We start from the raw sequence: 142,648 nt of genomic DNA, 5'->3' as shown, positions 1-142,648 counted from the left end.
AAATAACCGCAGATGATTAATTATAGTCCTATGAAAAATGAATGACAATGATCTATGTGTGAGTATGAAAAAAAAAATTGTTTCTCGTACAATGTAGCAGAATATACTCGTTCAAATCTGGGCCCAGTTCCATAAAGCTTCAAATACTGCTGACGAATCTCTTTGCTAAGCAAATTTCTTTGCTAGACAAAAGTCATAACAGTGTAGACATTAAGTAATTTTAGCTGGTTATCCGTAGCTATTTTTTGGTGCGCACATGCTTTATGAAATTGGACCCATGACTGCTCAGATCGCCTCGTGAAATAGAACAGCCCATAATTTTAGCTGGCGATTATATTATTCTTCTTTAGTACTCGATGCCCTTTACGAAACAACGGCTTTTGTTGCCACTCATGCAGGTCGAGGCTTTATTACCAGTGCCGGAGATGCCCGTAGTTTCGAAAATACTTTTTGTGTGTTCACATCCGCTTATGTTGGATTATGTACTTTATACTCCGTTTTAAATTCTGTTTTTATGGAAAAATAAAATCTTAAAACAAGTTCATGTTTATCTGGATGGATATGCTGTTAATTTACAAACTGTTTTTGATGGATCCTAGCTTGATACGACCCCAACCCCACAAAACTACCATAAAACCGCATCAAACATATTCTCCTGCAAAACAATGCAACCCACCCACTAACCCCCGAAACAGTACAACCCACACCCATTTTTAACCCACAGGAAGCAATGCAGCTCCACCCAACTTTCAACCACACACAAACAATAACACCACCCAAATGGTCCCCCAAGCAACCCCAACCTTACCCAACGTATAAATCTCCCAAAACAACGTCTCCTAAGCACCACCCATCTACCCCACAACGCGACCCTCAACCCAGCGGCATTGCCGGCGCTAAGTGAGCCCCGGGGGAAGCGGTTTATATCTAACTCATTAAATGATCTCTTGAACCTCAACATTTTCAAACCTCACAAAACAACCGTCTAAAGCTCCATCTATCTTTATAAACACATGAAACGACCATCATAACTTAACCCTTAGCCAAAATGTGCCACACCTTTGAAAACTATTATGACAGGCCTATGCCTTATGGTGCTACATACACAATAATTATCATTACTCAACGTACGTCGAACCACTTTTTTTGACCAAATTTCAGAAATTTCCTCTTGACGATTTGTTTTGGCAAAGTTTGAGTGGGGCACCAGTCACTACAATGAAAACTAAATGTAATCAATACTCTTTTGAGCTTAGCAAAATGTGTGTTCTTGCAGGCTTTATGAAATATTATAAAAAAGATAATAAAATATGCAGCGCCACCAATTGCTCGGGAGACAACATTTTAGTATATTCCTCCGCTTTCAAGAATTACAATTTAGAAAAAATTTCCGCTAATTGGGATTAAATTAACTCCATGTTGAATTCATAAAAAAAGCAATTGGTTTTTATGGAAAACGATTTTTTTTAAAGCGTTTTAAACAGCAAATAATTTGGGAACTTTTTGGTTGGCGTATTAATTTTTATTTGTAAGGTCTTTTGAGGTGAAATGTGGCTGATTCATCATGGCCGCGCGTTTTTTCTTTCACACGTTGTGAAGATTCCATTGACAAAAAAACGTTCCGAAAACTCATCATTTGATCATCTTCAACAGCTTGACTTCATTCAGAGAGAATTGGAGAACAAATTGGTAAGTTTTAAAGACTTCTTGAGTCCATGAATACTAAAATTAAGTGTCTTTTCCGTTGGTGGGTCCTTGTTCGATGAATGATGATGCATACTTGACACACACAGGACGAGTTGTCCAAGCAGCCAGGCCAACCACAAGGCACTCGTGCGGCGGCGTATCCAGAGTCCACAGAGTCCACAGAGTCCACAGAGTCCACAGAGTCCACAGAGTCCACAGAGTCCACAGAGTCAAGTTCAATTGAAAAATTGCCATACAACCTCATTTGTGAGCATGAGGACAATTTTCCGTAGGGCGCCACCACCTTTTCACTAATTTTAACTAAAGGGATATCTCATTGAGGTAAATTATATACTATATTATTTCATTAGGGGCGGGTATAGACATGGTAGAGTTAGGAAAAAGGGTTTACTAATTTACCCACCTTTTGACGAATTAGCAGTCCCTTTTACACTTTTCAAATTTTATCAAACTGATTTAAAAAACATCCTCAAGTGTATATACTTCAACAACAACTATTTATTTTTTTAATTTGTGACAATTTTTCCAAACTTTGTTTATTTTTTTCCCCCTCACACCCCCCCCCCCCTCGACAAAAGAGTTAATACTGCAGGTAGACGTCCTGTAAAAGGTGTAACACAAGCATGATTAAAACTGTTGTTGTTGTTTTATCTTATTTTCAATTTAAACCGAAAAGAAAACCCATGTGGCCTAAAAAAAGTACTTGTAAGATATTTTGCATGCTAGACATACCGGGTGTCGTTGACGACCGGATAGAGTACCGAACTCAAGTTATGGTGTTACGTTTGATTAGCTGAGTGTGGGTTCGAATTCTGGTCGTGACACTTGTGTCCTTGAGCAAGACACTTAGCTTAAAATGTTTCTCTCCACCTAGGGGGAAATGGGTACTTGTGGGACTTTGAGGGCAGAGATGGTTTAGGCCAAGTAAAAAACTAGACCAGTTGATCTTCCGGGTTTTTCCAAAAAGAAGAGGATGAGGGCCTTTTTGGGTTTCTATTTTTCAATTCTTTCAAAGGTGGCCACCAAACATTTTAATTCAAACTGGCCACCAAATCTTTACTTTAAAGTCACCACTAACTTTATGTAGTTACATGTTCTTAAAAGATTACAAAGTTTTATTATCTGAGAAAAAACAAAATAAAATAATTGAAAAATAGGATGCGGCCTCAAAAAAAGGATGAGGGAGGGGATGATCAACTGGTATTTTTGGGGAGCCTTAAAATCAATCAAGTCTCTGTAAACATTGTCCAAATTGTTAATAATTTGCTTTTATTTAACAGCAGATGGACCCATCAGTACCAGTACAAGAATCGAAGATGTTCAGTCTTCATTTGCACTCTTCTTTCATGAAGCTGGGACCTGGTTGACGTTCATCTTCTTCACCACTATGTGACCACTTTGTTTTCACCTTCATCTGTAAATTCATAGAATCATCTCACTAGTGGTACTGAGCAAACCATCGATGTTCAAAGACCACCACAAGAAATGACAATGAGCAACTTGTCATGCAACCAAGGTATGTACTATTTATTATTCTGTTTCTCAAAAACAGAACAGTTTTAGTCTCCTTAGAAATATTTGTTCATGTTATTACACACGACATGTTCTTGTCCCTGACTCCGTCCAGTATTTGCCTCAGGGTAAGGATCTGCCCAGCTTTGGTTCTCTTTGGACGGAAACCAGTCTGCAGGTTTCTCAAAAGCAGAGATCAAGCACAGAATCAGACATTTTTATGTCTTCATGACAAGAGAGAGACTAGCCAGCAGGACCATGTTAGCTTGTTAATGTATTTCACTAGTCCCTCCAGTGACTGGCCAGCAAGACGTGTTAGCTTGTCATTTCACCGGTCCATCTAGTGCACTAGCAAGCAGGTCCAATTAGCTTGTCATTTCAGTGGTTGGGTAGATTTTTCCTTATTCAATTTCAATTAGTATACATGTAGGCCATGCTCCAGGGCAACAAGCTCTAGGTCATGCTCTAGAGCAACAAGGCCATGCTCCAGGGCAGCAAGGCCATGCTCCAGGGCAACAAGACCATGCTCCAGGGCAACAAGGCAATGTCCCAGAGCAACAAGGCCATGCTATAGGGCAACAAGACCATGCTTCAGGGCAACAAGGCCACTCCTAGACAAAAAGGCCATGCTCCTTATGGGCAACAAGGCCATGCTCCAAAGAAACAATGCCATGCTCCAGGGCAACAAGGCCATGCTCCAGGGCAACAATATCATGCCCCAGAGCAACAAGGCTAACAGAGCAACAGGGAAACATGGCCATGCTCCAGGGCAGTTAGGCCATGCTCCAGGGCAACAAGGCCATGTTCTAGGGCAAGTATGCTCCAGGTTAACAAGGCCATGCCCTATAGGGCAACAAGGCCATGCTCCAGGGCACTAAGACCATGCCCCAGAGCAACAAGGCCATGGTCATCAGGTAATTCCAGGCCTGACAGTTTTCTGGCATTATTTTAACAGTCTTCGCAGCACATAGTTTAATATTTGTTTTATTTCTTTGTTTCATTTGCTACATATGAGCTACAGACAATTCAGTCATGCAGAGAGTTGGAACTTCATTAAGAGTGACAGCCCAATCCAGACAGAGAGTGTCGACGGCTCTTCATTACGAGTGACAACCCCTACACAGAGAGAGAGAGTGTCAGTACTTCAGGAGAATGACTGCAGGAAACACTTTCATCAAGATTTCCTTTTCTATAATTAATTGTAAAGTTCAAGGGGATGGATCATTATTCGTTAGGTCAGAAAACTACCTCAAACTAAAGTGAATACACATTGTGTGGAAAAATACCCATACTTCCCTTGTGGTGATCTACTTCCCTTGTGGTGATCTACTTCCCTTGTGGTGATCTACTTCCCTTGTGGTGATCTACTTCCCTTGTGGTGATCTACTTCCCTTGTGGTGATCTACTTCCCTTGTGGTGATCTACTTCCCTTGTGGTGATCTACTTCCCTTGTGGTGATCTACTTCCCTTGTGGTGATCTACTTCCCTTGTGGTGATCTACTTCCCTTGTGGTGATCTACTTCCCTTGTGGTGATCTACTTCCCTTGTGGTGATCTACCCATACTTCCCTTGTGGTGATCTACCCATACATTTTTTCGCGCTAAGCTAATTTTTGTGCTTATAAGCAGCTCTGTGAAATTGGGCCAAGCAGATCACAAAACCCACGCACAACGGATAAGCCAAAGTCCAGCTTGTGATGTCAGAAGCCCAGCCCATCCGGATTCCAATCCCTCGCCGACCGCTGGCAAAGACTTGCCTGTTCCATTCATTAACGGGGGGGTATTCGTTTTGGGGATTTTAACTTCACAGCTTCCGTTTCTTTATCAATCCGATTAAATTCTTTGTAAACAAAATCCAAATGGTTATTAAAAATACCTAATTTAACCGATTCTGCCTTTTTCGTATTTTGGCCCTACCGTAGCAAAACAAATTATTCGAGTTTTTATTTTCTTATTATATTCATAAGGCTATAATAAGCCTTGTGGAATTAGTCAACATTTTCCTAAAATCTACAAGGTAATAATAGCCTTGTGAATTAAACTAGTCCAAATTTGGCCTAAAATCTACAAGGCTATATAATTATATACTTTGAAAACATCTTTTGAAAATGCCTTCAGATGCTTGATTTTGAGACCTCAAGTTCTAAATCTGAGGTCTCGAAATCAATTCGTCAAAAATTACTTCTAATTATTTTGAGTAATTACCAACAGTGTCCACTACCTTTAACACTCATTAAAGCCATCACAGAGGTCTTCCATTCATGATGCCATCGACGTACTTTTAACATCGTACATATTTATTATCTAACTTTAAAAATTGGTGAAATTCAAGAGGCGCAGAGCAACTGAAATAATAACCTTTTACGCCCCTCCTGTTTTTTTTATAATATGTAAACTTACCCTTGTGGTTAAAAATAACAAAATGCATTTGAGGACACATAAAAATAGCGGAGGGCAAAAACTATTTTTCCAGCATTATCATGGTTAAACAAAATCATATATTAATATTATTTCTTTGTTTTTTTGCATATTTGTGAGTGACAACTTTTGTACAGTTCTAGGGATTATTTAAAACAAATTTAAAGCGATTTTTATTTAGTAGTGGGAAGGGATTTTTCTCTTAGATAGTGATGTGGTGTGGTTCGTATTGGGGATAATGTTTGTCGAATTTCATTGTTTATTCCTGTTGCGCTTGGTATATTTTGTAACCGCAGACAAAAATTTTATTAATAATTGTCAAAGACCAGTCTTCTCACTTGGTGTATCTCAACATGTACATAAAATAACAAACCTGTGAAAGTTTGAGCTCAATTGGTCGTCGAAGTTGCGAGATAATAATGAAAGAAAAAACTTCCTTGTCACATGAAGTTGTGTGCTTTTAGATGGTTGATTTCGAGACCTCAAATTAATTCTAAACTTGAGGTCTCGAAATCAAAACCGTGGAAAAACACTTCTTTCTCGAAAACTATGTCACTTCAGAGGGAGCCGTTTCCCACAATGTTTTATACCATCAACCTCTCCCCATTACTCATTACCAAGTAAAGTTTTATGCTAATAATTATTTTTAGTAATTACCAATAGTGTCCACTACCTTATGCAGCAGGTGCATCGATTAATTAATACAACTCATTAACTTTGCGCGGGAGACTCTACAATCCGCCGACAGAGGGCGCGATTCCTATTTAATTACCTAGTCAGATACCCTAAACCAAATTCAACGCTCGAACGTACGGATGAAGTCACGTTTGATAATTCACGTGCTTCCCTTTCAGAAACGCACGCTGCTTTGAAACAGAATTTCTCAAAAACATGGACGGAGAGGATCATTTGCTTCTTCGAGAGAATTTTGCCCGCAATGTGGCTCCATTTTACCTTTTTCTGAAAGTGGAACGGTAGTTATGAAAAGCAAGACATGTCCTTACAAAGTAAATGCAAAAAGTAAGTTTGGAATATATATATTTTGTGTGGAAACCGTGGCTTGTAAAGTTGTGTGTGATGGCTCCCTTACTTGTGCGTTATTTATAAAAAGGGGGTAGGCGGGGTCAGGACGTGACCAAGAGGCGGTGGGGGAGGTGGCTGATGATTGCAATATACATGGACTTTGAATATTATACATTCATGCAAATTCAGCTCAATGACTTCGACTCTGATGATGTAAATGACCTGTGACTGATAATTCGTAGTTGACAAAAAAAGTTGAATATTTCTTTAATAAAAAAAAAAAAAATTATAGAAAATAGTAGACTAAGTTTCCAATATTAATTTTTTGTAATTTACATTATTATATCGGTGTACTACTACTAGTACTACTCTAGGCCTGTCTGTAGGATTAATGATTGCCTTTTATTAGGGAGGCCAGTGAAACGACTGTTTTCAGATTTATATCTGTAAGCGTGTAAAAAACCAAATTTATAATCAGCGATTGTTGACCTTTTCATTCATCAAAAGTAGGAATTTAAACAATATTTCAGTAGATGAAAGATTTATCTTTTCATTTGTGTTATTTTTTGTCCCAATGGGTATGATTTATGAGATGGATTATTTCAAGAAAATCCCGCTTAATCAGCGCTGACTTACGACGCGTCAACTCTTGGGCGCGGCCATCTTGATTTCTGGTCCTAATGCCAACTCGCGTTTTAGGCTCGATCTCGCGAGATTTAGGGGGGTTTGCATAGATGATGTCATCATTTTGTAGAAGAAAGCAAGCTCTTTCGTTTGATGTGTGACATGCCAACTTTCGCGAATGTGGTGACTCCTTAACAAGACTGTTTGCAAGAGGCCATAAAAGGTAGTTTTCTACCATTTTTTTACTTCAAAAACTCCAAAATACACACATCAGGAGTCGATGAAACTTATATGAAACCATGTTTTTCTGAACACTTATACATTCACCAATAAAGGATACATTTTTTTATTTTTTTTAACGAAGGCGCAAAATGGTCGCATGGGCGATTTTAATGGGGAGGTCTAAAGGCCGGTTTATAGTCGGTCGCACGATGGTCGCGCGACGGAAATCTTGCGCGCAATCCTAAGACTTTTTATGATCGCGCGTCCAGATTTCCGACGCCCGACCATCGCGCGACCGACTATAACTCGGCCTTAATGGCAAACGCAAAAAACATCGTTGCAGTTGTGAGTGGAATTTTATTCAGGCTTTGTTGACAACAGTCAACACAGTGCATGTGTTGTAAGGCCTATACTTTTTGTTTACATTGTTTATACCACAATTTCTTTACCATTTAATGACATTGTTGATGATAAACATTTAAATTTAATTCAATAATAAATAAAACAAACTTAAATTTTTCTTATAATTTGTTTTATTTATTTTCTCTAGACTAGAAGAGGATGAATTTGCTTCCCATCTATGGTTTATGATGAACTTTTTCAAGGGCCCTGACAAATCAAGTACAATTAATAATTACCTTTTTTGTACAATTAATATGCAGATATACAGATATGTCGGAGTCAGATATATCAGATGAGGAGCAAGACTCCATGTGGCTAGCATATATTGACGAAAATAAAGGCTGGTACAATGTAAGCACACATTCTTGTTTAACAAAATTGTTAAAATAACAATTTTGTTAATAGGTCCCTGGATATCCATCTTGGTTCAACATCAAATATGACGAAGATGAGCAGCTGTACACATACCAATTAATGGAAGATTACAGAAAAGGAGACCTCCAAATTATTTTTTAAGGTAATTTAGTTCATGTATGATGAATTTGAAGTTATTTTTGTTATGGCCACCCAACATACAATTTTGTGATTTTGGATTTGCGTCAGTAAAATCTTACAGACAGAAAACGCCTATTTTTGAACTTTAAATTACCATAAATTCTCTATACTTTCAGCTATGAAGCTGATTTTTACATTCTCCTTACAATGGTACCAAACTTGTGGGGTTCGTAAAAACAAACATGAAAAGTGCCGGCCTCCCTACTTTTATATCATCCTTTGTAATGATTACATTTTTGGTGGCTCATCCGCTGTTGTTTGGCATGTTTGGTCATGTTATCTGGTTATTATATAATCATGGAGGTAGAAACCTCCATGATATAATTTATAAAAACAAATATATATAGTAAATAAAATCAAAATCTTTTTTAGTTGTGGTAAAAAGAATTAAAAGAAATACCCATCGCGCAACCACTTTTTCATTCGATATGAAATATTGGGTGCGTTTGATTAGCTTCCCTGGTGTGCTCATCCAAGTGGCGTATTTTATTTTTTCCAAGGATGAACGTGGGCAGATAATTACCCCACGTTCATCCTGGAAAAGTTGCCTATTTCGTTTTCCAGGACGAACGTGTGCAGATGTTTACCCACGCTCCACCTGAAAAAAAAACCAGACGCATCATCAAGTGAGCCTTCCCGTGGTGAACTCAGTGCACCTTGGGCCAGCCCCAAGAGCTCCGCTTGTGGATAGGGTCACTTGACGTCACGACGAGAAGGCTCACGTGATGATGCGTCTGGGGTTTTTCCAGGCGTGGGTAAACATCTGCACATGTTCGGACTGAAAAAATAAAAATACGCCACTTGGATGAGCACATCGGGGTCGACCCAGGGAAGCTAATCGAATGCACCCATTATAGTATCTAATTTACCTCGATGGATATCCCTTTGTAAAAATGAGTGAAAAAGTGGTGGCGCCATACAGAAATTTATCCCCATTGACTGTCCGACTTGTCTTTTTTGGAAATGAATGTTTCAGATTTTCAAATCTTGATGAGGCATGGTCTGTGCTTTGCAACCTGCTGTGCTGGTGCCGGGCACTCATGATTTCAAAAACAACCGACACACATTTTTTCATTTTTTTAAAAGTTAAAATTACATTCCTTTCTGCCTTTCACAGATTTTCAACAAAATGTAACACTTGTGTAAAGTTTATTAATATTAGTAAAATAAATGTTTAGCGTCCCGCCCGCTTCCTTTGTACAGGCCACCTCCTTTTTTATTTATTTTTTTATTTTTTTTTATTTTTTAAAGGGTTATTTTAAACGATCTCAGCTCAAACAATCTGAATGTCTTGTCTGAATGTCTTGACCAAAATGTTTCATTTATGTATTGCGTGTTTGAGCAGTAGAAAAAACAATTGATATTTGACATTTTAAAAAGAATGGCGGCCATCTTGAGAAACCCGGACGCTAAACATGTTTCTTTTTTTACTCGGCCTTATCAGTGAATTTAATTTCTTTGTATCCGCGGTGACCGCATAATTTATATCACTATCATTAGCACAGACAGCATATTTTTGAATGAATGAAAAGTAACTTTTTGTCTTCCTTCTCATTACAGCTGCATTACATGGTGTGGTCTATCAATAATCATTCATACCTGCGACTCAACTCTTGCAAAAATGTTTAAGGTCGTCACAAGGTCATCAGCCAGAAAGGCCTAGGATCACTGGTGAGTGAAACACTGGAGTTTTATCTTAGGAAATGTCCAAATTGTTTAGGTTTATATCTTGATGATTACAGGGATGAGATTCTTCCGACCTTTGTCGGAATTCCAACTTATGAAAAACGGCACCTTAACAACAGCAGCTGGCCCTATTTACGGCTTGTGGTCTTCCTGGCATCGCGCATACGTGCAGCAGCAGCTACAGATGTATAAACTTGTCTAATTCCTCGCTTCGTTTATAGTGGTACGGTTCAATAATGTTTGCGTGTAATGCACTTGCTGCTGCAGCAAAACCCAGAGCTCCCTGGGCCCTTAAGCGGGCCCTTGACCACAGCCATAAACGAACTTCGCGCTGGGTGCTCAAGCACACGAATGATGGAATATTGACATTTCCAATCAACTGAATTTTCAGACCTTTTCATTTTCAAAGAATCATTTTCAAAGTGTTTACATACAGAATTGTTCATACTTTATTGATTGTTTTATTGTCTATACTAGTATAACCACCAAAACATTGTGATTTTTCATTTTTAGTTTTAGAGGTTTCACCATTTATAATTAACTCTGAATGAATAAAAAAAGATGTACAATTAAAATCTGTGAAAAGGGTTCACCACCCACAGGGAAACCTCTTGCCATTTTTAAAATTGGTTTATGAAAAAAAAGATGCACAAAAGATGAAATGTATTAGGTGATTTATTTCATATGGTTTCTTTTGAAGAATATAACCCCCAAAATATTTAGGTTCACCGTTTTATTTTATTTCAGGAAAGAAACAAAAACAAATCAGTGTAAAGGGTTTGCCACCTGTAGGGGAACCTCTGGTCAATTATGAAAATGTTTGAAAGAAAAATGCACAACTTTGTTTTGAATAAAATGTGGTTTTTATCATTTGGTAAATTTTGAAGAAAAAAAACCCAAAGTTCTTTGTACTTTTTAATTTTTTTTCAGAGGTTTTATTCCTATGAAATCAGTGATAAAGGTTTGCCAACCGTAGGGAAACCTCTGGCCAATGTTTTAACTGTTTAATTGAAAAATGTACCACTATATTTTAAAAGGTGATTTTTTATAATTTCGTAATTTTTGAAAATTTGGTTAGAAATAGCTTTGTTTTATTTCAGAGGTTTTATATTTAACTCTTAAGACGAGCAAAATTCAGTGATATGGGTTCGCAACCTGTAAGGAAACCCTTGGTCAATTTTTTAACTGTGTTTGATTGAAAATTGCGCCACTTCAAATTAAAAGTCGACATTTGGCAAATTTTGAAAGATATTGTAAACCCCCCCCCCCAATATTTTGATATACAAATAGGTTTGTTTTATTTCAGAGGTTTTATATTTTACCTGTGAAACAGAACAGCAAAAGTCAGTGACAAAGGGTTCGCCACCCGTAAGGAAACCCCTGGCCAATTTTTTAACTGTGTTTGATTGAAAATTGCGCCACTTCAAATTAAAAGTCAATATTTGGTAACTTTTGAAAAATATTGTAAACCCCCAAATATTTTGATATACAAATAGGTTTGTTTTATCTTGGATGTTTTATATTTTACCTTTGAAAACAGAGGAGCAAAAATCAATGACAAAGGGTTCGCCACCCGTAAGGAAACCTCTGGCCGCGTTTTATTTAATGTTTGGGAAAAATGCAAACGTAATTTGTTGATCAATCGATACCTTTACCTCGGATGGATTCACTGTACTGTGACAGTGTTTTGCTTCTTTCTGTTTTCTCAGCAAGTAGAACCAGTAGACCTATTTTGCTGAAACTTTCACGGTTTTATTTCATCTTTCTATATTTTGTTCATTAATCAGTGACAAAAAACAACAACTTATGGCCCTACCTTTTAGCCGCATAATCACAAATTTATTTTTTCAATGCTTGGTTATTTTTTATCACTTCTTAATTTCATTTTTGTATCTGGTCTGGTTTCAGATTGACAGGGCATGTGCCAAGTGCGGTCACGATGGACTTCATTTCCACACCAGGCAAACACTATCAGCTGATAAAGGACAAACCGTCTTCTATTTCTGCCCATCATGCAAGTAAGTTAATTACTACTTAAGCCTGGTTCATACTTGCTGCAAATGCAAAGTGAATTTTGGCGCCACAGCCCTGTTTTCTTTGCGATCTACGGTGGACTTTACAAAGAGTTAAGACTAGTCTTATCTCAAAATAGGACAAGTTACTCGTCTTCACTTAGGACTAGCCTTAAGTTTTTAATTTCTCCTGGGACTAGTCCTAAGTTAGGACCAGTCCTAACTCTTTGTGAAATAGACCCCAGGATGGTTAGGGTCAAAGGTTCATTTTTTATGTAAAAGTAATTTTTATTTATTTTTTTGATTTACAAGCATCAAGAGATTGAGTACTCCTGAAGAGAATCAACATCTTCGGATCGGTCTACTCTGAGAGGAACTCAAGGCAAGAGCTCACTGGAACAAGGAGATGAAATCACCACCGACGACGACGACGACCACCACCTGATGCCAGCGAGATGTCTTACGGATGAGGAGGCCAATTTTTAACTGTGTTTCTTAATTGAAAAATGCGCCACTTCATATTAGGTGATTTATCATTTGGTAAGTTTTGACAAAACAAGCCCCCAAATATTTGGTTTTATATTTTTAACTCTGAAATGAAAGAGCAAAAATTCAGCGACAAAGGGTTCGCCACCCGTAAGTTAACCTATTAAGTTAACCTATTAACTGGTAAGTTAACCAGTTAACCTATTTTGCTGAAACTTTGACAGTTTTGTTTCATCTTTCTATATTTTCTCCATTAATCATTGACCACAAAAAAACAACTTATGGCCCTACCTTTTAGGAGTATTATCACAATTTGTTTTTATTTCAATGCTTGGTTATTTTTCATCACTTCTTAATTTCATTTTTGTATCTGGTTTGGTTTCAGATTGACATGGCATGTGCCAAGTGCGGTCACGATGGACTTCATTTCCACACCAGGCAAGCACGATCAGCCGATGAAGGACAAACCGTCTTCTATTTCTGCCCATCATGCAAGTAAGTTAATCACTACTTAAGCCTGGTTCATATTTCCTGCAAATGCAAAGTAAATTTTGGCGACACAGCCCTGTTTTCTTAGCGAATGTTTCAAAGGGGTTGAACACAGTTCAACTGTTGCAAGTTATTCATTGTGAGTTTGTGACAACCAAATTTGCTTCGCATTCGCAGGAAGTATGAACCGGGCTTTAGGACTGTAGACCCTTTTAGGTTTATCATACAGTTTCCATAGATTGCACAGTGTTTAGTAGGTACCTGTGAGGGCAGATATGGTTCTTGTGATTTATTTAGCTTGGTCACTACATATTTGGCTGCACAGGCAGTTTATTCCCAAGGGAGCTGAGTTGGTTTGATGAATGAAATAAATGGCCTAGTGATCAGGGGTAACATTGTTGAAGAGCCACGAGCGTCACTGAATTACGGATTTCAGTGCTATAAGAGGATTAGTACAAGCAAAAATTCACTGTTTACATGACATGTGTATACAGCACAATATGGTTACAAGTGCAGCAATCAGCAAAACAGAAAGAAACAAAACATACAATTGGATCTTGAAGGATCTGCGGTGGACTTTACAAAGAGTTAAGACTAGTCTTATCTCAAGTTAGGACACGTTACTCGTCTAACTTAGGACTAGCCTTAAGTTTTTAATATCTCCTAGGACTAGTCCTAAGTTAGGACCAGTCCTAACTCTTTGTGAAATCAACCCCAGGATGGTTAGGGTCAAAGGTGCATTTTTTTATGTAAAAGTAATTTTTATTTTTTTATTTTTTTATTTACAGGCATCAAGAGATTGAGTACTCCTGAAGAGAATCAACATCTTCGGATCGGTCTACACTGAGAGGAACTCAAGGCAAGAGCTCACTGGAACAAGAAGATGAAATCACCACCGACGACGACGACCACCACCTGATGCCAGAGAGATGTCTTACTGATGAGGAGGCCGATTTTTTAATTGCCTTTATTAATTGAAAAATGCGCCACTTCATATTAGGTGATTGATCATTTGGTAAGTTTCGAACAAGCCCCCAAATATTCGAATTTATATTTTTAACTCTGAAAACAGAAGAGCAAAAATTCAGTGACAAAGGGTTCGCCACCCGTAAGGAAACCCCTGGCCAATTTTGTAACTGTGTTTGATTGAAAAATGCGCCACTTCAAATTGAAAGTTGACATTTGGTAAATTTTGAAAAATAACTAAACCCCCCCCCCCCAAATATTTTTATATACAAATAGGTTTGTTTTATTTCAGAGTTTTTTCTATTTTACCTGTGAAAACAGAGGAGCAAAAATCAATGACAAAGGGTTCGCCACCCGTAAGGAAACCCCTGGCAATTTTTTTTTTAATCCCAGGAAAAAGCAAACGTTATTTGTTGATGTATCGCAATCTTTACCTCGGATGGATTAATCGCTACTGTGACAGGGTTTTGCTTCTTTCTGTTTTCTCAGCAAGTAGAACCAGTAGACCTATTTTGCTGACATTTTTACAGTTGTATTTCATCTTTCTATATTTTCTCCATTAATCATTGACAAAAAAACAAACTAATTGCCCTAATTTTTAGGCGTATTATCACAAATTTGTTTTTTCAATGCTTGGTTATTTTTCATCACTTCTTAATTTCATTTTTGTATCTGGTCTGGTTTCAGATAGACAGGGCATGTGCCAAGTGCGGTCACGATGGACTTCATTTCCACACCAGGCAAGCACGATCAGCTGATAAAGAACAAATCGTCTTCTATTTCTGCCATCATGCAAGTAAGTTAATCACTACTTAAGCCTGGTTCATATTTCCTGCAAATGCAAAGTAAATTTTGGCGACACAGCCCTGTTTTCTTAGCGAATGTTTCAAAGGGGTTGAACACAGTTCAACTGTTGTGAGTTATTCATTGTGAGTTCGTGACAACCAAATTTGCTTCACATTCGCAGGAAGTATGAACCTGGCTTTAGGCTTGTAGACCCTTTTAGGTTTATCATACAGTTTCCATAGATTGCACAGGGGTTAGTAGGTACCTGTGAGGGCAGATATGGTTCTTGTGATTTATTTAGCTTGGTCACTACATATTTGGCTGCACAGGCAGTTTATTCCCAAGGGAGCTGAGTTGGTTTGATGAATGAAATAAATGGCCTAGTGATCAGGGGTAACATTGTGGAAGAGCCACGAGCGTCACTGAATTACGGATTTCAGTGCTATAAGAAAATTAGTACAAGAACTTTTGCTCTTCTGTTTTCAGAGTTAAAAATATAAATCCAAATATTTGGGGGCTTGTTACCAGTGCAGCAATCAGCAAAACAGAAACAAACAAAACATGCAATTGGATCTTGAAGGATCTACGGTGGACTTTACAAAGAGTTCAAGACTAGTTTTAGCTCAAGTTCATGAAGTTAAGACAAGTTACTCGTCTAACTTAAGACTAGCCTCAAGTTTTTAATATCTCCTGGGATTTAGGACCATTCCTAACTCTTTGTGAAATCGACCCTAGGATGGTTAGGGTCAAAAGGTTCATTTTTTTATTTAAAAGTAATTTTTTTTAATCATTTATTTTCTTGATTTCCAGGCATCAAGAGATTGAGTACTCCTGAAGAGAATCAACATCTTCGGATCGGTCTACACTGAGAGGAACTCAAGGCAAAAGCTCACTGAAACAAGGAAATGAAATCTCCACCTACGACGACGACCACCTGATTCCAGAGAGATGTCTTACTGATGAGGAGGCCGAGCATCCATCCCTCTGTAGTAATCACAGTATGGGTACTTAAATAAGATCAGGATCCTTTATCACTGACGGTGCCATTAGGATTGTCTCAAGAAACAAAATGAGGCTTGACATCCAAATTTAATCTGTTTCCTTTTGTCAAACTTTGAGAGTTTCGATCGGTACACGAGAACCAGACAAAATGGCCGAACTGTGGTAAAGGTGTTTTTAAACTGTTAGTGTTGCTTACATAAGTTTAAAAAAATTAATTAAAATTTAATTGTTTACCTTCATGAGTTGTTATTGATTGATCCTCCCCTTACCCCTGGGGTGGGTTGATCGATCGACAGAACGAACAAGAAACTTGAGTGCACACCTTCTAATATGAAAGCCTTCCAGCTCTGGTTAGGATCATGGCATCGTTTGTAACTTATGGGTCATGACAAGACTTAAATTCTCTTTTTCCTGAGAGTTGGTCATTGCACAAATTGTCATCCTCGATACTGTTACTACGACACGCCTGATACATTACGGAGGCAACGTTGCCCCTGGTCATTGCCTTGGTGCCCCTTGAAATGTTCTTGCAATTATTCCATAGAGGTGCCCTTTACCAAGAAAAAACCTCCTTGGTGCACTTGCCCTGTTTAAATGACCGAGCTGTCCTTTTCTGCTAGGGGTTTGTGTCATAGCAAACTAGGAACCTATCAACGTTTTCTCTAGCAGTGGCTTACTGTTGTACCACTACCATGGTGCATGACTTCCATCCCTTTTTGCTAGGGATTGGGTCACAGCAAATTTAGTAAAGTTTTACATTTGTGGCTTACTGTTGTACCACTACCATCATACATGACTTTCATCCCTTTTTGCTAGGGGTTGGGTCACAGCAAACTTAGTAAAGTTTTCCATTAGTGGCTTACTGTTGTACCACTACCATCATACATGACTTTCATCCCTTTATGCTAGGGGTTGGGTCACAGCAAACTTAGTAAAGTTTTACATTAGTGGCTTACTGTTGTACCACTACCATCATACATGACTTTCATCCCTTTATGCTAGGGGTTGGGTCACAGCAAACTTAGTAAAGTTTTACATTAGTTGCTTACTGTTGTACCACTACCATCATACACGACTTTCATCCCTTTATGCTAGTGATTGTGTCACAGCAAACTAAATGTTGAGGTTCATACAACACATGACCTTTGCCCCTTCTTACCTGGGGGACTGGTACTTTATATTAGCCCACCCGCCATGTGACCTCTGACCCTTCCTCTGTGGGGTAAGGTTACTGTAAACCTTTGCGGCTGTATGTCAGAAATGGCCATTGAAATTTTACCACTGCCCCCTTCCCACCTGGGGTATTTGTTGCAAAAACATAATAATAAATCTTGAACCATGTGTTGTGATGGACCCTTCCCATGAAATATGCTAAGCAGACGCGCAATCGCATCTGCGTCACGCACCCATTAGCCGTACATAAAACAGCGCGATATTCCCTCATTTTGCCAACCAAAATTTAAGTGCGCACATGCTATGTGCAATTTATACATTTCATGTGAAGGGTCTAGGAAATAAGACATTGTGAAAAGATTTGTCGTTTTTGGTAGTTTGGGTCACAACTGCATAATGTTTGTGTATTTTACTTAAAAGTCTTAATACATTTTATCAAGACATTCCCATGAAACGAGTTCACATTACTTCGTACAAAATGCATACATTTTTCACATTGAATGTTCGACTTTACTTTCCAAAATACGGAATTTTAAATTCTTTTTTTTTCTTCAAAACTCTCTTGGCAAATATTTTTTTCCCTACTACTTTTAAAACTTTGCTCGCTTTAAAAACCTCTTTTCTAGATTTTCCCAGAGTTGGAATATCTTGAATCGGTTTAGGAAAGCAAAAATTTCTGTAAAATTTGCTTGTGACTCAAATTGTGGGAGTGCCTCTGGTTCTATATTGATACTTTGATGATTGTGAAGCCAAGTACAACTTGCACTCTTCTTGGGACCAATCTTCATGACATACGAGTACGTCGTCAATTTAACCAAATTTATTCATTTTAGGCATGACATGTTTGGATAAGTGTGACGCACACCTGTCCAAACTCAAAATGAAATTTATTAAAAAGTACAATATCCTTTACGAAACAGCCACAAACTTCATTTGATTTTTTTAAATTTTCTTCCTTGCATTGCTGTGACAGTAATAATTAACAGTTCTAAATTTCAGAGATAACTTTTATTTTAACTCAAGGATAGTAAATGTTGTACTTGGCTGTTTTTATAATTTGAAAAATTGTTGTCTTAAATTAATTGGTAACCATTCATTAAATGCTATAGAAAGCACCACTGAACTGTAGAAGCAGCAGAGTTGTGCAAACGTGTGTGCCGGTCGTTGTGGCCTACTACTATCTGGAATGTGTAGCGACCTAATGATCCAAGAGTTAATGGTTGGGTAAGCATTTTATTAAGTGAAATCTTGTTGATGTGGCGCTGGTAGTCTGTCTTACCGGTGTCCTACCTTACATGATTGAAAAACTATTTCAACTTTTCGATCTCCAACAAAAAAATTGAAACCTAAGAAAGAAAGGATTTGGTTGCCTGTTGAAGTCTTTGGGGGCCTGTATCAAAAGTGTCAAGGACTGAGGACCATTGCACTTTTTTCACTTTTTTACCTGATCATTTTGTTATCCTAAGTTGGTACCCGTCTCTCTATACTGTTCCTGTGTAAACGGGTCTACTTTTTGATCAACCTTTTCTACACCGGACATCCTCTTCTGATCTGAGGGAGCCTCTGGACCTGACGGATGGCGGAGACTTCTACCCAGATGTTGGTGCGAGGGTCGGAGAAACGAGATTCTGAACATGGCTATTCACATTTCACTCAGGTACTCAGGCTTTTACATTGGTTTCACTTGTGTTAAGAAGTTTTGACTGTATCAAAAGGAGATATCAAAGATGACATTGGGATTGTGTAGGAAGTTAACAGGGTCCTTTATAGAAGAAACATTGTCGCTTAGATAGATGCCGTTGTGCATTAGGTAATTGTAACTGGTTCAATTCTCAGCCACAGTAGGTTGTATGTACACTCCTTCGTCAGTTAGAATAGTTTTTAGATTTTAGATTTAGTTAAAACCCCTGTTGAACTGATTGACAACATTCAGTCTATGACGTTAACTATTGGTCTATTTCAGTGACCAATTAACTAGGTTGTTCATTGTAGGTTTTGAGTGGTCAGCTTTATGACAGATTCTACAGTAGGTATGTTAACGACAATCAGTTGAGGAAATGATTTACAAATGATGTTGACCAATAGACATTGCTTTTTTAACAAATACTGCCACTGTGGTGTGCATGATTTGTATACATTTTTCATAAACTTAGTAATTTAGCTGCAGTAGGTGTTTTCAATCCTTCAGGGTATTAGTTATTGATAATTGTGAAAAGTTTTTACAACTGGTTAACCCTTTTCCAGCTGAACATGGGGACGACACTCAGGCGATTTACAAACACTCACAAAATGTGTTCAGCCGCAATGTTTGAACCTTGTTTCTCTAGTTATTTAGGCTGTTAAAGTGACAAAGACACTAATATTTTGACAGGTTCTAAAAAGAGTTGGCAAGTTTAAGATATGTAACCCGTAGAACTGTTGGGAACAAATGCAACCTACTAGTTTTTTGTCAGTACAACAATTGTATTTTTTTTTTTTTTAAGATCTCTTTGAAACGAGACAAATTGTGTGCGATGTCCATCAATTATTTTAATTCTTTTATGGTTAACATGAGAACGTCTCAACATGTACAACAGCGAAGTGTACAATGGATCAAACTAGGTGTTTATTAGCGTATTAGCAGTATTAGTGTAGGCTTATTCAGTTAAATAACCTGGCTAGGTAGTTATAGGAAGCATAAACACTAGTCCAGTATTAGTGTAGAATTATTAAACAAATAACTCAATTAGTTATTTCTCAATTTGCTTGTTAGCTTGATTTTGTTATGCCAAAAAGACACAGCAGGAATAGGTAATCTAAATAAGACGTCACTTTGTTACTTTAGTCATGCACTGTTTACAGAATCACAGGTGTCTTTCTAGATGGAAAATACACCCAAGTTATCAGCGATCTTATCGTCACTGATAAAACCTTAGTTTTCCGACATCGACGTCAGATTCATTTTTATGCAAAAACATTGCAGTTTATAATTGGTACGGAATCATTAGTTTGCAGATTTACATGAAGTTAATCAGTAGGAGTAGTTGTTGATCCTAGATGTTCAATACTTTATTGGGACTTTATCAGCAATTTGTAGTTCCGTAGGAATTGAAACTTTGTTGTACTTAGGAGTTTAGAATTTGTTTAGAGACAGGTTAGGGTTTTTTTTAAGAGTTTTTTTTTCTCAGTCTAGTTATCCTTCATAAACCCAATGTCATCTATAATATCTCCTGTAATGATACTCAATGCAATGAAGATGCAAATCTGATGTTTGTGTATAACCTCACTTTTGACTTTGACTTTGAAATTTGACTTCATTTGAACGTGTAATCACACACACTGTTAAAATGTTGCGATGTTTTAACAAATCCAAAACTTATGATTGATTTGAAACAAAATTTATGAAGAAGTGTAGTACTTCTAATGCAAGTGAAACCAATACATTCCTGAGTATGCTGTTAATTTTGAAAAGAACATGCGTATTTTAGTTCTGTTTTTTGTGCTTGTCACAAAAATTCACAAAATTGTTCAAGTTCAGCCGCCATGTTGGAATCTTGTTTCTCTGATCAGCGCATCATCATCTGGGTTGAAGTCTTCGTTATTCTGATGGTACAGGACTCAATCGGTGACGGAGTGGAAGCGTCCTTTTACACTTCAACCAAAATTCAAACTTGAAACTTTACTCCAAGAACTTAGCGACGTGTTTGCCCGAACAGGGGGAGACGTCCGATGGTACACTTGATACAGATTCATCAAACATTTTAACGGGCAACAGAATCCTTTCCGACTTTTGTTTTGGACTTTGAAAAAAAAAATCTTAAGTTTGTTTTTGGCTTTGGACTTTTAAAAAACAATCTTTTTAGTTGTCAATCATGTAAGGCAGGACATTGGTAAAACAGACTATCAATGAAACATTAACTTGATTTAACTTAATAAAATGCTTTCCTTCCATTAATACTTAGATCATTAAGTCGCTTCACTTTCTAGATAGTAGTTGGCCACACCGATCGGCACACACGTTTGCGCAACTCTGCTGCTTCTACAGTTCAGTGGTGCTTAAAAAATCAAAAAAATCCCTTAAAAATTGCCTTTTTTATATAGACTAAGTCAGCCAAAAATATTTCTCGTGCCGTTGTACGGTTCGAAATTAACTGCGTAAAAAGTTTGGCCCTACCCCCCCTATTATTAAAATCTTGATCAACCAAGTGCACCCCCTATAGGGGTGCGGAAGAGACTGTATCCCAAAGTAATGTACACCAACAATGTAATCAACTAGAAATTTGCATATGACACTTATACAAGGCGTCAAATTCAAATTACCATTAGATTATATAGCTAGGTACATCAAAATGGAATTCAGCCCCTTATTAAAGGTATCGTCTTATAGCTTGTTGTGACTTTAAATAACAATAAACTGGAGTCCCATTGTGGACTTGGTCATTTTTTGACCAAATCACTTGCCATTGTTTGTACTTAGTATTTTTTTGAGCAGAAACTCATAGTCAATGTTTGTACTTTGGACTTAGTCATTTTTTTGACAAAAACACTTGGTAATTATTGGCTTTCTGTGTCCTTTTGTGGACTTAGTCATTTTTTGACCAAAACACTTGCCATTGTTTGTACTTAGTAATTTTTTGAGCAGAAACCCATAGTCAATGTTTGTACTTAGTCTTTTTTTGGACTTAGTAATTTTTTGACAAAAACACTTAGCTAATTATTGACTTTCTGTGTCCCTTTGTGGACTTAGCCATTTTTTACTTTCCAAGATTGAGATTATAAAGTCACAGAACAAGCTATAAGATGCGGCCTTTATAGAAGATACAACATTGGTAGTTACGCTATTGTGAATTAAGTTAAATGCGGAAATTTAGTGAACATGCATTACCTTAAATTTTGGTAAGCATGCAAGGAAACATTCATCTAAATGTCCACTTGATGTAAAAACTGTATTGAGTTAAACAATAAATAAAGAAATTTGTTTTGAAACGCTGCAATTTGAGATAATGTTTTTTTCCAAATTTGTGCACTCTATATGCAGTATATGAATACCAATGTTGTACCTTCTTTATAAGTAAGAAATGCAACCTGTAAACCATAAAGGAGTCCAATTTAGTTGGATTTGTTTGAAAAGAAAAAGAATAAAAAACCGCTTTGATTCTGTAAATATTCTGAGTTCTTGTAAGATGAAGCAAAAGCACAAAAAATTAATTCATGTTTTCATGAGACTAGTTTTTTGTTAGCCATGTGGACTCCTTTTTGAAAAAACAGGTTACATTTCTTCCTTGGTTGATCATTTATATTTCTTAGCTATGATTGTCATTTGCCAGCTGATGTTTCTTCTCGGATAAATGCTTAACTGGTTTTGGGGGTTCAAGTTGAATTTTGAAACTTAAACACACATTTTTAATACTTTTAATAAAAACAAGTATGAATTGAAAGCTGTATTTGATTTTACAAATACAATTTTTGAATTGTGGCACTTGGCATTACAAAAAAGGACATTTAAGAATAATTTCAATGAGGTTTTCAAAAAGTAATTACATGTATACATCAACTGGCATATTTCGAACCATCAATTTAAGCAACTATCAAATGAATAGTAAGGAAGCAATAAGAGTGCCAAAGCACCCCAAAAACAAAAATTGTTTTAATTAAAACATTCAGGAAACATAACATACAACATAGTCATAATCAAGTTTTGAGGTTGGGGTGGGGGTAATGTCTAACAGTGTGGATGCACTAATTGATGGCATTGTTTTCTTTCTTTTCTTTGGAAACCTTTTAAAGTTTGCTCAAATAAAGTCTTGAAAATTCAAATAAACAATCTTGTCTGGTTTGCTTATTATTTTCTGATGAATCCTGATATTTGGACAATTTTTGGTTCTATGAAAAGCTTTGATGATCCACTATTCCCATTCTTAGTGTTGATGAACTAATTAAAAAGTAACTTAAGAAAATAATGAACGTTAGGGATACTTTTGATAATTATCAAACACCAGTCTCCTCACTTGATGTGGTCAATAAATGCATAAATTGTGTGCTTTCAGATGCATGAGAAAGACTTCATGCCTGAAGCATTTCTCAGATTCAAATTTTTTGGGGTGAAAAAATTACCACTTTCCCTAAAACCACATTCCATGCGTAAAATTGTGTGCTTTCAGATGCATGAGAAAGGCGTCATGCCTGAAGCCTTTCTCAGATTCAAATTTGTTGGGGTGAAAAAAAAAAATTAGCACCTTCCCTAAAACTACATTTTACATGGGGTGTTTTTCCAACAATTTTGTTGTTTAACATCAACATGATCAGTGCTCTAAAGTTTTCATGGTAATTAATTTTAACTACCAAGTATACCCTGCCTTGGACTACTCAAAATTGATAATCAGAACGATCAGATAAACTGTACTGCTATTTAGTAGGATGCACTCAAAATTATAAAGCTATTTTTTTTCTTCAGAATTACATATTATTCATGAACAGTAACTCCATGTTTGCAAGTTCGCAAGTACAGAAATACAGTGTAATCGTTCCTTTTGGTGAACTAGAATCAGATGCAAAACTAAAAAAAAAACTCATTCACAATATTAGGTAATGACCTCAAGGGTAGTCTAGTATAGAACTGACAATGCTTAGACTGTAATACAGGCATGATGTCTGGCTCTTGAGGAAAAGTATGAACATTTCATTGGGAAGAAGGGCTGACCTAAATGAAAGTTTTTAATAGAAATTTAACTGATTCTTGGGAGGCCCCACAAAAAAAAAAAAAGTCATAAATAATGTGGGTCTTATTTTTTTGAGAAAAAAAACAGAATGAGAGAAATATTGGCAAATGTGTTTGTATAAATTATTATGGCCCTACAGCTAGTAATAGAAACATACATTTTGGCTGCCTTACAGAATGGTTGAGGCTTTGTTCATCAGTGACTGCTGTTGTGGCTGGAAAGACTGCTAAGATGCAGGGAGAGGCAACATAATGATCAACATACACTTCTGATGAAAGGGAAACATTCAGATTCCACGAATTCTGAAAAAGAACAAATTTATATTTTTAAGTATGGATGTAAATTAGTGTTCATATAACATGTACATAATGAGGGGATATAGAAAGTATAAGGCATTAGAAATTTTTTTACTTCAGGACAGCATGCTCATGGGGCCTTTAAATTGTCTCCACACAGTACTTAGTGTCGTCAAATCTAATTCCCAACACACAAGAAAACAATTTAAAGAAAAATATGTGCGCCCTGTAATGTTTACTCTGAACACTTGCATTGAAGGAATTGGAGAAACAAAAACGTGTAGTGCAAAGCGCTAGAATTTGGCAATGGATTGGAGTTAATTTTTATTTTTTTTCCCGGTCTGGCCCCAATGCGTGAGAAAATGGTTGCTGTGCGTGTGAGCGTGAGACAGAGCCCAAATGCGTGAGTCTCAAGCCTAATGCGTGAGACTTGGTAGGTCTGGTGGGGAACATTGTGTTTATTATGCATGGCATGGAACAGTTAAAAATCACTGATAAAAGGCTGTTAAACCAAAAGTTAATAGGGGGCCGGCTAAATCTATTTATACAAACTAACTTTTACCTGATCTTTACAATGTCCCTACACTAAAATGAAAAAACACACACAACTTTTTTCACTTATTTTTTTACAAACATAGTAATATCTCCTTATTTTGAGTAAATTTAACAAGTGGTGTAGTACAGACGTTTTTCCAAGCTTCTAACCTTTTTGCAATCCCTTTCCTATATAGGCCTACCATAGAGGAATAACTTATTCCTCCATATGGGCCTACATGTCCTATTAAAGGCAGTGGACACCATTGGTAATTGTCAAAGACCAGCCTTCACAGTTGGTGTATCTCAACATATGCATAATATAACAATTTGAGCTCAATCGGTCATCGAAGTTGCGAGATAATAATGAAAGAAAAAAACCACCCTTGTCACACGAAGTTGTGTCCGTTTAGATGCTTGATTTCGAGACCTCAACTTCTAAATCCGAGGTCTCGAAATCAAATTCGTGGAAAATTACTTCTTTTTAAATACTCCACTTCAGAGGGAGCCTTTCCCCATTACTCGTTACCAAGTAAGGTTTTATGCTAACAATTATTCTGAGTAAATTACCAATAGTGTCACGTAGCATGTCGGCCTCATGTGTAGACTCGAAACTGCCGCCATGTCGAACGGCAAGGTCTATTTTATGTTTGCCTCATTTTTACCGTTTCAGAAACTCATAATGAAACAATGTAGTATTCTACGAATGCTATAAAGCAAACTCTACTCACCTCTCTCGTTGTTGTAGTTATTGTGTCAACTTAATTACATGCAAAATGTGGAAAAACATCGGATACAAAATTCTTGAGCCTTCAGCCATTTTGTCTTGCAAAAGGGTGAAAGGTAGCCCGCGAGCACACCACGTGAGTAATTTGCATACCACGAACGTCCCTGGGACAAGCCATAGGGTGCGTTCGTTTAGCTTCCCTGGGTCGACCCCGGTGTGTGGCGGTTTTTTTTCCAGGACGAACGTGGGTAATTATCTGCACACGTTCGTCCTGGAAAAAGAAAACGGCACACACCGGGGTCGACCCGGGGAAGCTAAACGAACGCACCCTATGGTAACGGTGATACCAAAGCCAAGACGTTTTGATTGAACTTTATTTTTTTGATTATGAAGGGACAATATAGAGTTAAAGATGCTATGTCAGATTTGTTGCCCCAAACATTAAAAAATAGATTTTTTTAAGTGAATGGTATTTCAGAGAGCATCACCCGCTCTAACGAAAAAAAGTTTAACTTTTACTTTTAATGGTCAGGAACCATGACAAAAATTTAAAACGTTTCTTATAAAACACATAAGAATTAGTCATGTGATATATTGTCGGGATCCCGACAAAAACTAATTTTGAGCACTTAATTTTACTGCTACTAATAATTGGCGAACGTTTTCGAGCAATGGCTCAAATGAAAGCTTGTAACTTTCTCGACTCCCATCAAAATACCTATTTAATTTTAAATCAAATTTTCTGGGTCAAATCGGCCAAAAATCTGACATAGCATCTTTAATAATAAAATTTATATATAAATTATGATTGAAAGTCAAATATATAAAATATTCAAATGCAAACAAACAGACAAGTAACATTTTTAACCTTTTTAGGTTTTCAGGTGAATTCACCCTTCAAATTTAATGAGTGAAAAACACAATAAATGCAATTGTTATAAACTTAGATTAGAACTAGGATCTTGACTTTTTTATGTCAACACTCAAAGGCAGTAAACACTATTGGTAAGTAGTCAAATTAATTATTAGCATAAAACCCTTCGAGTAATAGTGAGAGGTTGGTAGTATAAAATATTGTGAGAAACGGCTTCCTCTGAAGTGACGTAGTTTTCGAGATATGAGTAAGTTTCCACGAATTTAATTTCGAGACCTCAGGTCCAGCATTTTTTTCTGATTTTGTTTTTTTAAAAATCACAAGGGTTAAGTCGAGCATATTTTTTATCAAATTTTGGGTCAGAATTGAAAAAAAAATACCACAAGGGGTAAGTCCAGCATTTTGGTAAAAAATATTGACAAAATCACAAGGCATTTTAGTTTGAATTTGTTAAAAAAATACTTGCAGTAAACACAACATTTTTGTAACAAATACTGAAAAAAATCACACACACGAGGGGTAAGTCCAGCATTTTGGTCTGATTTTGGTAAAAAATTGAGGAAGACAAATCACAAGGGTTAAGTCTAGCATTGTGGTAAAGAATACTAATGACATCACAATGGGTAAGTCCAGGATTTTGTTAAATCTTTGGTAAAACATAATATATTATTGAAAAAATCACACAAGGGGTAGGTCCAGCATTTTGGTCTGATTTTGGTAAAAATTTGAAGGAACAAAATCACAAGGGTTGGGTCTAGCATTGTGGTAAAGAATACTGAAAACATCACACCGTGTTAGTCCAGCATTTTGTTCAATCTTTGTTTAAAAAATAAATTAAAACAAAATCACAATCGGTAAGGGGTATAGAAGTCCGGCATTTTAACCAAATTTTGGTGCAAACCAAGTATAGCATTTTCATAAAGTTGTTGTCAAAGTTTTAAATATATTACCAAGGTTAGACCACATTATTGATTAAAAATCTTTAAAACGACAATGGGTAATTTTAGTATTTACATCAAATTTTATAAAAAAATAAAAAACAAAAGCAAAGGGGGCGAGTCCAGCATTTTTATCAAATGTTGTGTCAAATTGAAAAAGTCACAAAGGGGCAAGCAAGTTCAGCATTTGGACCGAAACCAAATGAAATACAAATCACAGTCTTTTCAGGTACATGTATTTGAACTGCTTTTCTACGTAGTCAAACAACTTTGCGGGCTTGATGCATAACACAATTATGTAGGCCTATAACTACTCATGACACATTTTTTTTTCAAAATGGCCGCCCCTCAGGAAAGTATTTAAGCCCAACGTTTCCTTCATTTTTCACTGTTTCGAAAACCCATGTTCATCATAACAGTCTTCTACATATGCTATAAGTAATATTAAACTCACCTCGCTCTCCTAATAGTGGTTTCGTCAACCAAATAGGGCATAACATGTGGACAAACTGAAGAGATGTATATGAGGTTTCGTCGGCAGCCATTTTGCAAATTAAGTGTAAACATATTTGTACCCTTTCGGTTAAAATAAGTATTTTAATGAGTTCTATTGCATGTTTTGAAAACTTTTTGAAAGATTGGTAGACAAGACAGATCTTTGAGATTTTCCACCCCTAAGAACATCCCCTGGGGAAAATGGAACATACCCCAAAACTCATAATTCCTCCAAACCTCCAGATAGTCGAGCCCCTTTGTTATATCAATAAGCATTTCCCCCAGACAAGCAGGAACTTCTCACCTTTCAGTCAAGTTATAAACCACTTAAGGAAACTGGCTGTGGGTAAATGATGATTCGAGGTCGAAAAAAGTAAATTTGACGAGAGCGGGATTTGAACCCACTTCGCAGTAAATGTTGTCTTGCTTAAAGGCAGTGAACACTACTGGTAATTACTCAAAATAATTATTAGCATAAACCATAGGCAACTCTATGAAATTAGGCCCTGGAGGGGATTTGTCTTGCTTATTATTATTATTATTTTTCATTAGTAATTTGACTAATTTGCCTTTCAATCCCTTTATTTTTTAGTCATTGACAGACAACATTGGCCGACCGAGTTTGTACAAAGTGGCTGAGTTTTGTCTTTCCCCTCTAAACCAAATCACTGTCCCATGTTGACTGACACCCCTCTAGTAAGTGTGGAATGGTCCACCTTAGGATGTCATGGCATAATCATGAGCTGCCCTGTGTGTGATATGGTTAAGACAATCATGGGAAATGTTAAAATAGTTTGGCACATGCTGACAAAAGGGGCTGTCTCACCAAAATATCTTCAGCATTGCTAGTCGAAATCAACAGGACAAATAAATGTATGTAATAAACAAAGCATCTGTCACTACAAAATCTTTATTGTATTAATGAATGACATGTATATACATTTTTATTTCCGGACAGCATTACAAAAACCAAACAATTAATTATAAAATTAAGCTAACCTGCCTACTTTTTTCAAGGAAGATGACCAACCACCATTTACACAGTAAGAGTGTTGACTATGCACTGCGTAAATGTATTCACCAAGCTGAAGTAGTACATGCCATTCAAAACTACAGTAGTATTGACTGGTCATATAGTAGGAGGGTTGACCGTGCACTATTGGAATGCATTCAACAAAGTAAGTAGTACATGTACCTGTCATTCAATACTGCAGTGGATAAAATTGACTGGTCAGACAGTAGGAGGGTTGACCGTGTACTGTCTAAATGCACATGAAGTAAGCTGGCATAGATCAAGTCATATATCTTTCAAACTATGTACAGTGGATGATATTGACTGGTAAAATAGTAGGAGGGTTCACGTGTACTGTTTAAGTGCATTAAACCAAATAAGCTGACGTACTTCATATATCAATCAAACTACAGTGAATGATATTGACTGGTAAAACAGTAGGAGGGTTGACTGTGTACTGTTTAAATGCATTCAACCAAGTAAGCTAGCATAGTTAAATTATCTTTCAAAACTGGTCAGACAGTAGGAGGATTAGCAAGTATAATTTAAAAGTCCTAATTAAAAAAAAATCATAACTGAAACTTTGGGTTTGCCAAAAGATTGCATTGACATCTTGATATCTATAATTAGGTCATTGAAATCGAAATAAACATTTGGCACATGCTTAAAATTAAGAACATTATGTTGTTGTTACTGAGTAGTTGAAAAACGGTAGTCGCGACTCGACCAAGCAAGTTGCAACTATGACATTAATTCAGCTCTGAATTGGAGAAAGTCTCTCTACAAACAAATCTCTTTATGAAAAAATTAAAAATCTCTAGCGCCCTCTACAATCGCATGCTTAGCTATATACAAAGAATACGTGTGCTAAATTGCTGATGTAAATGACAGTTCAAACAGCGTGAGTGGTCGCGAGCCCGCGTATCAGGTCGTACATCTTGAAATCTCCCGTGGTGGTAGTTGCAACTGTTTTTGTTTTTGATCATCAAAACCAGCAATGTTAACCTATCCCAAAATAAAGGCACTGGACACCTTTGGTAAAGACCAGTATTTTCACTTGGTGTATCTCAACATATGCATAAAATAATGAATCTGTGACAATTTAGACTCAATTGGTCATCAAAAGTGCAAGAGAATAATGCAAGAAAAAATACCCCTTGTTGCACAAATTTGTGTGCTTTCAGATTACAATAATAAAAATAATGAAGCCTTTGAGTGTGAAGTTTTTTTTTGTGAGTGTGACCTCTTTCTCAAAAACTACGTTACTTCAGAGGGAGCCGTTTTTCACAATGATTGATACTATCAACAGCTTGCCATTACTCGTTACCAAGTAAGTTGTGATGCTGAAAACTATTTTAAGTAATTACCAATAGTGTCCAGTGCCTTTAAAAGAACACAATCTAATCTAATGCACTATTTTTAATAAAATAGAATTAAATCTCTGTTTTCTACGATCACAAAGCAAGAAAAATTTAAATTGCGCAAAAGTAACTCAAGCAACAACTCTACTTTGTAACCAAACTGCATTAAAACACTGCTCTAGAGTTGCAAAGGTTTTTTCACAGAACTCAGGAAAGCACTGAGTATACAGTGCGAACACACATCGGTGCATACAAATTTCCATAAAAATTACAATTTTACAGTTATTACATAATTCTTTACCCACAAAAAGCTGTTTCCTAACTATAGCATCCATGAAGAAACAGTTGCAAGGCACTTTATTTTATAAATCACAAAGGGTTCTTTATTGACCCATTGCAAATGACGTCACACTCTCAAAAAGGAGGCAGATCATCGGACAATAGCAGCTCTCTCTGCACAAAAACGAGCGCAAGACCTCAGCGTACCTGTAGCGTTTCGCGTTATACATGTACAAGGGGGAACTAGTTGATTTCTTACACAACACAGAACGTTCCTCTAAACAATGCGTATAATTTTGGGTGTCAACTCTCTTTTGTGCTTGTTTGTACACGATTTTGAAACCCGAAATGACACCAAAGACAGACACATGTGAGTACGCTGCGCGTATCGCAAGGGGTCTATTCCTTTGGAAAGATAAAAATTCTACTTATGGGTAGGGATTGTTTTAGTCAAGGTAATGCTGATTTGTAGACCAAGTTCGAAATAAAGATACAACAAAAGTCACAAGTGAAAGTTTTAGCTGAAATAAGTGTCTAAAAAAAGTCATAAAGAATAATAGATTCATCTGGTTTAGGGAGATGACAGCGGGTACCAACCAACTCTTGCTGCGACATTATCAAACGGACACCATGGAAATTTGAATCTACAAAAGTTGCCTTTTGGTGATCTCAGCAGGTGATTCATGTAATATGGGCTTAAAAAAGATACAAAGTGGGTTATAGTGTTAATCTAAAATGGGATAAAAATACAATTAAAGCAATAGAAACCTACATGCCAATAGGTGAATTGCAAACAATGGCTCATTATTTATAAAGAGCCAAACCACCTCTAGAAACCTACATGCCAAAAAAAAAGTGAAAATTTACGAAAAAAATGTACATGCCTGTTGATACAAAAAACAACAGGGAAGTGATTAGATATTTCTGCATCTGGTGCGATGTCACTTGGACCTCTACTGTCCCTTTAAGCTAGGCATCAACTGCTGCTTTAAACTGGTGCCGCCCACTGCTCCTTTAAGCCCAGCTCTCCAAGCTCTTGCCGTGTTTCAACTCCAACTCGATATCATCCCCTCTGCACAAATAAAGAGATACAATAGAAAAATCAGTATTGTGCCATGTCGTGGCGTGGGGTAACGTTATTGTGGTGTGTTGTGGCATGCTGTGTGTCGAGGCGTATTGTGGCATGTAGTGTTGTAGCAGTCTAGTTCACCAGACAAAAGCTCTTGTGTTTTCTGCAGCAGAGTGTGGGTTCCAATTCCGGTCATGACACTTGTGCCCTTGAGGAAGCCAATTAAAGGCAGTGGACACTATTGGCATTTACCAATAGTGTCCAAAGTCTTTAATCAGATTGCTTGGTAAAAAGTTGGGAAGGTATTGCAATCTGCTCCAAAAGCTATACTCCAGGTGGATGATACCCATGCCTACATCCTTAAGGGTAACCCGGTTTCAACTACTACTTTGTTTTAAAGGATCAAGGGGACTTCTTGTTACTAACTTCACTACCGCAGAGTGAGTTCTTAATTGGTCTCAACGTTTGGACTACCTTGCTCTAATCATCATTAAAATGAAATTAACAAGAAAAAGTAGCGGTACCCGCTGCTCAAACATAGGTTTTGAACCGCCTCTAGCTACAGGGCAACCTCAGTGGTCTAGTTGGTAGGACACGCTCAAGAATTGCAAAGGTCCTGGGTTCAAATCCCACCTGAGTGATATGCCACCCATCTGACACTGTCTTCCACTTAATCATGTTGTCTTTGTACCACAAAGGTTAAATCTCTTCTCAAAACTTATCTTATGATTTTTCACAGAATTCAGGAAATGACTGGGTATACATGTACAGTGCTAAACACACATCGGTGTACATGTATATGGGTAAAACCAAAACTAATCAAAAAGAAGAAGTTCTACTTTACTGATGCAGTACTCACTACTAAAACATAGGATTCGAACTGCATCTAGCCACCGGGCAATCTCGGTAGTCTAGTTAGTATGACACTGCTCTAGAATTGCAAGGGTCATGGGTTTAAATCCCACCCAAGTGATATGCCTGTGAACTCGGGTAAGTACTGAGTATACAGTGCTAACACACACAAGTGTTTATGGGTAAAATCCAAAATGAATATTCAACTTACTGATCGGCGTAAGCGTAGCGAGGCTCAGTAGGGGAGATCATCTCAGGGGGTGGTCTGCGAGCCATATTGGATCTCTCTCTTGGTATTGTAGAGTCTGAGAGGAGTGAGGACTCGGCTGGATGTGACCTCGAGAACCATGAGGATCACCGTGAGGATCACCACGAGGATCACCACCCTAGATCATAAAATAGTATATAGTCAACCCTCCTACTGTATGACCAATCAACATTATACACTGTGTTTTGAGTAATACCCTGGTAGGGTAAAGTCTGATAGGAGTGAGGAATCGGAGTGACACCTCGAGAACCGTGAGGATCACCACGAGGATCACCACCCTAGAACATAAAATAGTATATAGTCAACCCTCCTACTGTATGACCAATCAACATTATACACTGTGTTTTGAGTGATACCCTGGTAGGGTAAAGTCTGATAGGAGTGAGGACTCGGAGTGACACCTCGAGAACCGTGAGGATCACCGCGAGGATCACCGCCCTATAGAACATAAAATAGTATATAGTCAACCCTCCTACTGTATGACCAATCAACATTATACACTGTGTTTTGAGTGATACCCTGGTGGGGTAAAGTCTGATAGGAGTGAGGACTCAAAGTGACACCTCGAGAACCGTGAGGATCACCACGAGGATCACCACCCTAGAACATAAAATAGTATATAGTCAACCCTCCTACTGTATGACCAATCAACATTATACACTGTGTTTTTAGTGATACCCTGGTAGGGTAAAGTCTGATAGGAGTGAGGACTCGGAGTGACACCTCGAGAACCGTGAGGATCACCGCGAGGATCACCGCCCTAGAACATAAAATAGTATATAGTCAACCCTCCTACTGTATGACCAATCAACATTATACACTGTGTTTTGAGTGATACCCTGGTAGGGTAAAGTCTGATAGGAGTGAGGACTCGGAGTGACACCTCGAGAACCGTGAGGATCACCGCGAGGATCACCGCCCTAAGAAAAAAAAAAAAGGTATGTAGTCAACCCTCCTACTGTATGACCATTCAGTGTTATACACTGTGTTTTGAGTGACATTATAAGTTATCACACAAGCGCGAGTGGAATACGGAAAAATATAGCGCTTTTGCGTCCCATATCCAAAGAGGCCGAAGGCCGAGTTGGATATGGGACGCAGACGCGCTATATTTTGTAATAAAAACAGAGGAAGTAGGATATAAAACAGAGGTCGTAGCATATATGTTTTTATCCCCCTAGTAGTTCGAGCTTCTGATTGGTGGATTAGCGAGTACTGGAAGATAAATAAGTATATAAGACCCAGTGGTCTCATTGGATACAAAGGTTTCATTGGATAAACATGCAGTGATGTAAGCGTTCCATATCTATATTTTCTTTTGGTTGTCACGTTTGCATGCACCGTGCATAAGTTTGTGTGTACATGTACATGTATGAATGTTTTATATGTAATCATGTACATAAGATTTGACTATGAATCTCCATGTGCAATGAATGCGAGGTCAAAGGTGCTTTTGGAAGGGGATTGACCTAGGCTGGTATCTGTTGTAATTATTGAGCCTCAAAGTGTGAATGCAAGAAGTTCAGGCTACTTACCCTGTAGCTCTGCTGACCACCATATTGAGGGCGCTGTTGATACTCCATGCCAGAGGGTTCGGCAGCAGTACGAGGGTAGGAACGCTGGACCTCCACGGGGGTGTCTCTGACCTGATACGCGGGTTCGCGACCTCCGAGGTCAGCAATATCCTTCGTCTGCTTCTTCTGTTTCTTAGGCTGCTTAACCTGATGGGGTGAAAAGATAAAAGGTAAAATTTTAGAGGGCACGAGGGTGAGCATCATTTTTTTAGGGGCCACTTCTTGAGGGGGGCACAAGAGCTTGAGTCCAGAGTTCATATCTGCTCGGCCACAACACAGCTATAATTGTAATAGGTCAAAATGAATTCCACTAATAGTGAGTCTCCTACAAAGCCTCTTTCACACTACTTTATTCCCTGGGGTTACCCCAGGAAATAGTGGCTCTATTCCCTGGGGTTACCCCAGGAAATAGTGGCTGGCCTTTTCACACTTGGATCACTTTTTACCCCTGATCTACCCCAGCAAATGGGCATACTCCTGGGAAAAGCCACCCCTGCTCTGCAGTAGAGGTACGTAGTAAAACCCGGGGGTATTCTTAAAACTTGCAATCCAAACCCTATTGAATAGGGACCTAGGTGGGGACAGTGTGAAAGTACTGCGAGGTAACCTAGGGCATCCCTGGGATATCTTCACAGGGATAAAAGGGATACAGTCAGAAAAGGTCTTAGTTACCTCATGCTTTCTTCTGGCACGTGACTTGAGCTGCAGGATGACACAGATTGCGATGACCAGAACTAGAACAATGAAACCACAGATGCCACCTACAACAGCACCTGCAACCTCAGCAGGATTCAGCTTATCTGTAAAGTAGAAAGATGATAACCAACAGAGGTGTGAGGTCCACAAAAATTAAAAACCCTGACAAAATCATCTCATTGTTAAAGTTAGGGTCATAGATTGGTCTTTGGTTTTTGTCAACGTGATGCTTATTTATAGGCAAAGTTATAACAAACGGTACAATAAAAGTTACACGTGTAATTTTTCAGCTGATACAGTGTCTACTTGTAGAGAAAACAGCAAAAATAATTTGTGGTATTTTCACAACATTGAATCCGTTTCTGTTTTATTTTAGCGAGGTAAAATTTGGAACCAGGACCTATCCCCTTATAAGGTGATCCCTGTCCTGCCGCTTCCCAGGTTGTATCCTAAACTTGGGTATGAGTCTGGCTTCACAACAGATAACAGTTGCATGGCATAACCCCAAACTAAGATATTGACAAAATAGGGAGGCCGCAAACATATAGGGCTAATTAGCTCAGTTGAAAGAGCGCCAGCACGTTAAACTGAAGGTCGCAGGTTTAAATCCCACTCTTGTAAATTTCTCTTAGCTCATTCCCAAATCGTTCAACAGTTTGGTAGACAAGCGATCGGCAACCACAAGGATCGCAATATTTGGTCATGGTCCAAAGAGACTTTTGTTTCAATAGATGACAGCACTCCTTGTTGTCTGCTGCCAGTGGTTCAAACTGTCCAGTTGAAGAGGGCGGCTATTTTGGCAAGCTTCAAATAAATAATGTTTTTACCTGGACACCCAAAACTGCCTATATAAATCACAAGATCACAAAAGAATGAGAAGGACCCATGACTAAATGCCTTTGTGCATTACCATACTTGAGCGCATGCGTAGAGTTGATCAGCCACAGGCCTAATTTAAATGTGCTAGAACAAGCACATTTAAATCAACCACTTCCAAGGGTGTGTTTTGGCAGCTGTAGCCAAAACAGTTTCGGTCATTGGTCTGTGATAAACCAATGGCCAATTCAACCAAAACACTCATTAGTTACAACCGCCACAACGCACCCCAGGGGTTGTGAGACAGCAAGGCATGTTGGGAAAAAATGGCGTGCCCTGATCGATCACCCTTGAAATGAGGTTAAGGTCTTCCGGAGCCACCTGAACCCACTCACCCTTCGATAGTCTACCACACAGCAACTTTTGGCTTCAGTTTGCAACACATTTCATTGATATTTGTTCCTGTGAACAAGCACGTTTGAACCCCAGCCGTGACACTTGTGTCGTTAAGGAAGACACTTAGCCATTGCTTCGTCCTTCGGATGCGACGTTCAGCCGTTGGTCCCATGTTTTGTGTAACGCATGTAAAAGAACCCAGTGCATTTATCGAAAAGAGAAGGGGTTCGCCCAGGTGTTCCTGGCTGTGGCTGAATGCGCCGTAGCACCTTGTAAACCCTTATAAGGTGCTACATAATTGGGTCTCAGAATCCATCACTGCAATAACCTATCTTTCGGAAAGTTTGAATATTGCTCGACCCCTTGCACGCGTGTCACACAAAGCGACTGATGCCACGCTCACCATGTTGGTGGTCAATAGGTTTACGTGTAAACGTCGCGTCACCTTAAATGTGCACTTCTCTGAATAACACACGTTGACATTGACCACCAAAATGGCGCATCCAAGATTATTCTGATGATGACGTCAGGTGAATTGGGTCAATAATCAGCACCTTGAGTACCTTGTTTGGTAGATGCGTGCGCTACATGTATATAAGACTTCAAAATTTTTAGTCTGGAGGGATGTAGTTATTGGAAGATAGATAGATAGATTGATCGGTAGTTAACTTACGATAGTAGTATGGTTCCAGGTAGATCCAATTCTCTTTCTCTGCATCACAGAACCGCTCCGACCTTCCGTAAAGGTCGTAACGGTTTTCATTGCAGGTGTAGACCACCTTCATGTTCTCTGGCGGACCAATCACCTCGATGCTAGCATGCTTCGGGGTCGGCAGTCCACCACAGATCTGGCTTTCTGATTGGATAATATGATTCAAACAGACAGCATGAGGCATTTTGATTGGCTGAAGTGTATTTGTCAAAGTTGGTGTCATAATTGTCATTGTTTTTTTTCGTCACTGTTGCTGTTGCAACTACTTTGTTTGTCATAGTTGAGATTGTATTGTTAATGTCACTGTTTTGTATGTCATCGTTGCCGATGTTTTGGTTGTCATTGTTGCAATTGTTTTCTTTGTCAATTCTGCTGTAATTAATGTCATTGTTATCATTGTTTTTTTATGTAAACCTTACTGAAGTTAATGTCATCATTTTGTTTGTCATTATTTCTACTGTTTTACAAAATAGCTGTTATTAAAGTCAATGTTGAGCTTGTTTCTCTGTCAATGTTGGTGTAACTATATTGTCACTGTTTTGTTTGTCAATGCATGGTGAGGTATCAATATATATTTGGGTGAGGCAACACCATACGTGCATCTACTTGCTAGGTGGATTATGTTCGTCGAAATCTACAATCTACTCCATGGTAGACAAGTTCTCTAAAGAACGTAATCTACCTAGCAAGTAGGTACACACATGGTGTTACCGCAAACCAAATATGTATTATCTGTCATTATACTGTCATCATTTTATTTGTTTCTTTGATTCTTTACCTATGCACTCGTTGTCGTCAGAGTTGCCACTCCACTGTCCCTGTGGGTTTTCTACATCAGCTCCTCTATGGGGTTCACACACACGATACGGGGAACCAACTAAGATGAAGCTATCCTCACAAGTAAACTCCACCTGAAACAAATTATTCTTTTCATTTTACAAACTGCTTCCAAGGATTTCGTTCACATTACATACTACACACAAGAGGGCTCACCCTGAAAGGGGCACATTGACTTGGATTGGGCAAGCGAGTCAGTCAAAGGAACTTCACCAGCACGCTATTTTGTGGAGTAAAATTTTGGACTCAAGAAAATGGCCGACTGTGTTAGTTTGCAAAGTAAAAGGAAAACCGTGCAATTTCGAGACAAACTCGTGTGGATCTATACGTTCAACTTTTAAAACATCTTTCTAACCATATGCATTTCATAACCAACGGTTTCAATTGCTTTTCGAAGACCAACTTGCCCGATCCAAAGGGAGGTACATGTTTGGTAATGAGTCTTTAAATTAAATGGCAATAAAACTTACTTGGTTCGAAGTACCGCAGCTTTCAATAGCAAATAGCATTTTGAGAATCATTTCATTTTGAAGTAACGTGGTTTTGAAAAAAAAATGTCAGTTTTTATTCCCCATATTTTGAATCTGTGAAGCGTTATTGTCAGTAACGTTAGAAATGCAAACAAAAATGATTCTCAGAATCTCAGATTGTGTATTCAAATGAGAAATTACTGTTCGTGGACATAAACGCTCTGGATTTTGGGTAATATCTCAAAACATGACCATCTTTAGAAATGAATTTTTCAAACCAGCACTTTCTCTCCACCCCCTTTTGTCTACATTGTATACCCCTTGCTATTTTCTATGTGCCTTCTGACTATCGCTCTCTTTTCATGTATTTCCAATTCACTGATTATGTTTCACTTAGTTACCTGTTCATGTTTGTTGTGTTGTAAATTAGCCTTCGAGAAATCTCTTTGAGACTCTGCTTCGAAAAAGACTCGTGCCATTACCTATTTTTTGCTTGGGTAGGTAAGCAGTATGCAACAGCTAATTCCATTTTCTCATTTATTGTATACATCTACATATAAATAGGTTCAATACAATCGTACAGTACTATACAAAACTAAAGATGTAAGTTAATGATTTGTACAAACCTCAGCTCCAATCTGGTGATTCCTCTTCCTCAAGAAAGTCTTGGTTCCATTCTTGGGAGTCTTCAGGTATTTACAAGTCACAACTATCAAAACAAACAAGAGTAGGATTTAGTCTTCCTGAGCATTCAAAAAATGGGGGGTATTCTGAACCCAAACGTTTGTAACTTTGGCCTTAGCATGCTGAACTGAAGCAAGGCTTGCAGTTTTAGGGCGGCTGAGGGCGATGCTTGCTAAAAGGTTAAAATGAAAATACATCCTTGTCTGACCCTGATACACATTCATTAAAAGAATGTTATGAATAATAATGATAATTTATTGATCTTATATTGCGCTCTCTCCAGGACCAGCCTGTCCGAGGGCGCATGACAGTAAAAATCTCAAAAGATTATGAAAATGACATACAATAAGTGAAAAGTTTAAAAAGTACACCTGAATAAATGGGGTCTGTTAGGAGGCAGAGAAGTCTGAAGTGCAAACCAGTAGATATTAAAACAAACAAAATGACCACACCCTATTCATATATTGACAACCAATAACTTTCTTTCTTCTTTTGTTTTTATGAAGTACATGCTTGCCCTTGTGTAATAATTTCAAAACTTCATTGGGTGTTAAATTTTGTAATTATTCTGCATCTCATGTAATTCTGTTAATATTTAAATATGTTTTTATGCTTATGGACAGTTTACAATTTAGTTGGCATGACACTGCCCTAAATTGCAAAAAAATAGGTCATGGTCGTGAATCCCACCTGAGTAATATGCCTGTGATTTTTGTTCACAGAACGCAGGATAGTACTGAGTATCCGTGTGTATGGTTAAACCACAATTAATATTCTTTATCCCGATGCAAATTTAACATCTATTCAACAGTTTTACAGATATGAAAATTGATTTGAATTAAATTGAAGAACCACTCACGATCAGCGGAAGCACCGTGGGCCAGCCAATGCTGGTTGTAGGCCATCATTGTTGCTTTAGCTAGCTCAACATTCCCAGTGGACTGTAAATCGTACTCGCATAGCTTGTTACCAGCGCAGATTCGGTTCAGGTTGTCTGGATCGATGATTCCGATGTCAGTCGGCGGGTTGAAGTCTGGGATGAAGTTGGGATCTTGGAAGAAGTCGTGGCCACGGACGTCGTACTGGAACAACGTATTGATGCTCTCTATTTCCCCTGTTAGAAATTGGAACAATTAATTATCGTCTACTGATGATGACTAGAGCAAGCTAGTCGAAACGTTGAGACACAAGAATAAGGAAGTCCCCCTCAATCCACTAAAGCTAAAGTAGTAGTCCCGGTCCATTTTCTACCTTCCACCAAGGTAGTGAATGGGGAGGTTTAGCTGCACGTTAAGCAAGCAAAAACCTGAACTTGAACGTTGGGTTCGTTAATTCCCTGCGATTTTATTTCACCAAGATGGGTGAGTAGGTATACACATTTAAACCGGGAACCTATAACATAAGAGGACAATAGGGTCCACGGTTCAGGAAAGGTCCACAGTTGGAAAACGTGTACAAAACCAATGGGAGCTGTTGCCAAAAAGTATAAACAAAAGCGGGAAACCAGGAGGTTGCAGGTGTATACAAGCTTGAGTGGAGAAGAGGTGTTATTTGAACCCTGCCCATCTCTGGAAAACGTGTACAAAACCAAAGGGAGCTGTTGCCAAAAAGTATAAACAAACGCGGGAAACCAGGAGGTTGCAGGTGTATACAAGCTTGAGTGGAGAAGAGGTGTTATTTGAACCCTGCCCATCTCTGGAAAACGTGTACAAAACCAAAGGGAGCTGTTGCCAAAAAGTATAAACAAAAGCGGGAAACCAGGAGGTTGCAGGTGTATACAAGCTTGAGTGGAGAGTAGTTGGTACTTGAACCCCGCCTCATTTCTGGATACTTACTCTGAATTTATAAGGGACAAGAACTTGGGCAGTCATCATCTCTTGTGTTCCGTTGACAATGAAGGCCATTTCTGAGTCGGTCCACGTCACGATAACCTGTGTCAAGTTTCCATTTTCGTAATTGTGCGGGAAGGTTAGGTAGAAGCCTGTTGGAGATAATGATAATAAGAATTACAATACAAAGCATTCATACAGCACTAAACAAAGAACAGAGCGCAATAACAAAGGGGGAAAACAAATGAAAAAAAAACTAACCAAGAAAACAAAACCAAAAGAGGAGTGTCTGACACAGCCAATGACACTGCTTTAGACTTGTTGGATAAGGCAACTGGGAAAGCTATATCCCCAGATATCCCCTTTTAGATCAAGGAATGAAACGCCAAAGAGTAGTCGATGTCTGCAGGCATCTGGGAAATTAGCGTTTTGTAAATGTATCAATTTTCTCCTGAAATCATAGCTCTAAACTTATGATGAAGCTGAAACTTCTACAGGCCAGTTATAATGTACACCTTTATTCATTTAGTAGGGATTCATGTCATGGTCAAAAACTGGATCTACAAAAGGTATCAAAAACCTTTAAGAAGCAGCTTTGGTTTCAGTACCAGAAATATATAATTGTGAGGTCAAAGTACTAGGCTGGTATCTGGCATTATTCACAAGCCTCAAATTGAGACGTTAGAAGTTCAGGCTAGCTCAGTGAGTGGAGTGCCGGCAGGATAATCCAGAGGTCATCTGGTTCAAATCTTGCTCTAGTCATTTTTCAGTACCAGAATATTCAATAATAATAATAACAATCATCCATTGAGACTCACCCTCTCCAACAATAGTAGTCTGCATTTTTGGTTCTAGGAGCTGAGTGTCAATGTACACTTCAAGAACGGTACGGTCCGACTTACGCACCATCACCTTGGGCAAATCTTCCTGGCGCATACCGACAGCTGTCAACACTGAAGCCTTTCTAGGTATACCTAGAAACAACAGTTTTAAAAAGGTATATGGGTAAAAACAAATTATATTCTTTATCCCCGCTGCAAAACTAACATTTTTTTTTCAAATACAGACAGGGACAATGCCAAAAACCTACATCGGAGAAACCGAGAGATCGCTCAAGACTAGGTTTTTGGAGCAGCGCCGCCCCAGTTTGTCCTCTTCAGAGGTTTCCCAACACATCCGTATAGAATCACCTGGCCACCATGTAGACATTTCTAAAGTAACTATTCTAGACAGAGACGCAAGATACTTCCAAATGGGAGTTAAGGAGGCAGCTTACATCAGAGCTTACAAACCCTCCCTGAACCGAGACGGGGGCCGGTACAAGCTTCCAGGAGTCTATGACACGGTCTTGGGATCACATGTCCGCAAGGTCTTGGTTTCAATATCCGCGTCATCCTGCTGATGAAGACCGAAGTGTCGGTCGAAAATTTCAGGTATGAAATTATTTTCAGTGTTGTGATCAAGAGTTACACCAAATTGTATTTTTTAAATATATTAAATGGTGGTACCCGCTGCTAACACATAGGATTCAAACTGCCTTTAGCCAGCAGGCTTGCTCGGTGGTCTAGTGGTAAGACATCTGCTCTATCAATGCAAAGGTCTTGGGTTTGAATCCCATTCGAGTGATTCTTTTCACAAAACTTGGGAAGGTACTGAGAATACAGGGCTTTGTACACATTGGTGTAAAAAAACAAGGGGAAAAACAAACTATAAAGTTAATATGGGGTGCCGTGGCCGAGTGGATAAGAGGACCAAACTCAAGCTCTGATGATTCTGTTCACCAGAGTGTGGGTTCGAATCCTGGTCGTGACACTTGTGTCCCTGAGCAAGACACTTAACTATAATTGCTTCACTCCACCCAGGGGTAAATGGGTACCTTTGAGGGCAGAGATGGTTCTTGTGATTGGTTCAGCCAAGCAGCGCATATATTGCGCACAGGCTGTATACTCCCCAGGGAGCTGAGATGGTTTAAGGAATGATTTGAGGCCCAGTGACTAGGGGTAATAATGTCGGAAGTGCATAGGGACGCCCTCCAGGTGTGAAAAGTGCTATATACAAACAGGTTATTATTATTATAAAGCCTGCACACAACAAACAAGTTCACTGTGTTCATGGAACAGCTCAAATTTACATCATTGAGCTACTCTGCTGACATCAACATTCTAGATCTCTCTTGCTCCTCTCTCATTCAATCAAAAAAGTGGAATTCAATCACAACATGTTCTTGCTTGCTTGCTTAAGTTGAGTGATGTCCTCGAATCACGGTCATGGTTCCCAATTTCTTTCTGTCCCCCATTGCCGACTTGAAATCTGCTGATTCCAGACTTGTGGTTCATTTTATGAATGTCAGTGTACATGTTCACTGTATACTTATCCATTTCAATACACCTTCCTGTTCATGTCTGGGCCAAACCTTTAGTATTTTAGTATAGAACTGCTTAATAATTTGATGCTAAGCTGAAATGAGCAGAATACCAGTCACAAATTGAGAATGTGACATGTGTATTTGGGCTGCTAGCCTTGTTTTGGAAGCATACTTTTCTTTTGAAATGCTACTTTTTGTCCTAAAGCAGCTCCATGAAATAGGGCCCTGAAAACAAAAGGTGATTTTAGGATTAGCGCCATTTTGAAAGTACTTACCGTCATTATCGACGATCTGCTCAAAACGACCCTGAAGTTCAAACTTGGTCTGCGACTGTGACGTGGTCTCAATCAGTGTATACTCTCCCTTGGCGTTGAACGTAAACGTCACACCGTCAAACGTGATGAAGTGGGGGTCGCCAAATACCGACCCTGAAACAAATCATCAAGAACAGTAGGTGAAACTGCAAGGCTGTATTTGTGGGAAGACTGAAGATCACTGTTAAAAATTTTAAACATTATTGTTAGCAATCAACACTTGGTGCTTGATATATGACATGGGTCCCCTCCCCCACATTGGGCGCTCATTGGTGCTGATCAGAAGAAGAAAAAATGATTGAGTTCAGAGTGCTTGGCCGCACAGCCATAACACTGTGACAAGATGGGGACACCGCACTTTGCTGATCAAAAAATGCCAGTGTGTTTGGCTGTTCGGCAACAACACTGACAAGACTGGGACTCAAGCCCACACAATCTGATGATCAAAAACACCAGAGCTAAAGTGCATCGTGCTTGACCGCCCATCCGTGACACACCATGTCAAGACCAGGACTTGAGCCCACACCCTGCTGAGGAGAAAACACCAAAGCACGAGTCCCGTGCACTTGACCCCTCGACCACAACCAGAGGTGACAGTCATTGCTAACAATAGAGACTAAAACTGGGATACAAATTCTTAAGTTTGAATGATGACATTTCCACCTTTTGGTAACCCCTGGAAATATAGATTCCAAGGAGTTTCTTGGAACAGTATTCGCACTACTAGAAAAATAGACCAAAGCGACCAAAAGAGCCGCAGACTTCAGGACTGCTGAATGCGCCATAGCACCTTGTAAACCCTTACAACCTTACAAGCTTCATTATAATTGGGTCTCAGAATTCATAACTTCAATAACCTATCTTTCTGTATATATATACTAAGCGTCTTGAGTACGTTGTTGGTACATGTAGATACATGTATGTGTGCTATGCAAGGCTTAAGACTTTGATACTATTTGTAGGTGGAAATCTATAAATATGTGGACAAAATAACATCTGATTTTCTTCACCAGGGTCGACATAAAAAGTCTGAGTTCAGATTAAAGTCAACCTAAATCTCATCCCTGAACAGCAAGCCTTCATAACTACCTGCTCTGACTGGACGATACCATCTGCAGTCTCGCGTTGGACGTACTTCCTGGTAGTAATCGCAGTGGTCTCCCCATATACAACACATGTAGTAAGGAGCATAGTCCGCTATCGCTGAAGACAACTGTGGCACCTGTAGAGTCATAACGTTTTAAAAATATCTCGTCACAATTCAATTTAATTCAACTCAACTCAATTCAAACTCACATTTATTTCCATACTTCTTGAACAGTTCTGAAGAATAAATAAGAGTAAATAACCAAAACCTAATTTTTGAAAGAGGAAAAGGCTGATATTGTAACTCAGTATGGAGGCATCATCTAGAAGCCAAGGCTTGTGGTGAGATGTCTGATGGACAGACAAACACAACATGAACAGGAACAAGAACAAACAGACTCTTTGTGGAAGTGTCGTGGCCAAGAGGTTAAGAGCACTGAATTCAATTAACTCTGGTGTTTCTGATCAGCAGAGTGTGGGTTTAAATCTCCAGCCGTGACACTTGTGTCCTTAAGCTAGACACTTAACCATTGCTTAGCCTTCGGATGGGACGTAAAGCCGTTGGTCCCATGTGTTGTGTAATGCATGTAAAAGAACTTATCAAAAAGAGAAGGGGTTTGCCCTGGTGTTCCTGGCTGTGGCTGCTGTATGCGCCGTAGCACCTTGTAAAGCCTTATAAGGTGCTACATAATTGGGTCTCAGAATTCATCACCGCAATAACCTATCTTTCTGAAAGTTTGTTTATACTCAGCGCCTTGAGTACAGCTTGTTTGGTAGATAAGTGCGCTATATAACACTTCGATATTATTAAATGATAAAAATAACAATGATACATTATAAGCACATTTAATCGACCCAAAGATTCAGATCAGAATAAACTCCTTGGAAAATCCTGGGATGATTGTCATAACCCTTTTCATCCCATGTGTAATTTACTTTAGTTTCCCTTGATAAAATTAACATTGTCTTTTTTTATTTTTTAACCCAATGTTCATACAATTAAAAATGTCTCATACGATAAAACTGTCTCCCTGAGGCCATACCTTAGTAGCTTCTCGATAAGGCTTCCTTCCTTCAACGGTGACGTATCTTGAGAAAATTCCAGAGGAACTGTCGCCGGCGTAGACCAGATTCTCAAACTCATCGTAGCAACAAGAAGAGTCATGTCCGGTGGCACTGCAACAAAGGTAAAAAGTAACAATGTATAAAATTGTTAATTACTTGTCTCCTGTATATATCTCCAAGACCTCATAGCCCTTTGTTCTTCTTCACTTTCATCAGCTACCCGACGCCTTCGCTCTTCTTCAATCGCTCATTTCCAACTTTCCCCGGAACCCCGCACCATGACACGCTATAGCGATCGAGCCTTTTCAGTCATAGCTCCAACACTTTGGAACAAGCCACCCACCCACATTCAAGCAGCTCCTTCATAGGACATTTTTAAATCTCTACTTAAAACCCATCTGTTTTGTCAATCTGGTTGTAGTGCTTAGAAACTTTAGTACCTAGCGCTCTATACATGTTGTAATTATTTATTTATTTATTTAAACGTATCAGCTGGGGCCAATTTCATAGAGCTGCTTAAGCAAAAAAAAATTGCTTAAGCGGAAACATCCTTGCTTATAAAAAATTCGGGGTACTGGCCAAGACTCCACTCAATAGTTATGCTAAGCAAACACCAGCTAAATACCAGTCACAAGCAATAAATATGGCATGACATTTGGCCAGTAACATGTGTAAAATAAGCAAGCTATTTTCGTGCTGAAGCAGCTCTATGAAAATGGCCCCTGGTCGACAGGGATTGCAGTTTTATGACCCCCCCCCATCTAAAATAAAACAGGTTTATTTAACAACCTCATAAGTCCTCAATCCCAATCTGAGAACACTGTGTTGTGCAATCTTTTTTTATCTTTTTATATAAATATTTTGGTGAACGAATTTAAACAAGCAGCCGGTTTAGGCATGGAAGAATTGAGATAACTTACGATGGTACAATGCTAGTCACACAGTGAACAACATCATCCCGGAATCTGCAGTACTCCTGCGTGCGATCCTGTACGGCATCGTCCATGTTACACAGAGGATCTGGCTTAAGATTGCAGGGGGCAGGGACGAAGGTTGTTCTGTAGGTCAATGTCGTGCTCAGCTTCCTTCTCCCTGTCGAAGAATTCCTCGCAGCGTTGGTTAGAGTACACGGCGGGGTCATTCTGGAATTTGTCGTTCATGATGTAGCCGAGAAAGTGGAGATCACTCCACAGTGCAAAATCATCGCTGCAAGAAGAAGAAATATAACACTGGTCAGACATACTGGAGGCAGCAAATATTAGTCATACTAAAAATGATAATAATAAATAGTTCTCATATAGCGCACTATACAATAATGTATCAACCCTATTTACATTAGCTCCCAGAGGTGTGTTCCACTCGCGCAAACGTGTCGCAACTGTTCACGCAAACGTTGTTTATATTTGGAACAATTGGTGCGCACTACACGATGTCAGCATGGCGGCGCCCTGAAATGAAGGTGGCGACACCGTACATAGTTTCTTTTGTAACATTGTTTTTGCTGTATGTAGTCCTCCTTTTTACATCATGACATAAACTAATAAACTTTGTTATTTCAATCTTCATTATCAACCACCGAAAACACACTGTATTTATGTTCGTGACAAGAAAATCATACCGTCTGCTTGTCAGCCATTTTGAAAACCATCCGCCAACACCACAGAAGTATGTTTGCCTAAGGTTGTCAATCGTTCGCCAACGTTTGCGCAAGTAGAACGCACCCCTGGTCACTGGGCTAATAACAATCCTTTATTAATCTTCCTCAGCTCTCTGGGAGTATAAAGCCATGGGCTGCCACTGTGCTAAGAAGGCTTTTTCAAATACAATCTAGTAATCTCTAGCCTTGCAGGTACCAATTTATACCTCTAGGGTAAAGAGAAGCATTTCTAGTAAAGCATCTGGCTCAAGGACACAAGTGCTTTGACGGTACCAAGATTCGAAGCCACGACCGGATGACCACCAGAACCAACATCATGAACTGTTTTTTGTTACCAATCTGTTTCGCATAGCTCTTGAAAACTGTTTCAGTCAGTGAATTTGACATCAGAAACTTGCTTCCGGTCATAGTCAGGGTAAACAATATTCAATGGGATCGCTCATCCCCGGGTTGGATGAATGCTTACCGTTTGTAGCGCCTGGTAACCCGTATCACACCCATGCAGTTACGATCATTCACTTGGAACACTGCTCTAGAGTGCCATGTGTAGCGGCCAGTGTTTTCAACAGTATACGACACCTGCAAATAAAAGAACAAAGGAAAAAAAAGAGATATATATTTAAAAAAATATTAAAGGCACTGGACATGTTTGGTAATTGTCAAAACAAGTTTACTCACTTGGTGTATCCCAACGTATGCATAGAATAACGAACCTTTGAAAATTTGGGCTCAATAGGTCATCGATTTTGCAAGAGAATAGTGAAAGAAAGAAATGTACATATATGTGCTTTCAGATGCCCAATAAAAGGCTTAAAGTCTGAAGTCTTTTATTATTTGAGTGAAAAATTGCCTGTTTCTAAAAACTCTGTTACTGCAGAGAGAGCCATTTCTGACAATGTTTTATTCTATCAACAGTTCTCCATTGCTTGTTACCAAGTAAATGTTTATGCTAACAATTGTTTTGAGTAATTAACAATAGCAACCAGTGCCTTTAAACAATCTTTTGGCTATTTTGTTTTGTGTAATTGTCACATTGTTTGATTTTACTCTTTGCTGATGTACTCTATTGCACCGATTATTGTAATTGTAGATTTCTGTCATGCGCTTTTGAACTTCTTATGTGTGAATTCTTAAGTTTTTTTGCCACAGAGGTCTGAGAGTGGGTACCAACTTAGGAAATCCGGACCCCTGGGTCAATTTAACTCCCGAACAGAGCGCTATAGAAAAAGCCCTCTCCCTCACCTCACACGCCTTTTTAACAACTAAATTGTATCAGCATGCAGCTTTTCATGCACTTGTTTAGTTTGTTTTCTTAATTTTTCAAGATTGTCTCCGGGTTTCACCGGGCTGCGCCTACAATTATGTTACCCCAGGCTACTATTTCACTGTTTTGTTTTATCTACTAGAATCTTTTCTCTCCTAAATCAATTTTGATGTCTCAATTTTTTAATAGTGTAATTTATTCTTTTTTTTAAACTGTGTATTCTCTGTACATTTTCCTGTAATTCGACCCTTAGTCAACCTGGGAAATTTGTTTTTAAAGAATAAACTAACAATGAATGAAAAACAACGAATCCCAGTAAAAATCACCTCATCAATTTCTTCCCATGTAGGTGGTCCATCAGGCTCCAATGTGTCTGGATCGATAGGCTCTGTGTACGCAAGAATGTCAATCCGGACCTGCGTGAAGTTAATCAGCTTGGGATCCCACTCGATGGTGACAGGTCGGTCGCCACGGAGCCACGATTCACTGTCTGGATTCACCCGGGTAACCCTCTGGGGCGTGTCGCCAATTTTAACTACATGGAATAGCAGTAGATAGAATGAGTACATGGAGACAGGCCTCATGCATCATGGAGGCAACAAAGGCAATTGCATCTGTGCCCCCTGGTCATTGCCTCGGTGCCTTTAAAATGCTCAAGTAGAAATATACAATTTCCTCATAGGGTGCCCTTTACTAAGGAGAAAATGCCTTGGTGCCCTTGCCCTTTCAAACAACAAAGCATGAAGGCCTGGGAACAACAGAAGAATAATACAGAATGACTAAATGGAACAGCAGTAGAATAGTATAGAATGAGTACATGGAACAGCAGTAGAATAATACAGAATGACTACCATAATTTTCGGATTATAAACCGCGGTTTATATGTTGATTTTGACATTTTTTTGAACTCCTGCGGTTTATTCTCCGGGCGGCTTGTAAGCCGACGTATAAATATTTAAGAGAAAAACGGCATTTTTAAAAAGAAAGATCGTTTGTAAAATATTCTTAATAATGCAAGGTGTAGCGCAACCCGTCGGCGAACATCGCTCAATACGGTGCCACCAATATCTGTTGTGCAATCTCGAGATTGAGCAGCGCAATTAACAGATTGCTAGCTTTACGAACTCGCATGTGTGTACATGTGCTTAATGTGCACGCTGCATAATACGTTACTACATACACACACGCTACGTCCGTCCGCCGTTGCAATAATCTGTTGTGTGGATCCTCGTTGTGGGACTACAATAAAAGGGAGGGAGAAACACCGGCCAACCACCCTACTTTAATTCCCTTATTGAAAGACCCATTTCAACCTTATTTCCCGTCTACTCCGATGTTTAATAAAAGTGAATCACCTGTCCTTGTGATTACACAAACAATAAGGTAGCGCATTTTGTTTCATTACTACCGCTATACAATAAAAGTGAGGGAAAAACTTTAGCCGTCCCTATTGTTATTTCTTTTATATTTTATAAAGGAATTGTGCATGTTTAAAAAATGTTCCTATATACATTGTAAACAGAAACAACAGTCATATACAATACTCTCGTTTGTGTTGTGGTAGCCATGAAAAGGACCGTTTGGTTTTGGTTTTGTCTATTTTCTATTTAAACAAAACGGAAGGCAAAGGATTCCTTAGATATAAATCTTCGCACTGTTTCTTTATCACTCACTGCTTCTGCAGACGAATCCTATGTTAAAACGATGGTACGGCCACGCACTGTCTGAAGTTAATTTTTATTGCAAGCAACACGAACTCATAAATAAAATAGGATTAAACTTTGTCAATTTTTAAAATTGTTATTGGATTTTTTCAGTATCACAATAGTAAACGTATTTTCAGTTGTAACTTTCATCAATAATTATCCAACAAAAACAATTATGTGGTCCCGCAAAGGGGGTGCTGCCAGCTTACAAAAAGAATGCTATCCTATAATAGATCATTTCAATTACGATCAATAGTGTAAACTTCAATACATTTCCACTTTAATTACGACGCAACTCCAACATTGCGGCAACTATACAAGACTGACTGATGTGCCGCCCGCCTGTCACTGCACATCGCCACAAAGAGGACCGCAAACAAGCACGGCCCGTAAGTGTTCACGCATGCGGTGATTGGCCGTTTGATGATTGGCCGTTGTTGATTGGCCGGTGATAGTTCCATTCATAAAATCTTGGCTAGACTTCGGACGGATCGAGTAGAGCGGCTGCCCATTGTACAACGGGGAGCTTGAACGTCTGACCCACGCTTTGAGGCTCGGGGCCCAGTCTGATCAAACGTGAACAACTTTTGTCAACAGAGGGCGATGCGATCAGATGCAGGGCAAAGTTCAACTATTTCTCGGTGTGTGTTGTCGACCGATCTTAGATTCACGGAGAGTTTGTTGCCAAAGAAGTTCACAAAACATGGCCAACACAACCGATCATCAAATCTCAAATTCTTGTAAAGGGTTGTTGATGGAAAAAAAATATAACTCAGGACTGATAGTGTGAGATAAAAAAATCATTTTTTTCATGTTTTTATTTTATTTTGAGCGCGGTTTATACGCCGCGCGGCATATACGCCGACATCTAAATATTTTTTTGTATATTTTGAGGAAGTGCGGTTTATACGCCACGCGGTTTATAATCCGAAAATTACGATACATAGAACAAGCCTTCCATAGCTGGTTTGGCATTTCCAATCTAGCTGTCCATATCATCTTGAAAGTCTCTAACCTTGCGTTAAAATGGTGAAAAATACCTTTGCATACGATATTCTCCCGCGGCAACATTTGTCAACACACTTCCTAAACATCTGATGAAATCTGTCTAAAAAAAAAGGGTGAATTTTGAGCAGGGATATTTTGGCGAGGGAAAACCAATATTAGTATCGAATGTCACACTTACCGACGTCAAAATCACCAGTAAAATCCCAATTCAGACCATCGTCTGTCGAGAGATGAACTTTCATGCTCCCGACCTCGAAGAATGTCGGTGAGAAACAGTAGACCATTCGCCGACTGTGATACGTGTAATTAGTGATGGCCTTCGGATCGTCCACATCACCAAACAGCAACCAATGGTCTCTGGTCTTATCGAAACATGGACCACCGGCATACATCCAAGAATGACCCAGACATGGAGTCGAACCGAGGGAAGGTTCTCACGATAGCTGTGGTTTTTATGAAAACAAATTTATTATGTGAATTTCTGATTTAAAGTCTACTCAAGAGAACAATTATGATTGTTACTATTAATTATTATTTATTCGGCCGAAATTCAAACATCTTTTTTGTAGCAAGTTGCCAGACACACAAGGCCTGAAGGATACTTCAAGGTGTGAGCTACGAATCAACAATTTTCCAGGGGCCGTTGCCACCTACTCCTGGGGCTGAAACAGGGTTTACCCCCTTTACAGTCCATATGGATGTAGGCTTGGGTATCATCAATCAGAAGCTTGGCAGGTAGAGCAAAAAGTACTACCTCCCCAATTTTACGAAGCAATCATGGTTATAAGTGTCTTGCCTAAGGACACAAGTGTCAGGATTGGGACTCGAACCCACACTCTGCTGAGCTTGAATCTGGTGCTGTTAACCACTCATAAAACACTGTGACGCAAAAGCCAGTTCATCCCCAAAATAGGGTAACATTTGATTAAAAAAATTAAATGTTTACTTTTCCTTGGGCACACATCAGTTCAATGGCAAATAGTTTATCTTGAATTAATATAAAATTAAATGTAATTAGTTGACCTGATTCGCATTTGGGATCCCTGATGTTGGCACGACTTATATGGTAGATGAACATCCCTCTCTCATCTGAGTTTGTACTGACCGGTAGCTGTTTGAGGTTGGCATGGTTACCGCTATGATCAGACTCCTCGTAGGCCCTGTCGCCATCACCAGCGTTGAAACCCATCTGAGCAAATAATAATAATAATAATAATCTAAGTATAATGATAATAATAATAATAATGAATGGTATGCTTCAACCACGTGCGAATAAGAGCAGACTTTATCTTCTGAGGTCAAAGGGCGGTAGGGAGTATGGCAGACTGTGTCAACATCGAGCGCAGGAGTTTGCATTGTCATATTAGGACTGAGGAGAACTTGTTGAAAGTAGCGCAAATATACTTGAAAGCGGGCGAAGTTGGGCCGAAGGAGTACAAGATGAAAGGAAAAAGGAAAGACACCATGGTCGGTTCTTAAGATGTACTAAAAAAGTGGCCTGCAACAAGTCCTGGAATTGGTTACAGAGCGGAGAGTTGAAGAAGGAAACCGAGGGCTTGATTACTGCAGCGCAAGACCCGTCTCTGAGGACAAATGTAATGAAGGCGAGGATAGAGAAAGCAAACGTCTCTCCTATGTGCAGGATGTGTAACAAGGCAGAGGAGACTGTCTTTCATATTGTGCGTTACACAACACACGGGACCAACAGCTTTACGTCCCGCCTGAAGGACAAAATTGACTTACCAAGGCAGCCACACCGGTGTCACCAGTGTTTTCAGACGCCCCACTCTCTGTCCCTGCAGTCCACTGTACCCTTTCATAACGGAAAAACGCAAACGTTTCAAATTCGTCCATTGCCAAGACAACCTGCAATGTGTTGACCTGAAACATAATGTTTAAATTTATAAGCATTCATTATTATATTGCGAAAATATGATACTAATAACAATGTGCCGCTGCTTCCCAGCCATATTTTGCTTAGCAGACAAAAAATACTTAGCACAATTTTCTGCCTCACATATTATTGAACTTGTGTCCCCTTACTTCAAGGATGCAGTGGAGGCGATTGTCTTCAATTTATTAATTTCTTGTTGTGACGCCAGAAGGATAAGAAAAAGGTAGCAGCGCCATAATTGTATCAAGCATTATACGTTAAAGTACAGATATAACACAAAATCATCCCCTAAGTCGACCCTCATACTGTTTTTAAGTTAGGAAGGGTTTGGGGGAATTAAACCTTTCTTATCTTTGTGAAATCGTTCGGAGAAAACGTCTTTAGTTAGTAAAAAGAGTCAAGACACGTCTTAGAACTCTTATTGAAATCGGCCCCCGGTGCCCTTAACTAAGAGATCAGGGATATGATAAGCGGTTGAAAAAAAACCTGAACTATGAGTGCAAAGTGTGAAAGCTTGCGAGTGCTAAGCATAAAAGCTTGAGAGTGCGAAGCCTGCTTACATATTTATCTTTGGTTCTGAAAGCCCTACTCTATCTGCAATCTGGGGTGTTCCATATATGGTTTTATATTATTTTCTTATGAATTTGATAATTTGGTCAAATAAAATTAGTTTTGTTCCCCCCTTTTTTTTTCATTTATTAATTTATTTTATGGGGGTGGGTTTGTTCTGGATCCATCTATCCGTTAAGTTATTTGCACCCTCTATTGACAAGTTCTCAAAATCACGCTTTTACACAATTTACTGACAAAAGTTTTCGGTACATTTTTCACTTTAGTGACTCACTGATCCTTCCCAATCTACTGCCTTCTCAGTTAACGCCTGCGAGAAGCATTGTCTTTTTACTCCTTGTTCACTTACATCATTCCTCTGTGGCTTGAATAAAACACTGGAGCATGGAGGCCCTTACCTGACTCTCGTGTCATCATTTTAATGGAGTTTGGCTAGCTGTTTAATTTGGGTTAGATACACCTCAAGGAGGACAGTACAGGTTGGTTTTTTAAACGGACTACTGGTTAAAAAATGGAGAAATCATATGAAATCAACCGAAAAATAACAAAATATATCAGACCTGGGGTCAAAACACTTTGATCTTACCGGAGCAGCACCTCCAGAATACCCGAAGAAACTAACACCAACCCAGGTGGCGATGATGATAAACTTGGTCTTGAAATTAGCAAACTTGACAAAGTACTGCCTAATACTATCGTCACAGCGATCCAGAAGGTCTTGCTCCGTGCTCTGACGGTAGAAAATCTGTCCACTCTCTGTGATGTCCACATTGGCTAAAAATGGCGCAATCAAAATCCGTTTCTGCCCAGTCTGTTGAAAAAAAAAACTATTATTATTAATCTATGCACACACTTACACCATCAAACTGTTTCCAAAATTATGTTTTAGAAAGGTGTCAAATATTTTTATGGGTTGAACAAAGACATATCTTTGTAGCCAGGGATCAGTAAGTCTCTGCATTTTATTTGGGAAAAGGAAAGACCATCTATAAGGCTGTATACAAATGCTGCGGCTCTTGCCAAGTGTGTTGCTGGGCAATTCCAGCGTTACAGACATTTTTCAGAAGTTCAAGAGCTCAGCAAACACATCTGCCAAATGTTTATGATAGGGGCGGTAACAATCCACAAAAGGGGGGGGGCATGACTTATTCGCTCATTTCGCAAGTCAGTTATGTCGGGAATAAACAAAACACATTTTATTGATGTTCAATACATATATCAGAAATAAATGACAGCAAAATTAACTGTTTTATTTTAATTCACTGCAGCATCCCTTTTAAGAGAAGGGGTTCACGCCACAGCACCTTGTAAAGCATTACATGGTGCTATCAGAATTAGGTCTCATAATTCAAACGTAGTCCCACATCTTGCAGGAAATACTGTATGTTACAGCGCCAGGAGTGTCACTGAGTGACGGACATGTGCGCTATATAAGACGCCACAATTATTATTGTTATTAATTGTGACACAGCAATTGGCCAATTTTGACACAGCTTAAGTGAGCTTCAGAGTGAACCGTATAATTTTTCAATACTATTTATGACTTTTGATGAATATCGAGTCCCAGTCTGTGAGAAAAAAACACAGCATCACTTTCAAAAAGGATAAAAATAACAAAAGACATACCGGCAAATCTCCAAGGGGGAACTTTTCTTGTTCCTTTGAGTGATCGGAGTAGGAGTTCACAAAAGACAATACCCCATTGTCATTTACCTGCAGATAAAAGAATATGATATTAATAATTTATCTTCCTGGCCAATTTCAATAAAAATCCATTAGTTGTAATGATTGGCTCAGAATTCATTTTTTTTATTTTATTTATTTTTTTTTTTTGGGGGGGGGGAAGAATTCCAGTTAAAACGTAGAAATCACATCCCTTGATTATTAAATGCCTAGATGTTTAAAATAGGTCTAATAATTCCAATTACAGCTCACCGAGCCTGTAAAACGAAATACCAAAAAAATTTCATGAAAAGTGATTACTTTGGGATGTCTCTCTGGTAGCCAATACTTACATAAATGGTCCAGTATTTCCTGTTGTAAAATGGTAAACCCCATCGCAGAGTCAACGGTGATGAACTTATGTCATTTCCCTTTGTTAGTTTAGCGTCCCTGTTCTCCTCTCCATAACGGAAGAATCCTAAAAACAATTGAGTCAATTTAATTAAAGTTATTTCCACATTAACATTCATAGTAGCCTACTATGGAGCGACTTAAATTTTTGTGAAGGCACGTTCTTAAAAAGCAGGGCCCAATTTCATAGTGCTGCATGCTTGGCACTGGACACTATTTGTAATTACTCAAAATAATTGTTAGCATAGAAACTTAATTGGTAACAAGCAAAGGAGGGCTGTTGTGAGAAACGGCTCCCTCTGAAGTAACAAGTCTTTGAGAAAGGAGTTATTTTCCACTAAAATATTTGAATTTGAATTTGAGACCTCAGAATTACATTTTGAGGTCCCTAAATCAAGCATCTGATGAAAGCACACAACTTCATGTGACAATGGTGTTTTTTCTTCCATTTTTATCTTGCAACTTTGACGACCAATTGATGAGTTCAAATTTTCACAGGTCTGTTATTTTGTGCTAAATTGAGATACACAAAGTGAGAAGACTGGTCTTTGACAGTTTACTAAAGGTGTCCATTGTCTTTTAAAGCAGAAAATATTGCTTTTAAAAAAACTTTCTGCTAAGAGAAATCAGCAGGATTATACCAGTCACTAGTTTGGCTCGTAACATTTTTCTGATAAGAAACATCTTGTTGTGCTTAGCAACTTTTTCTCTTGTAGAAAATGGGGCACAGGGCTTGACAAGGAATAGCCTGTAATCTGTATGCAGGGCCCAATTGCATAAAGCTGCTTAGCACACAAATTCGCTTAGCATGAAATTTCTTCCTTGACAAAAATAGGTTTACCAACCAAATTTCTCACGTCAGGTCTGTACGTGCAGTCGCCATACATGAGCATGCAATGCCAATAAAGTGGTGACGTCACCTAGAAACGACACAGTTTTCTATGGCTCCGTGAGTGACAATGCCTTGCTGTCAAATTGCTATACTGTGCATGCCATCAACCATGGAGGTACATTATCAACTGCGCTAAAAACGACGGGCAAACTAAACGTACAACTGGACTTATAATGACCTCATAGTAAGCAATTATTTGCCGGCACAAGCATTTTGAATATTATTATTATATGAAACAGGTACATGTATATACAACAAAGGGCGGATGATAAAGTGTTAATATCCACTACACTCCATGATTATGGAGACCGAGGAAATAATAAAGGGTTAAAGACATGTCTCCAGGGAGAAATGAAAGAACAATTTGTCACCATAGGGATGTAATCAAATGAGTGAATTAAAGGCACTGTCCACTTGGTGTATCCTAACAAATGCATAAAATAACAAACCTGTGACGATGTGGGCTCAATTGGTCATCGGAGTTGCAAGAGAATAACAAGCGAAGAAACGCCCCTGTTGCACAATAGCTGTGTTCTTTCAGATGCCCTAAAAGGCTTCAGGCAAGAATCATTTTTTTGAGTGAGAAATCACCTCTTTCTTATAAACTATACGTTACTTCTGATGGAGCCTTTCTCATAATGTGTTATTGTGAAGGACTTGGGGAGCCGGGGCGCCCTCTACTCCAAACAGTTAACCAATGTGTAGTGTACCACAAAACGGTAAAACTGAAAGTTTAATGCAGAAAGTACAACAACTATAAGTACATAGAGCAATAGTACAAAATCTGAATTAAGATTAGCACAATAACATCATCGGGAATAATGTAATGACTAACAAAAGATCACAAAACCAACTTTTTAAAGAAAAAACAATTTCCATAGCATGAAATTTCTCTTACAGAACTGTTCTCTTGTGGGCTCAAGATGTCCTCAACTTTATAAACCTCTGCTCAAAATACTACTCTTCTCGTCATCTTCAACCTAAAAATAAACAACAATGCATAAATTATTTAATGCACTCAATACACACAGCGAGTGAAAGCCCTCCAGTCATAAGCAGGCAAGGCCCAAATAAGGAAACAAGCTCATGAATATTCATAGCGTCCAAATTAAAAATGGCGAGTGGAAGTGTTTAGGCAAGTGGTGCTATAAACAAAAACTTAGTCTTAAACTCACACAACTAGCGTAGTTATACAACCATAAAAAGGCCCTAGAACTTCCTGAACAGTAAACATCCCTAAGCAAGGGAGCCTGGACAGCTAGTTCACTAAACTACCCAACAACTTAACAATGGCCTTGACACAAAAATGATAAGGAATGAAAACTACGAAAACTACGTAAAATGAGAGAAAAACTTAAGAGGCTGTAATTGTAAAGGAGATACGGCGGGAAAACAAGTCTAAAAAGTACACCCTAAATAGACAACATTTACTGAAAATTAATCTACAATACCATTACAATAAAATCCAAGCTTACCACTACACTTCATAGTAACTACAACAAGTCATATAACGGCCTTCAAGGTGAAAAAGAGGCACTTTCTACGGAGCGGTTCGATGAAAACTAATCACTTCAGAAAACTTATTGGCGAAAAGCACTAGGGCAACACGAGAGGGCGCTAGACCAAAAAGGCGTAACTTTGGGGGCAGAGATGAACATAACAGTTATACTATAAACAGCTCTACATTGCTCGTTACCAAGTACGTTTTTATGCTAACAATTAATATTTTGAGTATTACCAAGTGCACAACAAAGCAGCAGAACATACTCGGCAAAAAAAGTGTTCGGCACAATATTATTTTCTGTTGTAGCAGAGGTTTTGAATTTAAAGGAACACGTTGCCTTTGGATCGGTCGAGTTGGTCTATAACCGATATACATTGAAATCTTGAGCGCCAAAATATCGTACGCCCTCCTCTGAGTTGTCGTAGGTGTGCCATGGCCCTCTACAGACCTTATCACGCTGTTACCATCTTGGTCATGCTCCCTGTTTCCAATAACAGTAATGAATGCTAACATTCATTGCGCATACATGGCACCTGACTGTTATTTTCGTCCAGCCTCAGTTTGGTTATAATCAGTTGGAATGGAGTAAAATCAAGATGGTCAGACAGTGATAAAGGTCTATACGAAGCAAGCAGTCACAACCTTTAAAGACTCAAACAACATACCGCCGTAAACCAGCCGTCGATTTAATCAAACTTTTCTTTGAAAAGGACGAGTTAAGTTCCGTAACCATAGACGAATTGAACTAACTCGTCCTAACTCAAGATGGGATTAATCCTAGCGTTTCGCCAGACTGCAGGCCTACTTGAAAATCAAGTTTATTTTGTTTGAAAGAATGGGCATATAAACTTTAAACCCCCATGTCCAGATGTCTTCCGATGATGAACACTGAATCAGAGCAAGATAAGCAGTTAAACAAAGCGGTGCAAACTGACTGACAAAATTAATAATATTGATTATTTTTTACTTTTTTAATTAAAGGGATGCTGCAGTGAATTCAAATAAAACAGTTAATTTTGCTGTCATTTATTTCTGATACATGTATTGAACATCAATAAAATGTGTTTTGTATATTCCCGACATATCTGACTTGCGTAATTAGCGAATAAGTCATGCCCCCCGCCCCTTTGCGGATTGTTACCGCCCCCTACGATCGACGTCACGTCGGGAATTCAAACATATTATCGTCGGCAAAAAGAGTCTGGTCCCTAACTACACGCGCCTAGGTACCAGGCCACACAGTACACATGTCTCTATATGCACACAGCCAGGGGGGCCCGACGGCTCGGGTTACCGACATGACGTCACGTTTATGCAAATAAAGGCTCCCTTTTAGGGGCAGGGTGGGTTCACCTAATCTCTTGAAAACCATTTTTAAAATACTTGCGCTTTCAATAAAAAATAATAATAAATATTTCATGTTTAAAAAGTCATGTTTAATCGTTTAAATAAATAATAACAAACACACTGCAGCCACCCTTTAACGGAATTTATTGATATGCAGATGTCCCCTTGAAGTTATTTTAGTTACAACTTACTAATAATTAATATTCATAAAGCATAATAATGCAGATGTTATTTATAACTATTTAGCATTTACAGTAATTAACAGAAAAATGCTCCAGCAACGAACTCTAACACTATCAGGGCCGAGTTTCACAGACCTACTTTAACAGAAATTTGCCTAACACCTTTTCTGTCCACCGTCTGAGGTCGTCTGAGTTAAGCTTCTCCTGACAGCGCCCTCTTTTGAAACATCTTTCTTGGCTGGTATCTTATTCTGTCAACCATAGTAACAGCTCGATGAAAATGGCCCACTGTGCGCAAAACCGTTTTGATAAACATGCATCTACAAAAAACGTCCACATTGATGAAAGATTTAACTGTCATTGGCTGAAATGGTGCCCAACGCGTACACACGTGCACGTTTCCAAGACGGCGACCAATGCAAAATATAGCTCGACACTTAAACGGCTTTCCTCCCAAAGTTGAACGAGAATGACGAGACTTCTACGTTTTAAAAGTATGTTTTTTAATTAATGTTTGATACTCTTACTTTGAAGATAAATAAAGAAAAATAGTATTGCTCATCTTAAGTGCATGGAGTTAAGGGTGACCATGTAAAGCATGATCGCGTTGTAAGTGCACTACGTATACCAGCATTGTATTTTTTAGCACTTCTCTTCCCGAGGTAAGTGACGTCACAAAAAAGCAGCGGCCTTTTTGAATCTCACAAGTATCACACAGAGCAGATACAACATTGACCAACAACTTTTCTCTTTGTTCCTCAAGCTTGTTTATGCCCACAATGTTTAATTAGTCGTCGCATCAAAACAATTGCTTAACAAAATTACACGGCACCCCAATGTGCTATCCTGTGAGATTCAAAATGGCGTCCACTGAATTCAAAATGAACACACGCAACCTACTATAAAGTGTTTATTATAAAAATACAGACCAGGTTTGCGTTTTCGCGGTCGTAACCATAACTGTTTTGGTTTGCCACTGGTTAATAGGGTTTTAAAATTTGTATTATGGAAAAACGATAAAGAAAGGTCTGCGGTAAACATCAATGATAACATGGTTCCACCGTAAACCTTACTATATTTGCCATTATTTGATATATGGCCATTGACAGAAACAGTTATTGGTTACAACTACGAAAGCGCACCCGAGAGCAAATTCGATCATGCGCCCATTTGTTCAACCACTAGTCAATGTTCCATGGTAACCTAAGGAACATTGTCCCATGTTAACCTACGCATGAAATACATCCTGGGTACCAGTCAAAATCGCCCAATGGAAATAATAATCTGGTGCCATGTTTGTCCAATGAATGTTAGCATTCAATATTGTTATGGAAACAGGGAACATGTCCAAGATTGTGACAGCGTGATAAAGGTCTATAGTCAACTTTTGTCCCTTAATCAAACTTGCTCCGAGCGGTTAAACGTAAAGGGCGCCACCAACCGATCAGTTCATCAGAGTGGCTAGTACTGTCGCCAGTATGACTGTGAAAACCACACTATGCCCAAGCTTGGCGGCTGCGTTGCAATTGTTGTCACTGCAGTAACAAACCTAAGTAAAAAGAACAAGGAAACAAGTTTATAAATTATCTTTACGTAAAAGCTTGAAACTCCTGAATTTTTTTTTTAAATGATATCAATGAATCGTTACACTTTGGAGGAATGACTTAATTGGCCATTATGTGGTACCATTTATAGCTAATTACCCAAATTCAAATGATAATTTATAAGATTTTGTTTTTGTTTAGGGAGTGCTGTTTGGTATGGAAGAGTTCAAGGGACACTGAGAAAAGATGTTATTTAAGACCAGAGCTATTTTATATTGACCCCATGCCCATGACGCGCATGATCGGTACGCAAATCAAAGTCCAAAAGCAACCCTATTAGGTCCTGGCGACATTTAGGTACAGGTTTGGGGCTACATTTAGGTCAGGCTACATTTAGGTGCCGCACAGACGTCACATTTTGAAGTCGTTAAACAACACCAGAGATTGGCCTGGTACGGACGGATCTCGCATTCATTTCGTAGTCAAATTATATGTACATTTTTACATAAGACACCATGTGTATCAAATGATATCGCTGGTTCTGTAAAAAAACCCAATACATGCCGGAAAGGCATTGAGGAATTTGTTTATTTTTAAACACAATGCATCACATCTCTACGTTATGTCTAACATGTCAGTTCGTTATTAACAACCGTAAACACTCCAACCACCACGTACTACACACACAACAAACACCTTTATTACAAAAACCTTGGGTATTAGCTCAATATTTTTCCTTCAAGTTATTTGTGTTTTGATTATTAACAATGCACCGTAATTGCTTCGCTTCCAGCATACGATTTACCGGAAGTTCACTGCGCGCCAATTTTACGGACGCGCTACTCCATTGTTGGTTTATTATTGTTCAGGTCTGACGCTTAACGGCACTGGACACTTTTGGTATTAACTACTGAAAACAAACATAAGCATAAAAACTTAATTTTAAATGACTCCCTATGAGTTTTTGAGAAAAAGGTGATTTCTCACAAAATATTTGAATTAGTACCAAAAGTGTGCAATACTTTAAAGGTATGGACACCATTGGTAATTACTCAATTTAACATAAAAATTTGCTTGGTAATGAGCAATGGAGAGCTGTTGATAGTATACAACATTGAGTAGCGGCTCCCTCTGAAATAACGTAGTTTTTGAGAAAGCAGTAGTTTCTCATTAAACAAAATTGAATTGAATAAGAGACCTCAGCTGAATATTCAAATTCAAGGCATCTGAAAGCACACAACTTGTGCGATGAGCAGTTAAAGTCAACATTTTCAGAGATTTGTTATTTTATGCATACGTCGAGATATACCAAGTGAGAATACTGGTCTTTGACAATTACCAATAGTTTCCAGTGTCTTTAAACAGGCATTGAATAGGACCTTTCGACTGGCGCAAAAAGTCATTTAGGGAGTGTACGACCCCGTTTTGTTTATATGTCCGACGATATCAGGTTTCAAATTTTGCTTCAAAAAAATATTCAATAAAATTAATTTACAAAATGTTAACATCAGCGACCTTTCTCAAGGTTCATAAGTCTGAAAATAAATAAATAGGAACTTGACCTCGGAGCCGCGCTTTTTAAATATGATTATGCCTATGACTGTAATGAACCAAGGATACCGCATAAGTGAGTTTATTACTGTAGTTCGCAAGCCTGAGGAAACTTTTAAACAAGGTTGCTTGCTATAATGCATGTGAACCAGAAACACCTGGACAACCCCCACCCCCACCCTGGTAATTACTTGTTATATATTTCTGGTATAATAAAACCAAGGAGGCCGCATGCGCGATTTTTCATTGTAGCTCGCAAGCCTGAGGAAACTTTCAAACAAGATTGCAAACAATTTAAATTTGTCTTGTAAGTCTGCTGCCACTTAGCATTCCAAAGTTTCCAATTATATGAACATCAAATTAAACCAACCTCGCCGCTGAACCTGGTCATAGTTCCGAATCCCTCAGATTCCCCGCCGATCAGACTGATGTCATGGGACGCCTTGTCCTGTGCGTCATCTCTGAAGCAAACCTTCTTAGTTATGGATTCATCATAACCCGCAGGCTTGACGAGACAGCGACGGAGAATCGCCTGAACGTTGGTTGTTCCACCTTCGGAGGAAAATGGGAACGAGACAAAACTTTACGAAGAGGAGGTTTAAAACATTCTTCTTTAATTTATGAATTGGCGCGTAAGGAAATGTATCCATCTTTAAAACACTAGGGAGGTCAGTACTGGCATCTCAACACACGTCTCTCGGTTTCTAGATGATGTCTCCATACTTCATTAATTTGTTATTCTCTGCCTTGTAAAATAACCTTGTTTCTTGGTTACTTCTTTATAAATTATTGTTATGGCTTTGTACTGTTTTCTAGAAGTATGAACAAATGTGAGAATTGAATTGAACTGAATAGACCTTTACCATGCTGCCTCCATCTTGGTCATGTTCCTCGTATCAAAAAAACAATAATGTATGCTAATAATCATTTTGCAAACAGGAACCAGACTATTTTTGTTCTTCCAGCCTCGGTATGGTTACATAGATATCAATGGGAGAAATTGAAGATGGCTGCACCATGATAAGGGTATATAGGCTACTTACTGCCTGGAACATCAAATGTGTATGTCCCGTTGACTTTCCCACAAACGTATTCTTTGTCATCGTTAGGGCAATGATCTCCAGCGTACACTTGGGTCTTTTTGCTGAAATCTCTGCAATATTGGTTCTTGTAGAAGTTTGGTACATCAGGGGGTGGGGCCGGGGAAAACGCCAGATGAATGCAACTGTAACAATGAATGGCAGAAGCTGGGAAGAAACGGAATAAAAACATTTGAAAACATAGACAACATGCGAAACTGAATGATAACATTCAGCAAGCAAAACTATAAACCTTTCCGGTATTGACTAACAAACCGCGCTGATTGGCATAAACGGCCGAGTGTTAGTAAAAACCTTCGATCGTGTTGTTTTAACCAAATTCGTTTTCTGCAAACTTTCAATCAAATAAAATACCTCCCGTGGTTGGCGGCTTTGTTTCCCTTAAAGTCAATACTAATTTGTGATCGTGTGTAACATTTTAACAAACTATGAATATCTGTTTTAGTTTTGCTTTTATGGCTTTGTATAGTTTTCCAACCTCTGGAAAAACTCGAGCTGTGACATTGCAATAGTAAGGTCTATATAGATCCGTTATTGGCCTCCATATTTTATGTCGAACCATGGAAAAGTGCACGCGTGAACGCACTGCGCATGACCTATAGCTATTTTTCATTCATGAAGTCATTGTGCTGCGAAACCGCCATTTTGTGCTTACTGTACACTTTTTAAATCGTAGTGCTGCTAACCGTAAGCACACGAAAATACAAGCTAAATAACCTTCCGGCGCTTACTGCGCCAAAACTAAAGACGTAAGAGTACAAATCCACCGTGAAACGCGCAAGACTGCCTTATATCCCATGCTTAACATCATGTGAACAAAGTTTACAACATTTTTGGTATTACGGTGAGCACGAAAATTTCCTTACCGCTAAGCAGCCCTATGAAAAAAGGGTCCAGTACTAGGGGGGAATGTTTTGAGCGTGTGACGTCACTTACATGAGGTTTATTGGGTTTTGTATCTCTCCAGCTACCGGAGCTCTGAAAAAGCTACTCCAAACTTTTGGGATATTTATCTCGGGATAGGATTGAGACAAAACATTTTGGATTTAGAGTAATTACTTTACTTACCATCGTGCAGGAAAGCCGCACATAAGCACGTCAGCAAAACAGCCCAAACGCCACCTACGAAGACATATTTTTAGAAACAAAAATGTCTTAAATGGAGTATACCTTTTGGTTCGATTGTTTCAATCCTTTAAAAATGAAGTTGTATGTATTTTAACATCATTTCAAAAAGTGGTTGCGTTTTGAGATATCGCCAAAACTCCCGGAGCGAATAATAATGCCAAAGCAGGAATGATTAACCCTGAAGAAATATCACAATCGTAGAAGCGTTACAGCAGTAACCTTTCTTTTACTCACATGTTTGGTCATGCTAAGAAATATTTCCTGGTCAATTTAAGAAAAAAACCATTTTGCACCCATACTCAACTCTGGGCCAAAGAGCTGCTTAAATACACTGATGGACACTAATGTTAATAATTGTGTAACTGTCAGTGATCAGTATTCTCAATTGGTCTATCCCAACTCATGCAGGAAACAACAAACTTGTGAAAATGTGGACTTAATTGGTCGTCGAATAGAGGATTTCGAGACCACAGCTGAGGGTGAGAAATTACATCTTTCTCAAAAACTACATTACTTCAGAGGAAGCCATTTCTCACAATGTTTTATACTATCAACAGCTCTCTATTGGTCGTTACTAAATAAGTTTTTTGTGCTAAACATTGTTTTGAGTAATTATCATAAGTGTTCAGTACCTTTAAGGTATTGCTCAAGCAAAACTTGTATGCCCCTTTCAAAAGGTACACCACGGCATGGTACTTTGGCTGGTAACCTAATTCTAGTAAGCGCATGTTGAGCAGTTCTATGAAATTGGGACCAACTATCTTAAACCGAAACGTCGACATCCCACGAATCATTGATTTCAAAATGGATTCATCTCGCTATAGACACAAAAATTTTGAGGGAAAATTCCTTGCTTGTTTTTCTATCAGCAAATTATTTGAAATGCAAGGGACACACGTTTAAGTTAATAATAGTTTATACAGAATCTTGATAAAATGCTTACCCATTTTCCTCACGTTCAACGTCTAAATTTTGTGTAGTTTCCGATGGTTAATATAGCCTAAAACTAACAGCTATTAACTATACGCAATTTGAAAATTATTTTTGTTGTTGTCTAAAGCGAACAATGCCTCTCACGAAAAAAACATATCATCACAAATTTATCGAATTGGTTCATATCGATTACATGACTGGTTCCCTTGAGTGAGATATACGTTACTAATGTACCTGAGTGTGGTGACAGCGAAATATACCACGAGTGACACGTGCTAGTTTGATAAGTATGATTCCACTGGTACTTCGTAGCATGGTTGTAGTTGGAATGAATTGTGATCAATAATGGGCGCCAGTGATAATCTTTTGTGATCGGTGTTATTTTGTTTATTGATTATGTTTAGCCTTCGATTAAAGGCTGTTGTTGTTTTATCAAAGAATGTCGTTGCATTGATTTGCTTGCTTGTTTTGGATATTAAGGGCGAATGGTGATGGGAGTAAATAGAGACTATTTAAATTAAAGAGAGTGGATACATTAGTAATTACTCAAACTAATTGTTAGCATAAAACCTTACTTGGTAACCATCAATTGAGAGCTGTTGATAGATAAAACATTGTGAGAAATGGCTTTCTTTTGAAGTAACGTAGTTTTCGAGAAAGAGGTAATTTCTTCTTCAAGTATTCAAAAGACTTCAGGCCTGAAGCCTTTTATTATATGCATCTGTGAAAGTACAACAGTTTGTGCAACAAAAGGTGTTTCTTGCAACTGCGAAGACCAATAGAGCCCATAATTTCACAGATTTGTCGTTATGTGCATATGTGGGGATACACCAAGTAAAGTGAGAATACTGGTCTTAGACAAATTGCCAAAAGTGTCAAGTGCCTTTAAAGGGGTAGAAGGTTTGACCTGCCTGATTTTTGACACATCAAAATCACAATTATAAATTGCAGCAAAAAACACATACAATTTCACCTTTACAAGTTTCCTCGGGCTTGCGAGCTACAGTTATACTAAGTTCACTTATGAGGCATCATTGGTTTCATAACCATAAATCATGATTTTAATAATAAGAGTATGGGTTAATTTGGTGTTTCTGGTTCATATAGCAATATATAACAGCCCGGTCCATCAAGCATGCACCCTTGTTTACAGGTTCCATCGGGCCCGCGAGCTACCAGTGATTAATTCACTTACGAGGCATCCTTGGCGCCATCGCCCAAAATAATTGTGTTAATAATTAGAATCGTATTACTGTCCTGTATGCCGCTAATTTAGTGTGGTATAAATTTGTTGCAGAGGATTTATCTGTATAATAAGACTGACAATTTCTCTCACTCCCTCGTACAATACGGCACACGGCCCGATTTCATAACTGGCTAAGCACACTAAAACAGCTAAGCACAACAAATTATATTAACCAGAATACAAACCAAAAATACCATCTCTCACGTACTAAGTGTGGCTGGTACCCTGCGTAATTTTGCTAGACAGATTTATTAAAGCAGTATCTTCTACTTTAGGCAGCTCTAGCACAAAAGTAGCCTAAGCATGCCTATACTAGAACAAATCTCACATGTACTGTAGCTGGCTGGTAAACTGCTTATTTTACTCAGTAGATTTTTTAAAGACACTGGACACTATTGGTAATTGTCAAAGACAAGTTTTCTCACCTGGTGTATCCCAACATATGCATAAAATAACAAACCTGTAAAAATTTGAGCTCAATTTGGTCTTCGAAGTTGCAAGTTGGTCACACGAAGTTGTGTGCTTTCAGATACTTGATTTCGAGACCTCTAAACTTGAGGTCTCGAAATCAAATTCGTGGAAAATTACTTCTTTCTCGAAAACTACGCCACTTCATAGGGAGCCGTTTCTCACAATGTTTTGTACTACCAACCTCTCCCCATTACTTGTTACCAAGTGAGGTTTTATGCTAATAATTATTTAGAGTAATAACCAATAGTGTCCACTGCCTTTAAAGGGGTATTTTCTGCTATGAAAGATCACTTCATTAAAGCCCTGCCCTTTACAGAAATGTCATGATATAATTCCTGTGGTACCTGACGTTACCGCACAAAATACCACAGGAATATTCGGTAGCAATACCACTCTCGTTAACATCACCAGACTCGTATGGTAATGTCAACGACTGGCTGTGGTAAGTTAATATTTCCTGTGGTATCTGATGTTACAACATAACATACCACATGAATATTCAGTACCCCAGGAACTCTTACCACTTATCACTTCATATTTGAAGTAACCATCATACAAATACTTAAACAAAACATACTAAGAATTTGTAATTTTCTTTTGCGCATGAGTCATCATTAATACATTATCAAACTGACAAACAAAATAATTGTTAACGGATTTCAGTTTCTTTTTTTTGTGCGATGTTTATTTCTTCAACAGCATTGTGCAAACTAATAATATATGGGTTTTCCCGGCATATTCAGCAAAAATAACTTTAATTTAGTTAAAAGTCAATCAAATTCACAAAATGCTTCCCTAAATCATTCAAACTGGTGTTTCTGTTTAGACACTTAGGCATATTAAATACCAGGTAATCTTAACACCGGGCCTTGAAACGGACATCTTAGAGGCCCTGACCTCCATTGCTCTAGTCTTGACCTTGTTGCTTCTTCAAAAGTTCCCCATCTTCAAAGTTTTCCAATGGAAGCCTTTGCAGCATGAAAATGGTCTTGCCCTCTCTAAGATTAAATTACAGGCTCGGCATACAGTTTCGTTTTCGTGCACATATGATTTCATTTTTCTTATTCAGATCTGTATCAAACTTAATTTATTAGGCGTCCAAGACTAGTTTCTCACATTTTTCAGTTGAATTTCTACTAGCTGCCTGTTTACAACACCGATGACATTGCAATTTCATAATCTATACCTCGCAAATAATTACACAATGGTGTTACCGCAAACCAACATTGACATTGATACATCACCAGCATGCAAAGCCGCAAATCCCATGTGGAAATTTTGTTTCTAATTTTGAGCTTTGAATGCTGATCGAGCGGATAATTCATTTTCAAACGAAATGGTAAGAGCACGGCCAAATTTAATAGAGCTGCTTAAGCGAAAAAATTGCTTAAGCACGAAAATAGCTTGCTTATTTTACAAATGTTACTGGCCAAAATGTCATGCCCTATACATTGCTTGTGACTGGTTTTTATCTGCTGTGTACGACTGAGTGGAGTCTTGGCCAATAGTTTAATTTTACTATAAGCAAGGATTTTGTTGCTTAAAATCTTTGTGCTAAAGCAGCTCCATGAAATTGCAACCGAAATCAGCTCAAGATTTCCAATATATTTCACAGAATGAAATATTTCACAGACAAAAGTAGCTCTAAAATGAATTATTGATTAGCTTTCAGACTTAATTAAACATTTGGTTTTTTTTGTCACTAGGCCTACCACTCCTGTATAACACCTTTGCGAATCCTTACTGACAACATTTGATTGTTTTAATAACTATACACATTCGTGGATATGTAGTTTCAGGTTCAAGATAAACTAAAACAAATCTGTTTTCATACCTAGAACTGTACAATAAAACCTGCGAAAGAAATAAAAAATGGTGGTGGGTGCTTGATTCCAAAATCAGTTTGTAAAAAACACTGGGAAACTTGGTAACGGGCAACGGAGAGCTGCTGATTAGTTAAAAATATTGTAAGAAATGACCCCCTCTTAAGCTAGTTTTTTGAGAACCAGGTAATTTCCATTTAAAATATTTGAATCTGAATAAAAACTTCAGGTCTGAACCTTTTTGTAGGTGCCTGAAAGCAATTTTATGCAACAAGGGTTATTTTTTCTTTCACTATTTTATTGCATTTTCTACTACCGAAAATTGTGCCAAAAATGCATATGTCGGATTACACCAAGTGATAATATTTGTCTTTGACAATTACCAAACGTGTCCATTGCCTTTAAGCATAATATAAATCTAGGTTATACACTGTACAGACCCGTAAACAGAAAAAGTAACGGAGAAAAAGTCCGCAAAAATAAAAAAAAAATAAAAAATATTATTTTATCAAGTAGAAAAAGTCCGTAAAAAATGGTTTACAAATAAAAAGCGCAAAAGGTTTACCTAATGGCATTTTCTTTCATATTTTTCGTCTCACCATAAAAGTAATAAATAAACATATATGTATATATAAAATAAGTAAATAAATAAACAAATAAACAAATTCTGGCTACGGGCTTGACTATTAACATGACATTTACTGATAAAACAAGTGACGAGTGACAAGTGTCTACCATCAATTCCTTTACGTGCTTGTTTCAATAATTCAACCATCGATTACAGAAGTAGATACGAAATGAAAAAAATTGCCGACTGAGCTAACCGACCAGTTGATAAGAGAGCTTTGATGTTGAAATGTCAATCCAAACAAAAAGTTTGCTAAATTAGAATGGTCAAAAGTAAGGTATTAACCAAAAAGTATGGTCGGTGTGGGGCTCGAACCCACGACCCTCGCGTTATTAGCACGATGCTCTGCCGACTGAGCTAACCGACCAATTGATAAGAAAGCTTTGATGTTGACAAATCAGTCCAAACAAATAGTTTGCTAAATTAGAATGGACAAAAGTAAGGTATTAACCAAAAGGTATGGTCAGTGTGGGGCTCGAACCCACGACCCTCGCGTTATTAGCACGATGCTCTGCCGACTGAGCTAACCGCCCAATTGTTAAGAAAGCTTTGATGTTGACAAATCAGTCCAAACAAAAAGTTTGCTAAATTAGAATCGACAAATGTAAGGTATTAACCAAAAGGTATGGTCAGTGTGGGGCTCGAACCCACGACCCTCGCGTTATTAGCACGATGCTCTGCCGACTGAGCTAACCGACCAATTTATAAGATAGCTTTGATGTTGACAAATCAGTCCAAACAAAAAGTTTGCTAAATTAGAATGGACAAAAGTAAGGTATTAACCAAAAGGTATGGCCAGTGTGGGCTCGAACCCACGACCCTCGCGTTATTAGCACGATGCTCTGCCGACTGAGCTAACCGACCAATTGATTAAAAAACTGTGATGTTGACAAATCAGTCCAAACAAAAAGTTTGCTAAATTAGAATGGTCAAAAGTAAGGTATTAACCAAAAGGTATGGTCAGTGTGGGGCTCGAACCCACAACCCTCGCGTTATTAGCACGATGCTCTGCCGACTGAGCTAACCGACCAATTGATAAGAAAGCTTTGATGTTGACAAATCAATCCAAACAAAAAATTGCTAAATTAGCATCGACAAATGTAAGGTATTAACCAAAAGGTATGGTCAGTGTGGGGCTCGAACCCACGACCCTCGCGTTATTAGCACGATGCTCTGCCGACTGAGCTAACCGGCCAATTGATAAGATAGCTTTGATGTTGACAAATCAGTCCAAACAAAAAGTTTGCTAAATTAGAATGGACAAAAGTAAGGTATTAACCAAAAGGTATGGTCAGTGTGGGGCTCGAACCCACGACCCTCGCGTTATTAGCACGATGCTCTGCCGACTGAGCTAACCGACCAATTGATAAGAAAGCTTTGATGTTGCCAAATCAGTCCAAACAAAAAGTTTGCTAAATTAGAATGGTCAAAAGTTAGGTATTAACCAAAAAGTATGATCAGTGTGGGGCTCGAACCCACGACCCTCGCGTTATTAGCACGATGCTCTGCCGACTGAGCTAACCGACCAATTGATTAAAAACTGAGATGTTGAAAAATCAGTCCAAAAAAAAAAGTTGCTAAATTAGAATGGACAAAAGTAAGGTATGAATCAAAAGGTATGGTCAGTGTGGGGCTCGAACCCACGACCCTCGCGTTATTAGCACGATGCTCTGCCGACTGAGCTAACCGACCAATTGATAAGCCTCGGTTAGCAATCAGAAATATGCCTATAGTTTTAATATCAATGTGTATGTGTACAAAACATAACTAACTCATTTCAAAAGTTGGGCACACTTTTGAGATATCAGCAAAAATCCGGACCCCAAAAAGTAAATTACCTAAACTGGAATACACAAATTGAGAAACATTACTGACACCAACGCTTCTCGGATTCAAATTGTGGGGAATGCTTTATAATATCAAAAGCTGAAATTGGCTTCCATCTAAAAAAAAAAAAAAAACCGTTAATTTTCAGACCGATTACCAAAGGTATACCTTCCCTTTAAACTGATTTACGTTTTTAGTGTAATATTTTAGGATTATTCAACAGACTTTGGCTTCTGCTAACGATGAGCCAAAATCAGGTCAAAGGTCACCAAGAACCCGGATTATTAACTGTGAATAGATAGCAGAACTATCGGAGATGATATAAATAGCAAATTCTATAACTACATAAATATTAAAGGCACTTCGGCAGAGTAGTTTAAAAAAAGAAAGAACAAAAAGATGAAGAAAACACTTTTTAAGAAACTGTATGAGTAAAGTAGAGCTCCTGATTATTCTACAGGAAATAAATACATATGGTAAATAAAAATAATAAAAAAATATTGAATGCAATAGTATTTGTCTGCAAAACATACGATCGAAGGGGAGAAAGGATTGAAATGAAAGGTAGAGCAGTCCTTAAAAATAAATTACTTTCAAAGAAACTGTGCAAGAAATATAATTGTTTTGTTCCTAATGTTTTGTTTTGTTTTTGTTTTACATAAACACGATAAATCAATAAATAAATGAAAGAGGAAAATATTTGTTAAAACATAAATAAAAACATATAAGGTCAAAAAGGAAAATTAATATAAGGCAATACAAGTTTTAAAGACGAAAAATTGATAAAATTTAGAGAAGAAAAAAACATAAGTAAAAAAAAAAATTACAGAAAAAATAGAGGAAAAACAGGGAGTTTTAAAATAAAGTAACAATATAATAAAAACTAAAAACAATCCCTTGCAATATGACCAAAAGAATAAAGATTAACCACCCCATGAAAGAAATCCTGAATTTAAAATATATATACTTACAAATTTCAATAAACAAACAAAAAAAGTAATTATAAACAATACCCCCCCCCCCTTTCAAAAAAACGGGGGAAAAACCCCCGGATAATAATAATACAAAAAATATATATAAATGAATAAAGAATTAACAAAATATATAAATGACCCGTGCGGACTTTTTCGAGCAATGGCTCAAATGAAAGCTTGTAACTTTGTCAACCCCTACCAAAATACCTAAATACCAAAATTTTGGGGTCAAATCGGCCAAAAATCGGACAGAGCATATTTTAAACGTATTTATCAGTATGGCCCTTTGTATTTATCTGCTAAAGCTGTGACGATTTTTTTTCTTCGTGACATTGTTTTACTTCCTAAAACTACAGTACCCCAGCAAATAATATTTTGGGGAAGCTTTCTATCATCATCATCTTCAAACTGTGTATTTTTAATGCAAATCTGTGGATATTGTGTTTTGTTTTACAAATGGTACCCACACCCTTGTTAGGCAGTGGACACTATTGGTAATTACTCAAAATAGTTATTAGCATAAAACCTTACTTGGTAACGAGTAATGGGGAGAGGTTGGTGGTATAAAACATTGTGAGAAACGGCTCCCTCTGAAGTGGCGTAGTTTTCGAGAATGAAGTAATTTACCACGAATTTGATTTCGAGACCTCAAGTTTAGAATTTGAGGTCTCGAAATCAAGCATCTAAAAGCACACAGCTTCGTGTGACAAGGGTGTTTTTTGTTTCATGGTTATCTCGCAACTCCGACGACCAATTGAGCTCAAATTTTCACAGGTTTGTTATTTTATGCATATGTTGATATACACTAAGTGTGAAGACTGATCTTTGACAATTACCAATGTGTCCACTGTCTTTAAGGTAGGGTAATAGATTGGTTGTTGTCGGTGCGGTCTAAGTAAGGAGAGCATTCACAGCCAGTGAAAGAGGCAGAGCGATCAGAGATGTAAACTTGAACGATGAGGGAGCCCCATTACAGAGATTCTGCATACAGAAACAACCTTCACTTTCAACGGTGGCATCTTCAGCGGTACCCAAGAGCTGTACAGACGAAAACAAATATTTATTGATTAAAGATACTTCACACTATTGGTAATTACTCAAATTAATTGTTCGCATACAAAACTACTTGGAAATGGAGAGCTGTTGATAGTATAAAAAACGGCTCCCTCAGAAGTAGTTTTTGAGAAAGAGGTAATTTTCACTCAAATATTAAAAGCCTTTTTTTGCAGTTGAAATTGTGCAACATTTTAGTGTTTTCTTCTTCTTCATTATTATCTCGCAACTTCGACGACCGACTTAACTGAATTTGTTACAGGTTTGTTATTTTATGCATTGTTGAGATACACGAAGTGAGAAGACTGATCTTTAACATCTAACAAACGAAACGTGTGGGGGCCGATTTCACAAAGCAATACAATTCATCGCAAGACAAATGTTCAGTATCACCATAGTGATTTGTATTGTGATATCATACTTTACTAAGCAACTACGATTGGTTTGCATTAACGATCACTAGATCTTTGTGAAATCGGCCCCAGTGCATTTAAGACATTCGGCACAAATGGAACAGCAACAAGTTTTTTGAGAGAGTGCTGAAATAACGTTTACATAAAAAAAACAATAAAAAAAACACGAATAAGAACTGACCCAGTTCCACGTCATGGGGGTTCTGACCCATATTTGGGTCAGTATAACCCAGGTTAATTGTTTACCTGTTTGTTTGTGTGTTTGATTGTTTGTTTGTTTTGTTTACATGACTGATTGTTTACCTATTTGTTCGTTTGTTTGTTTGTTTGTTTGTTTGTTTTTTTGTTTGTTTGTTTGTTTGTTTGTTTGTTTGTTTGTTTACGTGATTGATTGTTTACCCGTTTGTTTGTTTGTTTACATGATTGATTGTTAACCTGATTGTTTGTTTGTTTGTTTGTTTGTTTGTTTGTTTGTTTGTTTGTTTACGTGATTGACTGTATACCCGTTTGTTTGTTTGTTTGTTTGTTTGTTTGTTTGTTTACCTGTTTGACAGTTGTGCCCATCAGCTCGCTGATTTTGGTGTCCAGGTCTGTGTTTACGAAGCATTTGTCACCGTACTCCCTATGGTTAGGTATTGGTACACAGCCACGGTAGTACCATTCGATCACAGACATCTCTTCTGCATTCAATGGAGAAAGAAAAGAAGGATTTGATACCTTTTTGTAGATCACGTTTTTTTGCCATGGCATGAATCCCGACTCTATATGAATGAAGATGTATGTGATAAAACGACCCCCCCCCCTCAAAAAAAGAAAGAAATTAAGAAAATCAGTGTAATTTACATGGGAAGGGGGGGCACACCCTTAGTCATTCATCGGGTGCGTTCGATTAGCTTCCCTGGGTCAACCCCGCGGTGCTCATTCGGGTGAGCCCCTGCCATGCGCTAATCGAACGATCACACTCTCCCTGTGACGTCATGCACCTCGGGTCACCCCTAAGTGACCCACTCCACAAGCAGAGCACAGGGGGCCGACCCGGGTGAGCCCCTGGAATCAAAGCTATTCGAATGTACCGGGGGCAGGCCGGGGTCGAACCAGGGAAGCTAAACGAACGCCCCAATGTGCATGATGTGTCGTACGTACCTTGGTTACCGGCAATTGCATTTGAGACCGTGGCCTTTAGAGCGCCACAGTGAGGGGTGTGTCCAGCCAGCTCCCCACTGCATGTTACCACAGACACGGTGTCCGGAGTTGGGGCTAAACAGTTCGAATGATGCTCTTCAGTGTCCTGGGTTGCACATGTAAAGCAGGTCAGCTCGGACGCTAAAAAGAAAAGCATAAGTCTCTATTTGCCTGCACTATACAATACAATCAAATACAAAAGTAGCGCGATGATCTGCCGACTGAGCTGACCGATCAGTTGATAAGAAAGCTTTGATGTATCAGTCTAAAGACAAAGTTTGCTAAGAAGCAATGGTAAACAGTAAGGTATTAACAAAATGTATGATCACGGTGGGGGTCGAACCCATGACCCTCGCTTTAAAAAAGAATTACTTTGTGTTTGGACTGATTTAATATTTCAATATGAAAGCTTTCTTATCAATTGGTCGGTTAGCTCAGTCGGCAGAGCATCGTGCTAATAACGCGAGGGTCGTGGGTTCGAGCCCCACACTGACCGTACTTTTGATTTCAAAACTTAAATTTTAGCAGTGTTACAAAAAAACCTGATTGAAATGGGAAAACAAACAAAAACATACTTAACTTTGTGTTAGGGTTGATATTTCAACATGAAAGCTTTCTAATCAATTGGTCGGTTAGCTCAATCGGCAGAGCATCGTGCTAATAACGCGAGGGTCGTGGGTTCGAGCCCCACACTGACCATACTTTTTGATTTCAAACCTTAAATTTTAACAGTGTTTCAAACAAACCTGCTTGAAATGGAAATCTAAAAAAGAATACACACGTAACTTTGTGTTAGGGTTGATATTTCAACATGAAAGCTTTCTAATCAATTGGTCGGTTAGCTCAGTCGGCAGAGCATCGTGCTAATAACGCGAGGGTCGTGGGTTCGAGCCCTACACTGACCATAATTTTTATTTCAAAACTTAAGTTTTAACAGGGCTACTAAGAAACATGCTTGAAATTGAAATCTTAAAAAAAATACACACGTAACTTTGTGTTAGGGTTGATATTTCAACATGAAAGCTTTCTTATGAATTGGTCGGTTAGCTCAGTCGGCAGAGCATCGTGCTAATAACGCGAGGGTCGTGGGTTCGAGCCCCACACTGACCATACTTTTTTATTCCAAACCTTAAATTTTAACAGTGTTTCAAAAAAACCTGCTTGAAATGGACATCAAAAAAAAAAAAATACATACTTAACTTTGTGTTAGGGTTGATATTTTAACACGAAAGCTTTCTAATCAATTGGTCGGTTAGCTCAGTCGGCAGAGCATCGTGCTAATAACGCGAGGGTCGTGGGTTCGAGCCCCACACTGACCATACTTTTGATTTCAAAACTTAAGTTTTAACAGGGCTACTAAGAAACATGCTTGAAATGGAAATCTTAAAAAAAATACACACGTAACTTTGTGTTAGGGTTGATATTTCAACATGAAAGCTTTCTTATCAATTGGTCGGTTAGCTCAGTCAGCAGAGCATCATCCTAATAACGCGAGGGTCGTGGGTTCGAGCCCCACACTGACCATACTTTTGATTTAAAAACTAAAATTTCTAACAGTGTTACAAAAAAACCTGCTTGAAATGGAAAAAAAAAGAAAAACATACTTAACTTTGTGTTAGGGTTGATATTTCAATATGAAAGCTTTCTAATCAATTGGTCGGTTAGCTCAGTCGGCAGAGCATCGTGCTAATAACGCGAGGGTCGTGGGTTCGAGCCCCACACTGACCATAATTTTTATTTCAAAACTTAAGTTTTAACAGGGCTACTAAGAAACATGCTTGAAATGGAAATCTTAAAAAAAATACACACGTAACTTTGTGTTAGGGTTGATATTTCAACATGAAAGCTTTCTAATCAATTGGTCGGTTAGCTCAGTCGGCAGAGCATCGTGCTAATAACGCGAGGGTCGTGGGTTCGAGCCCCACACTGACCATACTTTTGATTTCAAAACTAAAATTTCTAACAGTGTTACAAAAAAACCTGCTTGAAATGGAAAAAAAAAAGAAAAACATACTTAACTTTGTGTTAGGGTTGATATTTCAATATGAAAGCTTTCTAATCAATTGGTCGGTTAGCTCAGTCGGCAGAGCATCGTGCTAATAACGCGAGGGTCGTGGGTTCGAGCCCCACACTGACCATAATTTTTATTTCAAAACTTAAGTTTCTAACAGTGTTACAAAAAAACCTACTTGAAATGGAAAAAAAACAAAAACATACTTAACTTTGTGTTAGGGTTGATATTTCAACACGAAAGCTTTCTAATCAATTGGTCGGTTAGCTCAGTCGGCAGAGCATCGTGCTAATAACGCGAGGGTCGTGGGTTCGAGCCCCACACTGACCATAATTTTTATTTCAAAACTTAAGTTTTAACAGGGCTACTAAGAAACATGCTTGAAATGGAAATCTTAAAAAAAATACACACGTAACTTTGTGTTAGGGTTGATATTTCAACATGAAAGCTTTCTAATCAATTGGTCGGTTAGCTCAGTCGGCAGAGCATCGTGCTAATAACGCGAGGGTCGTGGGTTCGAGCCCCTCTCTGACCATACTTTTGATTTCAAAACTAAAATTTTTAACAGTGTTAAAAAAAAACCTGCTTGAAATGAAAAAATAAAATAAAAATACATACTTAACTTTGTGTTAAGGTTGATATTTCAACACGAAAGCTTTCTTATCAATTGGTCGGTTAGCTCAGTCGGCAGAGCATCGTGCTAATAACGCGAGGGTCGTGGGTTCGAGCCCCTCTCTGACCATACTTTTGATTTCAAAACTTAAATTTTTAACAGTGTTACAACAAAACCTGCTTGAAATGAAAAAATAAAATAAAAATACATACTTTACTTTGTGTTAAGGTTGATATTTCAACACGAAAGCTTTCTTATCAATTGGTCGGTTAGCTCAGTCGGCAGAGCATCGTGCTAATAACGCGAGGGTCGTGGGTTCGAGCCCCACACTGACCATACTTTTTGATTCCAAACCTTAAATTTTAACAGTGTTTCAAAAAAACCTGCTTGAAATGGACATCAAAAAAAAGAAAATACACACGTAACTTTGTGTTAGGGTTGATATTTTAACACGAAAGCTTTCTAATCAATATTGGTCGGTTAGCTCAGTCGGCAGAGCATCGTGCTAATAACGCGAGGGTCGTGGGTTCGAGCCCCACACTGACCATACTTTTGATTTCAAAACTAAAATTTTTAACAGTGTTACAAAAAAACCTGCTTGAAATGAAAAAATAAAATAAAAATACATACTTAACTTTGTGTTAGGGTTGATATTTCAACATGAAAGCTTTCTAATCAATAATAAAATTGGTCGGTTAGCTCAGTCGGCAGAGCATCGTGCTAATAACGCGAGGGTCGTGGGTTCGAGCCCCACACTGACCATAATTTTTATTTCAAAACTTAAGTTTTAACAGGGCTACTAAGAAACATGCTTGAAATGGAAATCTTAAAAAAAATACACACGTAACTTTGTGTTAGGGTTGATATTTCAACATGAAAGCTTTCTTATCAATTGGTCGGTTAGCTCAGTCGGCAGAGCATCGTCCTAATAACGCGAGGGTCGTGGGTTCGAGCCCCACACTGACCATACTTTTGATTTCAAAACTAAAATTTCTAACAGTGTTACAAAAAACCTGCTTGAAATGGAAAAAAAAAGAAAAACATACTTAACTTTGTGTTAGGGTTGATATTTCAATATGAAAGCTTTCTAATCAATTGGTCGGTTAGCTCAGTCGGCAGAGCATCGTGCTAATAACGCGAGGGTCGTGGGTTCGAGCCCCACACTGACCATAATTTTTATTTCAAAACTTAAGTTTCTAACAGTGTTACAAAAAAACCTACTTGAAATGGAAAAAAAAAAAAAAACATACTTAACTTTGTGTTAGGGTTGATATTTCAACACGAAAGCTTTCTAATCAATTGGTCGGTTAGCTCAGTCGGCAGAGCATCGTGCTAATAACGCGAGGGTCGTGGGTTCGAGCCCCACACTGACCATAATTTTTATTTCAAAACTTAAGTTTTAACAGGGCTACTAAGAAACATGCTTGAAATGGAAATCTTAAAAAAATACACACGTAACTTTGTGTTAGGGTTGATATTTCAACATGAAAGCTTTCTAATCAATTGGTCGGTTAGCTCAGTCGGCAGAGCATCGTGCTAATAACGCGAGGGTCGTGGGTTCGAGCCCCTCTCTGACCATACTTTTGATTTCAAAACTAAAATTTTTAACAGTGTTAAAAAAAAACCTGCTTGAAATGAAAAAATAAAATAAAAATACATACTTAACTTTGTGTTAAGGTTGATATTTCAACACGAAAGCTTTCTTATCAATTGGTCGGTTAGCTCAGTCGGCAGAGCATCGTGCTAATAACGCGAGGGTCGTGGGTTCGAGCCCCTCTCTGACCATACTTTTGATTTCAAAACTTAAATTTTTAACAGTGTTACTACAAAACCTGCTTGAAATGAAAAAATAAAATAAAAATACATACTTTACTTTGTGTTAAGGTTGATATTTCAACACGAAAGCTTTCTTATCAATTGGTCGGTTAGCTCAGTCGGCAGAGCATCGTGCTAATAACGCGAGGGTCGTGGGTTCGAGCCCCACACTGACCATACTTTTTGATTCCAAACCTTAAATTTTAACAGTGTTTCAAAAAAACCTGCTTGAAATGGACATGAAAAAAAAAAAAATACACACGTAACTTTGTGTTAGGGTTGATATTTTAACACGAAAGCTTTCTAATCAATTGGTCGGTTAGCTCAGTCGGCAGAGCATCGTGCTAATAACGCGAGGGTCGTGGGTTCGAGCCCCACACTGACCATACTTTTGATTTCAAAACTAAAATTTTTAACAGTGTTACAAAAAAACCTGCTTGAAATGAAAAAATAAAATAAAAATACATACTTAACTTTGTGTTAGGGTTGATATTTCAACATGAAAGCTTTCTAATCAATAATAAAATTGGTCGGTTAGCTCAGTCGGCAGAGCATCGTGCTAATAACGCGAGGGTCGTGGGTTCGAGCCCCACACTGACCATAATTTTTATTTCAAAACTTAAGTTTTAACAGGGCTACTAAGAAACATGCTTGAAATGGAAATCTTAAAAAAAATACACACGTAACTTTGTGTTAGGGTTGATATTTCAACATGAAAGCTTTCTTATCAATTGGTCGGTTAGCTCAGTCGGCAGAGCATCGTCCTAATAACGCGAGGGTCGTGGGTTCGAGCCCCACACTGACCATACTTTTGATTTCAAAACTAAAATTTCTAACAGTGTTACAAAAAAACCTGCTTGAAATGGAAAAAAAAAGAAAAACATACTTAACTTTGTGTTAGGGTTGATATTTCAATATGAAAGCTTTCTAATCAATTGGTCGGTTAGCTCAGTCGGCAGAGCATCGTGCTAATAACGCGAGGGTCGTGGGTTCGAGCCCCACACTGACCATAATTTTTATTTCAAAACTTAAGTTTTAACAGGGCTACTAAGAAACATGCTTGAAATGGAAATCTTAAAAAAAATACACACGTAACTTTGTGTTAGGGTTGATATTTCAACATGAAAGCTTTCTTATCAATTGGTCGGTTAGCTCAGTCGGCAGAGCATCGTCCTAATAACGCGAGGGTCGTGGGTTCGAGCCCCACACTGACCATACTTTTGATTTCAAAACTAAAATTTCTAACAGTGTTACAAAAAACCTGCTTGAAATGGAAAAAAAAAGAAAAACATACTTAACTTTGTGTTAGGGTTGATATTTCAATATGAAAGCTTTCTAATCAATTGGTCGGTTAGCTCAGTCGGCAGAGCATCGTGCTAATAACGCGAGGGTCGTGGGTTCGAGCCCCACACTGACCATAATTTTTATTTCAAAACTTAAGTTTCTAACAGTGTTACAAAAAAACCTACTTGAAATGGAAAAAAAAAAAAAACATACTTAACTTTGTGTTAGGGTTGATATTTCAACACGAAAGCTTTCTAATCAATTGGTCGGTTAGCTCAGTCGGCAGAGCATCGTGCTAATAACGCGAGGGTCGTGGGTTCGAGCCCCTCTCTGACCATACTTTTGATTTCAAAACTTAAATTTTTAACAGTGTTACAAAAAAACCTACTTGAAATGGAAAAAAAAAAAAACCATACTTAACTTTGTGTTAGGGTTGATATTTCAACACGAAAGCTTTCTAATCAATTGGTCGGTTAGCTCAGTCGGCAGAGCATCGTGCTAATAACGCGAGGGTCGTGGGTTCGAGCCCCACACTGACCATAATTTTTATTTCAAAACTTAAGTTTTAACAGGGCTACTAAGAAACATGCTTGAAATGGAAATCTTAAAAATTTTAACAGTGTTAAAAAAAAAACTGCTTGAAATGGACATCAAAAAAAAAAAAATACACACGTAACTTTGTGTTAGGGTTGATATTTCAACATGAAAGCTTTCTAATCAATTGGTCGGTTAGCTCAGTCGGCAGAGCATCGTGCTAATAACGCGAGGGTCGTGGGTTCGAGCCCCTCTCTGACCATACTTTTGATTTCAAAACTTAAATTTTTAACAGTGTTTCAAAAAAACCTGCTTGAAATGGACATCAAAAAAAAAAAAATACACACGTAACTTTGTGTTAGGGTTGATATTTTAACACGAAAGCTTTCTAATCAATTGGTCGGTTAGCTCAGTCGGCAGAGCATCGTGCTAATAACGCGAGGGTCGTGGGTTCGAGCCCCACACTGACCATACTTTTGATTTCAAAACTAAAATTTTTAACAGTGTTACAAAAAAACCTGCTTGAAATGAAAAAATAAAATAAAAATACATACTTAACTTTGTGTTAGGGTTGATATTTCAACATGAAAGCTTTCTAATCAATAATAAAATTGGTCGGTTAGCTCAGTCGGCAGAGCATCGTGCTAATAACGCGAGGGTCGTGGGTTCGAGCCCCACACTGACCATACTTTTGATTTCAAAACTAAAATTTTTAACAGTGTTACAAAAAAACCTGCTTGAAATGAAAAAAAAAAAAAAAAATACACACGTTACTTTGTGTTAGGGTTGATATTTCAACATGAAAGCTTTCTAATCAATTGGTCGGTTAGCTCAGTCGGCAGAGCATCGTGCTATATAACGCGAGGGTCGTGGGTTCGAGCCCCACACTGACCATACTTTTGATTTCAAAACTTAAGTTTTAACAGGGCTACTAAGAAACATGCTTGAAATGGAAATCTTAAAAAAAATACACACGTAACTTTGTGTTAGGGTTGATATTTCAACATGAAAGCTTTCTAATCAATTGGTCGGTTAGCTCAGTCGGCAGAGCATCGTGCTATATAACGCGAGGGTCGTGGGTTCGAGCCCCACACTGACCATACTTTTGATTTCAAAACTTAAATTTTTACACTGTATACAAACAACATGCTTGAACCGGAAATCTTAAAACAAAATACATACTTAACTTTGTTTAGGGTTGATATTTCAACACGAAAGCTTTCTAATCAATTGGTCGGTTAGCTCAGTCGGCAGAGCATCGTGCTAATAACGCGAGGGTCGTGGGTTCGAGCCCCACACTGACCATACTTTTGATTTCAAAACTTAAGTTTTAACAGGGCTACTAAGAAACATGCTTGAAATGGAAATCTTAAAAAAAATACACACGTAACTTTGTGTTAGGGTTGATATTTCAACATGAAAGCTTTCTAATCAATTGGTCGGTTAGCTCAGTCGGCAGAGCATCGTGCTAATAACGCGAGGGTCGTGGGTTCGAGCCCCACACTGACCATACTTTTGATTTCAAAACTTAAGTTTTAACAGGGCTACTAAGAAACATGCTTAAAAAGGAAATCTTAAAAAAAATACACACGTAACTTTGTGTTAGGGTTGATATTTCAACATGAAAGCTTTCTAATCAATTGGCCGGTTTAGCTCAGTCGGCAGAGCATCGTGCTAATAACGCGAGGGTCGTGGGTTCGAGCCCCATCACACTGACCATACTTTTGATAACTTAAATTTTAACACATTACAAAAACATGCTTGAAATGACCTTCGTAGCGTAAACAGTGGGTGGCTGAAATAAGCATTTTTGAGGTATGGCGGACGTGATAGGAGGGTACTGTTTGGTTTGGGTGTTATACACACAAATTCACCCAAACCGAATAAACTTGTAGCATTGTGTCTGCCATATCTCAACAAGGCTTCATAGCCTTTTTGAGATATGGCGGGCACAATGCTACAGCACTATATACGGTTTGGGTAAATTTGTGTGAATACACCCAAACTAAACAGTACCCTCCTATCACGTCCGCAATACCTCACCATCGCGCGAGTCAAGCTGGCGTGCTTGGTCTCTCTCCCCCCAGTCGCTTGGGATCACGGCTCTCCCAACCACGAGGGCCTTGACCAAAGACTAGGTCTGTTGTTGCTGCTGAGATCTCTTGCTCTGCAAAGAAAATGCTGACATTTTTTTCTAGCAAGGTTAAATTAAGGCTACTTACACATGCTTCCCCCGTCCCCAGGGGCAGATGTAAGAATCTGGTCAACCGCTCCCACGTCGAAAATCCCGTCAGTCTCGCCAAGGATATCGCCAATCTCACCCCCAATGTCACCCAGATCAATATTACCCAGATCAAAATTACCCAGATCAAACTGGGATGCCACTTCAGCTGCAAGATGAGCAAACAACGAGTAAATTTGATTTTGCAACAAAAGAGTTCATATTTGAGGCCTTGCATCTAGGTTGCGTTATACTATTTCTGTGACGTCACTCTATTAATGAAAATGTAATAATAAAATCATACGCTTCTACACTTCCGAGTAAAAAAAGAAAAAAAGGGAAGCAGAAGGGGCTTTTTATTTTTTCATTTGTAATTTTTAAAGGCAGTGGACACTATTGGTTATTACTCAAAATAATTATTATCATAAAACCTTTCTTGATTACGAGTATTGGGGAGAGGTTGATAGTATAAAACATAGTGAGAAACAGCTCCCTCTGAAGTGACGTAGTTTTCGAGAAAGAAGTAATTTCCCACGAATTTGGATTTCGAGACCTCAGATTTAGAATTTGAGGTCTCGAAATCAAGCATCAGAAAGCACACAACTTCGTGTGACAAGGGTTTTTTCTTTCATTATTATCTCGCAACTTCGACAACCGATTGAGCTCAAATTTTCACGGGTTAGTTATTGTATGCATATGTTGAGATACAACAACTGTGAAGACTAGTCTTTGACAATTACCAATAGTGTCCAGTGTCTTTAAGATGGCCGCCACTCATTTTAAACATTCAAATATCCATTGTGTTTATACTGTTCAAACACAAAATAAATAAATGACAAATGTTAGACAAGACATTTGTTTTTGCTGAGATCGTTCAAAGAATCCCTTTTCCCGTTTACACCCCCCCCCCCCGAATTGAAAATGACTGTTTTTCCAAATTGGAAGATAGCATGATGTGTTAAACACAGCTTGAAACATTTTACCTGTATTTCAATATCCAAAAACATTTTCCAATTAAGAAAAATTACCTGAGTAAAAACTCAATTGTAAACTGATCAAAACATTGTATTTAAAAGCACTGTAGGCCAAATAAGTACAAAGTATGGGGGGAAAAGGTTAAGTCAGAGAATAAACTCTAAATTGTGTATTCGTTCCTACAATGTACTCGCCTTCTGCTCGTACGTTCTATCCAAGAATTGTCTATCTGGACTAGTTCGTTATTACCCATGTTAATTGTGATAGCGGGTACCAACTGCATCTCTGCCCGCAACATACACAAACGCACACCACGGACATTTGAAACTCCAATAAGTCGCCTCTAAAAATTAAGGCGATCTTTTGAGATTTTAAATTGTCGAAACACTTTTAAGGCACTGGACACCTTTGGTAATTGTCAATTACCAGTCTTCTCACTTGGTGTATCCCAACATGCATAAAATAACAAACCTGTGAACATTAATTTTTAACTCAATTGGTCGTCGAAGATGCGAGAAGAAAGAAAAATCACCATTGTCGCACAAGTTGTGTGTTTTCAGATGATTGAATTCGAAACCTCAGCGGAGGTCTCGAATTCAATTCAAATATTTGCGTGAGAAATTATTCTTTCTCAAAAACTACATTACTTCAGAGGGAGCCGTTTCTCACAACGTGTTATACTATCAACAGCTCTCCATTGCTCGTTACTAAGTAAGTTGTTATGCTTACAATTATTTTGAGTACATTCACTAGTGTCCGGTGCCTTTTTAAGTTTAAGGTTTTAGGAGAGATTGGTTAGGATTATAAAACAGTATAATTTATTTTTGTCCGAAAGCTTACTTCTTAAGAAGTCCCTACTGTAGGCCTAAAAAAACTGTTTTCCTTTGTTTCCTCACGAAAACTGTATCAAATTAAGGACGTTTGTTAACATGTTGAACATTGTGTATAGTTTAATAATCCTGATTCACACAACGGATTGAGCGCAACATTTCACGGGTAAAAATTACAAAGGAGTTACGAAAACTTACATCAATAAATGTTGGCACATATTGAGCTAACGGACATTGTACAGTCGAGTCGATTTTGCAGATCGATCGACATACGCAGCACTACCCCGTTTCTCATGCCAACGTGAAACACCCAAATTACTCCCTCAAATGGTTTCTATAGTAACCGCCCGGCAGTGTAAGGATTATACAGTCAAAATTACAAAAAAAAATCTGGGGCAACAACGCGTTAGGTTCGGCACGTCATCAAAGACCTTTACTTTTGATGATGCCGAACAATAGGCCATAGTCTTTGAGGAACAAAATCGATATTTTTCAATGCGGAGATTGGGAAGTGACGTGTGAAGACTGTTTTGATGTTACCTGTCCTCCTCTCACATGACATAGTTTCAGTTTAATCATCAATCCAATCAGATAATAGTATAAGTTTTCTCGGTCAATTTCGGCAAATGAGCAGCCAATTTAACCACCAAGCTATTCTATTTTGCGAGAAATCAAATGCTACTGAAAAGGGTCATTCGATTTTGTTTTATGATTAGTCAAATGTAATGTTGCGTCACTCGATTTGACAAAATATTTATTCAATTTAGCAATTCATCAAAGCAGCATTCAAATTTGCAGACGCTTCTTGAGGCGTGTGTGTCACGAAAAAGAATGACGATACACTAAATTGAACAGAGTGCTAAAGGAATTCGACTCGACTCAAAAGGAAATTGAAAGACCGAGTTCTAAAATTGACTGCTTATTTGCCGAATTTTCTCGTTCACATTCGAACATTCAATTTCGCTTTGAGTCGAGTCAAATTCATTTAGCACTCTGTTAAATTTAGCGTATCGTCAATCTTTTTCGTGACACATACGCCTATAAAGAAGCGTCTGTGAATTTGAATGCTGCTTTGATGATTTGTTAAACTGAATGATTATTTTGTTAAATCGAATGGCGCAACGTAAATACATTTGACTAATCATAAAACGAAATTGAATGACCCTTTACAGTAGCATTCGATTTCGTGCGAAATGCAATAGCTTAAAAGGGTTAAATTGGCTGCCCTTTTTCTAAAATTGGCCGATAAAACCTATCCTACTGATAACTAGTTCTTGTATATCAAATTGCACCATACCCGTATTAATGCGCTTTACACTAATGCACTGGGCCCAATATGCTTAACATTTCTCTGCTAAGCAGATATGAGCAGGATACCAGTCACGAAATTTACTTGTCATATGGTAGTTTGGATGGTAACCTTATTCTGGTAAGCGTACCTTTGTTATGGTTAGCAACATTTTGTGCTTAAGCAGCTCTATGAAATTTGTCCCTGGTCATTGACCCAATAACATCCCTTTAATCTTTCTCAACTCCCTGGGAAGTGTATACAGCCTGAGCTGCCCTGGCACGCAATAGCGGTTTTTTTCATACACAATATCAACCTTTACCCTCACAGGTACCCATTATACACCACTTGCAAGGTATATTTTGTTTTGTTTCGAGGACTGTCTTGCTTTATATTCTACTACCGCGGAGTAGATTTTAGGAATTCGGGAGACTTCTCAGTTCTGAAAAGGGCTGTCCTGCTTTTTAATATACTACCTGGGCGGAAGGTAGAACATCAGCCGAGAATACTACTTTTTAAGTGGGTTGAGGGGAATTCTCGTTTTTAACTTCACTACCGCAGAGTGAGTAAATGGACCCAACATTTCGACTTATATAGCATGCTTTAATCATCGTCAGGAGACCGTAGAACCACACTCGCCAAAAATCAAAGTGACTTACCTATATTGGCGAAGCAGACCAGAACCAGTAACAAGAACACATTTTCTCCAAAGTCTAAGAACAAAATGATAAAATAAATGAATTAACATTAAAACAATCAATTAGAGGTACGGTGGACACTATATTGGTAAATCATACATGTTGGGATACACCAAGTGAGAAGACTGGTCTTTGACAATTGCCAAATAATTATGTCCAGGTCTTACCCATAGGTCTTACCCATATCTGGGTCAGGTTGACCCCGAAACCGGCTATAAATGGGCCTCTCGGATTCCGCGCTAGTGTTTTTACGTATTTTGTTACACAATATTTGGGTCAGACTTACCCAAAAATGGGTCATCACCCAGCTCGTTTTCAATTTCATTAGAAAATGATTGCTCCGTTGGATCAGCATTCAACAGTCAAAAAGAGTAATTTAATTTCACTATAGTATAGCATTCACTGGTACAAAAAATCAATCAATTTAATAAGGCCGCAAGTCTCATTCGATTTCGTCAGAGCCAGCAGCAAGAGCTGGTCAATAATTCAAGCTCATCAAAATGTTAAACATGGCCGAAGAAATAACAGTGATAATAATAAGTACAAAGACAGTAGAAATTCAACTTAGGAATGGTGAAAGTGTAGGCTTGAATTTCTATTAATAGAATAGAATGACTGACACTAATCTGAATGAAAATAAGTTTTTTAAACACAAGACAACGCGCTCCAGTTCAAATTATTAGCGTGTGGTAATTACTCAAAGTTAGCGTAAAAAGTGACTTGGTACGAGTAACGGAGAGCTGTTGATGGAGATGTTTCTCACAAAGTGCTTTACTATCAACAGCTCTCCATTACTCGTTACCAAGTAAGCTTTTATGTGGCAAACAATTATTTAGAGAAATTACCAATACTGTCCAGTGTCTTACAGGGGCAAACAGAACACCACCATAGAGAGCAATGCAAGTTTTAACTTATAAGAAATTATTTCTTTGCTGTTAATATTACGTATTTTCAGCGTGTTTGTAATAAAAGGAGTGGTGTTAATTGTGAATAAAAAAATTCCTCCGTGGAAAAAAGAAAGAAGAAAAAAGAAAGAAAATAAATTACAACCCTATGATATGAGGCTATAAATGACCACGCATCATCTTGTCGCATGGCACCCGAATACAGACACTGGACATGTTTGGTAACTTTCAAAGACCAGTGTTCTCAATTGGTGTATCCGTTCCTCACAGAATTTTAAACTAGCAACAGCTCCTCGTTGCTCATTATACCAAGTTTTGATTAATTACCAATAGTGTCCAGTGCCTTTACTGCACAAGTACTAAACTTCTTGAGAAAAAACTAAGGGTGCAGAGAGGGATGGGGAAAGAATGATGATGTGGGTCAAAAATGACAGGGTGCCGAAGAATGAGGACCAGGGAAACAAATCAAGGGTGCAAGATATCATTTCGACTATTTTATCAAAGAAGTTGAAACGGACAGAGTGTCACAGCAAGGAGGTATGACAACAAGTGGGCATGCAAAACAACCAACTGAACTCCAAGAAACCGGACAAGAAAAAGAGGGCGACAAAACAGAAGATGAAGAGATGAACAAAGTGCCTTCAGGGGAATTACTTGGCTACAGGCAGTGCAGGACAGAGTGAGATGGAAAATTGGTGAAGAGGCTTTCCTCACGCAGTGGAGTGAAATGGGCTAGACAGAATAAGGGACCACGCCCTACGATTATGAAACCTAAAAGATACATAGCGGCCACTCACCCATTTTGCTGGCAGCGGTCACGAAGATTTCCGGACACTCTTATAAAGCTTGTTAACGAGACCGGGTGCCGTAATGAGGAGCGTGTTCACCTGTTAGCTCTTCTTCAATTCTCGCCCCTTCTGAAACCAACCCACTTGTATAAAACCAAAACAACCTTGGAGTAACAGGTCGATAATGCCTGACAAAGAAACTTCATCAGCGACCAGTGGAGCTACCTCGTTTCTAAATCGAGAAGCACGTTGCCATGGCGATGTGCGTTGTTGACCTTAGTTACGGATTGGTAACCAAGGAAAACAAGTGGGGACTAATCGGTGGTTAGCAAAAAGCACCAAGGACGCCCTGACGTTCAGTTAAAGTGCAGATTTAGTTTTACAAAAAGCTTATGTTCTCGAATAATGATCCGACCACAAATCACTGAGCTTATTTAAGTTTTGAAAAATCCCCCTCTTTTAACCCCCTCTTTTAACCTACAAGGGGCGTGTGAACTATTGGTGTTTTTTTAGGACCTACGCACCAGTTTCGTAATTACACCGATTACAATAACTGACGAAACATGTCTCAAAATGTCCACTTTTTTACGACGTGACAAACCACAATTTTGAAAAGCGAGGGGGATGGTGCCAAAAGTAGGCATGGAATGATTTTGCTTAACTTTTTATACGAACTAAATAAACAGTAAAGCAAAGTCTGTCTCGGCCAATTTTGCTCATCAGGGGAGTGTTTTTATATCCGGTTTCCTTGGCATTAAAGGCACTGGCTCCGTTTTGGTAATTGTCAAGGACCTGTATTCTCACTTGGTGTATCCCAACATAGGCATAAAATAACAAACCTGTACAAATTTGAACTCAATTGGTCGTCGAAGTTGCTAGAGATTCTCTCTAAGGAAAGAAAAATCACGCCTGTTGCACAACTCTGCCATGTGCTTTCAGATGCATAATAAAGGGCTTCAGCTGGCAGGACTTTTTTATTATTTGAGTGAGAAATTACCTACTTCTTAAAAACTACGTTACTTCATATGGTGCCGTTTCTCACAATGTTTTATACTTGCAACAGCTCTCCGTCCATTGCTCTTTACTGACGTAAGTTTTTATGTTATTAATTATTTTGAGTAACTACCAATACACTGGACACTAATGGTATTTGTCACTTGGTGTATCTCAACAACCGCATAAAATAACAAACCTGTACAAAATTGAGCTCATTGGTCGTCGAAGTTGCGAGATAACAATGAAAGAAAAAACACCCTTGCCACACGAATGAAATTACTTCTTTCTTGAAAACTATACGTTACTTCAGAGGGAGCATCTCATAATTGTTTGTACTATCAACAGCTCCCCATTACTCGTTACCAAGTAAGCTACTAATTATTTTTAGTATTACCAATAGTGTCCACTGCCTTTAAACGACTGGGAGTATTATTACTATTCCCCAATGACAGGACGCCAGTTCATCGCAGGTTACTCCCCAGCTATCGCTGGTAACTATTTGTACTCCTGGGTGAAGAGAAGCAATTATGATAAAGAGCCGTCCTCAGAGACACAATTCCCTGATTGACAAGGCCAGGATTCGAACCACATTCTTTAAGCTCCACAACTTAAGTCCACCGAACAAATGATTAAGGCACTGAAAACGTTTGGTAATTACTCAAAATAGGAGCATCAAACCTACTTGGTACAAGCAAAGGAGAGCTGTTGATAGTATACAACAGTGTGAGAAACAGCTCCATCTGAAGTAATGTAGTTTTTGAGGTAGTTTCGCACTAAAATATTTGAATTTGAAGAAGACTTTATCCTGCAGCTTCTTTCCATGCATGTAGCATATACACTGTGCAACAAGTGTGCTTTTTTGTCTTTATTTTCTTTCAACGTTGTGACCATTTGAGTCCAAATTTTCACAGGTTTCTTATTTTATGCATTATGTTGGGGATACAGCAAGTGATGATACTGGTCTGAGACAAATACCAAAGGTGTCCTAATGGCTTACCGAAAATTTAAATAAATCTTTAAAGGGAGGGTTTAAATTTGGTAAACTCAACAAATTGATACCAGCACTTAAACAGCACTGGGGAGCTGTTGATATTATAAACCATTGTTAGAATTGACACCTTTTGAAGTTATGTATTTTTAGAGAAAGAGTAGTTTTCACCACACAATTTAAATATGAGGAAGGCATAAGACATGAAACATTTATCAGGCATCTGGAAACACACATTCTATAGGGTGGTCTTTCTTTTATTATTTTCTTGCAACTTTGATGACCATTTCAGCCCAAATTTACACAGGAGGTTTGTTATTTCAAGCACTTTATCCTGCCCTTTTGCTTATGACTGTGGTCTTATTTTTTTCAGTTGAGTTTTCAAACCAGAGCCTTAATTCCACCACGAGCGGGGAAAATATTGATTTTTGGAAGGGACGCAATTATTTCGCAATTTGTTCCGAATAAAATGCATATTCCGTTGCCGTAAAATTTAGCTACCGCACAGGTTTTTTTATCAGCAGTTGTTTACCTCGAATGCTGAAGCGTGATGAAGGACAATGAAGGGGGGGGGGGGGGGGACACGGACGTACATAAGATGCGTCATTTGGATTCTAAGATGGCTCGTATGTGCCAATTCCTAATTTTTTGAAACGGTGTTATATCGCCGTAGTATTTTGTTATGTCACCGTACTAAGAATTGTGTCGGCACAATTTTGCGTTTTATTGATGACCTTTATAGTTGCGTAATGAGGTATACTTCGTATAAATGCGTTTGTTCACGCCGAGTATCACTCGAAATTGTGTGGTTTTCCTTTTACCTCGTCGACAAACACGGTCGGCCATTTTATGGGAGTCAAGATTTTGACTGCCATAAATGGCCAACCGTGTAGTTCGCAAAGTAAAAGGAAAACCACACAATTTCGAGGCAAACGTGTGCGGATCATTGTATTCTACATTTTAAACATCTTTCTAACCATATGCATTTTATAGCAAACGGTTACAAATGCTTTTCAAAGACCAACTCGACCGATCCAAGGCAACGTGTTCCTTTAAAGTTCAATTCAGAAAAGGACGCAAGGATGACTGGCGAGTACAACTAAACCGCACAACCTGTTACAATCAATATTCCTATTAAAGGCACTGGACACCCTTCGGTAAATACTCAAATAATTGCTTGCATAAAACCTTACTTGGTAATGAGTAATGGGAGCTGTTGATATTAGAGAGGTTTCGCAAGCGTGCGGATACAGATACAGATATGATAACTTAATCCGTTCACGTCAGCCGGGTCACAGTTGGAATTTGATTAGCAAACTATAGGTATGTTTCACTTTGTGTGCGCTCGCATTCATCACGAGTGTTTTTCTGACAAACATGACCGATATAGACCCCGTGTTTTATACACTGCATTTTCTCATCGTTTTGCTTGTACATTACTGCAGTTTTCTATCTATATCAAGCACGATATAAGTGAGAGCAATTCCATGGGAATTCTTTTTGATCTGGGACAAAAAAACAACTAAAATTCTGCAAAACAGTATCGCTTTTTTCTACGACATGTATGAGCTACCGTGCAAAAATACGATATTCCGCGGATATGCGTCACGTACGTGAACACACAAAGTGTTAAATCGGTATCTGTATCCGTTCACTTGCGAAACCTGTAATAAAAACAATTGTGAGAAACGGCTGCTTCTGAAGTTACGTAGTTTTTGAGAAAGAGGTGATTTTTCACTCCAGCTCCAGTCTTTCATTATGCATCTGAAAGTACACACAGTATTGCAACAAAGGTATTTTTCTTTCATTATTCTCTTGCAAAATCGATGACCATTATTGAGCCCAAATTTTCACAGGTTTGTTATTTTGTGCATATGTTGGCATATACCAAGTGAGAATACACACATGTACTGGTCTTTGGCAATTACCAAACATGTCCAGTGCCTTTATTGCGTTGGCCCCAATAAACTCGGTCAAACTACGTGATGCAGAGAGGATTTTCTGAATAAGTAAGGAACGGGTGGTCATTTAAATCTAATTGCTGCTCGCTTCATTGAAGCCTTAATTAAAATCATATTGAATTTTCACCTTGGACTATCTAATTTATTCCTCCATGGTTGAAGGGAGTGGGGGGGGGGTGCACGCATGCAACTGCACGCATGATCCTAAAAAAACCATAAAAAAAAACCCGATGAAATAAGTTTGCGTAAACAATAATTCCCACGGCTTGTTTACTTCTCACTGTTAGTGTTAGAGCCCCCTGGTTCGACTCCCCTCGTTTGAATGAAGCGGTGATGTCTGTGGCCACCTTTATTAACATCAATGTAGCATTTTAACCGTAAATTTAGACCTGGCCTCAAAAACTTAAAGGAATTATGCAGGACTAGAATGGTAGAGCTTAAAGACAGTGGACATTATTGGTGATTTGTCAAAGACCAGTTTCTCACTTGGTATATCTCAACAAATGCATAATAACAAACCTGTGAAAATTTGAGCTCAATCGGTCGTAGAGTTTGCGAGATAATAATGAAAGAAAAAACACCCTTGTCACACGACGTTGTGTGCTTTCTGATGCTTGATTTCGAGAAATGAAATTCTAAACTTGAGGTCTCGAAATCAACGTCGTGAAAAATTACATCTTTCTCGAAAACTACGTTACTTCAGAGTGAGCCGTTTCTCACAATGTTTTATATAATCAACCTCTCCCCATTACTCGTTACCAAGTAAGGTTTTATGCCAATAATTATTTTGAGTAATTTCCAAAAGTGTCCACTGCCTTTAAGAAAAAAGAGTTGCAGACAGTGTTCATGTTTGTGTGATCAATCATATACATCAAACAACAAGTAATTATTGTCCGAAGACCAGGGCCCAATTTCATAGAGCTGCTAAGCACGGAAAATTTGCTTAGCATGAAATTTCTTCCTTGATAAAAAAAAGATTACCAACCAAATTTCCATGTGATTTCCAGGATAAGCAAACAACAGCTGAACACCAGTTACAAGCAACTTGTAACAAATGGAAATTTGGTTGGTAATCCTGTTATCCTGTTTTTATCAATGAAAACATTTCATGCTAAGCAAATTTGTGGGCTTAGCAGCTCTATGAAAGTGGGCCCGGTATTCTCACTTGGTGTATCCCGACATACGCATAAAATAACAAATATGAAAAATGGGCTCAATTGGTCATGATTTGCAGGAGAATAGTTTGAAGAAATAACACCATTGAGTGCTTTCAGATGCATAATAAAAGGCTTCAGCTGAAGTTTTTTATTATTTATTAAGTAAGAAATTACCCCTTGCTAAAAAATTACGCTACATGTACTTCAGGGAGCCGTTTCTCACAATGTCTTACACTATCAACAGCTCTACATTGATCGTCACCAAGTAAGTTTTTTATGTTAACAGTTATGTTTAGTAATTACCACTATTGTCCAGTGCAAAAATCACAACTAAGTGTAAAGACAATCATTATAATAGTAATGATTTAAAAACAAACAAAATTCAGAACAAAACATAAAGAAAGACCGATCATGTATTTCAAAGTTGAAGATAATTTACATTTAATTCAAGAATGCCTCAAGTGTTAACAATCATTTTGTATGAACGAGATCACTTCCATGATGTGAAAGGAGTGTACCGTTTGGACATATGGAAAGCTCATGTCATGTGACTGCATTTATCCAATGATATCATCGTATCCAATGGAATCAATGGGTCTGAATGGCAGGTCCCTGTCTTTGGAATAAAGACAGGGACCCAGTCTACCTGTTAATCTGTCACAATTTCCCCCAAGAGAGGGCGCTATCATCCATGAACCTCACGACATGAAGACATGAAGACACGAACTACCCCTTCTCGTGCGTTCTTTGTCAGTGAACTACAGCATCCAAACATACACATAAGTGGTCCATGGACCACGAAAATAATGAAAGAAAAAAAAAGCACCCTTGTTGCATAGAATGTGTGCTTTCAGATGCCCGAGAAAGATCCAAATGTCTTTGATGAAAAAAAAGCACTTTCTCTAAAATGCATTACTTCAAAGGGGGTCATTTCTACTGTTTTACAATGTAAACATACATGTACTATCAACAGCTTTCCAGTGCTCTTCATCAAGTAGGTTTTATGGTCATAATTACCAATTGTGTACCCTTCCTTTAACACATGATACTTCAAAACAAAATTGAAGCAGGTCATATTTCATGAAAGTTATTCTATAACACTGTTCAAACATTGTCAAGAGGGTTAAAGACAATGGACACTATTGGTAATTGTCAAAGACCAGTCTTTACACTTGGTGTATCTCAACCATTATGCATAAATTAACAAACCTGTGAAAATTTGAGCTCAATCGGTCGTCAAAGTTGCGAAATAATAATGAAAGAAAAAACACCCTTGTCACACAAAGTTGTGTGGTTTTGATGCTTGATTTCAAGACCTCAAATTCTAACCAAAAATTCTTGAAAACTACGTCACTTCAGAGGGAGCCGTTTCACACAAAGTTTTAAAATATCAATCTCTCCCCATTACTTATAATCAAGAAAGGTTTTATGATGATAAATATTTTGGGTAATTACCAATAGTGTCCACTGCCTTTAAAGGAACACATTGTCCTGGATCGGTCAAGTTGGTTTTTGAAAAGCAGTTGAAACCATTTGTTATGAAGTGCATGTGTTAGATAGATAATTTAAAAGTAGACTAGGCCTATAATGATCCACACAAACATGCCTGGAAATTGCACGGTGTTCCTGTAATGTCGCTAAGATACACGGTCGGCCATTTTGTGTACACAAATTTAATCCATAAAATGGCCGACCATGTTGGTATATTGAACGGATCGATGCTCCCTAGGCCGATAGCTTTAAACTGTCTTGGGTCAGCCTTATGTTAGGTTTCAATGATGTCATTACCTGTCTTTTCTTATTTCTAGTAACTTAACTGGTACATTGAACGGATCGATGCTCCCTAGGCCGATAGCTTTAAACTGTCTTGGGTCAGCCTTATGTTAGGTTTCAATGATGTCATTACCTGTCTTTTCTTATTTCTAGTAACTTAACTGGTACATTGAATGGATTGATGCTCCCTAGGCCGATAGCTTTAAACTGTCTTGGGTCAGCCTTATGTTAGGTTTCAATGATGTCATTACCTGTCTTTTCTTATTTCTAGTAACTTAACTGGTACATTGAATGGATTGATGCTCCCTAGGCCGATAGTTTTAAACTTCTTGGGGTCCGCTTTTAGATGTGCAGTCTCACTTGGCACAGTCTGCTGCATTGATGAATGAGACGAACTCTGTGATTGGCCCGGCTGCCCTGAATCAGTAGCCGATTGGCCATCAAAGGTACCCTCTGATTGGTTCATTGCTGCTGCAGTGTTTGAGTCCACTGATTGGACAGGCTTATTTGATCTTGCCTGCGATTGGCTACTCCCTGAACCAATCAGATCTTCTGTTGTGATAGTTGGAGGAACTCCAACTGCATTATCACCATCATTGTTCACAGTCAGATACAAGTTTTGAAGAATGTCAACGAAGCGTTTCTGTACAAAGTTTTTTTGTTCTGCGTTGTTTCTTCCTTTGAGTTGCACTTCTATGGACTTCAGGCAATCCAAAACAATGAGGGATTCTGTAAAAAACCAGAGAGTCAGTTATTAGACATAGATAATAATAGTTTGGTTTGAACAAAGATACATTGACTAGAATGGGATCTGAACCAACGACCTCTGCCTGCTTCATATTTGGTCCTTGGGAAAAAAGTAGGATTATTTAATCAAGTACAAGGACTGACCTACACGTACACATGGTTAGCTCTAAGAGACAGTCTATTTAGCCGCATTTGTCAAATTTTACCAAGGGAAGTTTTTTTGAACATCTTTCTAACCATATGCATTTCATAACAAACGGTTTTATAGACATACTCGTCCGATCCAAGGCAACGTGTTCCTTTAAGATATAGGGCCACTGATTTTCCGTTTCAGAAAAGTGCAAATTCCGTTTGGCAAAAACATGAATTCTGTTTCAGGCACAAAAAATTCCGTTTCATGTTTTTTTAATTAGATAAAAGGTTGTTTCATACCCAGGGACACACTTATAAAAATCAATTTGAGATAAGTTGCACTGTTGACTTCGTAAAATGTTCATTTGAACTGACAAATTTCAAAAAAATACTTTTTTTTATAATTGTGGATTCTTTTGTATACTGCTGTTCTAAAAAGGTTGCACTGTGACTGCAGTATCAATGCACATGATGTGATAGACTTGATTCCAAGTCTAAAACTGCAGTTGATTCTCTGCATCAGCCACATTGTAGGCTAATGACAGGAGTGTATCCACAAGAGGGCGCTGTTTCAGCACGATCAAAGACTTGGGAACAAGTCTATGGACGTGACCATTCTCCATCCACAAACAAAATGTCAGCCATTTTGTTTTCGCTTTGGCGACAGAATGTTGACAGTTTACGGTTTTATTTTAGACCTTTCCGAGATGAAAAAACATTGTATGTGTTCTTATAGATCATAGGTAAGCTAGTTTGTGTATTATTGTTGGTAAAAGAGAGGGAGAAAATGCAATTTGGGTGAACAAAAAATGTTTAAAACGTGCCGCGAATAATGCCCTTCGCTTAACCATGTTAACAACGTGTGTACATCATGTGTGTAAACATTGAGGATGGTGTGAAGTAGAACAGAATGATCCACGGTTACGATCTCGTACTTTTTAATGGTCTGATTTCTGATGCCTTTTTAGTTTAACAAAAAGTATCTTAATAAAGAATGCAATTTCAATAGTTTTGGCGTCAAGAAAAAAAAAAAAAAAAAAAAAAAAATCAAATTTTCTGAAATCCCGTTTTCCGTTTCAAAGGGCGGATTCCGCGAATTCCGTCCGTTTTCCGCGATCGCGGAAAATCAGTGGCCCTAAAGATACAACTTGGAAAGTAACTGCAGCCAGGGGATCACCTTAGGGGATAAGTAGTAGTTAATGGCCCAACGTTTTCAACCCTAGTAGAGTCTTTCCCAACAGGCTCAAGTGACACATTCAGGCCTGTATGCTTCATTTTTGAAAGTGCAAGGGCACCAAGGCATTTTCTCCTTGGTAAAGGGCACAATGCCTCCTGGTCATTGCCTTGGTGCCACATGAAATTAAACAGCTCTGTTAATTTTCATGTGGCACTAAGGCAATGACCACGAGGCATGGTGGCAATCGCCTTCCTTGCCTAGTGTGAAGTTTCAGGCCTGCATAAACCTATATTATTACTATAGTTATAAAATCAATACTATTAAATCATCTCACCTAGTCCTCCGATTTCTTTTTGCTCGCCTTGCATCAAACCCCCTATGTACTTATAGATGGATTCATAATCCGGGTCGCCTAAAATCTTGTCCTTTTCTTGCTTTTTGGCGACTTTCTTGTTGGGTGGCCTCCCAATTTTCTTTTTAGGTTTCCCTGTTGTATCCTCACAGGGCGTCTCGATGGCGTCTTGGCCGGTCCCGAGCTCTTCAGGTTGACTTGACGATGCTGTCAAGGTCCTTTCGGATGTGGATATAGAATTCTGAGTGGTTGAGGTGTCCGCAGAGGTAGATGCAGAAGCTGAATTGGGTGAAGCATCTGAAGCGTCCGAAGCTGCAAATTTCTTCTTTGTGATTTTTACCTTTTTATCAGAGCTGTCGTCGTCGATGCTTTCAAGTGCCATGACTCTGCATACCTGAGGAAGATAAAACACTGGTAAATCACTGTCATAACACTGGTACAACGATGGTACAACACCTGTGTAACACTGGTATAACACTGGTAAATCACAGGTATAAACACTAGTATAACAATGGTACTTACACCTGTGTAACACTGGTATAACACTGGTAAAGCACTAGTAGAACATTAGTAAGCACTAGTAAAACACTGGTAAAGCACTGGTACACCACCAGTATAACACTTGTAACACGCGAAAACACTGGTGTAACACTTGTAACACACTTGTTAAACACTGGTATAACACTAGTAAAGCACTAGTAAAAAATTAGTAAAGCACTAGTAAAACACTGGTAAAGCACTGGTACACCACCTTTAAAACTTTGGTGTGCACTGTTAAAATACCTGTACAATGCTTATATAACACTTGTACAGCACTAGTGGATAACACTGGTATAAATTTGGTATGCACTGAAGGAGGACGATTCAAAAGTGCTATCAAAAGACGTTTGTACACAATTCGGTGTTTGGGGGAAAAGAATCTCCTACCAGAATCTCAAATCCCACTAACCAGCTAACAGTCACATTTGTTCGTTCAACCCCAAATTATTTAAAAATTGCAGTTCCCTGGTGCTTTATTACTTCAAAGGAATTCTTACCCGAATCAAATGACGAGAGCTGTCGTCACCTGTGAGAACTGTCAGATTATCTGCCATTTTGCACCAACTCTGAAAAAAAAAAAAAAAAAATGAAATCACAATTCATTCTTAACCACTGACCACTTTCTGTTCTAGAATGCCGAAGGGCCACATCAAGGTGATAACTGAACTTAACCGATTTGAGCTTTTGGCTACCTTCCCTCTGGCACCAAACTTGAGCCCAGTATTTCTGATCAGAGTTTGTGTTTTAGTCCCGTGTGTGAAACTTGTGTCCTTCCGCGGTCCAGCGAAATAAATTCTAACTCTAGAGATTTTGATTAGCAGAGCATGGGTTCGAGTCCAAGTCTTGACAAGCTGCGTCCTTTGGATGGGACCTAAAGCCATAGGTCCTGTGTGTTTGTAATGCACGTAAAAGAACCCAGTGTACTAACGTAAAGAGAAAGGGTTTGTCCCGGTCTGATCGGCAGCCTATTGCGCCACAGCATTATGTTAACCATTAGATGGTGCCATAAAGGAATTGGTCTTATAAATACTTTTAAAATGAGCTCTTAAAGGGAAGGTACATGTTTGGTAATTGCTCAAATCAAATGTTAACTTAAAAACTGACTTGGTAACGAGCATTGGAGAGCTGTTGATAGTATAAAACATTGTGGGAAACCTTCCCTTTAATGTTAATGTACATCATCCACTAGGGACCTTCCCACCTTTTTTACGAAGCAATTATGGTTAAGGGCCTTGCTCAAGGGCACAAGTGTTATGACCGGGTATCGAACCCGCACACTGCTGCTGACAACACCAGAGCTTGGGTCCAGTGAACTGGACTGCTCACCAATGACACGCCATGAATGTTGATTCAGATTAAAGGCAGTGGACACTATTGGTAATTGTCAAAGACTAGCCTTCACAGTTGGTGTATCTCAACATATGCATAAAATAACAAACCTGTGAAAATTTGAGCTCAATCAGTCTTTGAAATTGCGAGATAATAATGAAAGAAGAAAACACCCTTGTCACACGAAGTTGTGTGCGTGTTTAGATGGTTGATTTCGAGACCTCAAGTTCTAAACTTGAGGTCTCGAAATCAAATTCGTTGAAAATTACTTCTTTCTCCAAAACTATGGCACTTCAGAGGGGGCTGTTTCTCACAATGTTTTATACCATCAACCTCTCCCCATTACTCGTCACCATGAAAGGTTTTATGTTAATAATTATTTTGAGTAATTACCAATAGTGTCCACTGACTTTAAGCGTCATCATCACTTACCTCAATTGGACTCTGCTGTTTCATCCGCAATAGTGCTGCAGCTGCAATGACAAATGAAACAACCCATGTCAAGGTGTTATATTATGGCTGCTTCATTTCATTCTAAACAATCTCCAACAGGATTGACAATTCAGCGCCAGGAGTGCCATTTATAACAGACACTGTATCAGTAATTACCAATAGTGTCCACTGCCTTTAAACACCTCCTCATGACGCGCTCTCCACCAATAGGAGTAGCGAAACTGTCTGGGTTATTTTATGAATGCACATTTATATCACTGTATCCGATGGTATCACTGTATCTAGCGGCAGGGACCTGTCTTTATCCTTGAGGGTGAAGACAGGGGCCCAGTCTACGTCTACCATACCTGCTCCTCTACGCTCCAGCCTGGATAGAATCATCCTAATATCATCCAGCGATTTCGTCTTGATGTGTTTCTTGATAAGTCCGTAGGGATAGCGGTTAAACACGGTAGCACGAGGAATCTCACGATTGTTTAACCTGAACGAAAGAAACGAGATTGGCTAGGGTTACTACTGTAGCGTTGAACCGTTTCAGAAATAGCAAGACAAGTTCTTTTAAGAACAAAATCTACCAGGCAAGTAGACACACACATGGTCATGGTTTTACCGCGAACACAATATCTATTGATACCTCACCAACACCATGCAGTGCCTCAAATCCTATGTTTAAAGAAGGTAACAACTTCGTTTGTCAGAGGCTACAGTCAAGCTTTATTCAAGATTACGAGAATTGACTGTTACATGCGGTTACATATAAGGTGATGCATTAGACTTGAGTCAATCTACTAATGGCCAGCCTCGCTACCATGGGCAGCGCGCCATATCAATACCTCTCGTCACTTACCCCTGGTTCAGAATGGATGTCTTGAGAAACAACGCTGATTGGCTCATAAAATTAATTATGCATTAGATGCTAAGTGCTGCACACATAGTTTTAAGATATTTGCATATGATCACACCCACGTTTCTTAGCGTACGAACATATTTAAAAAAAACAAAAACATCCTTTATAAGGCAGAAGACAATTGGTGCCCGTAGAAAGGATGAATCACAGGCGCTACTTAAAATGTGCTAGATTCTAGCACGTTTCTATGAAGCAATTCAAGGGGTTATGAGCGAGCAAGGCAGGCTGGGCAAAAAAATGGCGCGGCGAGATCGATCACACCTGGGAACGAGGTTGGCTAATGACATACTGCTGCATCTAATATTCTAAGTTTTGTTTAAAGCCATTGGACCCTTTCGGTAAACACTACTGTCCAAGGCCCACACTTCGTGTATCACAACTTCTTTATCAAATAACAAACCTGTGAAAATTTAGGCTCAATCAGTCATCGGAGTCTGGAGAAAAGAACGGGAAAACCCACCCGTGTATCCGCGCGTTACGCCGTGTCATGACATGTGTTTAAAATAAATCCCTAATTCTCGCTAACGAGAATTTATATTGTTTTACTGTTTTCTCAAAAAGTAAAGCATTTCATAGAATAATATTTCAAGGGAAGTCTTTCACCACTACCTTCTGTAAACCCCGTTAGTTATTTATAAATCTGTGAACTTTTTTTTTTGGTTTCTGTACCGAAAGGGTCCAATGGCTTTAAGTACTTGAATAAAGAGTTTGTAGGCTGCCTGGTCTCTGCTGATTTCTGCTGAGTCCACCTCCTTAACTTACACCATGTAAAGAAGGTGTTATAAACAGGCTCTAGTCGAGAGATTCAAGATTACGAGAATCGACTTTTATGCGAGCAGCCATGTTATAAGGCGATGGCATACTCCTACACTATGTATCATACCTGTTCAAATATCTTAGTAGCGCAAACTTCTCTGCGGGGCTCCAGTGTCTGTAGACCTTCCTTTTCTGTTGGGGCACGAAGACGGGTGGGGCAACACGTCTCCGGGAAGAGCGCCGGAATCCTTGAGCATTAGAGCTGGTCCCTGCTACATCTTTGTTTGTGTTGTCATGACAACTTTTTTCTTTGGAAAGGCCATCCGTTGTGTCTTCCATCTTGACTTGGGATGTCATTGTTGTTCTTTTCGGTGACAGAAAATCCTGAAATGAAGCAAAGGACAAGGTGTGATATTCAGAGAGTAGATTTGATAAAAGTGAAAATTCAGGAAACATGGCCTGGTACCCTAGGTTCCCTGTTATTCTAGACCCAGAACCTTCAAGATGGTACCGGTAACTCAAGAGGTTTACAGACTCTGTGCATCACCGCAAATACAACACTACAGGGCACAATTTCATGGTTCTGCTTACCGTAAGCACAGAATTGGCACTTATGGAAGCAGGGAATTCTGTGCTTACGCCAAGTGTATTTCATGTGCTAGCTGCAAATTTTGGCTTCTGTGCGTGCATTCTCCACTCACAAGGCTAGCGTAGAAATTCGGCGCTTGCACGCAAGCGTGGGAACCCTTAAAAAAAAAAACCACAAGAATCGTGTAGGAATCTTATAGGAATCAAAGAAGTGACGAAAAATCTATAGAAATTCTATAGGAATCCTATATAAATCCTATAGTTACTGAATGGTGTTTCAGTCATGTCAGCTATGTTTATTGGTTGACTCCCAATTTGTTTAATGGTGGGTGTGGCTGCTTGTGATGCGCATGCAAGGGCGTCAAATGGAAGCCACTCTTGATCCCCAAGTACGTGTATGTCTAAAGTTTACAAAGAGTGGATAAGAGGGAGCTTGGTGTACTGCCTTCTTGACACTGTCTTTGTATACATTTTTACTAGACAGAGCTATCCCTGACCTATCTCGTTGGGCCCCCGGCCCCCTTTCAATGTTGGTTCTGATTGCACGGTCTTCTGTGTTACAGTCAACACAGAGCGGGGGGACGGGGGGGAGAGAATGATCACAGTGGGAAGTGTAGAGGGAATGGTTTTATGTAACGTTAGGAATGGGTGGCTCAAGCATTTTGGCCGGGACTGTAGGGACGATGGCTAGAACCAGTAAATCTAGTTCATACTTCACGCAAAAGCGAAGCAAATTTTCTTTTCTAACAATTGGAAATACAGCGTTAACAGATAATTGCACTAGCAAAACTCACTTTGTATTTGCTTTAAAGTTTAACATGAAGTGTGAATGAAGCAGGCTTTTGCTTTTACTCCTTTTTCATTAAAAAAATGCACTCTGCAAGACGGAGACAAAGTCTCAGTAGTGCGCATCATGTGCATAGTACCGTAACCATGTGGGTACCATACCAGTACGCACGCCCACCAGCCAAATTTCACCACTTAATTAACCGTTAATATACGCTTTACAGAAGCGCAGAATTCCCTGTTTCTGCAAGCGCCGATCCTTTTTCAGCTTGCATGGCAAGTGCCTAGCCTACCTTGTTGAGCTGTTAATGGCTCCGCTTTTAACGTGACAGTGACGAGACCGATGTTAAAAGCGGAGCCATTAACAGCTCAACAAGGTGGGCTAGGCAAGTGCCAAGTTTCTGCAGTACAGCTATGTTGTAGCGTAGAATGCCTAGTAATAGTATTTTTAGTAACTTGGAGTATACACAACACATGAGCAAAACTCACAAGCCCTGAATACCCTGCCTCCAGAAGCGCTGTTTGAAATTGGGCCCACAAGCTACACGGAGACTGGCTGGTGGTTGGAAATCATTCATTTCAACACCCTAAAATTAAAACCAAGTCTAAATTGATAACTCTGTTGTTGTAGTTTATGGTGTTTAGTCCACACAAAAAACCACTGTCTCATGTAATCAAGTGCAAATCGCTAGCTGATTATTTGGAACATGAATAACCATGCTTATAAATCACAGCAACCCTTACAACATGCGAGAATGCGCACATTGTTGCATTCTTATCCATGGTGCGGGGCCAATCGAGCAACACAGGGTCAAAGGTCATAAAATTAGCGCGTTTGGACCCGTGTATTCAACCATCTAAAACCAAAACTAAGCTTACAAAATGATACAGGAATGAAGACCACAGAATCTCTGCAAACCTTGACTCCACAGAATAAACTAGAAGAATATTCGAGTACACAGTCGTTCTATTTTATAAATATGAGAGTAACAGAAAGGGTGAAACTGATGGAAAATCTCTTTCAGATTTTAGGTTGGCGCCTTCCCTATCACATCACGGCGCAGCGTTTCGCGGGAGTGTCCTATAAAAATTTTCCCGTCATATTACCAAAATGAAGCACCATTTCTTATGACGTCATTGATAACTGTGCACAAGTCATCTCCGAAATCACACCACAATCTATCGGCCTTTCCCGTCAATTCCCGTCCTATGATCTGATTGGTCAATGGCCTTTTCGGTCTTTTCCGGAATTTGCCGATCTATCGATCACGACCGTATTGTACCCTGTCAGTATTATTGGCAACCAGAAAGGAGATTCGCAAAACAGGACTATGTGTGTCCGAAAACCATCGGAATTCCCTTCGAAACACACCAGAATCTGGCTGGAAATATTTTTAATTAAATTGAGGATTTCACCAAGATATATTTCCTCACGCAGAGAGTGAATTAGTCGTCTGAAAAGGAAATATTCTGTCTTAACTGGCCCAGTTACACTGTTTGGTTGACGGGGGCTTGCGTCCAGTTTTTACCCTGCCAAAACTGTGGTCACTGCCGACCATGTAAACGAGTGGATTTTTCGTTATTTTGATCGAAATAGACAAGTAATTTTGAAATTGAATTTGGAGTATGAGTGCAAGACCGAGGACAACGTCGTTTGCAGACGCCAAGGGTAACAATCCTGCGTTTGGGGGATTTAAAATATCACGTAAGTATGGGAGAAGGGGACGAATCTGTTCATTTGATTATTGTAAGATTATGAACTTGAGTATTGCTTACGACGACTACACGATACAGCTGGCGAGCGCCATCTTTGATGGTGGGTTGTTCTCCTCAGTTGAGATTGTGTTTTGATAATGCTATTTAACCTTACTAATGCTTAATAATCCCAAAATGTTTGTACATGTTAGTTGTAATTGTTAATTAAATAATGGGAAAATGATATGCAGTCTTTTTGTCATGCCAGTTCTCTGCAAACTTGTGCAAGCTGAGCAAGCAAGCAACTGACCCTGAACTGGAATCATCATTCATATGCTTTCTAAAAATTGTTGTCACTTTTTGGTCTTGTCGGTCTGTTGTGTGGGTACAAAATTTTGCCATAAAATTTAATTAATACATCTTGTCTTGTACTTTATTAATTGAATGATTGACGTACACTTTTCATGTAGTGTTACTTCCATCAAATGCGAGATGAACTGTTCTGTTAAAGAATTGCTTACTTCTTTTTTTGAGGAATTAGGAATTTGATTGTGAACATAATTTCTTGAAGTTTGGTCCCGATTGATTATGGAATGACCTGTCACCCTGCGCTGCCCTGTAAAAAGAAACGGTCAACAAAATGTTGGGCTTGTTTGAAATGGGCGAGTGGATTGGGAGGGAGATGCCCCTCTCCCAAACAATGGCACGACAATTAAACCGTAACATTACAGACCACGGTCGCAAGGGTAAACATCACAGATTTTCCCCCAGTTTGCACTTCAGCAATGAAAGTCCCATTTCTAAACATGAATTATTTTGCTGAACTGTCTGCCCTTGCTTGGACTAGGTGAATTAGAGTTCACCGCTGAAATAAAATTAAATGGTCTAGCTTCAACATTGCATTAGGCCATCATCATCATGGCTATAGCCTCTTGCTTTCCCTGGTCTTGACAATGGTACCCCTTCAAATGTTTCCAATCGAGTTGCCCAAGTAAGGTTATGCCCAAGGTTTACATGATGAAAACGGCCCTTCCATCTCCAAGATGAAAATCCAGGCCTGGAAACACTGATTGTACAAACTCATGTTCATGTACATGGTAAAATTTGGGGGTCAAAATCTGCGTTCTGAACAAAAACAAGACATGAGAGAAGATTGATCTCATTTTGTCTTGATATTGGCATTAAGGATACTTCAATAGGCCAGATGCTTTGTTTTGAAAGGGCAAGTGCACTTAAAGACAGAGGACTCTATTGGTAATTGTCAAACACTTGTCTTCACAGTTGGTGTATCTCAACATATGCGTAAAATAAAAAACCTGTGAAAATTTGAGCTCAGTCGGTCATCCAACTTGCGAGATACCCTTGTCACACGAAGTTGTGTGCGTTTAGATGGTTGATTTCAAGACCTCAAATTCTAAACTTGAGGTCTCGAAATCAAATTCATGGAAAATTACTTCTTTCTCGAAAAACACATCACTTCAGAGGGATCCGTTTCTCACAATGTTTTATACCATCAACCTCTCCCCATTACTCGTTACCAAGTCAGTTTTTTGGGCAATAATTATTTTGACTAATTACCAATAGTGTCCACTGCCTTTAAAGATTTCCCCTTATAGCATTTGTTACAAGTATATTACACAGTGAGGTGGGCCTGTCATGAGTTTACTGGTCAGACACCAAAACTGCTGGCCTTAGTTTAGGCCTGCGGTCCAGTGTAAAATTCAAGTCCTAGTGTTGCATATGGTGTATTTTTTTCTTCTAAAGACAAAACAATGCTTTTGAAAATCCCTTTTTGAGTGTAGAGGGGAGTGTTATTGGAAACTCGCCCTCGCTTGACAGTAATGACCAAACTATGTTGAGTAAGGTGCTACCACCCATCTTGTTATCTGAGAATTAAAAAAACACTGTAATATTGAATTTATAACAGGCAAAAGTGGGGAAACCCAGCCTTGTATTGTTCAAGTGAATGCTAGACAATTGCCTTATTGTTGATCTTGGGCTTATTGCTGGGAAATTAACAATGGCATACATTTACACACACTGCATGGCAGTCTGTGCAAATCATCAATGATGGGTTATTTTTGTCAGCTTATAAAGCGATACGGGGGAAAAGGGCACGCTGGGTGGAGGTATGTGTCAGCGATGCTTGCTGAAGCGTGAATCCATGCCCAAATCACTCTGCATAGTGAATAGCCAAACGGAATATTGGTTTTAGAAATGTTAACCCTATATGGAAGTTCAATGGATAGATTGCAGCACAGGTCAATGCACTGATAGCATTGTTCTCAACTGCATGTACTAAGTAATGGGTGTACTGTACACAGATACTTTGTACATGCCATTAACTGTTCAAATTGAAATATGCAGCCATACAGATGCAGGTACACCATGTATTTGTTTGCGTCTGATACAATTTGACTTTTTTAATTAGTTGCTTTATTTTCTAGAAATCATCAAATGGTTTGGTTTTGATAATGGGAAATGACCATCTCCAAACTCCCACAATGTCTGATTTCAAGAGGTGGCCGAGCGATCAAGGGCGAGAACTCAAGTTCTGTAATTTGTAGAATGTGGGTTCGAAGGCTGACCTGGTTATCCACAACACTTGTGTACTTGAGCAAGGCACTTCGTCACAGTTGCTAATCCCCCCATCCACCACCATGAGTACAAATGGGAACAGGCCAAATGCCAGTTAAAACACCCCAGGACTAGTCGAAATACATACCAAGTGGTCTGGCTGGATAGTTCATACTGTCCAGTAGGATTCAAACGATTGAACAGACTTTCAGGGTTAAACTCAAGCTAGGGTATCGGGGCAATATGCACAAATATCATCAAGAGAAAACCATACAAAATTTTCCAGATTGCACAGTAAGGCTTTTAAGTACATGTATAGGATTATGCTCAAGGTGCGCGCCATTCGTATCCAACAAATGCTGCGATCACCGAGGGCATTACAATGTATCTCAATGTTAACCTCTACCTGTTACATCATGCTATACAAGTACATGTATAGGATTATGCTCAAGTTGCGCGCCATTCGTATCCAACAAATGCTGCGAACACCGAGGGCATTACAATGTATCTCAATGTTAACCTCTACCTGTTACATCATGCTATACAAGTACATGTATAGGATTATGCTCAAGTTGCGCGCCATTCGTATCCAACAAATGCTGCGAACACCGAGGGCATTACAATGTATCTCAATGTTAACCTCTACCTGTTACATCATGCTATACAAGTACATGTATAGGATTATGCTCAAGTTGCGCGCCATTCGTATCCAACAAATGCTGCGAACACCGAGGGCATTACAATGTATCTCAATGTTAACCTCTACCTGTTACATCATGCTATACAAGTACATGTATAGGATTATGCTCAAGGTGCGCGCCATTCGTATCCAACAAATGCTGCGAACACCGAGGGCATTACAATGTATCTCAATGTTAACCTCTACCTGTTACATCATGCTATACAAGTACATGTATAGGATTATGCTCAAGTTGCGCGCCATTCGTATCCAACAAATGCTGCGAACACCGAGGGCATTACAATGTATCTCAATGTTAACCTCTACCTGTTACATCATGCTATACAATTATTCTTCAAGCGCTCCATAAGCGCTCCATTAGTTCCCGCCAGTGGCGTGATTCTGTTCAAAGAATCTAGCCATTTATTCAAAATAATGGAGTGACAGAACACTGACATGACATCACAGTTGGAAGTTAAACCTACATGTATACACATGTAAACTCCAAGTACAATGTACATGAACGTAGAAAATATTATAGAGACCTTGTTTCAAACTCAGTGTGCTTCGGCCTTACTTCAAAACAATTTTATAGTCAAGAATGCCCACAGTTTTGAAAAAAAAGTAGAACCCTGTGTGACCAGCGACAGGGATGTAATCTTTTGACACACTGTGACATTACATGTATTTGTACTGCAAGTGAATTGGAAATTGTGTAGTGATTGTTAACTTACGTGCCTTCTAAGATTACATGTAGAAAATCCCTTTACCCTTTCAATTATGAAATCAATGCTTGCAGTACTGTGTGGACAGTATGTAGGTACCATCTCACTAATCGATGCAAAATCAACGTTTTGTGAAAGTACTGTGGATTTATTTGTTGCTGTTTTCCTATCAATCAGCTTACAAGTTAATTGATAAAAAACAATCTTTAAAGCCTGGTTCATACTGCCTGCGAATGCGATTGCGAATAAATTGTTGACTTACAGAGCCGTTTTTGCAGCTCAATTGTTTTGCAGTAGTTGAGCTCATTTCAACTGATGCGAATTATTTGTTGCGTATTTGTGAGGTCAACAATCGCTTAGTGTTCGCATTCTCATGGAAGTATGAACCGGGGTTGGCCCTTTCTTTAATTTCCAAACTTCCTCTTACAGTTCAGTGAATTTTCAAAAGAAATAAATTCATGTGTCAGAATACAGTGTACATGAACTACATACATGTACATTGAACTTACACAAGATTGTGGTAATTACATGTAATATTAAAATGAAGATTTGTTTATTAGCCGTGTTAAATCTTGGTGGTCAAGGAGGATCATTTTACAATTTACATTTTAAAATTTCGTGATTGACTGCTTACAACTGGCATGTTCTGTCATGACCTAGCTGTTATGAGAACTGAACTCAAGCCCTGGTGTTGTAATCAGCAGAGAGTGGGTTCAAGTCCCAGTCCTTGAGCTTGACACTCATAATTGCTGTGTCTTATGGATAGGTCATGAAGCCCTATTGGTTGCATGTAAAATAACCCAGAACATAGTCGTGGGAGAGAAGCCTGGGTAAACCACAGTGCACGGAGGCTAGGAAGGTGATTGCCTTCATGCCCCCTGATCATTGCCTTGGTGCCCTTGAAATGCTTGAGTATAAATTGACAATTTCCTCATATTCAAGAAGAAAATGTCTTGGTGCCCTTGCCCTTTCCAAAACGAAGCATACAGGTCAGCAGTGTTTCCGGTTCTTGTTACATGTAACTTGCATCAAGCACCCTTGTTTAAAGGTTTCCTCTGGCTTGCGAGATGTATGTATGGCCTACAGTGAATAAGTTCACTTAAGTTCAATCAGGCATCCTTGCTTTCACAACCAGAAATAATAATTAATATCAGTCAAATGATCTGTGATCAGTTTTAAATGATCAGTTTTGCTGACCTTAGAAGACATGACGCAGAATTGCACATTAGTTTGTGACGTCACTACATTTGCCTTAAACCATGAACAGTTGCTGTAAACAAGTTGTCAGCAATCCTTGAAGGCATGTCAAAAATTGACTTTGAGTGGCGCATGTTAATTCTGTTTGCCTGGTGATGCAAGTTTGTTTGTCTGTGATCTTAATAGTCTTACACCTTACCTCATTCACATTCAACACTACCAACCACAAACAATAGTCTTGTTCAGGTTTTGTTTGAGTGGTAACCAATGAAGGTAAATCGGTGACCAGACTATTTCCATTGTCCTTTGGCTCCATTGTTGTACTGCTGAACCTTTCATGACCTTGTTGTGTTATTGTGTTTTGATGGGATGTGATGGCTTATTTGACTCTGCTATCACATTTTGTAAAATTTGTGTCATGTTTGTACAGAGTTGTGTGTACACAGTAGGGAACAATTTTCTTCCACATTTTTACATCTATAGATATTTTAGTCTGAACCATGATTTTGTTTTGTGCACACGGAATGCAAATTACATTTGGCTATGCTCTACAATTGAGCAATAAACTAGCTCATTGCTCCATGGCTATACAAAATAAATTGTTCACTGGACACTCACGAAAGCAATTGCCTTCATTGGTCTGGTCATAAAGGGCTCAAGTCTTACGCTAGACCGATGCCCGATCAAGAATGATTTGATTGTCTGACCAGTAAAACCCTGACCAGATAAGTCTGGCGGGTTATACATTTTTAATTTGCATTGATTGGATAATGATACCTTACTGTTCTTACTCAGTCGTTTTGATTCTGGTCTTTCTGGTCTGATAACATTGTTGAGCTACATGTACATGTCCTGTGATCTTGTAGAATTGATCCCAAATTCCAGCCCTTTCATTGCCTTGGTGCCCCTTGTACATGTTGTGTTTTCAAAAGCATTGTTTACCGAGTACTTTCCCAGAGTCCTGTAAAAATCAAGAGGTCTTGGGTTCGAATCTCACCCACGGTTTTAGTATGCCTGTGGATATTTTCAAGTCTTGGAGAAGTACCTAGCCTTGTGTTTACATTACAGGAGAGTAAACATAAGTGGTATAACACTACATCTATGGCAGTGTAATGGGTAATACACAATTCATCCCCAGTATAAAATGTATGGATCCTACATTGATCCTACAAATTTATAATCCAAACATGTACACACAATACATTTTATACATTTTTTAGTTTGTCAAAAATAACTTCATGTCAGGTGGAATCACCTCTCAAGTATTCTACCCTGATCTTCCATCAGGGTAGCAATTTGGAAGAGTAGAAATGCAGATTTCCTTCTGGAGTTGGAGTGGAAGTCGCAGTACATGTTCAAATAGATCCTTTAAAGTTCAAAAGGTCAAAAATGGTAGGAATGAACAGGGATGCTCCACATAATAAAAGTACATTCACAAATGAGATCCGTCGATGTTTAAACAGTGTAATTAGAATGACATACAGTATTAATGAATTGAGTAGTTTCCCAGTATGTGTATTATCTTTGATGATGCCAATTTTCCTAGGCTAGGCCTGATACTTCATGGAGGCAACAAAGGCGAGTACCTCCATGCCCCCTTGGTGCCCTTGAAATGCCCCCTTGGTGCCCTTGAAATGCCCCCTTGGTGCCCTTAACAATTTCCTCATAGGCTACCCTTGATGCCCATGCCCTTAAATTAAAAAAACGAAGAATACAGCAGGCCTCCTAGCCTTCTTGACTTTCAGTAGTGGTGTTTACTAGCCCACAGTAGTTGTTTACGAGACAATGCTTGCCAGCTAGTGTTTTTAAGGGCAAGCCTTAAAGGCCAAAAAGATCAACACTGCTTATTCATAACCACCACTGCTTACTCTAGCAAGCAAGATCATAACATTGTAAGCTGGGCATTGCTTTGCATTGGGTGAATGGCTAGTGTAGAAGGATAAGGAAGGGTGACCTTACAATACAAATTTTGCATTGACAATACAAGTAGGACACTGTGGGCTCATGTATGCTTCGTTTTTGAAAGAGCAAGTGCATCAAAGCATGTTCTCCTTTGTAAAGGGCACCCTCCTACATGTATGATCATGGAAATTTCTGCTACATACCAATTATCATTTCAAGGGCACCGAGGCAATGACAAGTAAGGGGGCATGGAGGCAATCGCCTTAGTTGCCTTCGTTAAATATCAGGCCTGCCTACGTAACTAGCGTTTCTCTTTTCTCACAGCTTCACTTACAGTTTATAATGGCCAGGATATTTCAAAGAGCTTGAAATTTCAAAGAGCTTGAAACATAGCGCTACATGTACATGTATGCAACATTTTGCTTGCTAGATTATTAGGTGCTCAGCCAAAGTACCATGTTTCCTGCACCATTCCTGACTGGTATTCTGCTTATTTTTTGCTAGCATAAAATTTCTAAACAGAATTGTTTGACAACAAGAAATTTGGCCCTGACCTGACACCCAACGCATTGCTTTGCTATGCATCATGCTACTACAGTTACACACTAACATTGTACATAAACCTTTTGCCAAATGAAACATTGCAGACATTAATGTACATGTACATGTAACATCAAACCATCCATGCGAAATCTTCTCCAATCATTATAATTATATTTCCGGTAATGGAACCAAAGATTCCTCTTGTGAACTCAATCACTGTAGCTCACAAGCCTGAGGAAACTTGTATTAAAACAAGACAGCTTGCTATGTGAACTAGAAACACTAGGGTTAACCTGTTCGATAAGTGTTTTGGGTTCTTTACCGCGCACTTATCCCAATACACATGACCTATGGCTTAATAAGCTTGGGCGATATCACGATATTATCGAATATTGCGATATTAATTTGGAAACAATTTCGATATTGGATGGATTTGGTTTTAATCGAAATATCGATATTATATCGCGATAATCGCGATATATCGCGATATCGATTAAATATCGCGATGTATTTGCTAGCTGAGACATCTTGCACCCCATAGGATTGGAGTAAAACCAGAAGAATGGGTCATTAGAACACCTCTCTTATGCTAGGACTGTCTCTTCTACAACTTTCACTTGGAGTTTGAAGACTGATGATGTCAAATTTCATTAATCGCGATTATATCGAATATCGCGATGTATTGTCGGCGATATATCGTGAACAAAATAAATCGATATCGCCCAAGCTTATTATTATTATTATTATTACTGGTTTATTGTAAAAACATCTGCTTGTCGCAGTCCTGAGACTGAATTAAAATACAGATTTACATTATTATATAAACATTTTAAAAAGCAGAGAGAAAATTTATACACAAGAAAAATTTAAAAATTAAGAGCAAAGTCAAAAGAGACGTCATGAGAACTAAAATTAGATAAAACAAAAACAATAAATATTTAACAAGCACACTTAACTAACAAACCCAACAGCAGCCCGACAAACATACCCACCCCCGCCAACAGACACCACAACAAACACCCCAACAAACAAACAAACGAACAAACAACCAATCAAACACCCCAACAAACAAACGAACGAACGAACGAACGAACATACAAACAAACAAACAAACAAACAAACAAACAAAACACTCCACCAGACAAACAAACACTCCACCAGACAAACAAACACATTAAAAACACACAAACAAAAAACCAAACACACACGCGCAAAAGGTAAAAAAGACAAAACAAACACGCAAACAAGACGCTTAATGTCCAATCTGAAGGACAAATCAAGCAGGTAAAGTACACTACAGTATGCTTTAAGGACACAAGTGTCATGACCAGGACTCGAACCCACACTCTTCTTGTATCAGAAACAACAGAGCGTTGCCAGATGTTGCTTTTATGAGAGTTTGAATTTTCTCAAAGTTATCTCTTTTAAACAGGATGACTCTGGATGATTTTGGAAAAGTCTAGAATGTTGATGATGTTGGGGGGGTGAAGCATAGTGAAGTTTCACGGTTCTGAAGATTTTTAATGTGAGAAGGGGAAACAAAAGTTATAACTTGTAATTTGTTGACTGATCTTTCTCCTGTCTGTCTTTTTTAAAAGCAATACAGTATACAGGTTTGTTAATTTTTGTTCGTTTTATTTTATGAAATAATCTCTATAGGTAAACATCTGGAGACAAAAATCAGACGAGTTCCGACTGTAATTAATTAATAGACCCCCTTGAGTTGGCCGCCATCTTGAAATGAAATGTGCATGCGTGAAAGGCAATCATTGCAGATCTTGATCTTTGACTCTTGAAGGGCCAAAGCAATTTTCCTCTGGTAAGGGGTAATTCTATTAGGAAATTGTAGATTTGTACAGGAACCTTGCGCAAAGCACGGTAGCAAAAAGCGCAGGGCACCACGGCAATTGCTGTGGGTGCCGTGGGTATTTGAGGCTTGCATTGGCTGAGGTCATTCGCAGCGTGTACACGCATGCACTTTTCCTTTGAAAAGATGGTGGTCAATATGCAATCCTGTTGGATTATGTTTTCAATGTAGGGTTTGCCCTTCGTAGTAGAGTAAGGGGCAGGGGTTGGGATATATATCTACACCCCTTCCTTGGTCACCCAAGTAGGGTGGGGAGGGGTAGGGTGGGGGTTAGGGACACATTACCATTATTTGTACTGCTTTTTAATCTCACTTGTCACCCACCTCATTTTGCTTAATGACCTGCTAAATAGCATCGGCACGCATTTTTCTTCCCTTCCCAAACAGCTTGACGAGCCAGTAATAACACATACCAGCCTGGAGTTGAGTTAACACTATTTTAAAGGGAAGGCCACAAGCAGCCTTTGTCTCCCTCTCTATCTGTTCTTTCTCTCATCACGAATTAATGAGAGACACGCCATGGCATCCATGCACTTGGCTCATAACCGACGTTCCGTAGGTTCGTATTACTAAACAACCAAACAATACACGTCATGCTGTGGTTCGTTTTTTTTTTCTGTTCTGCATTTGGTGCTGGTTATTTTCATTCGCTTTTTTATTTATTTTTTTGCCACTGGCTGTTGTAATATTGCATTCTATTTTTTATTTACACCCGTAGTTTAACCGCTGTAGCTTTTTAACCGAACACAGGTCATGTGGCACTGCACAGATTTATGTTGTGATCACTGCACTGTACCGTGGATAATTGTATGTGGTATAGCTATAGAGCTAACAATTCTATAAAGTAGTAGTTACTAATGCTTCATCCCACGCACATCTTGTACAGGGTGTTCACAGTTTGTCCGTCTTCTGTCGTAGTGTAGTACTTAGAAGGGTGTAGTGAAGATTTCTTATCAATAGGACCTGAAGGGAGACATGCACCAGACTACATTTGGTGACCAGGGGCATTTCTCAAACCTTGGCTTGGACTTTCTCTTTGCTCGCTGGGGTCTGCGCACGCAGTTGAACCACAGTGAGTATGGATGGGCCTTCAGGCCTGTTTTTGGAGCAGCGTGTTTTTTGCATGCGGGGGTTTGAACATAAGCAGAGCTTGGAGTAGGAGCCCAAGCGGAGGTTTGAGAAAGGCCCCAGTTGACATTCTGTGGAATGGATCTACGTTCATGTAGGATGACTTTCAAAAACGACAGCTTCATCTTTGCCACTGGCTTAGGCTGTGTCTGACTTAGTGGCTACAGCTACGGCTAGCGCTACATGTACATGTAGATTTCTGTGTCATCATGTATGATTATTTATTTGTAAATATATTCCAATTTTTTTCTTGGAGGTTGTCGGGGAAGAGCAATGCGAGTGTGAAACTGTCAACCATATTTTTTCTGAGAAATATTCCCGAAAAGCATTAATTAAAAAACATTCACACTCACAGGTCAGTATGGCACTTGCCATACAGGCAGTTTGGAACGTTTACATGTAACTGGCTTGACTCTCATTTTCATGCCATTATCAGTGCTGACTCGGGCCTGTATGCTTTGTTGTCTGAAATGGCAAGGGCACCGAGGCATTGTCTTAATGGTAATGTAAAGGGCATCCTATGAGCAAATTGTAAGTTTCTGCTGTAACGTGTCAAGGGCACCAAAGCAATGACCAGGGGCATGGGGGCAATGACCTTTGTTGCCTCTGTGAAGGTCCGGCCTGCTGACTTTTATCAGTGTAAACAAATGTCAAAATAGCACTGTATGCATGTTGCAATGAAGTAGATGAGATTGTGATCCCATAGATCTTCACTTTTGGCTGGAGAGTGGGGGGGGGGGGAGATTTTGTATCAGGTTATTGTTTTGCACTTTCCTGCACATTATTATTTGCACATCCATTGCATTATCCGTGGCTGTCTGATGGTAAGCACTGTTTACATGACTAACAATGCATCTCTCTCCAAATGCACTTTTCCTGGTTACACAGTCTTGCCCTCCTTGCAGAATGGCAACAAGATACCCCCCCCTCCCCTTCCGGTTCATTCCATTTTCATTTTGCACCTAATAATGTATGATGTATGTACCCTTGCCTCCTTTGAATTGTTATGCTCTGTACTATTTTCTGCATGTAGCATTTGGTAACAAACTTGTACATCACCACCCTCCCCCCCTCCATAAATGGTACCTTTCCCCGAACTCCTAACATGGGTTTCATGGTGACAGGTTCCCTTCTTAACCTAGCAAATGATTAAAATGTCACTGGTTCCATACCTGTGTTATATGTTTACCTTTTTGTCAGGTTTTGGAGGTAGAGTAATGTAGATGCAGTAGTAATGTGATCACCATTGAGGTGCCTGCTGTTGCATAAGTTACATAGACTTGATGTGTAGCAATGTGAACGTTGGTCGTAGTGTATAGCACCTGTATAGTGTTCTTAGCGTTATGTAGATCTACATGTACATTGTCCTTGTGTATTACAGTTAATAACGCTACCTGTGTTTGTGATTAGCAGGTCTCTGCTATTTTAAATATTATTATAAAAATGTGTCAATTGCTGGAGTCAAACATCAATCACCAGCAATCATTTATTTCATAATAATCTAATATTTCTTTCAGTTGATATTCGATTATTCTACTCTTGATTAAGTTGGATACACTAGGTGTGTCCTTCCCCCTTCTACCCAAAACACTGACCCATGTTGATACATCCCTCCAGGGTGTGTGGAATGGCCCAGCTTGGGACTTTACATGATGATGTAATATCCCAAGATGGGCCATTCCACACACCCAGAGGGGTGTTTCAACATGGGTCAGTGATTTGGGTAGAAAGGGGCAGGACAACAAATCTGCCAGCAACCTTTGTGTATAAAATCAGTAAGTTGGTTCTCAGTTGGTACAATTAGATCTTTATGCAGGCCTGATACTTTACGGAAGCAACAAATGTGATTGCCCCCATGCCCCTGGTCATTGCCTTGGTGCCCTTGAAATACACGACAGTAGAAATGTTCCCTTTAGATCATTACCCTTTACCAAGGCGAAAAAGACCTTGCTGCCCCTGCCCTTTCAAAAACAAAAACAAACATTTACATGCCTGTAGCTGTATGTAACAAATTATTAAATTTAATTAAGCAAACAAAAAAGCTTTTGAAACTAATCTAGGCAATACCTGCACATCTAATCAACACACTTGGACTAAAATAGTTGATAAACAAATGCAAAACAAACCCTGGTAACTCGAGATTCAATGATTTGTTATAATTTTCTGAAAGCAAGGAAAGCGAGTCACTGCTCTTTTATTCCCATTCATAAATGCCCTTTATATGTTAACAAGCAAAATAATTTCACAAAATAAACAATGTGACACTGTTTCTTTTGCAAATTTTCGAAGTTTGCAAATTTTCACAAAATTTGGTAAAAATGTTTTGTGCACGTCGGTCAGTGTGTATTCGCGCGTGTACACACATATTACGCGCTGTTTTTAATAGCTATGAATTGCGTTCTGCGTAATATAAATTGGCGTACATTAGCATGCTGCCAAACACATGAAGCCAGCCGGTCTTAAACAGCTTCAGCGGTGTCTTTATCAACCGTTTAAACTCTCTCAAGTAACGCGCTCTCCACCAGTTAGTAGGAATAGCGAAACTGTCTGGGGTATTTATGACTGGTTATTATTATCAAGGGGCCATCCAGCGGTGACCAGGGGGCAAGAAGGCAACTGCCTCCATACATGTAGATGGATTGCACATCTTTGATGAAATGTGCGGAGCACGTACACACGTGCACTTTGCTATTGTACATGTATGTCATCAAATATGGCAGTCGATGACGCTTTAAGTACCGTCATTAGCAGAGTATTTTTCTATGCGCCAGGAGTGTCTTTCTGACAGATATGGCGCACTACAAATGTGCATTAATATTATTATTATTACGACCCTAGCAAAGCCCAACCGAGTCAACAAGTTGGTTACTGGTTGGTCTGAACCGCATCGTCACTGCGCTCAACCGAACACACGAAAACGCGCAACCGATGACCAATGTTTCTGGTTGGGGTCGCCAAAACGACTTCCAGTATTTACAATCCATTTGTTACCTCCAAGAACTTGATAATCAAGCCAGGCATACACTGTACGCTGAACAATGAATGTGTGTACCTGTGACAGGTTCAGATGTAGCTTGCCCACCCATTGACTTGTATTTGAAAGGCTAACTACCCTTACATTGACATACCATGCATTCCGTGCCAACCATGCTATTTCATCACAGTGGGTCCAGTGTCATTGTTTTGATTACAGACAATATAGAACATAAGAATGCACTGACACAACTGTTGACAAGTGACGTCACAGCATTGGTGAGGTGACAGCTGGTCACGATGAAAAAGTCACAGTTTTTTCTTCTTTTCATGTCATGTAAAAGTAAAGATGTCCTTCCATATCAACTATTCATCCACTGGTAAAATCAACCATCAAGATTTATTAGAAAATGTTTGTTACAATTACAAGCTGGTATATTGCAAGTTTTATTAGCAACTGCCTGGCTTTCCATGTTATGGTGAAATTTTGGAAGTCTCCCTGATAATGGAAACCGCTTCAATGGTTTATAACTACAATTCAAACCAAAATTACGTTGTAAGGTTAAAACCAAAATTTATATTCTTTATCCCTGATGCAAATTTAACATCCCCTATTAAATCATTGCGGTTGCCGCTGCTAAAACCGTCGAGCTGCCTCTAGCTACCGGGCAATCTCGGTGGTCAAGTTGGTATAATATAACTGCTCTAGAATTGCAAAGGTGGGTTCGGATCCCACCTGAGTTTATGCCTGTGATTTTGTTCACAGAACTCGGGGAAAGTATTGAGTATACAGTGCTAACACATCTTGTTTGGTCATGGTTGAGTTTACTGCAATTTTCCTCTGGTAAGAGTGTATGAGAACAATTTAAATTGGTACAACAGCCTACCACAGCAAAGGCAGTTGATGTGGATTAATTAAGGCATGGATACACACAAATTAAAAAGGAAAGAGAACCACACATTAGAAGAAAAAAAAACCTGACAAATAAAGGAATTTTTGATTTGGCGATCTGTATTCTCTGTCTGCCTCACTTGTCGTGCCTGTTAATCCCAAGTCAATCCTAGAGATGCCGCGGCGATGTTTCCACTACCCGTGGGTTTAGTAGAAACGGAATTATCTGATGCCCATAGGATGGATTACGAGTCTGATAGCCTAAGGTGATATCGCTGACTAGGGGTCGAGAGCGGTGTCTTCCTCCACTTTGTGCCTCTTAAAGGTACTGGGCACGTTTTGTTAATATTAGTATTCCAGTGTTCTCATGTGGTGTATCCCAATGCATATAAAATAACAAATCTGTGAAAATGTTTGCTAAAATTGGTCATCGCTGTTGCAAGAGAATAATGAAAGAAAGAAAAACACCCTTGCATTACTTTGTGTGCTTTCAGATGCATAATAAAAAAAAGGCTTATTTGAATGAGAAATTACCTCTTTTTCAAAAACTATGTTACTTCAGAGGGAGCCGTTTCTCACAATGTTATATACTATCAACAGCTCTCCATTGCTCATTACCAAGTCTGTTTTTATATTAACAAATATTTTGAGTAGTTGCCAATAGTGTCCAGTGCCTTTAAAGACTCACAGAAGCAGATGATTTATAATGGAAAACACTGTGAATATCAGAGACGCTGTGGTTGTTATTGCCGGCAAGATACGATGCTCGGCTGTAGTAATCGTAGCTTTAGACGGTAGAACATCTGCCCGTTAGCGTCTCCCAAAACCTGTACCCTAATTCCATGATTAGTTAAAGTCACTATACATTGTACCATTGTCATCAATTTATTGTTGAAGTACATGTACATGTACATGTAGGTAAGTTAAAGGCACTGGACATTATTTGTAATTAAATCAAAATAATGTTAAGCACTAAAACCTACATGTACTTGGTAACGAGCAATGGCTCTATTGCTCGTTGCCAAGTAGGTTTTATGGCAAGCAATATTGTTAGAAATAGCTCCCTCTGAAGTAATGGTAGTTTTGAGACAAAGATAATTTCTCACTCAAACAATTAAAGACTTCAGCCGTCGATTTCACCAAACTCTTCCTAACTTCAGATTAATCTGAGGACTTAGGACGGGTTAAGTTTTGTATCCAAATACGTAGGACGCATTGAACCCATCCTTGTCTTAACTCGAGTTAGGATTAATCCTAGAGTTTCGTGAAATTGCCTGAAGGCTTTTATTCGGCATCTGAAAGCTGACAAATTTGTGCAACAAGGGTGTTTTTTCTTTCATTACTCTCTTGCAACTTTGATGATCACTCGAGTCAAAATTTTCACAGGTTTGTTATTTTACCCATATGTTGGGATACACAAAGTGTGAATACTGGTCTTTGACAATAACCAAACGTGTCCACTAGCTGATTCAATGAAGTGCTGGTATTGGGTTCAATGGGTCCTAACATTTATGGATATGGAACTTATCTCGTCCCAAGTCCTAAGATTAATCATAATTTAGGAAGAGGTGAAATCAACAGCAATTCCTGTAAAGTTACGATACCTATTACCATTGGCATCAATTTACCAGTGAAATGTCAGAGGGTGTATTGTGTGTTTAGTTACATCCAAACTTATGAATGAGTTTTAGTGAATGGATGGTGGATGGCTTGGTTGCATCGGCATGTTTAACCGTTGGGGCAAAATGCGTAGGAATACCCCATAATCTCCTGGAGTGTTTGTGACACTTCATTGTTGAATGAATCCCTAGTGCATAAATGAATTGTAAAGGTCATAGAGAGCTGCGTATTATCAAGACATGTTCGCAGTGTAAGGGTTTTTTTTCCTTTGATTTTTTTCGTCGTCTTCTTGATTTTTGAATGATTGTAGCTTTAATTAGCTGCGTGAAGCAGCTGTTGTGAGTGTTGAATGCACAGTGAGGTAACTAAAGATTGGCATCACGAAATTCCATCGTTGGGCATTAGTATTATTTTGACTTTAAGAAGAAATATCGGAAGCCTTGCGGAATATGTGGCAGTTAATGTGTTCAATATTCTGGGAGTACACTGAGAGGGTAAATTACATGCAGCTATAAAATGGTGAAAAGCAAAACACCTGTGGTTTGTGTAAACTATACGTGTAGAAAGGCATTGAAACAATTTTTCAGCTTTTCAATTTCTGTATCAAGATTTTTTTTGGGGGTGGTCAGGGCGCATTTCACTTAATATCACACATCCATTGTCAACTTGTTTTTCTTCACAAAGATATTAGGGGCTATTCACGTTTATCAACATTTTTACAAACTGAACAATTTTTCAATACCCCTACCTAAAATTTTGCAAAGGAAATTTAAGTATTTTTTTAATACACACTTTTTCACATATGCCTAACTACAAAGGCCTAAGTAGGATTTGAAACTTTGCATGGTGGAAATACGATTTAGAAAGGTTTGCGGTAACACCATGTAATGACTATCTCTAATAAGTTGGGGTGGTTCTGAAAAGAACCGTTGGTTTCAACTCGACGTTTCAATCAGTACGCTCTGATCGTTATCTGGAGAAGAAGAGTCCAGCTTTCTCCAGAAGATGATCAGAGCATACTGAGCAAACGTCGAGTTGAAACCAACGGTTCTTTTCAGAACCACCCCAACTCATTGGAGATAGTCATTACATGGTGTTACCGCAAACCATAAAGGTCTACTTGATACTTGAATGTAAATTTCATGCAAGCCCTGTTTATTTCAAGCACATAGGTGTATTATCATAAAAGAATTGTGGCTAATGCCCCGCCCAATAATTGCTTAGCAGATCAATTTTTTGAGAACCATTTCTGAATGAAATTTTGTCCTGGTGTTGTTATGGTTTACGACTACACATGCATTGCCATCTAGTCATGTGCTACCCACATGCACTGGCATGTGACTTGCCACTGTATTGTATGGTAATGCACATGTGCAATACATTCACTGTGTAATACAATGTGTGTAGATTGTACATGTATAGTGTGCGCACTTTCCTCCTTGTAAACAGTGATACTCACCATGCTCACTCACATGAATGTGATTGGTTGGGTTAGGTCATGGAGCAATCTAGGTTATTGCTCCATGGTTAGCTTCATTACACTAAAAAGACCTTTTCACACGACAGCAATAAAGCGCGGGTCCCTCGCTTCATTTGAGCATGGTTACGAAGTTTTACCAAGTGCTTCTCGTGTCAAAGCACAATAATGTTTATACTATGTCCTCAAAGGTTGGCAAATTTGAGAACATTTCACTAGGCACATGGTCAGTCCAAATATAGTTGTCCATTCACACAAAGTGCAACCTGAACAATTTCAAAACCATGCTTAAATTAAACAAGGAACCCCTGCTAAAATTGCTGTAGTATGAAAAGGACTTATCACAGTACAGTTCTCAGTGGAGACTTGATAACCCAATTACCGTAACCCTGTGGGTATGAGTTGTGCATGGAACATATGTTTTTTTATGCCAATAGCTGTGATTGTGTACAGCTTTGCGGTGAGGCGAAAATGCCTTGTGCACAAGTACTGTAGATTGCTGTTGTAGATTGCTAATGGATGTTACCGATGTAGCTTCTGCACATTGTGTGCACGGTACATTAAATGCTTAAAGGCAGTGGACACTATTGGTAATTACTCAAAATATTTATCATCATAAAACCTTTCTTGATTACAAGTAATGGGGAGAGATGGATGGTATAAAACATTGTGAGAAACGACTCCCTCTGAAGTGACATAGTTTTCGAGAAAGAGGTAATTTTCCACGAATTTGATTTCAAGACCTCAAGTTTAGAATTTGAGGTCTCGAAATCAAGCGTCAGAAAGCACACAAATTCGTGTGACAAGAGTTTTTTTTTCTTCTTTCATTATTATCTCGCAAATTCGACGACCGATTGAGCTCAAATTTTCACAGGTTTGTTATTTTATGCGTATGTTGAGATACACCAACTGTGAAGACTAGTCTTTGACAATTACCAATAGTGTCCACTGTCTTTAAAGGTAAATGTTGATGCATGGGTTGCGACAATCGTGTACAATATCATACATTTAAGTTTGTCAGCAAATGTAAGTAAAATGTTAATTTTGAATTTACGCTTACACCAATGTGTGTTAGCACTGTTATACTTCGTACTTTCTCAAGTTCTGTGAAAAAAATCACAGGCATGTTACTCACGTTGGAAGACACTGCTCAAGAATTGCAGGGGTTCATAATGCACATGAGAATGCTGGTATTTTACAAATTACCAAGGGTGTCCATTGCCTTTAATCCATTGACCTCCCTAACATTTTTTTTCAGGGAGTTTTTGGTGCTTTTGTCCAGAGTGTCCTTGTCTATTCTATCTTGTTGTCATTCCTAGAAAACTTCGTCAAATGCTGCACTAACAGTTTACTTCTTTAATTCCTAAATGGGCAAGTTTTGTACTTGGTTCACCCATTGGTGTTGTCTGACTTTCTTACAATGCCAATTATCTATATTTATAAGCCATTTGCGTGTAAGATTTCAATATTGTCTGGTACAATGACGTGCTTGATCACCACTTAAATTTGAATTCCTCAGACTATCGAGACAGTTGCTATGTCATATGACGAGGGGCAAGCTTTTGTGTATGTATATATATATTTTATCAAAGTCTTATATAGCGCACGTATCTACCAAACAAGGTACTCAAGGTGCTGAGTATATACAAACTTTCAGAAAGATAGGTTATTGCAGTGATGAATTCTGAGACCCAATTATTTAGCACCTTATAAGGGATTACAAGGTGCTACGGCGCATTAAGCAGCCACAACCAGGAACACCGGGGCGAACCCCTACTCTTTTCGATAAGTGCACTGGGTTCTTTTACATGCATTACACAACACATGGGACCAACGGCTTTACGTCCCATCCGAAGGACGAAGCAATGGTTAAGTGTCTTGCTCAAGAACACAGTGTCACGGCTGGGGATTCGAACCCACACTCTGCTGATCAGAAACACCAGAGTTGTTGCATAAGAGATGGTGAACACGGATACACAATTCTGAATGGATGTGTACTGCACAATGGTACTAGGGTTTGCTCATCTGGTGGTTGCCATTGTACACAAAAGTTTGCTTGAACCAATTGACATAGCAACTGTCTGATGTAGTCTGAGGAATTCAAATGTAAGCAGTAGGCCTACATGGTGACTAAGCAAGTCAATGTTCCAGACTTTATTCAAATCTAACTTGCAAATGGCTTAATTGATATGTGTCTCATATAACAATTACTTCTTTAATTCCTAACTGGGCGCGTTTATGACTTGGTCCACTAACCTGGTGATGCCCAACTTTCTTACACTGCCAATCATGTATATTAATTGCTATTGTCTCATTACCAATCAGACAAAGATGGCAATCGGGTCACAACGGTCATGGCAACTGCCGGCGCCATGGTCAACGCCAGGCAAGAGGAACGGAACATGGAGATCTCATACTCAGAAACCAAAATCATCGGCAACGGATCGTTTGGCGTGGTACACCAGGCTAAGCTAACCGACACGGGAGAAATGGTGGCAATAAAGAAAGTTCTACAAGACAAACGATTCAAGGTAGGAAGTAAAAAGTATTGTTAATTTAATTATTGAAGGTCATAAGCCCCAGCCGAAAAAACTTACTTGGTAAAGGAATCCGCATCATTTGAATTTGTTGCAAAACAATTTCCCTTCTGTTGAATGTGGTTTTAAAGAAACGGATTCAAAAACATTTCAAATGTTTCTTAGATTTTGCATTACCCCATTTACGTAATTTTCTTCCTGTGTGGACATAAACACTATAGATTTTTGATGATATCTCAAAAACGCTTTTGAACTGAATTTTTCACAGGTTAGTTGTATGATATATTTCTACATTTTGTATAGGATCATTTTGATATGACTTCAAAATTGTAAACTCAACGATTTTTTTTATTGCAATTTTTTCTTCTTCCAATTCCAGAATCGAGAATTGCAGATAATGCGTAAACTAGAGCACTGCAATATTGTTAGGCTGCGATACTTCTTTTACTCAAGCGGAGAAAAATCCAGCAGCTCGGGGAAGGTAGGTTCATCAATCTTGGAAATGTGTAAGAGTCTGAGAACCTTTCTTGCCATTTATTCTACAGTTGCGGAGTTGATTTCTCTCTAACTCCCAGAGGTTCTACATGTTCTATGCGGCAGTAGAATAAAAAGCAAGACAAATTCTCAAAGAATAAATGTACACAGCAGAGTACAATAGAATACACATGGTGTCACCCAAGGTTTTATTATTATTATTATTGTTTTTTTTTCGACCAAAACAGTGCAAAACAAGCCAAGATTTGGTAAAAGGGTGTCAACATTTTTTCACTTGCAATACATTTACATGTTAATGACAAATGAAACAGTGTGTCCCAATTTGAAACAGGGTATCCAATTTAGAATATGTAGGTTGTCCCAATTTAAATTAAGGTGTCCAAGAGACACCCGGGGAGACCCCTCTGGCTAACGCCATGTTGTTACCGCAAACTGAAATACATTTATCATTATATGTGATGTACTTTTTAAAATCTGTTTACATTGAACATTGTGTATTTGTACTCTCAACCTCTGTACCAAACTCTGTGTGTAGTATGTGCCCTTCGTACTTGAACTGACTCACATACATGTATCACTTGACATTGTAACCTTCATCTTAACCTTGTCCTACTTCACCCCCCCCCCCCCCCCCCCCCCAATACCTTCAAACCTTGACAGACATCAGGGATTATTTCCTCTTTCCAATTGAGCCAACGCTGATTCACAGTTCAGGGGAATAAAGACTGACAGATACCCAAAGATTGCTTACATTCAGTGACTCTCAAGTTCATGTTTGGTGTCCCCTACCACCCAAAGTACAAAGGGATTTAACACACTATTGGGGTGGCATCTACAGTCAGTAGAGTAAACGCTGATTCACAGTTTAGGGGAATAAAGACTGACAGAGATTCAGAGGTTGCTTACATTCAGTGACTCCCAAGTTCATGTTTGGTGTCCCCTACCACCCCAAGTTCAAAGAGATTTAACACCATTGGGGTCGCATTTACAAAAGGTCAGAGGTTAGATTGTGTCTGTCATCGAAACCAGTAATGGAGAGGTGTCAGTTTTGCAGCTGAGCCAATTCTTGAGTTAGTGCGGAGCTCCATTATTACTGCGGCTTTCTCAATGAACTCCTCATTGAACATTTTTCTTCTTGAATGTTTTCCTTGTTGTTCCTCCATTTACTGTGGCCTTTTTCAATGAACGGGTTCCTTATGAGCGTGTTCCTCACTGGACACACGTCGAATATACATAAGGAAATACCTCACCACTACTTCACGTCGCACTGTTATCCAGTCTCTGGTTGTCTCTGGTTGTCTCTGGTTGTCTCAAACATTGACTATTGTAATGCCATTCTCTACGGAGCTACATGTTGTCAGATTGCCAGACTACAACGTATCCAGAACCACGCAGCTCGCTTAATCACTGGAACTAGCAAATTCCAACACATCACCCCCATCCTTCAACAACTCCATTGGCTTCCGGTTTCGGACAGAATCAAGTTCAAAATAATGCTCTTTGTTTGGAAGTGCCTTCACTCCTCAGCACCTGTCTACCTCAACAATCTTCCCTCCATTTATCATCGCGACAGCCGACTCCGTAAATTGGACGCCGCAACAAAACTTACCCCCACCATCTGTAAGAAACTGGTTGGTCAGGGTGTCTTTGGTTATAGCGGCCCCAACGTATGGAACAAACTCCCCCCAGAAATCCGCCAGTCTGACTCAATCATGACATTCAAAAAACTGTTGAAGACCGAAATGTTCAGAGCCCATTAATTTGTTTATTGTTTATTCTCTTTCTGTTCAGCGCCTTGATCTAGTGTCTAGGATACAAGTGCGCTTTATAAGAACTTTGTATTATTATTATTACATGATTCTTATTGAATAGAAGCATATAATATGGATTTTCTTTTCCAAGACTCAGATGCTTAAATATATATCATTGTGCATCATGTAAGGGCAAATACCTCAAACAATATTCCTGTAAACCGATGTATAGGTAACATCTGTTACTCTAATCCCGCTCTAGTCAATTTTTCTTTGTTCAATCCAAAATCATTTAAAAATGTACCCAGTCAGTTTCCCTTGTGCAGGCCTGATACTTCACGGAGGCAACGAAGGCGATTGCCTCTGTGTCCGTTGGTCATTGCCTTGGTGCCCTTCAAATGCCACAGTACAAATTTGCAATTTCATCATAGGGTGCCCTTTACCAAGAAGAAAATGCCTTAGTGCCCTTGCCCTTTCAAAAACGAAGCATACAGCCCTGCTTGTGGTTTATTATTTGATATCTGATATAAAAATTTGCATCCCCTTAAGGTGATCCCCTGTCTGCCGCTTCCCAGGTTGTATCGTTACCCGGGTGTGATCCCTGGCTACACGGCGGTTGAATGGCTTCTGACAGGCACCCCCCGAACAAAGATATTGACAAAATTGGGAGACCACCAACATAGGGCTAGATAGCTAAGTTGGTAGAGCGCCGGCACGTTAAACCGGAGGTCGATGGTTCAAATCCCGCTCTAGTCAATTTTTCTTTGTTCACTCCAAAATCATCTGTTAAAATGGTTACATTGTGCCTTCAATAATGCACAAGTAAACAAATATGTAAATGACTTTAGGCCTATACGAACATTAATTCCATGTTTATGTTACACACGACAGCCCATAAAGAGCCCAGGGCCTTGTTTTAATGGGGAAAAAAATAATGGGATTTATGGAAGTTGTTTTTTAGGAAACAGTGTTGTTGAATTCCCTGTGAAGCGGTGTCTACAGTATCACTAAATACATGTGTATGACCCCAAAATGTTCACATGTTCGTTATTTTATGCTTATGTTTGGACAAGTTACATGAGGGACACTGTGCCCAATTTCTTAAAGCTGCTTCTGCTAAGCAACAATGAGCAGGATACCAGTCGCAAATTGTACATGGGGCATTGTAATTTGGCTGGTAACCTTAATCTGGTGAGCGTTATTTTGTTATGCTCTGCAACTTTCTGTACTTAAGCAACTCTATGAAATTGGGCCCTGGGATTTGACGTTAACCAATGTAATTAGTGACCCTTCCTTTAATTTGGTAATTATTAGTTTGTTGGCGTAATAGTGGGTGAATGCCATACGCTATGTAGTGTATGTAGTGTATGTATATACACACAAACACAGGGCCAAGGAAATGACCTGTGATACAGTGCAAGGTCACTCTTGATATAAACATTGTCAAGTCATCGCAGAGGTTTTTTATAGCTCCATGATTAGATATAATTTATGACGTATGGTAAGCAGAACAAAACACGCTTAGCAAACAGAATGGGAACCAGTAAAAATAAAACCACAAGGAGTCTGTTTAATAAGGAACCTGCTGAAAAAATGAACTATTCAATAATATTGCTAGTCCAATCAATTTTCCAATCAATTACAATCATGCTTTCCTTACTAATCTCAACAATATTCTAACTGATCACCTGATCACCTGATTTCCTCTGTTTGGTTCTCTCTTTCTACTTTGTTTTAGTGCAAAACTCTGCACATGTACATCGTTTATTTCAATTATTCGTTGACAAAAATCTACATCATTCTCATTCTCAATCTTTCTCATTCTCCATAGCTGCCCCTCGCCTATGGAATGAGCTCGCCGCGGGTCTGAGAGAGGCGATCTCGTTGCCTGTATTCAAAAGCCTCCTCAAGACATTTCTTTTTCCCCACCCATCCTAGTTTGTTTGTTTTTCTTTTGTTTTGTTGTCATAGTCTCATGTAAAGCGCTCTGTTCTCCGTAGAGCGCTATATAAATGCTTCATATTATTATTATTATTATTATTATTATTATTACATGTAGGCAACTATGCACAGTTCACAGGCCTTTAAATAACCCCCGACACCCATAACCTTTGCCGTGGTGCCTTGTGCTTTTGCTGTGGTGCCCTAGTTGCAAAGTCCAATACAATTGTTTATTTGGTTTTCCTCATGCCTACATGTACATGTACGTACATTTTGTAGAAGTGTCCTTTCCTACAAGAAGTTGCTATGCCCCTTTCAAGAGCAAAGTTCTAGGCCTGCCTTCATTTACAAATATTTGTTTTTTTCTTTTTCAGCAAAAGGATGAAGTTTACCTGAACTTGGTGTTGGAGTACGTACCAGAGACGGTGTATAGAGTAGCAAGGCATTATAGCAAAAACAAACAGACAATACCTATATTATATGTCAAGGTAAGGAAACGTGTGTTTTTGATTAATTTGTTTTGTCTTGAATAAGGCCTTGGCCCAATTTCATAGAGCTGCTTAAAGGCACTAGACCCCTATTGTCAGATTGTGATTGTCAAAGTCCAGTCTTCTCACTTGGTGTATCTCAACATATATGCACAAAATAACAAACCTGTGAAAATTTGAACTCAATTGGTCGTTGAAGTTATGAGATAATAATGGAGGAATAAATACCGTGTGGACTTTCAGATGCTTGATTTCGGGACCTCCAAACCTAATTCTGAGGTCTCGAAATCAAATTCAAATACTTTAGTGGAAAATTACCTCTTTCTCAAAAACTACGTTACTTCAGAGGGAGCCTTTTCTCACAATGTTTTATACCATCAACAGCTCTCCTTTGCTGGTTACCAAGTAAGTTTTTATGCTATCAATTATTTTGAGTAATTACCAATAGTGTCCACTGCTTTTAAGCCAAAAATGTGCTTTTGCTAAGCAAATATAGCAAGATACAGTCATGGATTGTATTTGTGACTGTAATTACTACCTTGTATCACGTACTGGCCCTGTTTTAATAGTCAAATGAAATTTGAGAGGGTACGCACGGTATCGCTATCAGGCAATCCCAACGAGAGATGGCTGACCCAACTGTTAACACTGAAGTAGAAACTGATACCAACTACAGTTGGGACGATTCTACAGTTGGAATGGAGCACCTTTCTTCCAGGAAGTTTTTGAAAGATGAACAATTATACAAATGGAGGTCGTGAACAATAGAGTCATTATCCACCTGCCCACTGCCCTCCCACGGTCAATAAAAACAGACAACACGTAAACGCAACTTTCTGTTTCCAAAGACAAAGGAAGTCTATTCATCATTTGTAATAGATTTCCGATAGTGCACTTACATGCAGAATTGGGATATGAATTTTAGGAAGTTAAAGGACTACTTAAAATAAATGTTGGCATAAAAACCTGGTAACAAGCAATGGAGAGCTGTTGAAACTACCTCTTAAGTAAAGTATTTTTTGAGAGAGAGGTAATTTCTTACTATAAAACATGTATTAAAAGACTTCGGGCCTGAAGCCTTTTTTAGCCATACAAAGGGACACAAATTTGTGCAAAAAGGTTGTTTTTTTTTCCATTATAATCCTGCAACTTCAATGACCAAATTTGTAAAAAAAAAAATCACAGATTTGTTATTGTTTCCGTCGGTTGGGATACACCAAATGAGCATACTGGTAATTAACAATAACCAAAGATGTCCAATGCCTTTAAACAGTAGTTTACAAGGTTAAGGTAGCAGCTCGGAACTTCCACTTCCTTTGGTAGAAACCACTATGAAGTGTCATTATCAAAAAGTGTTGAGCAGGAGATATTTATAGCAAAGCTGTAGGTGGCCGATAATTTGGTCGCTGACTTACTTTACAAAGAGGAAATGATTGTGACGATTGCTTCCCTTCATGTCTGTTTGACAGCGCTGCGTAGTTTGTCCCTGAGTCCATCCTTTGTGTGTGTCACGTAACATGTGGGTTGTCTGTGACTCATGGTACAGTGTAAGGATTCATGTTGTGTGGACGTAACATCTGGAACTTGTGGGTTGTGGGTCAGTGGGTGGGTGGGGGGGGTTCAAGGGTGTTGACAGCTGTGATCTGTAGGTTTCCATGGTGAATTAATCAAGAGCGATCTTGTTGGGAAACGAAGACGCACATTCAGTGCTCGTTTGGAATTGCTACCCTGGAAATTTCAAACTATTAATCTTTGATGACTATCTTGTACAACTGTTGAGTTGAATGTAGACAGAGCGCAAGAAACTTTTATTCCATCGGAGTCAAATTTCTAACTGTACTATGCTCATATCAACATCAGCGTCTTGGTGTTTGAACCTGTGTGCAGTGCACAATATATGTTTAGGGTATATTTGTAATAACAGATATTGAATACTTTTACTTGTGCTGTGGTTTAAACTACGACTCCCTCAGTGATTCCCGGAGCATTCTATTTTCCCTTGACTTCACCGTAAGAAAATAGTATGGGTCGAGGATCACTTCAGAAGTTGTACAATGATCACCCCTGGGGCCGAGTTCACATAGACTGTCCTGACCTAGCACTCTTTATTAAAGTTATTAAAAACGTGAGGGTAGTACTAATATAGGACAAGTAACTCATCCTATCTCCAGTTAAGACTAGCCTTAACTCCTTGTGAAATCTAGCCCTGGCATGCCAGCAGCCTATTGCACAAAATGCTAGTATTAATCCTATCTTAGGATGGGTTCAATGCGTCCTAACGTCTTTGGGTACGGAACTTAACTCGTCTGAGGACCTAAAGATAAATCCTAAGTTAGGAAGAGCATGGCTAAATTGACGACTGGAGTTGTAGCTTTAACCATAGCACTTGAAGCAGTATCTACTTTGTTGTGCCAGATGTTGCTTGTACTGTACTTGGGATTCAGAATATGGCCGGTATTACATTTTGTGATTATTGCATTTCTGTTTTTCTCTTCACAGTTGTACATGTATCAGTTATTCCGAAGCCTAGCGTACATTCATTCTCTAGGAGTTTGCCATCGAGATATTAAGCCACAGAACTTGCTCTTGGATCCCGAATCCGGAGTGCTCAAGCTGTGCGACTTTGGAAGGTGAGTACCGCAAAATAGTGAGCGCCCTCAATGTGGTTTTAACGTAGACCTTATTGAAAATACTCACCTACCACGAATGAGGTGCATTTTGGTCTAGGTAGCGATCAAGTTTGATTGCTAGCTAGACCAGCATGCATCTCATTCAACAGTTATTTCTTAGGCAATGGGTATTTGCGATAAGGTCTAAAGGGAAAATCTCAAAAGAGCGCCTTCAATGGGGTCCTCGGATTATCCACTGGACCATTGTATGAAGGTCTTTATATGGTCTTGACGTGGAAAAAAACCCTCAAAATAGCGCCCTCAATGCAGACCTCGCAATTCCCACTCGTATTAAGGTTAACTTCTTGTGTACAAAATATCAAGTTCCAAGTGTCAGCTTGATTGTTAAGCTCGGTTGATATTTCATGTGAATGTGAATGCGAAGCATATTTGACGACTCATGGCTGTTTTTGTAGTGAATGTTTCACAGGAGTTGAATACAGATCAACTATTGCAACTTATTCCTTGCAAATTTGTGACATCAAAATTTGTATTGCATTTGTAACAATGGTGGAAAGCTTCCCCTTAAATTACATGTATTACTTGCTGGGGTGCTGTATTTTTTTGAGAAATGATCAAAACATTTTCACAACAGCGAATTTACACAACTCTCCTGAAAATGGTGCTCCGTGATTTTATTTTGTAACTTCTACAGGTACATAATTTTACATGCATACATTTTTATTGATAGTGAGTAGGGGTATTCATGTCATTAAACCCTTTCAAATTTTTATTTTTTTTAAAGTGCAAAAACGCTGGTTGCTGGTGAGCCCAATGTATCGTACATCTGCTCACGATACTACAGGGCACCTGAGCTTATCTTTGGTGCCACAGACTACACATGCAATATAGGTAAGTAGTAACTACTGCGCTTGTGTACATTTTATGGAATGGGCGCAATATAAATGAATAAATTATTTATTATTATTAACTACTGGGCCCAATTTCATAAAGTAGGTAAGCGCAAAATCCTGCTAAGCAAGAAAAATATTGCTATACAGAAACAAGTTACCAGCCGAAATTACTCCAAGTTTACATTGTTGTGACTGGTGCCTCACTCACGTTTTGCTTAGCAAAGAAACTTGTCAAGCAATATCTTCTGTTTAACAGCTTTTTTAAACTGGGCCCAGACCAGTGCCCAATTTTATGTAGCTGCTAAACAGGTGAATTTGTGCTTACTCTCGGTGTGTCTGTTTCATAACGGCGCCAGCCATAGATCATGTAGATACATGGAAAGGTATACTTATTTCGGTGCATACTTATGATAAAAAATGACACACAATGCAAATCCAAGTTGATTTTTGTCATGCTGACTATGTTAAGACTCACTTGTTTTTAATGTATATATTTTGTGAGAAATTACTCCATATAATTTATTTCATTGTTGTATGTTTTGTGTTGCAGATCTAGAGGCTCTTGCATTATGAATGTCTTGTATTTCATGTGTTATTATTCATAATGGTGAATTAATATCGATTTTAGGATAGACTCACTTGTTTGAATCTGTATATTTTGTGACAAATTACTTCAAATACATGTATTCCATCATGTTCATTGTTTTATGTTTTGTGTTGCGCAGACTCTTTTGCATTATGCGCAATATGAATGTCTTGCATAAGTGTTATTAGTCAAATAATTTATATTTATTTGTGAATTCTTATTGTATGATTGTATTGTACTATTTTGTATTGATGATATGGCTCTTCATGGATTTAGAAATTGAGTTTGTGTGTTCCTAGCAGGTCTAGGTTCTTGATCGTTCTTTCACATACTCATTGTTGTTTTTATTGATTGTCTACTAACTTGAGTTTCTTATCATAGGCCTAAGTATATGTTTCTATGGAATTTTTCCCTGTTTCACATGTATTGATATTTTCTTGTATTTGTAGTTGACTTTTTGCAAAGAGCCATGGAGCTTTATTAAAAGTAATATACAGGATTAAGGACAATTTTTGTGTGTGTCCTGAAAGCTTGCTGATTATTAAATGTTTTTCAAAAGCAAATTTGTCTTTTGAAAATTTTATGTAAATTTTTATTGTAGTTTTATAGGAAACCCCATGTCTTTGTTTATTTAACAAACACATTTATATTTATGTCTAGTTATAATAAGTAGGGTAGGTGGTCTTAGCTTTCGATCCAAACCGGACCTTCTTCAGAGGCATAAAATAAGTACAAATAAATACATATATCCATTTATAGAAACAGAGAGGGAAAGGGGATTAAGGGAAGGATCCAGAAAGAAGCAGGAAAATTACAGCCGATCAAAGTTTCTATTTCAGTTATAAGTATGTCTAGTTATAATAATATTACTAAGAGAGTTTGCGGTAACACCATGTGTTATCGCAAACCTCTTTTAGTTTTACATGTACTTCCAACATGCAAAGTTTTAAATTCTAGTCATATTTTAATATTATTATTATCTGATACTAATTCTCTTGGATGTCGATTCCACAGATGTATGGTCAGCTGGCTGCGTCCTAGCAGAGTTAATGCTCGGACAGCCAATCTTCCCGGGGGACAGTGGAGTGGATCAACTGGTGGAAATCATTAAGGTGCTGGGCACGCCAACCCGCGACCAAATCCACGAAATGAACCCCAACTACACAGAATTTAAGTTCCCACAGATCAAACCGCATCCCTGGAACAAGGTATGTAGGGATTTGTGTATACAGAGATAGTTAACCCCCCCTACTATAGTTCCCATTTGTGAAATGACCAGCCAAACTTTAAAACCATCTGGCTGCAAGGTACGATTGTATGTGGGTGTGGAGGATGTGACGAATGTAGGGGATTGTGTATAGACAGATGGTTAACCCTCCTACTCTGTGTCCCATTTGTGAAAATAATTACCAGCCAAGTTTTTAAACCATCCAACTGTAAGGGTGTGGATGTGGAGGCTGTGACAAATGGAGGGATTGGTGTATAGAGAATGAGTTAACTGTACTGTGTAAACGCAGTCACCACAGCTTTGAAACGACAAGAGCCTCTGTTAAAGGCACTGGACACTATTGGTAATTGACACTATTGGTAATTACTCAAAATAACTGTTAGCATAAAACTTTCTTGGTAAAGAGCAATGGAGCGCTGTTGACAGTTTATAAAACATTGTGAGAGATGGCCCCCTCTGATGAAAAACGAAAATTTTGAGAAAGAGGTAATTTCTCACTTAATCAATAAAAGACTTCAGCTGAAGCCTTTTATTATGCATCTTCGATGATCAATTGAGCCCAATATGTTTGATGCATATGTTGGGATACCCCATGTGGGAATACTGGTCTGTGACAATTACCAAACGTGTCCAAAGCCTTTAATGAGCTCCAGCGTTTAAGTTTGAAGTAGTTTGTGTTTACATACTAATTTTTCTTCATGATTTGCATAACAGTGAAATAAATGTTGAAATACATAATTGTTGTTTTTGCTTGTCAGGTATTCCGGCCGAGGACCCCGTCCGACGCCATTGAACTGTGCAGCAAGCTTCTGGAGTACACACCTTCGTCTAGGGTCTCGCCGCTAGACGCCTGCGCTCATAAGTTCTTTGACGAGTTAAGAGAAGCTGGAGCCAGGTTACCAAACCAAAGGCCACTTCCACCACTCTTCAATTTCACACCACAAGGTCAGTCTTTCTACTCGTTAACCTCACCCTAATCCATCCCCACCCTCACTTCACTACGAGGGGATTCCTCTGTCCACTCCCTATCCCTCCTCGCTCACTAAGGGCCCGTTCCTCCTCGCTCACTGAGGGGTTTTCATGTGTGTTAGTTTTCTCTAAACAAGAAATAGTACGGAAAATGGTGACATCTGGTTGGAAAATACTCAATCCGATACCCTTCATGGTACTTACATTGGTTTCAGTTAGAAAAGGTTGGCTAGTTTAGTACCGCTTGTTCTTGCACACTAAAACCATCTTTATTCTGGTAGGCCCTACTGCACTGCAGCCTGAATGTGCAGTCAAGTCACATATGTTTTGTTTGGGTTTATTTTAATGGACCGATCCGGCCTGTCAATCAAACTGTGCGCGTTCACCCATTTGACCAATTACAGCAATGATTGTGGTCGGACAAACTCGGTCATGCGTGCGCGTATATTTGGCACGCCCGGCAGAATCGTGCAGAATGTCATTTGGAGTGCTTGTACACGTGTCTTGCTCACGTGCGCGGTGGGCGGAGCTTAGTGGAAAGCCGGAATGGTCCATTGTGCATGCCTGCTTGCTGGTTGATTGATTGGTTTATTCAAAAAAAAAATAGTAAAAAAGCTGTTCACCAGATTTGGCCAGGTGCACTTCCACAATGACATGACTGTCATCAGCGGACCATGGCAAAAATCAAGGAAACTTGTTTTCAAGTACCGTAATAATACAATAATGTGCAAAAAATATAGACGATGTGACCTGTGACATCACATGTTTACAAAAGAGCCACAGAGCCTGTACTTCCTGCAGGCATGAGTTGTACAAAGCTCAACGGAAGAAAACATAAAATCTTATATTTTATGGAGATTGCACTGTCTAATTCTTATCAACTTTTGATATGATGAAAGGCCGCACATCTCAAAACTTGACCAGCTTTTACTTTCATAATTCTTGGTTTCATGTGGAAATTATGACACAAAATGTCAACTTTCCCTTAGGACCAGTGTAGTATATTGCCTGCCAGAATACTGAAAGAATGTACAAGCTCATATTTATTGTAAACAAGGTTCACATGGTCTGAATAATTCCAATGTGCATGCATCTTATTGTGCCTTGAGTTTTACTCCGGGTTTCAATTCTTCTTAGTTAATCCTGAAATATCACTACACTAAAACCACATAAATCACCAAAAGTAAACACTTTAGCCAGGGCTCAAAAGAAAAGGTTGAGTCTTTCTACCCTCTCCTTCACCTCACCACCCCACCCTCCAACCTCTCCGAAATTCCCCCAAATTTTCCATTGTCACCTTACTACAAAATTTGTCTTTCCACCCTATAAACTTACCGTAATCTACCTGTACCCTCCCCTCACCTTCTTCCAACCTCTCCGAAACTACCCCAAATCGTCCATTGTCACCTTACCACAAATTGAGTCTTTTTACCCTATAAACTTACCATATTCTAACCCCACCCTCCCCTCACCTTCTTCCAACCTCACCGGAACTCCCCCAAACCTTCCATTGATGTTTTTTCTCCTCAACCCATTGTATTTCTACAGAACTAGCTATCAAGTCGTCTCTAAACGATCACCTCATCCCGCCCCATGCAAGGCGAGACCCAGTCAGCTCATCTCAGGGAACGTCAGCGGCTAGCGAGAACACCGCCACCACGAGTGTCGCCGGTCTACCAATCCCCGGAGCGATAGGGGGAGGAAACTAATTTAAAACACCGAAAAAGGAAAATAAATCACGAAATCGAAAGCCCACTTCTCAAGAAAGGTACACAGTATGTGAATTTTAATTGTCGCAAGTCGGCAACCCGTTCCCGAGTATAAAAGTTCTCTAAGATGGCTAAAAAAATTAATCGGGAGAAACAACTGTGCACCTTTGTTTCCTTGTTCGTCGCTTAATTTAGACCATACGCAGTTCGGGGACTGATTTTCTGATCTGTACCTGATTAAGCATCTTCAGTCAGCCTCAAGAAGTTATCCATTATTCTGCATATGGATGGGCTATGTCATATTCGTGTGCCCATTAATAAATGGAAAGGCGTTCCAGAATGACATCGTGATTGGTCGACAGGAGGCACCAGACTTTACCAATGGAGGACCGCATCCCGACCTGTTGTTGCAATGGTACAGTCCTTGTTCCTTCATGCCATTGTTGAATCTTTCAAGAGTGATAAACATTCAGGTATGACTGTTCTGAGAGAGCGTCGGCGTCATTATAAGGAAGTGTTCTGGTTTGGTCCCTTCCAAATCACTCGAGTGTCAAATGAAAAGGCGATCTCGATATAGATTGAGAAATGGTCAGAAAACACTTCCTGGACTTTTATCTTTTTATGAATCGTGAGCTTAACAATAATTGGGCAGCTGGTGTAAATTACCCAACCCCTCTTTCCCCGTTTCCCCAAAACAGTGTCAAATGTTTTACGGACTCCAGGAGACGAAGTTTCGACAGAGGACAGAACCTTCAAGAAGTGAAGAACAATTGTAAATATCGGTGGAAACTCTGTCGGGGGGACCTGGACGTGATAAAAAAAAAAAAATTGTTGTTTGTAAACATGCTTGGATGGTCGGACTAAAATATTATTATTTCCTTCTCAAATTAACTTAAAGGAAATCGTTATTGCAAGTAGAATGGGCTGAAAGCTACAGTATTCAGACAGATTTAACTTCAGAGATTATTATTAACCCCTCATTTGGCTAGCTTTAAATGTTGATTGCTCTACTCTTAAACAAAATACCCATTCTCTGAAACTAAGACTGTCTGCTGAAAAAACTTGAAATCATAACTTTGATGTGTTTGGGGAAAATTAGGAAAACGTTTCATGCACTCGACCTAAAAGCCTTGCGCCTTCCGATTATTGGAAGTACATGTACATACGCAGAGTTGTACTCAGGCATACGCTAGCAAATATTGACAATACGTTTAAAGAGCAGGCTGGTACGAAAACAAAAACAAATGTGTAAGCAAATGTTGGGGTGGGATTTAAGATGAAACTTGTAACAAAAAATTCTAAAATTAAATAATTTTAAATGCTTTGAAACTGAATATAAACATCAAGGGGAAAAAAACATCCTGAGGACCTTGTTTCAATGCAGCATGCTTCGGCCAGTTTTGTAAAATTTGGATCCAGAATTCCCCAAAGTTTAAAACAAAAAGCTTGGAGAGAATCATTTTTGACACAGGTAAGCGCTGTTTTTGGAACAATTTTGCTGAAACATTTTGTGCCTGTGTCACTCTGGAGTTCAGGGTTGGAACAACATGAAATCAATGACCTCTGTTGCCCTGGTCTGGGCCCTGGTGCCCCCTTCCAAAGTCTCATAGACTTTACGATTTCGGAAATGGAACTTGAATTACATGGAAGCCACGGCTTCTGTTGCCCTGGTCTTGGCTTGAGTGCCCCTTCCAGAGTCTCATACATGTAGCATCCAATGGATGCTCCTTTGCATAAAGGAGAATGGCCTTGCCCTCTCAAGAATAAAATCCCAGGCTTAGGAAGGAGTCTTGTTAGCCTTCAAAGCTTTGAAGAGCTACTGAGGGCGTCAAAGTTTTGAACGATTCAAATCCAGACAGGCTGTTCATCCAATTTACTTGTCAATATTGCCAGTTAACATAACAGCATTGTGCACTTCATTTGTCACAGTACGTCTTGAAATGTTAAGACAATGCCTGTTTCTTATAAACCAATCCAAAACATTTACTACCCGTTTGGGGAATTTTTTGTTCTACTGGATTTTAGGTGTTTGCAAACCCAAATTTAGGCAAAGTTTTTACTTTTTTCAAATTCAGTTCTAATTTACATTTTATACCAAAACATAATAATTTATGCCTTTTTCACTCTACCAAAGTTCAGATGAAGTCGCGGATTTGGGAAAAAAATCTCGTTCATTCCCCTACAGTTCAGAGGACAACAAATCTTCCATAAATTTTTACCCCAATAGTGTGTCGAATAGAAAATTAGATAAACGGATTTGTAAATATAAACAAAATACCAGTTTTTAGTATTGTTTACTGTATTACTGTTTCACCAAGGTTCGTTTTTTTCTCAGTGTTTTTTTTTTTTACGTAGTAGCTCTTTGACATTCTCCACCACGTTTCATTTTGTCAACGTCATCAGGTAAAAGTCCCCATTAACCTAATGGCAGAATGTGCTGGATATGTAAACAAATATAATGTATAATAATAAACAAAAATGTAATAAAGTGGAAGCAATGAGCAGTGCAATCTTCGAAACAGAAACGGGCATTGTCAAAACGGTCGAACCGGATTTAAAAATAAAACTCATTGTAGATCTTGAAGCCACCTCAAATATTTCATATTTCATTTTATACAGTTGGGTAATAAAATTTGACTCTTTCCTACAACGAGAGCACAAAAAGCTAAAACTCATGTTTAGCGGAATACTTACTATCTGCTTAGCATTCTCCAGTTTACCTGTAAACAGTTTAAATTCACCTGGCAGTTTGAGTGGTATTTTGTTGTTTCTACCCCAAGAGTTTTTTTGGTAAGCACCTTTGCTTACCAGTTGTATGCATCTAGGCCCAAACTTGACAAAACAGCTTGCACTGAAATGGGGTTAGTTTTTAACTGCATAGTGTATGGCACTTTTTATAATCACGGCTTGTGTTTTGGCTACGGTTCTGGTTCTGGCTTTGGCTGTAGTTTCAGTACCAGCTTTTTTCCAACTTTGGTTCCAGCTTCAGTTCCAACTTCGGTTTCAGTTTTCCGGCTTTGGTTCTTGTTTCAGTTTCGGCTCTGTCTTCGGTTTCTGTGTCGGTTCCAGTTTCGGTTCCGGCTTCAAACACAAAAAAGACAAAAGACCAACTTTTGCCCAATTACGTTGAGCTGCTGAAAGTAACTAAGCATAATTTTGCTGACCTGAATAAGGTTACCAGCCAAAATACATTGTCACATGTACCATTTGTGGCTGGTTTCCTGCTAATTTATACTTGGCTGAAATGTGTTAAGCAACATTTTCTGCTGAAGCAGCTCTAAGAAATTGGTCTTAGGAGCCTTTAACATTAATTTCAAAAAGGACCAATGGAACTTAAAAGTGAGGATCTTGTCTGTTATTTGGACTGGTGCCCGGTAGTATGATTTTCTATTGTGAGGATTTGTGAGTAGCAGTCGGGGATTCCACAATCACGATTTTGTTTTACACGTAACTCTGGTGCTTTTGTTTTTGTTTCTGTATTGTTTTAAAAAGTGTTTAATGTCGGATAAAATTATTAAACCGCCTTTAAAATGTGTGGGAATTCTGTAAGTTCTTTTGGAATATTTCACTCATAATTCATTTTATTGACGGCAATGTTATTTTGTCTTAATTTAGAGCAAACATTAACGTGAATATCTTGCCCCCCAAAATCCCACTCTAGTTCAACAAATGAAGCAGAGTGTTGGTTTGTTTCCACCAATGACAAGTCTTGTTTGTGACAGTAGAATCTTTTTAACCAATGATATTCCTCGATAGAAACAAGCACTTACAGGGATTGGATGATAAGTAAAAGAACACCCACCCAAGTTGTTTACTAGATTTAGGTGACTGTTAGTTCTGTGTGTTATTGTGTTTTTTTTTATCAAATTTTATTTACTTTTTTTTATCTTATCTGAGGAAATTTTTAAACCGCAAGCCAGATTTTGTGATGTATGCTGACCCATTTCAAATCTGGAAAAAGCTTTTGAAATTTTTAAAAAGTTTTGTTTTTTATCCTGTCATAATTTTGGAGTCCATGAAGTAAAAGAATAACGAATGTAGAGGGACAAAAAATTATATTTTAAACTGATTTTTTTTTTTCTGTAATTTTTTAATGAGATTATTTAGTGTACCAGTATCGGTCGGAATTGTAAAAATAAAAGTGGATTTCCTTTTGTTTTTAAGATGTTATTACTTTGTTAAAGGACCTCATTACTTCAGAGAACAATTGTGTATCAGCCATTTTGTTTTACAAGGTTAAAGTTCATGAACCAAACTGACATA

The 142,648-nt window shown here is 38.7% G+C and overlaps 4 protein-coding genes, 2 long non-coding RNA genes, 44 other non-coding genes and 2 pseudogenes across 54 annotated transcripts; 39 read left to right on the top strand and 13 right to left on the bottom strand.

Moving 5' to 3' along the window:
- The first annotated feature begins 1,558 nt into the window (after nt 1–1,558).
- Nucleotides 1,559–4,561, top strand: LOC117301840. The gene is made up of 3 exons (XR_004520351.1): nt 1,559–1,689; nt 2,988–3,223; nt 4,241–4,561. It is a non-coding gene; the product is annotated as an uncharacterized LOC117301840 (long non-coding RNA).
- Nucleotides 4,562–6,508: 1,947 nt separating this feature from the next.
- Nucleotides 6,509–13,948, top strand: LOC117301522 (annotated as a pseudogene).
- A 177-nt stretch (nt 13,949–14,125) lies between these two features.
- Nucleotides 14,126–15,904, top strand: LOC117301523. 2 transcript variants are annotated; one of them, XR_004520325.1, is made up of 3 exons: nt 14,126–14,150; nt 14,789–14,897; nt 15,698–15,904. It is a non-coding gene; the product is annotated as an uncharacterized LOC117301523 (long non-coding RNA). The 2 variants fall into 2 exon arrangements; XR_004520326.1 differs by having other exon boundaries at nt 14,128–14,150; nt 14,793–14,897.
- Nucleotides 15,905–29,992: 14,088 nt separating this feature from the next.
- Nucleotides 29,993–56,147, bottom strand: LOC117301824 (annotated as a pseudogene).
- A 4,340-nt stretch (nt 56,148–60,487) lies between these two features.
- Nucleotides 60,488–65,829, bottom strand: LOC117301822. Its single transcript, XM_033785822.1, has 5 exons — nt 65,673–65,829; nt 64,670–64,723; nt 63,545–63,748; nt 62,872–63,053; nt 60,488–60,955 (listed from the first exon to the last, which is right to left on the bottom strand). The coding sequence occupies exons 1-5, from the start codon at nt 65,674–65,676 to the stop codon at nt 60,851–60,853; spliced, it is 549 nt and encodes a 182-aa protein (XP_033641713.1). The 5' UTR covers nt 65,677–65,829; the 3' UTR covers nt 60,488–60,850.
- A 4,295-nt stretch (nt 65,830–70,124) lies between these two features.
- On the bottom strand, nt 70,125–70,197 carry Trnai-aau. Its single transcript has one exon. It is a non-coding gene; the product is annotated as a tRNA-Ile (tRNA).
- Nucleotides 70,198–70,290: 93 nt separating this feature from the next.
- On the bottom strand, nt 70,291–70,363 carry Trnai-aau. The gene has a single exon. It is a non-coding gene; the product is annotated as a tRNA-Ile (tRNA).
- Nucleotides 70,364–70,456: 93 nt separating this feature from the next.
- Nucleotides 70,457–70,529, bottom strand: Trnai-aau. The gene has a single exon. It is a non-coding gene; the product is annotated as a tRNA-Ile (tRNA).
- A 93-nt stretch (nt 70,530–70,622) lies between these two features.
- On the bottom strand, nt 70,623–70,694 carry Trnai-aau. Its single transcript has one exon. It is a non-coding gene; the product is annotated as a tRNA-Ile (tRNA).
- A 93-nt stretch (nt 70,695–70,787) lies between these two features.
- On the bottom strand, nt 70,788–70,860 carry Trnai-aau. The gene has a single exon. It is a non-coding gene; the product is annotated as a tRNA-Ile (tRNA).
- A 92-nt stretch (nt 70,861–70,952) lies between these two features.
- On the bottom strand, nt 70,953–71,025 carry Trnai-aau. Its single transcript has one exon. It is a non-coding gene; the product is annotated as a tRNA-Ile (tRNA).
- Nucleotides 71,026–71,118: 93 nt separating this feature from the next.
- Trnai-aau lies at nt 71,119–71,191 on the bottom strand. Its single transcript has one exon. It is a non-coding gene; the product is annotated as a tRNA-Ile (tRNA).
- A 93-nt stretch (nt 71,192–71,284) lies between these two features.
- Nucleotides 71,285–71,357, bottom strand: Trnai-aau. The gene has a single exon. It is a non-coding gene; the product is annotated as a tRNA-Ile (tRNA).
- A 92-nt stretch (nt 71,358–71,449) lies between these two features.
- Nucleotides 71,450–71,522, bottom strand: Trnai-aau. Its single transcript has one exon. It is a non-coding gene; the product is annotated as a tRNA-Ile (tRNA).
- Nucleotides 71,523–73,454: 1,932 nt separating this feature from the next.
- Nucleotides 73,455–89,315, bottom strand: LOC117301846. Its single transcript, XM_033785840.1, has 6 exons — nt 89,251–89,315; nt 87,510–87,563; nt 83,759–83,926; nt 75,241–75,420; nt 74,641–74,777; nt 73,455–73,669 (listed from the first exon to the last, which is right to left on the bottom strand). The coding sequence occupies exons 1-6, from the start codon at nt 89,252–89,254 to the stop codon at nt 73,523–73,525; spliced, it is 690 nt and encodes a 229-aa protein (XP_033641731.1). The 5' UTR covers nt 89,255–89,315; the 3' UTR covers nt 73,455–73,522.
- Nucleotides 75,703–75,775, top strand: Trnai-aau. The gene has a single exon. It is a non-coding gene; the product is annotated as a tRNA-Ile (tRNA).
- Nucleotides 75,906–75,978, top strand: Trnai-aau. Its single transcript has one exon. It is a non-coding gene; the product is annotated as a tRNA-Ile (tRNA).
- On the top strand, nt 76,112–76,184 carry Trnai-aau. Its single transcript has one exon. It is a non-coding gene; the product is annotated as a tRNA-Ile (tRNA).
- On the top strand, nt 76,317–76,389 carry Trnai-aau. Its single transcript has one exon. It is a non-coding gene; the product is annotated as a tRNA-Ile (tRNA).
- Nucleotides 76,526–76,598, top strand: Trnai-aau. Its single transcript has one exon. It is a non-coding gene; the product is annotated as a tRNA-Ile (tRNA).
- Trnai-aau lies at nt 76,935–77,007 on the top strand. Its single transcript has one exon. It is a non-coding gene; the product is annotated as a tRNA-Ile (tRNA).
- Nucleotides 77,140–77,212, top strand: Trnai-aau. The gene has a single exon. It is a non-coding gene; the product is annotated as a tRNA-Ile (tRNA).
- On the top strand, nt 77,345–77,417 carry Trnai-aau. Its single transcript has one exon. It is a non-coding gene; the product is annotated as a tRNA-Ile (tRNA).
- Trnai-aau lies at nt 77,548–77,620 on the top strand. Its single transcript has one exon. It is a non-coding gene; the product is annotated as a tRNA-Ile (tRNA).
- Nucleotides 77,753–77,825, top strand: Trnai-aau. The gene has a single exon. It is a non-coding gene; the product is annotated as a tRNA-Ile (tRNA).
- Nucleotides 77,960–78,032, top strand: Trnai-aau. The gene has a single exon. It is a non-coding gene; the product is annotated as a tRNA-Ile (tRNA).
- Nucleotides 78,167–78,239, top strand: Trnai-aau. Its single transcript has one exon. It is a non-coding gene; the product is annotated as a tRNA-Ile (tRNA).
- On the top strand, nt 78,378–78,450 carry Trnai-aau. The gene has a single exon. It is a non-coding gene; the product is annotated as a tRNA-Ile (tRNA).
- Trnai-aau lies at nt 78,593–78,665 on the top strand. Its single transcript has one exon. It is a non-coding gene; the product is annotated as a tRNA-Ile (tRNA).
- On the top strand, nt 78,798–78,870 carry Trnai-aau. The gene has a single exon. It is a non-coding gene; the product is annotated as a tRNA-Ile (tRNA).
- On the top strand, nt 79,001–79,073 carry Trnai-aau. Its single transcript has one exon. It is a non-coding gene; the product is annotated as a tRNA-Ile (tRNA).
- On the top strand, nt 79,205–79,277 carry Trnai-aau. The gene has a single exon. It is a non-coding gene; the product is annotated as a tRNA-Ile (tRNA).
- Nucleotides 79,409–79,481, top strand: Trnai-aau. Its single transcript has one exon. It is a non-coding gene; the product is annotated as a tRNA-Ile (tRNA).
- Trnai-aau lies at nt 79,616–79,688 on the top strand. The gene has a single exon. It is a non-coding gene; the product is annotated as a tRNA-Ile (tRNA).
- Trnai-aau lies at nt 79,823–79,895 on the top strand. Its single transcript has one exon. It is a non-coding gene; the product is annotated as a tRNA-Ile (tRNA).
- Nucleotides 80,032–80,104, top strand: Trnai-aau. The gene has a single exon. It is a non-coding gene; the product is annotated as a tRNA-Ile (tRNA).
- Trnai-aau lies at nt 80,247–80,319 on the top strand. Its single transcript has one exon. It is a non-coding gene; the product is annotated as a tRNA-Ile (tRNA).
- Nucleotides 80,452–80,524, top strand: Trnai-aau. The gene has a single exon. It is a non-coding gene; the product is annotated as a tRNA-Ile (tRNA).
- Trnai-aau lies at nt 80,656–80,728 on the top strand. Its single transcript has one exon. It is a non-coding gene; the product is annotated as a tRNA-Ile (tRNA).
- On the top strand, nt 80,861–80,933 carry Trnai-aau. Its single transcript has one exon. It is a non-coding gene; the product is annotated as a tRNA-Ile (tRNA).
- On the top strand, nt 81,064–81,136 carry Trnai-aau. The gene has a single exon. It is a non-coding gene; the product is annotated as a tRNA-Ile (tRNA).
- Nucleotides 81,267–81,339, top strand: Trnai-aau. The gene has a single exon. It is a non-coding gene; the product is annotated as a tRNA-Ile (tRNA).
- On the top strand, nt 81,470–81,542 carry Trnai-aau. The gene has a single exon. It is a non-coding gene; the product is annotated as a tRNA-Ile (tRNA).
- Nucleotides 81,726–81,798, top strand: Trnai-aau. The gene has a single exon. It is a non-coding gene; the product is annotated as a tRNA-Ile (tRNA).
- Trnai-aau lies at nt 81,935–82,007 on the top strand. Its single transcript has one exon. It is a non-coding gene; the product is annotated as a tRNA-Ile (tRNA).
- Nucleotides 82,150–82,222, top strand: Trnai-aau. The gene has a single exon. It is a non-coding gene; the product is annotated as a tRNA-Ile (tRNA).
- On the top strand, nt 82,357–82,430 carry Trnay-aua. The gene has a single exon. It is a non-coding gene; the product is annotated as a tRNA-Tyr (tRNA).
- On the top strand, nt 82,563–82,636 carry Trnay-aua. Its single transcript has one exon. It is a non-coding gene; the product is annotated as a tRNA-Tyr (tRNA).
- On the top strand, nt 82,769–82,841 carry Trnai-aau. The gene has a single exon. It is a non-coding gene; the product is annotated as a tRNA-Ile (tRNA).
- Trnai-aau lies at nt 82,974–83,046 on the top strand. Its single transcript has one exon. It is a non-coding gene; the product is annotated as a tRNA-Ile (tRNA).
- Nucleotides 89,316–95,876: 6,561 nt separating the features above from the next.
- Nucleotides 95,877–104,951, bottom strand: LOC117301260. Of its 3 annotated transcripts, none has more exons than XM_033785133.1 (7): nt 104,763–104,951; nt 102,637–102,893; nt 101,194–101,327; nt 100,826–100,866; nt 99,562–99,630; nt 98,507–98,918; nt 95,877–96,845 (listed from the first exon to the last, which is right to left on the bottom strand). In XM_033785133.1, the coding sequence occupies exons 2-7, from the start codon at nt 102,864–102,866 to the stop codon at nt 96,364–96,366; spliced, it is 1,368 nt and encodes a 455-aa protein (XP_033641024.1). In that variant the 5' UTR covers nt 102,867–102,893; nt 104,763–104,951; the 3' UTR covers nt 95,877–96,363. The 3 variants fall into 3 exon arrangements, with proteins under 3 accessions (XP_033641024.1, XP_033641026.1, XP_033641027.1); XM_033785135.1 differs by having other exon boundaries at nt 104,803–104,951; XM_033785136.1 differs by lacking the exon at nt 104,763–104,951 and adding an exon at nt 104,373–104,583.
- Nucleotides 104,952–105,196: 245 nt separating this feature from the next.
- LOC117301274 (glycogen synthase kinase-3 beta-like) lies at nt 105,197–139,578 on the top strand. 2 transcript variants are annotated; one of them, XM_033785156.1, is made up of 9 exons: nt 105,197–105,588; nt 125,484–125,689; nt 126,075–126,176; nt 130,257–130,370; nt 132,870–133,000; nt 133,785–133,891; nt 135,494–135,687; nt 136,466–136,652; nt 138,225–139,578. In XM_033785156.1, the coding sequence occupies exons 1-9, from the start codon at nt 105,510–105,512 to the stop codon at nt 138,383–138,385; spliced, it is 1,281 nt and encodes a 426-aa protein (XP_033641047.1). In that variant the 5' UTR covers nt 105,197–105,509; the 3' UTR covers nt 138,386–139,578. The 2 variants fall into 2 exon arrangements, with proteins under 2 accessions (XP_033641047.1, XP_033641048.1); XM_033785157.1 differs by lacking the exon at nt 105,197–105,588 and adding an exon at nt 115,462–115,627.
- Nucleotides 139,579–142,648: the final 3,070 nt, after the last annotated feature.

The sequence above is a fragment of the Asterias rubens genome, chromosome 17 (genome assembly GCF_902459465.1).
Source record: "Asterias rubens chromosome 17, eAstRub1.3, whole genome shotgun sequence".
NCBI classification, from domain to species: domain Eukaryota; kingdom Metazoa; phylum Echinodermata; class Asteroidea; order Forcipulatida; family Asteriidae; genus Asterias; species Asterias rubens.
Note: the sequence above shows the minus strand (reverse complement) of the source record. Positions and strands in the feature narration are given on the sequence as shown.

What these genes read in the sequence shown, in the direction of transcription:
- LOC117301822 (XM_033785822.1), bottom strand. An exon ending in TGCGGCTTTCCTGCACGATG is followed by an intron (nt 63,749 to 64,669) that starts GTAAGTAAAGTA and finishes GTTTCTTCCCAG; the next exon opens with CTTCTGCCATTCATTGTTAC. An exon ending in CACATTTGATGTTCCAGGCA is followed by an intron (nt 63,054 to 63,544) that starts GTAAGTAGCCTA and finishes TTTCCTCCGAAG; the next exon opens with GTGGAACAACCAACGTTCAG.
- LOC117301846 (XM_033785840.1), bottom strand. An exon ending in GGTCTGCTTCGCCAATATAG is followed by an intron (nt 83,927 to 87,509) that starts GTAAGTCACTTT and finishes CTCATCTTGCAG; the next exon opens with CTGAAGTGGCATCCCAGTTT. An exon ending in TGGGCACAACTGTCAAACAG is followed by an intron (nt 73,670 to 74,640) that starts GTAAACAAACAA and finishes TCGTCTGTACAG; the next exon opens with CTCTTGGGTACCGCTGAAGA.
- LOC117301260 (XM_033785133.1), bottom strand. Translation starts at nt 102,866, where the DNA reads ATGACATCCCAAGTCAAGATGGAAGACACAACGGATGGCCTTTCCAAA. An exon ending in AACAGCAGAGTCCAATTGAG is followed by an intron (nt 99,631 to 100,825) that starts GTAAGTGATGAT and finishes TTTTTTTTTCAG; the next exon opens with AGTTGGTGCAAAATGGCAGA. An exon ending in GCTCTCGTCATTTGATTCGG is followed by an intron (nt 98,919 to 99,561) that starts GTAAGAATTCCT and finishes TATCTTCCTCAG; the next exon opens with GTATGCAGAGTCATGGCACT.
- LOC117301274 (XM_033785156.1), top strand. Translation starts at nt 105,510, where the DNA reads ATGAGTGCAAGACCGAGGACAACGTCGTTTGCAGACGCCAAGGGTAAC. An exon ending in TGGGGGATTTAAAATATCAC is followed by an intron (nt 105,589 to 125,483) that starts GTAAGTATGGGA and finishes ATTACCAATCAG; the next exon opens with ACAAAGATGGCAATCGGGTC. An exon ending in AAGCTGTGCGACTTTGGAAG is followed by an intron (nt 133,001 to 133,784) that starts GTGAGTACCGCA and finishes TTTTTTTTAAAG; the next exon opens with TGCAAAAACGCTGGTTGCTG.